Below are 108,357 nucleotides of genomic sequence, written 5' to 3'. Positions count from 1 at the left end.
AAACGATTTAGATGTCTAATAGGAAGAATTTGACAATCAGAAACTAAGTTTGACACTCTGGTTCAACATCCATGGTTGTTTAATAACTTGTGTGTGTATGAACAAATGAGATGCGTTAAGGCAGTTTAAAATATTTATCCTCCATCTAAAATGGTAATTTTTCTTTTCCAGTATTCAAGAAATTAAAAGGGTTTTTCATTAATTTTGTAATAAAATTATTTATTGATTTAGGATATAATGAGTGATTTAATGAGTTCAAATATACTCACCCGCAACAGTTTTACGCGATAATAAATTGATAGAATAAAAAATAAAAAAAAAATCTTAGTCTTTAGATAAGAAATTGAATGAGTAATGAAAGCATTAACACTCCTTAGCTCATTTGTATCTTACTTTGATCCATAAATGTCTTTCATGCATAACGATTTCAGGAATCTTTGGGAGATAGGCTACCAGTACTTACATAAAGATGAGCCCTTTAATACGTGCAAATAAAATTAAGAAGCCAATCTTTGTGATCCGTTGAGAAACTAATAACGATCTTTTAATTAACTGATTATTTACATAATCCAATATCTTCAAAAGAAATTGAAATAATCTCATTTTGACTTTGAGCAAGATTTTTAATGTTCATTATCTTGTAACTTATTTTTATTTGCATTTGCACAACATGATGCAGCTTATTTTTGCATATGCACAACAAGTTGCAATCAGACACTTTATATGCTATTGTATAGGTTTAATTTTTCTAAACATGCTTGTGAGCTGCAAATTGAATATTTTGCAACCTGTGAATTATTGATGCAAAGTCTAGGGGCTGGAAATTATGGTAAATCAATTTCATTAATTGATGCAGCATTACAGGTGCCACCCATGTGCTAATAAGTTTAGTAATACAGGACTGGACTGATTTCTTGAATCAGAGCAATTAGGTCTTTAGACTCGTATTGAACACTTAGATTCAGAGTCACGAGAGTTATAGCAGCTTCTCTGTAACATTGTCTTTAGAGCAGTATAAATCCCTATAATATTAATACTAGTATCTCAATTGGTGAGTGGAATTCATTTCTGAATGTATTGATCCTTGTTAAGTGGGTCAAGATTCATCAAAGATTGCTTTATATCAATTACACGAATTACGTGGTTCCCATCCGATGCCAATAATTGATTACAGGGGAAAACTAACCGCAATTATCAAGTGCAGTCTTTTCTTTCGCATCTCATTGCTACAATAATTTTGTAAATTACAAAAGTTCCTTTTAGTCTTTTTCGTCTTGGACATAGCCAATGAAAGATAGTCTTGGAAATGAAAATTTCTAACTCCCAATGTCATTTTAAAAAAAAACTATTCCATCAAAAGTTTATTTTCTAACACAAAAGAAAAAGAAATCTTCAACTCAAGGTGATTAAATTTTGATTGTTTAAATGTTTGAATTTACATGATTGACAATGGTTCTTAATTTTTTTATAATTTTATAATTTTTTTCCTTTGTTTATGTAAGTGTAAGACAACGAAGAAAAATTATTTATTTCAACTTTATTGAGACCTCCTCGTCAAAATAATAAAAAAAAAAACCTATCTTAGCCGGTCGAAGAATTTGTACAATAAAATCATTGATGGATCATTGTTATTTTCAATAATCGAATTAGCTAGGAATGATAAACACATGGATCAATATCTCGGGTCAAACTCCAAAACTAAACAAACGGCGTCGTTTTGTTTTGTTTTTTTTCCTTTTCTTTTTTGCTTCTCCAAAACGTTGCCGTTTCACTTATCATTTGCCAAATGAAGATACAATATCTGCGTCTCTCTTCCTCTTCATTTGACTTAACAGCTGCTTTTCTCTTCATCCTCTTCGTCTTAAGCTGTTAGCTTTCTATTACAAAGAACGCACCCATTTATCAGATTTCTTTGCGCCTACATTTTCCTTGAAGGTTTCTCAGCAGCCAAACAAATGCAAAGCAAATTGCAGAAGAAACACATTTTGTTCCAATGAAAAATGTACGGAAATATTTTAAATCTGAAACAAATCTTTGTCGCCAGTCTCAACATTTTTGTAATTAATAGAAATTTATCTTTCATCTTATGTTCAGCAATAATATATTCAAGAATCTTGTCCATCTTCTTATGAATTTTCTGCACTTTAGACTTCACCCCAGTTACAGAACGAAGAAATTTAAGAGAAGGGTACAAATCAGTAATGACAAATCCTGCAGCAAGCGGCAATATTTCCTCAACAAGTGGAACTAAAATCATCTTGATCTTTGCACTTGTTACCAAATGCTGCCCTAGAAATAATAGCACTAGTCACATCCCTCAGAGGAAGAAATGAATTCAACAAGATTTAATGCCTCTTCTACTCTTATTAATCTGAATGATTGCGCGCGATTTCTACTTGAGAGCTCGAATACCGTAATCTTCCTCAGGTTTCGCCAGTAATCGTTACAAGGAGAGAAGGACATACTTGAAGTTGAAAGATAATTACCTCAAAATGAAGGCTCGCAATTCGAGCAACAAATTAGATCAAAGGAATCGGCACTAAGCAAGAAGTGAGCTCAAAGATTCCGAAACACAAACGTAAATTCACAAAAATGCAAATCTATGATGAACGCCAAGATCAAAATTTACGAAGAAAGGGAGCTGAAAAAATAAATGAAACGTGAAATTAGATGACAATGGATCTGCTTATTCAAAGGAGACAATGAAATTGTTACTAGAGACAGCTAGAGAGAGAGAGAGCCACGAAAAATATCTGCCACGAAGAAAGCCACGGAGAAACGAAGAGGAAGAGATTTACGGTGCAACTCTGTTTCAACTAAGTCTAAGAATGAATGGAGTCACTTGCAAATGGTAAATGAAACGGCAACGTTTTGAAGAAGTAAAAAAAAAAAAAACAATACAAAACGATGCCGTTTTGTTTAATTTCGGGATTTGACCCGAGACAAATATCAGTACTCATGAAAGAAATAGGAGGTTGCTACGTTGCAGAATCTGTAACATACACCCCCAATGAGAGGAGCACACATGTCTTGAGGGGAGAGAAAAGCCAGCAAATGGGTGTATGTTGGAGTTGGCTAAAGCTGGATCTGTAAGTTACAGAATCCGTAACTTAGCCAGCTCCAAAGAAATAAAGTCACTAACGTCTTATTAGAAAACTAATGCCTGGTTGGTGCTTGCATACAACGGATCGACGGCGGAATTTTTATCGTACATACAGTTACGTATGATTAAAGGCTACGGTTAAATTGCATATTCGAAACGTGGGTGCATGAATGGGTCCGCAGAGAAAATAATTGCACATAAGAAGACAAACAAAGTAGTATGGCCCAGTCGCAGTCTCGAAGATCGCAAAAGTAAATGTGGTGCATAAGTAGAGCTGGCAAAATGAGTCATCGTATCGTGTTCGTGTCGTGTCAGTTTCGTGTCGTGTTAAATTTAGGTCGATCTAAATTTGACCCATTTAATAATCGTGTCAAAATATTGAAACCCAAACCCAACACGAAAAAATAATCGAGTTACCCAATAACCCGCTTAATATTTATATATTAAACAAAAATTACATCAAATATTTACATTTTATCATACATATGTAACATACATACATCCATACATACATATATAATTTATCAATATTATAAAATATACATATCTACTAAAATATTACACACACTATTGAGGTTTTAATTATATATATGTAAATAATATTATATATCAATATTATAAAATATACATGTTTATCAATATTTTATACATTTACACAATTAAAGCTCTAAATGTATTTAAAATTTTATAAATAAAATATTGTGTCTATATTCATTCTTTTAAAGAAAAAAAAATCATCTCTAATATTTGAGTTTGATGACAAGAATCTGTAAATTATTTTAAAATAGAAAATATAATCGGGTCATTGATCGGGTAAATAGGTCAAGAATTTTAACCCTAACCCGACACGGAAAAAAATTGTGTTGACCCGGACCCAACCCATTTAATAATCGTGTTAAATTCGACGACCCATACCCATTTATTAGTGTCGTGTTCGTGCCGGATAATCGGATCGTGTCAAATTTTACCAGCTCTACATAATAGCAAGATCAAATGTGGCTAGAATGGCTCCAAAATTTTGGCAGGATCATGGCTGAGCTTCAGGATGGATAACAGCAAGACAAAATGAGGCCAGAACCGCAGCCCGGTCAAAATGTCTAATTGAGTCTTTTCTTCATTCAAAATATCATTTCACTCGGAATTGCTAAAAAAAATTTATAATCAAAGATAGTTCGGTGAAATGGGCATTTCATAATGATAATATGCTAATTTTTGTCAATAAAAAATATTTAAATTTAAATTATATTATAAGGCTGTTGACCTTATGGTTGCCCAATGAATATCCTTTAGATTATAAATGGATGAAGTTAAATAGTTTATTATTCATTTTTTATTTCCAATTAGTTGTCAAAGGAATATGAAAACTTTAATTTGAAAGCTCCATAATCCAACGGCTGGCTGTATTTGCATCTTGAATGAGGAAGATTCATTCTTAGTTGAAAATTTAATATAAGAGACTTTATTGGTAAATACACATTTTATAAGAATAAGAATTAGAAACGGCATTTCAACTTTAATAGGGTCCGCCTACTGTGTTGTTTAATAAGGCAAACTTTAAGAGTCAAACAAACAAACTTTAATAGGGTCCGTCTACTGTGCAACAGTTGCACGGTAGATAAACTTTGTCCTTTTCTAGTTTAGCCAATAAATTTAATGGCTAAAGTGTTCAACGGCTTAAATGTGTTCAATTGGTTATTAACACTTAAGTTTCTACTATTTATTATAAAATCATAAAAATTAAACGTTTTTAAATATTTACTTAAGGCAAAATAATAATAATGACAATAGTATTACTTTAAATAAAAAAAATCTATAAAGTTTAATAATGCTGATGATGATGATGCTGACAACATTAATAATAATATAATAATTAAAATAATAAATTTAATAATTTTTAATAATATTACTATTAATAAAATAATAATAATAATAATTAAAATAATAAAGTTAATATATTTTAATAATAGTAATAAAAATAATAAATAATAATAATAACTTAATTAAAGTAATTGTAACCATTAAAATAATAAAATTAATTAATTTCATAATAATAATAATAATTAATGACAGCAATAATAATACATAATAATTAAAATAATAAATTAATAAATTTTAATGATAATAATAATATTAATAGTGATGACATTTATGGTAGTAATAATTATACATGACAATAATTAAAATATTAAAATTAAAAATTTTAAGAATATTACTATTAATAAAATAATAATAACAATAATTAATAATAATTGAAATAATAAAGTTAATATATTTTAATAAAAAATAATAATGACTTAATTATTAATAAAAAAATAATAATGACTTAATTAAATTAATTGTAACAATTAAAATAATAAAATTAATTAATTTCATAATAATAATTAATGACAGTAATAAGGATTTTTCTATAATGTTGTATGTGCTTTTACAGCATTAATAGTGCAGTTATTATAGACCCTTAGATTTGAGTTATTTAATCTTAGTCATTCATTTAATATAATAAATAAATAAATAATTAAATAAAAGCTAGTAACTTGTAAGTTGTAGGTAAATATTAGTTTTTTAATTTTAAATTAATATTAAATTTATAGCATTTAATATAAGTTATCAGAACGAGATGCATGTAATCCAAGTTGATCATCGAGTTCATGATCATGACCCTGCTACTTGGTCAATTGAGATCTTTTCGACAGTACCACATGAAAATTCATTTTGAGGAGGAGCTGCTGAAGTTGTACATGAAGAAACATAATCCAATCTCTCTGGCCCGGCCGGTACATTTCTCCAGGTCGCCGCCCACCAGGGTCTGGCTGCGTTGGCAGTCGAATTTGGCGGTGGCATTCTCTGCTGGAGAACGGGAAATTCTCTTGTGCTCCGTGAACTCTGTAGTGCAGCTTGATTCATTGCCTGCTGTGGTGATTATATCTTAGAACATAGAGGCAAAGCTAAATTGGCTTGCTCAGATTATGACAGGAGCAGGAGGTATTGCCACTGCCAGTAGATTTATAAATGGTATGAAAAAAACTACATTAATAAGTGCACAAGATCGTATGAGAAGGAACTCGTCGAGCTGGAGATGATCAAATCAAGGAAGGCATTGAAGGGCGAGGCGGAGAGAAGGAGAACGGAATCAGAGGCTGAGATGACTCAGATGACAATGCAAACTCAATTGCAGATCGTCCTTTGTTGAGGGGATGAATTCGAGTCGAAAGAGAAAGCGCAATGAAGAAGATGAATCACGAGTTTCTTAGAGGTAAAATTCTTGAACATGTCAATGGTTAATCATTCAGGAACTTGAGACACACTTCAAGAATCCAATTTCCTTCAAGAACATGAGAGAAAAAACCGATGGTTAAATTTTATGAGATAAATAAAGAGATTGTATTTTATCAACTTTTTATCTGTTTTTTTTAATCTAAAACAACCTTTTCAACCGGTTTGTTAACTGATTATAGCATTTTTTAAATGATTAAATTTTTCATTAATAAAAATAATGTGTACCGTTAATTAGATCTAATGGCATATATTTCTTACACTATTGATGCTGTAAAAAAATTACGGTATCATAGAAGGACCCCAGTAATAATAATACATAATAATTAAAATAATAAATTTTAATGATAATAATAATAATATTATTATTATTATTATTAATGATGACATTTATGGTAGTAATAATAATACATGACAATAATTAAAATATTAAATTTAATAATTTTAATAATATTACTATTAATAAAATAATAATAATAATAATAATAAAAATAATTAATAATGATTAAAGTAATTAAAATAATAAAGTTAATATATTTTAATAATAGTAATAAAAATAGTAAAATTAATAAATAATAATAATGACTTAATTAAAGTAATTGTAACAATAAAATAATAAAATAATAAATTTTAATGATAATAATAATATTAATAATGATGACATTTATGGTAGTAATAATAATACATGACAATAATTAAAATAATAAATTTTAATAATAATAAAAATAAAATATTTTTATTTTATAAAATAATAATAATAATACATGACATTTTGTAACATTTAGTGTTCATTCAATATTTTTATAAAATATAGGTATTGGGATGTAATTAATTGAAAAAGACAAAACGGTATGGTGCAAGTTGCACCGTGCAACCGTTGCACCGTAGTTTCATCCACTTTAATGATTGATCTGCAAGATCAATTATCATCATCATTCTGGGGACCAAAATTGAACTGAGATTAAGAATAGAGGAAAGATTATTTGTAATTAAGTTGCTTTTGCAAGTTCTTGTTTAACTATTATTGAATGACAATTTCCCGCTGGGCCACCAAAAAGAAATACTGTATTGCCTAGGCCCAGGTGTTTTGTGTTTCGTAATCAATAAGATTTTGTAACGTAGCAAATCAAATAATAATTCACGGTTGGTACTTACATATAACGGATCGACGGCAGATTTTCATCGCACATACGATTAGGTAAGATTTACGGCTACAGTTAAATTGCATGTCCGAAACGTGGGTGCATGAATGGGTCCACGGAATAAATAATAACACATAAAAAGACAAACAGAGTAATAATACCAATCACGTGGAAGATAAAATGGGTCCGCAAATTAGGTAGGGTTAAAGCGGAGTCTCGTAGATTGCAAATATATAAATATGGTGCGTAATGGCAGAATGCGACTTGTGGCAGAGCCGCTAAGAGAACAGTGGGAGCAGTTGCCTTTGGCCTATCGGAAAAATCCAACGGTCCGGCTATGTTGGTTGTGCTCCATGGCAGAGCATCGACGGCAATCGTATAATTATAAAAATAAATATTAAATTTGTAATTATTGTTATATTTTGTTGGTCATCATTAGTACCCTAGATGCAACTACTCTACCGTAGTAGCCACTGCTAAAATTCAAAAGGTATGTTTTACTTAGAAGTTGAAATTATAAATTTGCTTCTTTTGATTAATTAAATGCATCAAATTCAAGTTCAACTTTATTTTAAAATCACACACAAATCTTGTCCAGTTTCATAATTTGAAAGCCCAAAACCTAATTAAATCCATTAAAAACAAGATTTAAGATCTAATATATTTGTTCCGATTTAGCAAATGTTTAATTTAATATTAAAAATCCATCAAAATGAAAATTTTTATTTAAAAAAGAGAACAAAAATTTCTGCTTGTCAATCTTTACAATTTAACTGCCTTTTCTTAAAGTTCTGGTTCCTAGAGCAGGAGATTATAAAATGAGAGCAAAATAGAGTCATTCTCAATTTCATTATTTAGTTTAATAGAGAATTCATCTATTTTTCCCTTATTTATTTCCCCCATTCTCCTTATCTCTCATATCCTCTTGTTTTATTTCATCATACTAAATATGTTATTAAGATATATGTAAGGAGAAATACTAAAAAAATTAGAAAAATAGATAAATAAGACGGTAAATTTTTTCTTTCTTTATATTTTATGCCGGTCATTCTACCCCCACTAATTTGATTTTCTGTCTACGTCACTGACTGTAAAACGGTCTAGAGGTCTAATGGGAAGAATTTGACAATTAGAAACTAAGTTTGACACTCTGGTTTAGCATCCATGGTTGTTTAATAACTTATGTTTGTATGAACAAATAAGATGCGTTAAGGCTGTTTTGAATATTTATCCTCCATCTAGAATGGTAATTTTACTTTTTGGGTATCCAAGAAATTAAAAGGGGTTTTAAGTAATTTTGTAATAAAATTATTTATTGATTTAGGGTATAAAGACTGATTTAATGAGTTCAAATATACTCACCCGTAATTTTTTATGCAATAATAAATTGATAGAATAAAAAAATAAAAGAATCTTAGTTGTTAAATAGGAAATTGAATATTAATAAATGCATTATCACTCCTTAGTTAATATGTTTCTTACTTTGATGCATATATTCTTGGGATTATGTGCCCTTTAAATCATATTGATTTATTTATTTTCTAATTAATATGATACTTGAGACATTTTCAGATATCTTTAATTTGCGAAAAAATTTTTGAATAAAGTTCGTTTAATCATATTATATGTATTTTATACGATCATTATATGGATTCACATAAGACATAAATACAAGTTATCTTATGATTAAATAAATTAAATTCGTTGTTAATAAATAGAGTTTGACGCTCTATTTATGTTTAGACTATAGTAAATTCATTGAATGATTTGTCTTAATCATGTATAAATGACACATGTCAATGGATCATTAAAAGCTTAGGAGGATTAGGAAAGAAAAATGCCTAGGAGAGAATTTGAATTCTTTTTTATTAGTAAATTAATTACACCAATCAGTTAATGAAGACCACATAATTTAAGATAAAATTTTGGGATAGAATTTTAAGAAACCACCTACCAGTCCAAAACATAGATCATATTTATTGCAACACCAAATTTTAAAACAATTATACAATATCTATAATAAAAAAAAAATTTACTAATTCACCTACAATTTCTTTCAGGTCCTCTAAAAACAAAATTATAACCAGAAGATGGTCCAGAGAGTGTTGCATTTTGCAACCAAAACAATTACTTGCATATGTACGTATTATTGTTACTTGCAGCTTCTTGAGTCACAAAATTAATATCATAATAAACAAGATTGCTGAAATAGGCTGCATGATTATATTGGCCATCTGGTTTATAACGACAACCCATTGAAGGGCTAATTCCGTCAAATGAACTCCCGTCATCAGCTCGCCATGCTACATGTATAGCTATATCTATGGAAAATACCCACTACAATTAATTTTTTCTCCACGTAAAGTCCCTGTTCTTCCATTCTATAAAAATAAAAATGTCCTCAGCCAATTACAAATTTCACCTAGAGATGCAAATATATACAACGAAAGAGAAGCATGTCTTTGACTTTAGAAGTATTAGGATATTGTTGAAGAATCCGGCCAGTACTATGGAGAAGAACAAATGTCCAAAATACAACCCAAATGTCAAAGAGCCCTCCCCACGGGCGGATATTGTCGGTATTTCGCAGCTCCAAAATACAACCCAAATATCTTCATGCCGCTCTTCTTCCTAAGCACGATTTACCTGCAGAATAAACCAAGTCTTTGAATGTCGAAGTTGCAAAGAAAAGTATTAATTGTTTAGCGTAGAGTTTCGGAGAAAACAATAGAGTATATAATATATCCAAAGATAAAGAAAAATAGCTCATTTCTATATAATTCATAGTCATATGTTACAGATCTAGAATGAAGATTTGTAGCCCCTACAGCCTTAAGTTAAAATGGTTGCTAACATAACAACTCGAAAGATATCAATTAATTTATACTTACAAAAAGTGTACTACGCTCTCTGACTAGGTCTTGCGCACTTGTATCATCTGTAGTGTCCATGTTACAACTGGATTATATTATTAAGTCTTGTAATGGACAAGACATAAATTTAATGTCAATTTAATCAATAACAGCAGAAAAAGTAAAAAACAATAGCAAATAATAATGAACATAGTAATGGTGATGATGAATGCGTGAAATCGACTACTTGTAAGGCACAAAATCTGCCACAGCCGAGTGAATTTTTCACTCAAAATTCATAAATGCCTACTTGTTTAATATAGGGAAAATAATAATCATAATAATAATAATAATTATTATTATTATAATAATAATAATAATAATAATAATAATAATTATAATTATAATTATAATAATAATTATTATTGTTGTTGTTGTTGTTGTTGTTGTTGTTGTGCTTGGTAACCAAATCCAAGAGAGAAATTAGAGAGTCGAAAGAGAGAAAGATGCGATTAGCAGACGAGAGAAGATGAGAGAGAAAATTTCATGTGGCCCATACAAACGGAAACCGAACTCAACCAATTAGATAATTTAGTTTGATTTTTAATTCCAAACTTAGCCGTGATTAAGTAATTAATTTGTTAGCTCTAGTTCTAACAATAAGTGAAGAAGAGGATCTTGTTGGATGCCCGAAATGCTATAACAGAGTAATGTTAGCTTTGTATGGGCCACATGAAAACTTTTAAGAGACTATATTTAATAAACCGTAAGCAAACTCAATTCTTATAAGTATTTGAAATATATATAATTAACATAATTTAGAAATAATGATCTATTCATAAATATTGAGTCAATCAATTTTTATGTTAATTAACAACCAATTTTTCTTAATCACTGATTAAGATAAAGACAATCAAATGTTTGACTGATTATTTTGTTTCATCAATATTATTTTGGTCTTATTATTCTCCCTCAAGATGGCAAGAAAATTTAAACTCCCAGCTTCTCTTTAAAATTGTAAATCCTTAATTTTTATTTATGGTTTCTTCTAAGTATCATGCAATAAATTAGCATTTATTTGATGCTTATTCAGGAAATCTTCAAATTATTTCTATGTAATTTTTTTTTATATTTTTTTAAACTGCGAAAAATGATAAATAAATTCTTTTGATCAAGGAACTCTTTTAAAGATAGTTTGATAGTAGTGCTGTTTTAAGTTTATATTCTTAGTCCAGTAATTATTATCTCCGGTATGAGATATTTTCCTTAAAAGAGTCTATTTTATATGATTTTACAAATAAAAAGCCAGTAATTTAAGTTTGTATTCTTTCAAGAAATAATAATTATAAAGGACGCCATAGTTCTCTTCCAAAAGAGAGCTGAAAAAAGAAAATTGTACCTATTGTACATTTGGCAATCAGCTATTTTTTGTTCTAAAATATTTTAATTTAGAGCAATATTCGTTCAGAAAACAATCATAAAGATTCGTTTAAAGGAAGAATTGTCTTCATACGTTGGATAACATAATTCCAAATTGAAAATCTTTTTTTATTTGGTGTAGCAGTGGGCAGTTGCAAAGCGAAAACAATTTAAGTAGTATTTGTCTTTTTTGTCTGAAATTTGAATGTGTCTAAATTTTTTTCAAGTTTAAATGGGTCTGAATACGAAAATTTGAATCACATGTTTGTTTTTCATTTTTTAATATCTGAATGTAAGTGGCATCTTATTTGTTTTTATAATAGAAAACATCTTAAACTTAGTTCTTTGACATTTACGTCCTTGTAAATCAAAATAAAAAAAGGGGATTCTATTTTATAGATTAGGAAATAAGTTATTTTATAGAGATATTTATGGAATATAATATTTACTAATCATTCAGACATTTTTCCATTTAGATAAAGTAAAAAAATCTTACTTTTTCTATTCAGATGTAAATATCTAAAAATCAAACATAAGTTACAAAAAACAAATAAGCAAATTTTTAAAAAGGTCTGAAATTAATAAAATTTTGAACTTTAGACAGTTAATAAACTACCTTCTTATCTTGAATTTGAATAATATTTTTCCTTCTTTTGTTCTCTATAATTCCATAGAAGAGTTAACTTTATATTCAATTATGGTTACATTAGTTTACTTTGCTTTTCTATAGGATGAATGCTTGCTTAATCCCTATATTTTCGGCTAAAGATCTACTTAGTCTTTTTATTTTAAGAAATTCCTCAAAACATCCCTGCTATTGAACATGTGACACTTATGCCTTATTTTGCTTTGCTTTTAAAATAATAGCATCCAACAATATTCTTGGGCACATTAATTAATCTACTACACAAAAAGCTTATTAACCAATTAACCTTAAAAATAAATTAAAAGTAAATGTATGTTATGAAATTATTATAATATATGTGGATGTTCATCAAAGCAACCTTCGATCTCCTCACAAGTAACTTTCCATCTTTTATAACTCTCATTATCTCCCTAATCTGAGGATTGTCATCTCTTATAATTATGAGGTATTACTTACTACTTTATGCTTGTATCACTATAAAAGCAAGCCTTTGCTTCTTATTTGTATATATTTGAGATTGAATAAAATTCCCCTCCAGACATTGTGTCTCTTATTTGCCTTCTTTATTTCTCTTGCTATATTGTTGCACTCCCAATTGATAAATGATATAACACATTATCAACACGAGTCTCTAGCCATTAAGAGGTAATATGATAATATCCCTCCTTTGATCTTACTCACAAGGCTATGAATTAAACTATCTTGATTTGTCTAAAATCATATACATATGTTGTTTATGTATTTTTATAATTTAAGAATAATGGATCTATGAAGTTGTTCCTTACTTCCTTTATTAATGATTACATATATTTTATGAGATTTGGATTCCAACATTTATTTAATGTTCCAATGATTGATTTTGTTATTGTTTGATTTTTCTTATTATAATATTCAATTGCTATTATATATTTTCTATTCTTGAAATTCAAAATATTCATCCTGAAGTATGAATATTATAATATATAATGAAAGAAAATTAAGAATGCATCTCTAAGGATCGCACTATACATAATGAAGATTTTCTTTCAAAATATGTTCCTGAAGGACTATTCCAAAATTATGATGTTATTCACTAACATCTTGTTCATGAAGGATTCACTATATAAGTGTATATTTCACATGTTCATGAAGGACTACACAAATATTATGAGTTTATGTATAAATAATGTAAGGCTACATACAAATTTCCTTTTCCATATGAAGCAAAATTGTTTCTTTGAAGGAAAAAATATGATATTGAGGACAAAACTATGACAAGCACATGGGATGAGGTATATTCATATCCCATTCAAGTTCCTGTTGGACCCATCATAAGAGCTCGTGCAAAAAAATTCAAAAAATTGCTTAATGGGTTGATTTAAGCAACTTGAGCTCAATCAAATTCGTGGAGGCCCGTCGAAGAAATCGCACATGATATTCAGACCACTAAATACGTGATTAAGGCTTTTTAAGTTTTCACATAATCATTTCTATGAAATCAGCAAGTTGGTTTGCACATTATGGCTAGAAAATATATTATTTACCTTATCAGATGCTTTCTCGTTTGGAAAATATACTACTTTCCTTTTAGGATACTTTCCCATTTCTTGAGTAGGCAAGTGGCAAAACGAATCAATTATTTCTCTTTTAATTGCCTTGTTTCCATTTTTAATTGATGCAAGGCATTTAAGCCAATAAGGATTCTGGTTTGATTTAGTTTCTTTCCTTATTTGCTTTAAATTAGGATTCTGATTTGATTTTGGTTTAGGATTTATTTCTTAAAATTCTTATAAACCAACCCTATCTAATGTACTTGTATCCAATAAGAAAGACATAAATTTTGATGCAATTGGTGAGAAAGCTAATTCTCTTTGGTTCTTAAATTAACCCTTTGAACTTATCGGATTTCTGTGGTGTTCAAACTCTTAACTTATCAATCAGATCATCCATAGCTGATTGTGGCGTCATCACATACCAAGGTTCGTACTTTCATTGAGATCAAATCGCGATTCCATTCAATTTTATATTTGGTTTCAATCTCTTCTAAAAAAAAAAAATTGCTTTCAATCTTAGAGACTAAATTGGTTAGGGTCATGTTAGTTCTTAATAGGGTTCATATCAGTTCCACAGCCAAATAGAAGAAGAGATCCAAAAAGAGCATATGTGGTTGCAGTTGACGGTGAGAATAGTAGAGCTTGGTACCTTGACAGTGGTGCTACAAATCATGTAACCAGTGCTATTGGAAGCATGAGCTTTAATTCAGAATATCAAGGTAATGATGAGCTAGTATTGGAAATGGTGATAAACTTTTGATTTCTCATATTGGATACTCTATATTGCTCACTTATGATCCGCACAAACAGATTAAACTAAATAGCTCGTTGTCTGTGCCTAGCGTTACTAAGAACCTTATTAATGTCTCAAAATTGTTCCGTGATAATGATATTGATGTTGTGCTTCAAAAATCTATTTGCTTTAGCCAAGTGAAAATCCTAGTGAAAGGAGTGACTAAAGATAGGCTATATGAGCTATTGTGCATGAGCAGCGCAAGATTGAATGTGCTGTTGAGTTACCTCTATCTTTAGAGTATGAGTCAATAAATTGCATTAGCAATCCTTTGTCTATAATATCTTTTTGTTCTAGTAGTAATGAGTTAAATGTTGCCAATGTTGTTGAGTCAAATAGTAGGGATTTCAAGACAACAAAAGAAATTGATCTCTTGCATCTTAGGCTGGGGCATCCAAACATGTTAGTCCATCTTAATATGCTTTCTTACTAAAGTAATGATAGACGTCCTAAATTTTTTTTCCAAATTCCATCCCAATGAAAATGACATGTTATTCATTGATTGGTTGATAATTTTTTATAATATCTAAGTGAATTAATTATATTATCCTCATCAACCAAATGATGTGGCATTTCTTAGGATAAAAAATTTGGGATATATACCACTAGTCAAGTAAATATTGTACAATTGCCTTTAGTTTATGTAAAAAATCCAAAGGATATGTCTTATTTAAAAGTTGAAATTATAAATTTACCTTTCTGGATTAATAAAATGCATCAAGTTCAAGTTCAAATTTATTTTAAAATCACATTAGAATCTTATCTATTTATAAATTCTGTCTCCAGTTGTATAATTTAAATGCCCAAAACCTAATTAAATCCATTAAAAGCAAGGTCTAAGATCTATTATATTTGAGCCAATTTAGCAAATGTCCAATTTAATATTAAAAATCCATCAAAATGAAAATTATTATTTAAAAAAGAGAACAAGATTTTTTATTTTTTTCTTGTTTAAAATGTCCGATTTCAATAATTTTGAATCATACATCATTAAATCTTACTCGAATTTAGGCCCACTAAGATTTAATTAAGGATAATTCTCTATTTCGAAAGTGAAATTTCCATCAATAACTTATTTGATATAATAAATATGCATGTCTGCCTATACATAGATTGGAGGTGAGTGCACTGTAGATAATGAATAAAAAAGATGCGCGTCTTCGGGCATAAATCACGTTCCTATTAGCTGTAGAGAAACTAACTGTAGATTAATTAGTAATTAATTTCATAGTGAAAAATGAATGGAAAAGGGAGAAACAATTCAAATAAAAAAGAACAGAAGAACAAGAATAATTAGCTAACCGGCCAGATAATTTTTTCTGTTTTATGAGAATAAGAACAATTTTCATGTTTTTAAACAAAAACGTCAAAATGATCTCTGAAAAACCTGATAAACATGTTTTTAACTTCCTTATTTTTTCCTTGAAAAACAGAAGACTATATTTCAGAGCATCATCAAATTGTTCATGATCCTCTTATGATTTAATTTTTCTGAAGATATGAAAAAGATTATGATATGTGTCATTTAAATTTTTCTGTGAGTAGGATTGAATTTATTTCAACTTGCCTTATTAAACAATAAAACTCATTGTTTTATTGGCTAATCAAAATTCTAAAACTAACAGACAATTAACCAAACGAACGTTGAATTTAAGAAACTAAGCTAATCACGCTAGTTAACGGGGATCAATTTTCTTCGTGAAGATATTCTAGTGGGGTATTTTCCAAACAAAACAGTACCAGACTTCAAAGATGGAACCATGCAAATAGCATGAGAGCAGATTCTAGGAGTGGAGATGACAAAATTACCCGGTCTCCAAGTCCAATGGGAAGTGGTCATATACCAAATGGCCTTTAAAATAGTTCAGCTTCCGTTAATCACAAAGTGAATACATTCGAAATCTCTATGACCACATCATTTTTATCTAGAGCTAGGATTTGTGGTTGAAATTGAAACTTAGTGCGAAAGTCTTGCAATGGATGCGTACAATTAATCAATTGCGTAAAAAAGTAGAATAACAGCTATAATTCAATTGTGCAAATTACCTAGGAGCGTATATTCAATAATTGAATATACTTTTTTGACTCGAAATATCATTTGCTGGCAATAATTCAATGCAAGATACGAAGGAAATAGCAAAAATAGGAGAAAATTTTATATGGCAAGTGTTATGTCTAAGTGGTAGACCTGTCGGTATCAGAGTGACACCTTGTTAGTGACATCTTGAGACCTATTGTTAATGACATCTTGAGATCCAGTATGGCGGAGCAGCAATGGACCATCCCTTCATTTAGAAAATATGGCCAGAAAATGCAAGAAATGTTTTAGTTTCTCTCGATCTTATGGCTACAAGCCTATAATAATTTGTAAATTATATGATTTGCTTTTAATTAGTACGTTTCCCCGTGCATGCATTTGTTTTTCTCTTTTTCTTGAAAGTCCAAGCATCGTTGATTTTTGGTGTATGATATACCAAGCACCTCACCGTTCTCACTAGATTATATTAGAAGGGAGCTGTTAGGCTTAAGACGAGACCGATTCTATGGATTGAGTCTGGTACTGATGTTGATGAGGTCGACTACCTGAGGCTTATCTCGTTTGAGAACCCATTTTCAACAATCTGAATTTTCTCCAGTCACTTGAATTCTTCTATTGATCATAAATAGAATAATGCAGCTTTTATTTTTCTTATTACTTTCCTTAAAAAAAGAAAAAGAAAACAATTTGTTGATTTTGATGATGTTTCTGTGGCTTATGAAGCTGCAAGTAACATTACAAGATATCGTAGAGGTGGAAGAAATGATAGTTCTGGGTTACAGAATGACACACTATAATATCCCCAGTGGAGGACCAGGAGGACGTTATGAATAAATGATTAAAATGTCACCATCATATGATTGAAAGTGATAGTGTTTTTTATACAACAAATTTTTGAGTTTGTTTCAAAAAAAGTAAAATATTTAGGAAGAGATATCGTAATTAAAACCGACGTGTATAAACTAATAGAACCAATATGTTGACACACACAATAACTTTTATTGATTTATTTCGTTTTTCAAGAAAATACTTAGCTCAAAAAGATATCTTGTACATCTCAAGAAATCTCATAAGTTGAACTAAACCAGACTAAGACATTGCCATGATTGATAGGTAATAGTATACCTATCATTTATTTAATTAAACAAAACAGAAAAAAAAAAAAGCAGTGCTGCACTTAACCCATGTAGTCGGGGTTTCTTCCATATTGAGGGACATTAAGAAAATCAAGATTGTGGTTCATGACATCATCATCAGCAATACTGTTCCAAACATTAAACCAACCCTCTGACCAGTTATTACCTGAAAAATTCATATAAAAAATTTAATTTATAACTGCATATACTAAAATAAGAAGTATAAACGATATATATTAAAATAAAGTTGGCCTATAAACCTGCGCAGGTGGTTTCCATGTTCTTCAAATCAGAAAGATCTCTGCTTACGGGAATCAAAGTTCGAAAGTAGTTAAGTTGCTTTTTCGAGTTCCTGCTTCCGGTTTGACAATTTGATGTAATATATATAGATGGGATCCATTCAAGTATGCCCGGTGTGGATTACGAATAACCGGGTACAGTTCAATTAGACGAATTACGTGGGTCCCAGCCGGTGGCAATAATTGATAACAGGGGAAAACTAACCGCAATTATCACGTGCAGTCTTTTCTTTCGCATCTCATTGCTACAGTAATTTTACAAAAGTTGCTTTTAATCTGTTTCGTCTTGGACATAGCCAATGAAAGATAGTCTTGGAAATGAAATTTTCTAATTCCCAATTTCATTTTTAAAAAACATTCCATCAAAATTTTATTTTCTAACATATGAAAGAAAAAAGTCTTAAACTCAGAAGTGATAAAATTTTGATTTGTTTAAATATTTGATTTTACATTATTGACATTGGTTCTTAATTTATTTATAATTATAATTTTTTCCTTTATTTTATGTAAGTGCGAGACATAGATGAAAATTTGTTTATTTCAACTTTATTGAGACCTTCTCGTCAAAAACAATAATAAGAAAATTTTATTTTAATCAATAAAAGAATTTGTCCAAATAATTCAAATGAGAAATGCATCTAATTAATTAAGACCAATTTCGAAACATATCTAATTAATTAAGACCAATTTCTAACTTCGTAGTAGATGTCAATAACATAGGCAACCGGGCAATAACATAGGCATGCATAATAAGTTTTAATTATTATTCAATAATAATTTCGTCCTAATCCAAAAAAAATAGTATTATAATTCTAGGCTGGCCCTGGGTGTCGGTGCTTTATAATCGGTAAAATAATAATGCATGCTTGGTGCTTGCATATACGGATGGACGGCGGAGTTTTTCTCGTACAGATGGTTAGGTAAGATTAACGGCTACGTTAAATTGCAAAATCGAAACGGGGATGCATGAATGGGTCCACAGCGTAAATGTCTGTTCATAATTTAACTTATCAAGATCCTCTTATAATTTAACTTTTCTGAAGCTTGGCAAGAGATCATGGCTCATATCATTTGAATTTTTGTATGACTAGGATTTGATTTATTTCGAGCTTGCCTTATTAAACAGCAAAATGCATCCTTTTATTGGCCAACAAAGATTCCAAGAGTCACACAAACAAACTTGGTAATTGATCTGCAAGATCAATTATTATTTTTATTGTCGTCAACATCATCATCATCATCATTATTCTCGGGACCAAATTGAACTGAAAATAAGAACAGAGGAAATATTATTTGTAATTAAGTTGCTTTTGCAAGTTCTGGCTTAATGATTATTCAACAACAATTTCCTCGTGGGCCACCTAAAAAGAATACTATATTGCCTAGGCCCTAGGTGTTGGTGTTTCGTAATCAATACGACTTTGCGACGTGGCTAATCAAATAATGATCATGGTTGGTACTTAAGTATAACGGATCGACGGCGGAGCTTTTATCGTACATAAATTACGTAAGATTAGCGGCTGCGGTTAAATTGTGTATTCGAAACGTGGGTGCACGAATGGGTCCACATAATAAATAATAGTACATAAGAAGACAAACAAAGTAGTAATGCCAATCACGTGTGAGGTAGAATGGGTCCACAAATTAAGACTAAACCGGAGCTTGAGCATATGCATATCCTAGTCGCAGTCTCGCAGATTGCAAAAATAAATATGGTGCATAATAGCAAGATAAAATGTGGCCAGAATGCGATTAGTGGCAGAGCCGCTAAGAGAATAGTGGGAGCAGTTGCCTTTGGAACGGCACTACAGCATAGCATTGATCATAACTGTATAATTATAAAAATAAATATTACATTTATAATTATTATAATGACCTGTCAGTTATTGTTAGAAACCACTGATAAAATTCAAATGATATGTTTTATTTAGAAGTTGAAATTATAAATTTGCCTCTTTGGATTAATTAAATGCATCAAATTCAAGTTCATATTTATTTTAAAATCACACACAAATCTTGTCCAATTTCATAATTTAAATGCCCAAAACGTAATTAATTTCATTAAAAACAAGATTTAAGATCTAATATATTTGATCTGATTTAGAGAAAGACTAATTTAATAATAAAAATCCATTGAAATGAAATTTTTTATTTAAAAAAGAGAACAAAAATTCCTGCTCTTCAATTTTTATGATTTGTCTGTCTTTCCTTAAAGTTCTGGTTCCTTAGAGTAAGTGATCAAAAAATGAGGGAAAAAATAGGATCATTCTCAATTTCATTGTTTAATTTAATATATAATTATATCTCTTTTTTCCTTATTTATTGCTCCCATTCTCCTTATCTCTCATCTCTTTTTATTTTATTTCTTCAAATTAAACATGCTATTAAGACATGTAAGGAGGAATGCTAAAAATATTAGAAAAATAGATAAAGAACACAGTAAACTTTTTTTTTTTTTATATTTTATGTCAGTCATTCTACCCAACTAATTTGATTTTCTGACTATGTTACTGATTGCAAAATGATTTAGATGTCCAATAGGAAGAAAATTTGACAACCAGAAACTAAGTTTGATACTTTGGTTCAACATCCATGGTTGTTTAATAACTTGTGTGTGTATGAACAAATAAGATGTGTTTAAGGCAGTTTTAAAGACTTATCCTCCATCTAGAATGGTAATTTTACTTTTTCGGTATTCAAGAAATTAAAAGAATTTTTTAGTAATTTTGTAATAAAATTATTTATTAATTTAGGATATAATGAGTGATCTAATGAGTTTAAATATACTCACCCGCAATTGTTTTACGCAATAATAAATTGATAGAATAAAAAATAAAAGAATCTTTGGGAGTCAAAAATTATAAGAGAGAGGGAGAGAGAAAGATTTGGGTGGACTTAAAATGGGGAGAGAGAGAATAAAAATTCATGATTATTTCATTTTAATAAATCTCAACTATTCATCTATTTTGATTGAACATATATAAAAGAGGGTTATATATGTTATATATTGGTGTTTTTATTTTTTAATGCAAACATAATATTAAATCATACAGTTTAATAAAATAAATTATTATTCGACCGTAAGAAAAAATTTGAAGACGCTGCCATCTAAGAATTATTATTACTATTAATATATATATAATTAATATTATTACTATTAATGTTATATAATAAATTAACATTCCTTGGCTCATTTGTATCTTAGTTTGATGCATATATGTCTTTCATGCGGAATGGTTTCAGGAATCTTTGGGAGCCAGGCTACTAGTACTTACATAGAGATGAGCCCTTTAATATGTGCAAATAAAATTAAGAAACCAATCCAATAACGACCTTTTAATTAACTGATTATTTATATAATCCAACATCTTCAGAAAAAATTCAAATAATCTCATTTTGACTTTGAGCAAGATTGTTAATGTTCATTATATTGTAACTGATTTTTATTTGCATTTGCACAACATGATGCATCTTATTTTTTGCGTTGCACAACATGTTGCAATCAGACATTTTATATGCTATTGTATAGGTTTCATTTTTCTAAACATGCCTGTGAGCTGCAAATTGAATAATTTGCAACCTGTGAATTATTGATGCAAAGTCTAGGGGCTGGAAATTCTGGTAAATCAGTTTTATTAATTGATGCACATATTAAAGATAGTCTTGGAAATGAAAATAATCGAATTAGCTAGGAATGATAAACACATGGATGAATATGAGCTAATAAATGAAATAATGCCTGATTGGTACTTACATATAGCGGATCGACGGCGGAATTTTTATCGTACATATAGTTAGGTATGATTAACGGCTACGGTTAAATTGCATATTCGAGACGTGGGTGCATGAATGGGTCCACAGAGAGAATAATTGCAGATAAGAAGACAAACAAGGAGCATCCACGCGTTGCAGGAGAGAGGAAAAGCTGTTGGTACTCAGCTCAGTCTGCAACTGCAACGTAGCCTTGTCCACAAAAGTAGTAATACCGATCACCTGAAGGTAAAATGGGTCCACAAATTTCGTAAGGTTAAAACGGAGCTTGAGGATATGTTTGACCCAGTCGCAGTCTCCAAGATCGAAAAAGTAAATGTGGTGCATAATAGTAAGATAAAATGTGGCTAGCATGGCTCCAAAACTTTGGCAGGATCATGGCTGAGCTTCAGGACAAAATGAGGCCAGAACTGCAGCCCGGTCTAAATGTCTAATTGAGTCTTTTCCTCGTTCAAAATATCATTTCACTTGGAATTGCTAAATAAATTTTATAATCAAAGATAGTTCAGTGAAATGGGCATTTCATAATGATAATAGCTAATTTTTGTCAATAAAACATAATTAAATTTAAATTATAGTATAAGACTGTTGGTCTTATGGGTTTCCAATTAGTTTTCAAAATATTCATTTTTTTATTTTATTTCCATTTAGTTTTCAAAGGAATATGAAAACTTTATTTTGAAAGATCCATAACTATAAGCATGTTAAATCTGGACCAATTTAGTGATTGGCGACTTGCTAAAAAGTCACAATAAGAAGTGATATCATAGTCTGGTCACGCGTCACGGAGGGAGGGAGAGATTATTGGTGTTATGGAGGACCAGCAACCACGCTTTAGACTACGAGATGAAGTTTAATGGTTTAATGTCCATTCTTTCATCACCACCACCTTTAGGACTATATTTGCATCTTGGATGAAGAAGATTCATTATTAGTTGAAAATTTTATATAAGAAACTTTATTGATAAGTACACATTTTATAAGAATAAGAATTAGAAACGGCATTTCAACTTAAGTTAGAAGAGATCGTAATATTTTCTGAACAAATTCTTAAAATATAAAAGAGTAAGGTTATCTAGCTACTGTTCGAGTTTCCAACTTAATTTTTATTAGTCGTTTTCAATGAGAAGTGTGACTTCACTGCTCGGATTTCTATTTCATCAAGGGCCTGGGGCGTTAGTCACTGGAGGCAGACGGCGAAGACTTTATTTTGACTTTACAAAGTGGTTTATTTTTACTTTACAAAGTGGTTTATTTTGACTTTAATTTAATTTTTCTGAAGCTTGGCAAGAGATTATGGCTCATGTCATTTGAACTTTTGTATGGCTAGGATTTGATTTATTTCGAGCTTACCTTATTAAACAGCAAAATACATCCTTTTATTGGCCAACAAAAATTCTAAAGAGTCAAACAAATAAACTTTAATGATTGATCTGCAAGATCAATTATCATCATCATTCTGAGATTAAGAATAGAGGAAATATTATTTGTAATTAAGTTGCTTTTGCAAGTTCTTGTTTAATTATTATTGAATAACAATTTCCCGCTGGGCCCCCAAAAAGAAATACTATATTGCCTAGGCCCAGGTGTTTTGTGTTTCGTAATCAATAAGATTTTGTAACGTAGCAAATCGAATAATAACGCATGGTTGGTACTTACGTATAACGGATCGACGGCAGATTTTTATCGCACATATGATTAAGTAAGATTAACGGCTACGGTTAAATTGCATGTCCGAAACATGGGTGCATGAATGGGTCCACAGAATAAATAATAGTACATACAAAGACAAATAAAGTAATAATACCAATCACGTGGAAGACAAAATGGGTCCACAAATTAGGTAGGGTTAAAGCGGTAAAGATAAAATAATTTTTTATTTATTAATTTCAACACATGTCAATGGATCATTTTTTTTTTTTTGATGAGAAAATAAACCTTTCATTCCTTAGGAAACAACACAATTCATTACATTCTGCACGTCAGCTGGAAATGTGTCAATCCAGACATCAGTGGAAGAATTCCTTAGAGCAAACTTTGCTAAGGCATGGGCATAAGTATTACAAGTTCTAGGGGAAAAAGAGAATTAGACTTGCTGGAAATCCTTACTTTCCCTATGAACATCAGATAATATCCAATGAATTTCTGTTCTACTGCCCTGAGTGTTGTTTAGAAGCTCTACCACTTCTTTACAGTCAGATTCTGCTATCAAGCTAGATGAAGAGACTTGTTTAGCCACCTGTAGCCCCCAAAGAATAGCTTCTGCCTCTGCTAAGCTGACTCTCTCCCTGAACTGAGCTTGCTTGATACCTACAGCTAGAATCTTTCCCTCTGCATCTCGGACAATTGCTCCCAAACCTGTCTTCTGGTCTTTGCTATTCACTGCTGCATCTACATTAAGTTTCAGAACATTTTTGGGGGGGGGCTTCCATTTCTGCTGATCAATTCCTCTATCCTTAGTCCCTTGAACATTTCCTGGCTTGCTCACTCTTTGGTAGGCCCTTAAAACTGATTCAGCTTTTGCTGCTAAAATTCTTGAGTCAGATTTCTTTCCTTCGAAAATGAATTTATTTCTTGGTGACCATATCACCCAACAGTATACTACCATCAGTTTTGCTTCTGCTGTTGAAGACCTGGACTGCATCTCTTGGATAGCACTGAAAAAATCTTGGTTGTGATCCTTTAAAGGCTGAACTGGTAACGGAGCTAAATCCCAAATCTTCCTTGCTGCTTTGCACTCTACCAGAACATGGCTTACCGTTTCTACTTGCAGTTTGCACATTTGACAGATCGGTTCTTGCAAGCTCTTTCTCTTCCAAAGATTTTCAGCCGTCGGCAGGATATTTTTCAGAGCTCTCCACATAAAGATTTTAACTTTCTCAGGTAAATCAAGCATCCAGGGGATTTTCCAGAGCCTAGAGCTGCTGTTTGAGCTTTCTGGCTCATTGGGAAAGTTTTGATTAAGAACAAGCTGATACCCACTTTTAACCGAATACTCCCCTTTTTTGTCAAAATGCCATAACACCTCATCTTCTTCTTTCCCGCTGGGCAGCAGGATTTTGAGGATAGCTTCAATATCTTCTTTCATAAAGTGTTGCTCCAGCTTGTCTGCTCGCCATTTGTTTTCCGAATTGATTAAATCAGCCACTACAGTCTCAGGGGGGAGAGTTTTTGGGGAGATTGGCTGGAAAGTGGCTAGTCTTGGGATCCAGTTGTCTTTGTACACTAGAACATTCTTCCCATCTCCTATTCTCCATCTCACCCCTTTTTTAATAACTTGACTTCCCCACAAGATGCTTCGCCAAATGAAGGAGGGATTAGATCCTACTTTTGCATTCCAGAATGTATAGTTCTTGTAATATCTAGCTTTCATTACCCTTGCCATTGAAGAGTTGGGATACCGAACTAATCTCCATCCTTGCTTGGCCACCAAAGCTTGGTTGAAACTAGAGAGGTCCCTGAACCCCAACCCTCCTCTGCATTTTGCTTTGCTCATACTGTCCCACCGTGCCCAATGAATTCCATGCTTGTCCTTCTTGGTACCCCACCAAAATCTTGCAATTTCTTTTTGAATGTCTACACATAAGCCTTTGGGAAGTTTGAAAACACTCATGGCGTAAGCTGGAACTGCCTGAGCTACTGCTTTGATAAGAATCTCTTTTCCTCCAGCCGAAAAAAGCTTATGATGCCAACTCGATATCTTGCTGGTCACTTTGAGCTTAACCTGCTTAAAAAAACTCATCTTATTCCTGCCTAACATGGGAGGTAAGCCTAAGTACTTCTCATATTTGGGCACCACCTTCAGCTGAAAAATACTTTTTATTGCTGAAATTTGCTCGCTTGTAGCCTTGTCGCTGAAGAACATAGAGGATTTTTCGAAGTTAAAGATCTGCCCCGAAGCCTTTGCATAACAATAAAAAATCCCTTTTAAGTACTTGCAATCTGCTATAGATGCTTTGCTGAAGACTAAGCTATCATCAGCAAAGAGCAAATGAGTTATTGTGATGTCTTGAGCAAATTTCAGGCCTCTGATTTTCCGCTCCCTTTCAGCTTGGTGCAACAAGTTTGAGAAAGCTTCTGCACACAAAATAAAGAGATATGGGGAAAGGGGGCATCCTTGTCTAAGCCCCTTTTCCGGCTTTATCAAGCCCACTGGATTCCCATTAATAAGAACTGAGAAACAAGTCGTGGTAATGCAGCTCATGATCAAGCTTATCCATTTGGTTGAGAAACCCAAATTTGACATGGTTTGTTCCAGAAAATTCCATTCAACTCTATCATAAGCTTTGCTTATGTCGAGCTTTAAAGCCACCAAGCCATTCCTATGACCCTTGCTATGTCTAATCTTATGGAGGCATTCATAACCAATAATAACATTGTCTGTAATGAGCCTATTGGGGATGAATGCGCTCTGATTTGGTGAGATAATATGGTTAAGAATCGGCTTTAGCCTATTTGCTATTGCCTTAGCTACAATTCTATACACCACATTACAAAGACTAATGGGTATAAATTCCATTACTTTCCTAGGCTTCTCAACCTTAGGGATAAGAGCAATAAAAGTATAATTTAGAGAGTCTAGGGTACCTTGCTCATTTAGTATGTGCAGACATGTTTTTGTCAAACCTTCGCCAACTATTTGCCAATGCTTTTGGAAGAAAGCAGCTGGCAGTCCATCTGGCCCCGGGGCTTTAGTCGGGCACATTTCGGAGAGAGCTCTTGTGATTTCTTCCGGAGTGAAAGGCTCCTCTAAGTGGGTATTCATTTCTTGGGAAACTTTTGGCAGCAAGCCTTTGAGAGCTTCTGAAATCTGAGGCTGACTTGGTTTAGAGGAAGTGAACAGCTGCTGGAAAAACCCACAAAATTCCCCTTCAATTCCTTCTGGATCATCAACCCAATTCCCTTGATCATCTTCAACTCCCCAAATCTTGTTCTTCCTTCTCCTAGCGGATGCTTTGGAGTGAAAGAACTTTGTATTTTTGTCCCCTTCTTTTAGCCAATCTGCACGCGATCTCTGCTTCCAATAGACTTCTTCATCGACCAGCATGTTACTAATTTGGTCTTCAAGCTTCCTGATTTCTTCCCCATCTATCGCTTGTGGAGGTTTCTACTTTGTCATTTTCAGCCGATCTATCAACTCGTTCTGCTTCTTTTTTCTACCTTCAAATTCCTCCTTGCCCTAGATTTTGAGATGAGCTAAAGACCTTTTTGCCACCCTCTGAAACCTCTGCACTGGACTTTCCCAGCTATTTCCATCAAAGCTTTCCCACTCAGTCCTCACGATGTTGCTGCAGGCTTCGTACGAACTCCACATATCTTCATAATGGTCACGGGGGAAGGAATTTTTCTTGTAGTTTAGCTTTTTGCAGCAATCTTTTACTTCAAACATAATTGGGCAATGGTCCGAAACCCAGTTCACTAAGCTTATGGCTGGGAGATTCTGAAAGGTGCTGCCCCAATCTTTGCTGCAGAGCACTCTATCGAGCCTTTCCTCTATAAAGTTAACCCCATATCTCCTATTGGACCACGTGTATTTGTGCCCCTTAAAACCCATATCCATCAAATTACAGGCTCTGATAGACTCTTTAAACTCTAACATCATATTACTGCTTCGGTCATTTCCCCCCAATTTCTCGTGAGAATAGAGAATTTCATTAAAGTCTCCTAAGCAACACCAAGTATAGGAGTAGAGCTCTGCTAACCTGTTCAACAATGCCCAAGTGTGATGTTTCTGACTTGCCTCAGCATGGCCGTAAATCCCAGTGCATCTCCATATCTTACCATTTTGGTTCTGTACAATGGCATCTATATGGTGAGAGCTATAAGATTTGATCGTGACATTAACATCCGAGCTCCAAAATAAAGCCAGTCCCCCTCCCATACCATTTCTATCAACTACAAACCGGTTCTCAAAATTGAAACTTCCACATGTCGCATCAACCTGCCTAGCCGTCATCTTTGTTTCACAGCAAAAGAAATTTTGGGGCTGGTGCAGGTGGAGAACTTTCGTTATTACTAGGCGCGTTCGAGGCGTCCCCAGACCTCGAACGTTCCAGCTTAACACGCTCATGGCTGCTAGCGGGGCTGGCTACCAGCTCTTGCCAATATATTTTCCCCCATTACAGCTTCCTCTTCCCCTTCAACTTGTTCTTCATCAACTAACTTCAGCTGGTGATTTATTGAAGAGGAGCTGAACTGATTTTGGTCACTGGATTGTTTGAGAGGACTTAATAATCGTTGTTTCTTGTTTTCGGGGCTGGGTCTCGAGATTTCAGTGCTAGGCCTTTTTGAGTTTTTTGGTTCACTGCTGCTCCCTTTCTCCATTTTTTGAACTCTCGCTCTAAGCTTCTATTTCCTTGGTTTGGGCCTCGGCTGTAGATTTTTCGGCCCATTATCCATTTTCTCCTCATTTGTTTTGGCATGGTCTTTGTTTGGGATTTTTTCTTTTGCCTTCGCAATTTCAATTTTCCCCCACTTTTTACTTCCCGCCCTTTCATTTTCGTTCCTGGTGCAGCCGTCTTTGTCAGCTGACATGCTTTGCTGCTGATTTGTTTCTTCGCTTTTACTCTTCCCACTTGGTTGCAGGCTTTCCATCACCTCATCACACTGCATTAATGGGTTATCCCCAATTGCTGGCTCACGGTTTTTGCTCATCGGTCCATCTCTATCTCCCATTTCGGTGCCCGTTTTGTTTGTGAGTGACCCGTTTGCAGTTATTGGATCGTGTTGAAACTGGAAAGATTTTTGTGTATTGACTTCTTCATCTCCTGTTTTCTTCTGAAACTGTTCCCAATTTCTTCTCTCCCTGCTTCGGTTTAGCTTCACCCTTTCTGCTTGTGAGAGGGCTCTCATCCAAGCATCATATGGCAGCTCCTCCTTTGGCTGTCCTTTATAATTGAGGCACTCTTTAAATTGATGACCAATATGGGCACAACAGAAACAGAAGTCTGGTAATTTTTCATATAGAACTGGCATTTGTATCTTTTCCCCCTCTTGTTGCAGATACACTACCTTTTTTAAAGGTTGTGTTATATTTACAGATATTCTGACCTTAGCGAATTGACCGAGGCATTCTCCTGCTTCATCTGCTTCAATGTCTTCTACTATGCCTATCCTTTCCCCCAGCATTTTTATGGTCTCTCTTACCATGCACATTATTGGGATATTGTGAATCTGGACCCAAAAGGATGTGTGTGTGAAGGATTGTTTTTTTATGTCCCCTATGCCACTTGGTTCAGCCAGTACCAGGAGAGCCCTATCAAAGTGCCAAGGACCTCCCTTTAGAATTCTTCTTCTTTCTACTTCATTGGCAAATTTGAATAGAAACACATTGTCCCCCATGCTCTCAACTTTTACTTCTCTAACTGTCCGCCATGCCAGTTGCATTGCGGTTTTCAAACCCTCCCTGTTTACTCCTCTGGTCAGCATGATCTTTCCAATCAAACAGTTTGCAGCAATTTTTTCCCCCGTAGCCTTCATTCTTTCCATCAGCTTTACTGTGTCCTCCTCTTCTTCTTTTAAAACAATGGCTTGGCATTTTCTAATTATCCTCCGTATCCATAACTTCCTACGGGCAGCAACTTTTGCAGCTAGAACCCACTTCCTCGACAGACTTGAAATAAATGAAATCTTTTGGAGCTATTATCGGGAAACTTTTAAGGCAACTAAGAATATTGGTTAAAGAAAAGGTTATGTAAGAGACAATAGATAAAGCCCGAATGAGGGGATAGAAACACTCAACTTGTGAGTGGCCAAAAAGCAAGCCATAATGGCTTCAAAAAACTTTCATTCTGGTACTCTTTTCAGAGAAAAAAGTACTATAGAAGAAAGAGTTGAGCTCTCGCGACATTCGCGCATTTTTGAAATGCCCATGTCAATGGATCATTAAAAGTTTAGGAGGAGGCAAAAAAAATGTCTAGGAGAGGATCAGATCCTTTTTTATTAATTAAATTAATTACACCAATCAGTTAATGAAGACCACATAATTTAAGATAGAACTTTAAGATAAACTTTTGGGATAGAATTTTAAAAACCCACCTACCAGTCCAAAACATAGATCATATTTATTGCTATACCAAATTTGAAAACAATTATACAATGTCTATAATAAAAAAAAATTTACATTTTACTAATTCACCTACAGTTTCCTTCAGGTCCTCTAAAAACAAAATTATAACCAGAAGATGGTCCAGAAAGTGTTGCATTTTGCAACCAAAATAATTACTTGCTTATGTACGGTGTCCTGTATTATTGTTACTTGCAGCTTCTTGAGTCACAAAATTAATATCATAATAAACAAGATTGCTGAAATAGGCTGCATGATTATATTGGCCATCTGGTTTATAACGACAACCCATTGAAGGGCTAATTCCGTCAAATGAACTCTAGTCATGCTACATGTATAGCCATATCTATGGAAAATACCCACTACAACTTTCACCTAGAGATGCAAATATATTCAACGAAAGAGAAGCATGTCTTTGACTTTAGAAGTATTAGGGTATTGTTGAAGAATCCGGCCAGTACTATGGAGAAGAACAAATGTCCAAAATACAACCCAAATGTCAAAGAGGCCTCCCCACGGGCGGATATTGTCGGTATTTCGCAGCTCCAAAATACAACCCAAATATCTTCATGCCGCTCTTCTTCCTAAGCACGATTTACCTGCAGAATAAACCAAGTCTTTGAATGTCGAAGTTGCAAAGAAAAGTATTAATTGTTTATCGTAGAGTTTCGGAGAAAACAATAGAGTATATAATATATCCAAAGATAAAGAAAAATAGCTCATTTATATATAATTCATAGTCATATGTTACAGATCTAGAATGAAGATTTGTAGCCCCTACAGCCTTAATGGGGATATTTAAAAATATTGTAACCACCAAGGAATTATTATTTGCAACCAAAATTAAAAATGGCAAATCCTTTCAATTAAAATAACGTTTCAAAACTTCTCAAAAAAAATAAAAATAACGTTTCAAAACCTTTTAAATATCTTCAATTTCATGTTGCGATAAAGAAGAAATCCCAGGGGGTTATTTGCCAAAAGAAATATGACCAAATATTAATTGTTTATAGTAGAGTTTACACAATATACGTTATATTTTATATACGTACATAATGTGGTAAATCTACACAATATATATATAATTAAATAACGTATCCAAATTACAGTATACGTACATAAGCAGGGGCGGATCCAGGATTTAATATTACCCCGGACTAAATTTTAAAATTTGTATTTTGAAGCGAACATAAAAATTTATAAGTAGAAATAAGTATATTAAATAAGGAGGAATACCAAGAACTTTATCTCTCTAAATATGTACTATAAACAAAAATAATTATAAAAAAAGAGTAGAAAACAAAAGACAACTCAAATATGAAATTATTTTTTAATTATAGAATTTGACATTGCAACCTATAATAACTTGTAATTATATAAGGATTAAAAAATCAATTAAGAATTTTAAATTAAAATAGATCAATACATGTAATTACAATCAATTAAAAATTGCAAGTAAAACTTTTATGCTTGAAGTGAAGTACTAAATTACCTGACTTAATAAATTAAATAATTAAAATTTATTCATCCTTTCAAATTGTAAAAGTATTTTTAATCAAAAGTTTCAATAATAAACTAAACTAAATTCAGCAAAAAGATATTTGGGTGCAGTTGTTTCTTTGTCAGATGCTCTATCTCTCTTTAAAGAACTAGAAGTTGATGATTCTTCTATTAAAAGCTCTTAAAATACTCAAATTTTATTTTCTAACTTGTCCTCTTAGTTAATATAACTAATAAATAAAATCTGAAAATTCACATTAAAATTTTATGAAAATATTGATAATTGTTACTATATGTTATTTCTGTAAGTACTTTTAAGTCTAGTGATGATGTTATATTACATTGACATATATATTTTTTAATTAAAAGCTTTTAAAAATAAATTAAAGCAGTAATAAAATTTTAACACCCTAATGTTTTCAATCTATTCAATAAATATATAATTTAATCATTTTATAAAATAAGTCACTAATTTCAATTGAAAATAATATAATTGACTTAGGGACACATTTATAAATAAAATAAATACTCTATTATTATATAAAATTAATAAAAACATATGGGTAATTGAGTTAGGGACATATTTAAATATAAAATGAAAACTCTATTGTTATACTAAATTGATGAAAATGTAAGGGTAGTTGAGTTAGGGACATATATGAAAATAAAATGAAAACTCAATTATTTTACTAAATTATTAAAAAAGTAAGGGGTGTAAATGATTTTTTCTAAACTAGACCGGGCTACAGCCCGGTCTAGCCCACGTGCAGGTCCGCCACTGTACATAAGGTGATAAATATACGACTGTATGATAAAATTTCGAGTGGACGTAGATAGCAATTTCTTAATTGTGTTTATCACTGTTTATATAGTAATATATAGAGCTTTTATTTTTAAGGTTCAAGTATTATATTATTTTACGAATTTGAGTAATTTGGTTGCCCGAAGATATTTTCACTCTTTTTCTGTTATCTTTTTTTTTCTTTTTTTTTTCTTTTTTTTTTCTATGACAAGGTTTTGGGACTAGGAAATTTGTTGCACCAAGAGTAATAGATTTTTTTTTTTAATTTTATTAAGAAGATTAGCATCTTCTTAGATCTATTCCACAAAAGCGCTTTGTTTATAAAGACCAAAATACTTTAATTTTTAATGGCAACTCAATCCCCTTCACTTCAACGTAACCAAAATTCGAATACAGAAGTGTTTTTAAAATGGTCGCTAACATAACAACTCGAAAGATATCAATTAATTTATACTTACAAAAAGTGTACTACGCTCTCTGACTAGGTCTTGCTCACTTGTATCATCTGCAGTGTCCCTTTTACAACTGGATTATATTGTCAAGTCTTGTAATGGACAAGACATAAATTTAATGCCAATTTAATCAATAACAGCAGAAAAAGTAAAAAACAATAGCAAATAATAATGAACATAGTAATGGTGATGATGAATGCGTGAAATCGACTACTTGTAAGGCACAAAATCTGCCACAGCCGAGTGAATTTTTCACTCAAAATTCATAAATGACTACTTGTTTAATATAGGGAAAATAATAATAATAATAATAATAATAAGAAGAAGCACATAAATCCCTAATTGTTCCGTTAATCACAAGATACGAAGGAAATAGCGAAAATAGGAGAACATTTTATATGGCAAGTGTTATGTCTAAGTGGTAGACCTGTCGGTATCAGAGTGACACCTTGTTAGTGACATCTTGAGACCTATTGTTAATGACATCTTGAGATCCAGTATGGCGGAGCAGCAATGGACCATCCCTTCATTTAGAAAATATGGCCAGAAAATGCAAGAAATGTTTAAGTTTCTCTCGATCTTATGGCTACAAGCCTATAATAATTTGTAAATTATATGATTTGCTTTTAATTAGTACGTTTCCCCGTGCATGCATTTGTTTTTCTCTTTTTCTTGAAAGTCCAAGCATCGTTGATTTTTGGTGTATGATATACCAAGCACCTCACCGTTCTCACTAGATTATATTAGAAGGGAGCTGTTAGGCTTAAGACGAGACCGATTCTATGGATTGAGTCTGGTACTGATGTTGGTGAGGTCTACTACCTGAGGCTTATCTCGTTTGAGAGCCCATTTTCAACAATCTGAATTTTCTCCAGTCACTTGAATTCTTCTATTGATCATAAATAGAATAATGCAGTGAAGATTCTGATAAGCTGATAACAGAAGCTTTACAGAATACTCCCCCAAGAATCTTGGAATAGAATCAACAAGATGCCTCACAAAGACAACCAGAAAGCTAATGAATTAATGACCAATTAACTAAGACTAAGATTGAGTGTAGAAACAAACAAAGAAACGAACTGAAAACAAGAAATCACAGAATACAGCTAGCTAACGTGGTTCAGTCAATCTGCATTGACTTACATCCACGGGGGAACAAACTTATCAGCTTTATTGATATGGCTCAAGTCTTGATTACAGAGATTAACAAGCACTCAATAAAGAACAAGAAAACCCCTGGTTCTTCAAGCTTTCTTTCTCTTGTTACAATGCTCTCAGTCTCTCAACACTCTCTCTGTTTTCAGCTGCGTATGTCAGCTTATAAACCACTCAAGAGGCTTTTCCAGAAACACACGTGAGGACCATGTGCAATAACGGTTCTTTAACAACCTTTAGATCGCACGTGCTCAGCTTGTGCTTCATTAACTCCAAAACGGCAGGGCTTCATGTCGTTGCAATAAGTAATTCATTTACTTATCTAAACGCAGTTTTGTGCGTCGTTTAGCTGAGGTGACTGAGCTTCACAAAACGCAAGTTAGCACTGCCGTTTCATCCTTTTGATTTGATTCACTGAATACACAACAAAACTCCACCTTGAAGCGAATCATCCCTGATAAACTTTCTCCCCATTATCGTGTGCATTTCTCAGGAGCTGCACACTCCAGTCAAATCCAAGCAAAGGCTGAATTTGGCTGTAGGTACCACCTTTGTAAGCATGTCTGCTGGGTTACTGTCAGTGTGTATTTTAACCATTTTGATGACTCCTTTAGACACTTCATTCCTTATAAAGTGTAGCTTCACATCAATATGTTTGGTTCTTTCATGGTGTACTGGATTCTTGCTCAGATAGATTGCACTAGAGCTATCACAATGGATGTCAACAGACTGTTGCTTCTCCCCCAGTTCAGCTAACATACCCTTAAGCCATAAGGCTTCTTTAACGGCCTCTGTAGCTGCAGTGTATTCAGCTTCTGTAGTTGATAGAGCTACAATGTGCTGAAGGCTTGCTTTCCAGTTGATTAGACAGCCATTTAGCATAAACATATAGCCTGTTAAGGATCTTCTTCTGTCATTGTCTCCTGCAAAGTCCGAGTCTACATAACCACATAGCCCACCATGTCTACCTTCTGTTCTCCCATATTGCAGTCCAACCCCCAAGGTACCCTTCAAGTATCTTAGAATCCATTTCACTGCATTCCAATGCTCCTTCCCTGGTGTTGCCATGTATCTGCTCACAAGGCTTAAAGCATATGCAAGATCTGGTCTGGTTAATACCATCGCATACATCATGCATCCAACAACATTTGCATATGGAATTTTTAACATTTCAGATTGCTCTTCATCATTCTGAGGACATTGCTGATTCGAGAGTCTGAAATGTGATGCCAAGGGTGTCATGACAGGTTTACAGCTTTGCATCCCAAAGGTGTCAAGTACCTTAGCTAGATACTTCTCTTGAGTTAGAAATATCTTTCCCTCCTTTCTGTTTCTCCTTATTTCCATGCCTAAGATCTTCTTGGCATGCCCTAAGTCTTTCATGTCAAATTCTAAGCTGAGCAGTAACTTCAAGGCATCAATCTCATCTCTTTGTTTACAGGCTATTAACATATCATCCACATATAAGAGTAAGTATATGTGGAGATCTGCTTTTGTTGTTTTGTAGTAAACACAACAATCAAAGCTGCATTTGTTGAATCCATGAGATGTTATGAATTCATCAAATCTGAGGTACCACTGTCTGGGTGATTGTTTTAACTCATACAGTGACTTTTTCAGCAAACACACATGATTTGGCTTCAGTTGGTCTGTATACCCTTCTGGTTGTGTCATGAAGATTTCTTCTTGTAGATTCCCATGCAGGAAGGCTGTTTTGACATCAAGTTGATCAAGCTCCATGTCATAAACTGCTGTTAGAGCCAATAAGACCCTTATTGATGCATGTCTAACCACAGGTGAGAATACTTCTTTGAAATCAATGCCCTCCTTCTGTGTGTATCCTTTAGCTACTAGCCTAGCTTTAAACCTCCTAGGTTCAGTAGCTAACACCCCATCTTTGATCCTATATATCCATTTGCATCCCACTAGCCTTCTCTTATCAGGCTTTCTCACCAGCTCCCATGTATTGTTTCTGTAAAGAGAAGCTATTTCATCATCCATGGCTTTCTGCCATTCATCCTTACTTGTACTGTTAACTGCTTCTTTGTAGCTCTTAGGTTCTGTTTCATCAATTTCATGTGAGGTAGCAAGTGCATAAGCTATTAGATCTGCATAGCCATATCTCTTTGGAGGTCTTATAGTTCTTCTTTCTCTGTCTTTTGCCAACTGATACTCTTCAAGCTCAGTTTGATTCTGGTGATGTTGATTTTCTATATTGTGGTCTTCATTATCAGAATTATCTACCTCTGAATCTGCAGCTTCATTTGAAGATTTCTGAAATGGGTGCTCCACCTCAAATTGGATACTATCAGTACCTTTATCTTGAGATTCAGCAGCCTCAGCTGGATTACTAGATTGCAGTTTAGCCTCCTCATTGAACACCACATCCCTGCTTGTTATGCATCTAGGTGGAGTCAGTTCTGAACACCATAATTTGTACCCTTTTACTCCATCTGGATAACCTATAAACTGTCCCTTTAAGGCTTTGGGTTCTAATTTTCCCTGGTTTGTGTGTGCATATGCTGTACACCCAAATACTTTAAGGTTATTGTAGTTTCCAGGTTTACCAGACCACAGTTCATAAGGAGTCTTGAACTCAATGGCTGCTGAAGGACTTAGGTTGACCAGTAAGCAAGCTGTTAACAAGGTTTCTGCCCAGAGCCCCTTTGGCAGCTTTGACTGAATCATCATGCACCTGACCTTATTCATTAAAGTTCTGTTCATCCTTTCAGCAAGCCCATTCTGTTGAGGAGTCATTCTCACTGTTCTATGTCTGCCAATGCCTTCACTTGCACAGAAATCATCAAACATCTTATTACAATATTCAAGTCCATTGTCTGTTCTTAACTTTTTAACCTTCTTGCCTGTTTGGTTTTCAACTAAGGCTTTCCAATCCTTAAATTTGCCAAACACTTGATCCTTTGTTCTGAGAACATACACCCAAACCCTTCTCGAAAAGTCATCAATTATAGACATGAAGAATCTATTTCCCCCCATAGATGGAACTTGAGATGGCCCCCACAGATCTGAGTGGATGTATTCCAGAATGTCTCTAGTCTTGTGCTGAGATTTCTTAAAACTAGCTCTTGTAGACTTCCCTAGGACACAATCTTCACAAAAGACTAATTCCCCAATCTTACCACCTCCTAGAACACCCTGTTTAGCTAACTCTTTAAGACCCTTTATGCTCATGTGCCCTAGCCTTAGATGCCATAATCTGGTTGTATTCATATTAACCTTAGTGGATACACTGGACTCTCCAGTTACCACTTCACCATCTAAAACATATACACCATTCTTTCTACTTCCTTTCATAACCAGTGTAGCCCCATTGAGGATTTCAATTTTTCCATGTTCAAGCCTAACACTATAACCAACTTGGTCAAGCATCCCTAAAGAGATTAGGTTTCTTTTGAGATCTGGTACATGTCTAACCTGTTTGACTTCTCTTATGGTTCCATTATGAAGCTTAAGGTTTATATTTCCTATCCCAATGACTTTGCACACTGCATTATTTCCCATCATAACCTTTCCCCCATCAATCTTATGATATTCAGAAAAGAAATTTTGGAAAGGACTCATATGAAATGTGCATCTAGAGTCAAGGATCCACTTACCCTTCTGCACTTCTTCTGTTGCCACACACACATCAGCTGATTCATATCCCTCTTCTTCAACATTAGCTGCATCACCATTCTGTCCCTTCTTCTTGAAACTCTTCTCTGGGCAGTCTTTCTTGAAGTGCCCCTCCTTGTGGCATTGGAAGCACTTTAGATTTTTGTTCTTGTTCTTTGTCTTGCCTTGTTTCTTTTTCTTTCCTTCAGTCTTGTCAATCTTTCCTTTCACAGTCAGCCCCTCTCCATGTACTCCATTTACTTGTTTCTCTCGTAACCCTCTTGTATTTAGAGCAGCTTTAACCTCATCCAGGGATAGAGATTGTCTGCCATACATGAGAGCATTAACAAAGTTTGAGTATGAAGGAGGTAAGGAGCTTATCAAGAGTAGAGCTTTGCCTTCATCGTTCAGTCCTTCATCAATAGTTTCCAAGGTATCACAAACCTTGTTGAACTCATCAATGTGCTCATCAAGAGAGGATCCCTCAGCCATCTTGAGTGAAAACATTCTCTTCTTGATGTACAATCTGTTAGCCAGTGATTTGGTCATGTATAAGCTTTCAAGTTTTGCCCATAGCTCTGCCACTGTCTTCTCCTTAGCAACTTCTCTAATAACTGAGTCACTGAGGCTCAAGATTATGGTGCTTTTGGCTTTCTTGTCAATTTCAGTGATCTGTTCAGGAGTTCGTGATGAAGACCCCTCTTGTCCTTCTTTCTTGGTTGCTGGTTCAATGGCTTCACCCAGCCCCTGTGTGATCAACAGTGCTTCCATTTTTACTTTCCACATGTTGAAATCATTCTTTCCATTAAACTTTTCTAGATCAATTCTTGGAGCAGCCATACTTGGATCTAATCTTTCAATCCGGCTCTGATACCAATTGAAGATTCTGATAAGCTGATAACAGAAGCTTTACAGAATACTCCCCCAAGAATCTTGGAATAGAATCAACAAGATGCCTCACAAAGACAACCAGAAAGCTAATGAATTAATGACCAATTAACTAAGACTAAGATTGAGTGTAGAAACAAACAAATAAACGAACTGAAAACAAGAAATCACAGAATACAGCTAGCTAACGTGGTTCAGTCAATCTGCATTGACTTACATCCACGGGGGAACAAACTTATCAGCTTTATTGATATGGCTCAAGTCTTGATTACAGAGATTAACAAGCACTCAATAAAGAACAAGAAAACCCCTGGTTCTTCAAGCTTTCTTTCTCTTGTTACAATGCTCTCAGTCTCTCAACACTCTCTCTGTTTTCAGCTGCGTATGTCAGCTTATAAACCACTCAAGAGGCTTTTCCAGAAACACACGTGAGGACCATGTGCAATAACGGTTCTTTAACAACCTTTAGATCGCACGTGCTCAGCTTGTGCTTCATTAACTCCAAAACGGCAGGGCTTCATGTCGTTGCAATAAGTAATTCATTTACTTATCTAAACGCAGTTTTGTGCGTCGTTTAGCTGAGGTGACTGAGCTTCACAAAACGCAAGTTAGCACTGCCGTTTCATCCTTTTGATTTGATTCACTGAATACACAACATGCAGCTTTTATTTTTCTTATTACTTTCCTAAAAAAAAAGAAAAGAAAACAATTTGTTGATTTTGATGATGTTTCTGTGGCTTATGAAGCTGCAAGTAACATTACAAGATATCTTAGAGGTGCAAGAAATGATAGTTCTGGGTTACAGAATGACACACTATAATATCCTCAATGGAGGACCAGGAGGACGTTATGATTGAAAGTGATAATGTTTTTTATACAACAAATTTTTGAGTTTGTTTCAAAAAAAGTAAAATATTTAGGAGATATGGTAATTAAAACCGACGTGTATAGACTAATATAACCAATATGTTGACACATACAATAACTTTTATTGATTTATTTCCTTTTTCAGGAAAATACTTGACTAAAGAGTAAACAAAAAGATCTCTTGTACATCTCAAAAAATCTTATAAGTTGAACTAAAACAGACTAAGACATTGCCATGATTGATAGGTAATAGTATACCTATCATTTATTTAATTAAACAAAATAGAATAACCATTAAATATGGTATTAAAAGATTGATGTCTACTGAGATTACATGCATTTGTTATTTGTTAAACACCATATTTAACCATAGGCTTAAACGAGGTGAGACTCTTGAAATGCTCCCATGGCTTCTCCAAAACGACAGCTTCAAATTTCTTGGTCGAAGGTCCGTCCTTGACGACCAAGATCAACCGGTAATTGGTGCCGGAAACCACCTGAGTCTCGCCCTTCTCCACGCTCTCGAACTTCAACGCGCTCTTTGACCGTTTGTTGTACTCCATCACCGCGAACTGCCCGATCTCCATCACGTGCTTCTCCTTGGGGTCCTCTATCGGCTTCCATCCCCCAACCATAGGCTTAAAAGGCTTAAACGAGGTGAGACTCTTGAAATGCTCCCATGGCTTCTCCCAAACGACAGCTTCAAATTTCTTGGTCGAAGGTCCGTCCTTGACGACCAAGATCAGCCAGTAATTGGTGCCGGAAACCACCTGAGTCTCGCCCTTCTCCACGCTCTCGAACTTCAACGCGCTCTTTGACCGTTTGTTGTACTCTGTCACCGCGAACTGCCCGATCTCCATCACGTGCTTCTCCTTGGGGTCCTCTATCGGCTTCCATCCCCCAACCATAGGCTTAAAAGGCTTAAACGAGGTGAGACTCTTGAAATGCTCCCATGGCTTCTCCAAAACGACAGCTTCAAATTTCTTGGTCGAAGGTCCGTCCTTGACGACCAAGATCAACCGGTAATTGGTGCCGGAAACCACCTGAGTCTCGCCCTTCTCCACGCTCTCGAACTTCAACGCGCTCTTTGACCGTTTGTTGTACTCCGTCACCGCGAACTGCCCGATCTCCATCACATGCTTCTCCTTGGGGTCCTCTATCGGCTTCCATCCCCCAACCATAGGCTTAAAAGGCTTAAACGAGGTGAGACTCTTGGAATGCTCCCATGGCTTCTCCCAAACGACAGCTTCAAATTTCTTGGTCGAAGGTCCGTCCTTGACGACCAAGATCAGCCGGTAATTGGTGCCGGAAACCACCTGAGTCTCGCCCTTCTCCACGCTCTCGAACTTCAACGCGCTCTTTGACCGTTTGTTGTACTCCGTCACCGCGAACTGCCCGATCTCCATCACGTGCTTCTCCTTGGGGTCCTCTATCGGCTTCCATCCCCCAACCATAGGCTTAAAAGGCTTAAACGAGGTGAGACTCTTGAAATGCTCCCATGGCTTCTCCCAAACGACAGCTTCAAATTTCTTGGTCGAAGGTCCATCCTTGACGACCAAGATCAACCGGTAATTGGTGCCGGAAACCACCTGAGTCTCGCCCTTTTCCACGCTCTCGAACTTCAACGCACTCTTTGACCGTTTGTTGTACTCCGTCACCGCGAACTGCCCGATCTCCATCACATGCTTCTCCTTGGGGTCCTCTATCGGCTTCCATCCCCCAACCATAGGCTTAAAAGGCTTAAACGAGGTGAGACTCTTGAAATGCTCCCATGGCTTCTCCCAAACGACAGCTTCAAATTTCTTGGTCGAAGGTCCGTCCTTGACGACCAAGATCAGCCGGTAATTGGTGCCGGAAACCACCTGAGTCTCGCCCTTCTCCACGCTCTCGAACTTCAACGCGCTCTTTGACCGTTTGTTGTACTCCGTCACCGCGAACTGCCCGATCTCCATCACGTGCTTCTCCTTGGGGTCCTCTATCGGCTTCCATCCCCCAACCATAGGCTTAAAAGGCTTAAACGAGGTGAGACTCTTGAAATGCTCCCATGGCTTCTCCCAAACGACAGCTTCAAATTTCTTGGTCGAAGGTCCGTCCTTGACGACCAAGATCAGCCAGTAATTGGTGCCGGAAACCACCTGAGTCTCGCCCTTCTCCACGCTCTCGAACTTCAACGCGCTCTTTGACCGTTTGTTGTACTCCGTCACCGCGAACTGCCCGATCTCCATCACGTGCTTCTCCTTGGGGTCCTCTATCGGCTTCCATCCCCCAACCATAGGCTTAAAAGGCTTAAACGAGGTGAGACTCTTGAAATGCTCCCATGGCTTCTCCCAAACGACAGCTTCAAATTTCTTGGTCGAAGGTCCATCCTTGACGACCAAGATCAACCGGTAATTGGTGCCGGAAACCACCTGAGTCTCGCCCTTCTCCACGCTCTCGAACTTCAACGCACTCTTTGACCGTTTGTTGTACTCCGTCACCGCGAACTGCCCGATCTCCATCACATGCTTCTCCTTGGGGTCCTCTATCGGCTTCCATCCCCCAACCATAGGCTTAAAAGGCTTAAACGAGGTGAGACTCTTGAAATGCTCCCATGGCTTCTCCCAAACGACAGCTTCAAATTTCTTGGTCGAAGGTCCATCCTTGACGACCAAGATCAGCCGGTAATTGGTGCCGGAAACCACCTGAGTCTCGCCCTTCTCCACGCTCTCGAACTTCAACGCGCTCTTTGACCGTTTGTTGTACTCCGTCACCGCGAACTGCCCGATCTCCATCACGTGCTTCTCCTTGGGGTCCTCTATCGGCTTCCATCCCCCAACCAACGCTCCTTTACGGTCGCCGGCGGCCAGGAGAGGGACCACGGAGAGAAAGAGAACAATAAGACAGCAAAGACGTTGGTTCATTTTCGTTGTTTTGGTAACCGTTCACACCACAATGCGTGACTCGCGGTCCTTGAGTGAATACTTCGTCTTGGCCCTCGGTTTTGGATTTTATAGGCGGCGAGTTTTACTAAATTACTTTTTCGAGTTCTTGCTTCCGGTTTGACAATTTGATGTAATATATATAGATGATTCAAGGATGCCCGGTGTGGATTACGAATAACCGGGTACAGTTCAATTAGACGAATTACGTGGGTCCCATCCGGTGGCAATAATTGATAACAGGGGAAAACTAACCGCAATTATCACGTGCAGTCTTTTCTTTCGCATCTCATTTGCTACAGTAATTTTGTAAATTACAAAAGTTGCTTTTAATCTGTTTCGTCTTGGACATAGCCAATGAAAGATAGTCTTGGAAATGAAATTTTCTAATTCCCAATTTCATTTTTAAAAAAAAATTCCATCAAAATTTTATTTTTTAACATATGAAAGAAAAAAGTCTTAAACTCAAAAGTGATAAAATTTTGATTTGTTTAAATATTTGATTTTACATGATTGACATTGGTTCTTAATTATTTATAATTATATTTTTTTCCTTTATTTTATGTAAGTGCGAGACATAGATGCAGCGTTACAGGTGCTACCCATGTGCTAGCTGGGAGCCAAAAATCTGCTAATAAGTTTAGTAATACAGGACTGGACTGATTTCTTGAATCAGAGCAATTAGGTCTTTAGACTCGTATTGAACACTTAGATTCAGAGTCACGAGAGTTATAGCAGCTTCTCTGTAACATTGTCTTTAGAGCCGTATAAATCCCTATAATATTAATACTATTATCTCAATTGGTGAGTGGAATTCATTTCTGAATGTATTGATCCTTGTTAAGTGGGTCAAGATTCATCAAAGATTGCTTTATATCAATTACACGAATTACGTGGTACCCATCCGATGCCAATAATTGATTACAGGGGAAAACTAACCGCAATTATTTTGATTGTTTAAATATTTGAATTTACATAATTGACAATGGTTCTTAATTTTTTTATAATTTTATAATTTTTTCGTTTGTTTATGTAAGTGTGAGACAAAAACCAAAATTTATTTATTTGAACTTTATTGAGACCTCCTCATCAAAATAATAATAAAAAAAATAATTGCATATTCGAGACGTGGGTGCATGAATGGGTCCACAGAGAAAATAATTGCAGATAAGAAGACAAACATGGAGCATCCAACCTCATCTTAATTTTGTTCTTTCTCTCTCTATCCACTCACTCTCTCTCTATCTATTTCTTCATTATTTCTCTTATTTTTCTCTCGTGTTTCTCTACACCAAGCATTTTCTAATACCAATCAGGTGAAGGTAAAATGAGTCCACAAAGATTTTGTAAGATAGACCTTATCAATAAGATTTTGTAACGTAGCAAATCGAATAATAACGCATGGTTGGTACTTACATATAACGGATCGACGGCAGAGTTTTATCGCACATATGATTAGGTAAGATTAATGGCTACGGTTAAATTGCATGTTCGAAACGTGGGTGCATGAATGGGTCCACAGAACAAATAATAGTACATACAAAGACAAATAAAGTAATAACACCAATCACGTGGAAGATAAAATGGGTCCACAAATTATGTGTCCAGCATATCTCATTCACATTTTTTGAATTTGCATGGAATTTGCAAGGAGTATGCCAAAGAATTTGCAAGGAATATGACGTTATTGCTCATTTCTCTCTCAAGCACATAATACACGTTCTTCGACACGCGTGCCTTCTGAAAAGGACAGGTGTCCAACCTCATCTTAATTACTACCATGACATAATTGATGGTGCTTAAATCAATTTTTTTTCTTCTTTTTTTTTTTAATTTAAAGAATTTTCCTTTAAAAAAAAATTTAATATCAAAATGCCTTCAATGTTATTACTGCCGAAAGCCAAACTTCCTTTGGGTAATTAATTTAGGGCCATGACTACAATGGTTCAGGTGCATCGATAGATCAGGATGAATAAAAAATTATAAAAAAATTTCGCACCGTTCGATGCTAATTCAAAGTAAATCAATGGTTGGATAATCAAAAAAGAAGAAGCTGGCAACGGGAGAGAAGGTAAGCGTGGACCCTATCTAATAAGGGTTGTCAGATACTCAGATTATTTTACCAGTTACTACATTTGTCTCTGTTTCTGACGGGACCACTGTAGCAAATCGTGGTAGAATAGTAACACCGGTGATGTTAATTTATTATTGTTTATAAAATATAAATTTAATTAAGTTTTAATATTAATGAGTTTAGGAAATACAATAATTAAAATTTTATAATGTAAAACAAATTAATAATCATGTTACTAACTTATTAATATCTTGTATGATTTGTGAATTTGAAAAATAAATAAATATTTACAAATATTCATAGTTATCCATATCCATATTAAGCAGCTAAAATTAGATATGGATGAATGTGGATATTATGGATAATTCTAAATATTTACCATCCTTAACTCAAAATAGAATTATAATTACAATTACCATCACAATTTCATCCCAGTTACAATTATTATTATGATTTCAATTTTAATTACAGGTTCCAATTACAATTATAAGTTCAATTTCAATTCCAACTACAATTACGATTGCCATTACAATTTCAATTTCAATTCAATCATAATTATAACCATTGACTAATTAAATTGATGTACATAAGCCGTGTTAATATTATTTTAACTTTAATATTATTATTGCATTTGAAATCATATTTGTTATGTATTTATATTATTTCTTTAATAATATTCATATAGAAACACTAAAATTAACATTTAGGCAGGTAATCTACCGTCTTAACCCTTATGAAAAGTTCCATTGATCATCCTTTTGCGGCCAAAACTACCTTCCTAGTTTTTTTTATACAAAATTTTCATTCTAATGATGATAGATTGTTGTTACCATCATCGTCATCATCCCGACTCTCATGTCGTGGCCACCAACTTATTCATAGTTTTCATCTCAATATTAATTATGAAAGATTTGGGACATTGTATTTTGAAATATGTGATATACAATTTTTAGGCAGTTTTTTTTTTAAATTTATCTAAAATCTGAAAAGATATGGTCAAATTCCCATTCGAGGCCATTAATTTTCCTTTTAAGCATACCTCAAGGTCCTTCTAAAAAAGACATTAAAATAAATGTAACAATATGTGAAATAAAACATGATGGCTATAATATAGTAATTATGGAGAGGTTGGTTTGAATCTGAACAACCACATTTATTATTTTTAGAATATATTTGATCATTTTTGCAAGATTATCTTATATTACTAGATTGAACCAAGTTTCCACTAATCTAAAGTCTTGGGTCCTCCATTTTATTGTTCATTACCTTCCCCTAATGACTTTGAGTCTATAAAGAGGTCTTATAATTTAAAACATATTAATAAATTATTGGATCTCTATTGTTTAGACAGTGCTTAGTTTCTTCACCACTAAGGGTCTCATCTAGTTTTAGAGTAATTGGGACCTTTGTTCGAATCCTAACACCACATTTATTTATTTTTTAAATGTATTTGATCATTTGTACAAGATTATCATGTATTACTAAATTAAAACAAGCCTCCCCTAATCTAAATCCATAGGTTCGCCATGTAGTGATAGAAATAATATTTAAATTAGCCAAAAAAACTTTTATTTTTTTATTTTTTAGGTTTAGAATCCATCCAGTATATACACACACACACACCAACAAATGTATTTGTGTATGTATATGTATATGTGTGTGTGTGTGTGTGTGTGTGTGTGTGTAACAATAGTACAATACTAAGGTTCAATGTTTCACCGTTTAAATTAAGAAATGATATTCATGCCAACACTAACTTAGAGTATAAAGTTTTTATACCACCTCTAAGGCATCTTCATTAACACTACTTTGATTTTCTTCAACAGGTTTCATGATATAATTTCGAAGCCTCTTGCATCCAAATCTCGCTCTACAATCTTATACTCCACATGATTCAAATTGTTTATCTCTGTTGATTTCAATTCAGCTGCCATCCATTGAAAAAAAAAATATCACTTGGAAAAACTTTAATTGGAATTAGGATTATATTAGTGTAAAGAGTCATTTTTTTTTATTTAATGACTTAATTGACTAATTTCAATAAGTTAATTTATTAAGTCGTTTGTTTTTTCAACTTAATAAAAATTTTCAGTCATTATTAAGTTATTAAGCTAATTTTGTAGCTAATATCATTAAAGGATATTCTCCAAAAATTCATATCTAATTAATTAATTTTTATCTTTACCTAAATAAAATTTAATAATTAACATTATTACCTATTTCTATACCTTGTGATAATATAGTTATGGACAATTATTATTTTTATCTTTTTATTTTTTAAATTAAAATTATTTATTTTCATAATTTTTATGAATATTGTTTTATAAAAAAACATTATAAACTACAATAAAATTAATTAACATGTACTAATTTATAATATTAAAGGGTTGTATTCTATTAAACATAATTTAGGTTATGATAATATATAATATTATTTATATTTTAACATTTATAATTTATAAGGGCACAAATATAAAAATACGAGTTTCAGATTTTTTAAGTTAAAAAATAAATGATTTAGTGATTTTTAATAATTTTTTGCAGTTTGGTGGAGGGAGATATTCGAATCTATCCAAAACTAACCGTTTGCTTTTTTTTTTGTTGCATAATTTATTAATTATTTCCAATTAATTAAAACAATTACAATTCATTTTCTTAAACACATAAAATAACTTAAATTTTGGTCAAAATCATTCAAAATTAAATTTTAATTTCTTTCACAAAATAATTTTATTCTAATTAAATTAATTAAATATTTTATTTTATTGGAACGTTTCTTACAAAATTTGTACCTCAGTTCGCCACTTAAGACGAAAAAGTGCAATTACAGTACTTGTGACATGTAGTGTATTACCTGTGACATTATTGAGCAACAGTTGTGATAATAAGAGAGTAACTAGAGAACTTGTGACATGGTGTATGCAACTTGGAACACAAACACACAAACAAGGGCAGTTGTGAATTCAACCGAAATAACCGGTTACTTTGCTATGCTTATTGCACACATGTCAGAATTTAATTGGCTTTATGTCATGTCACAGTGAACCATGCATACACCGGTTGCATAGTAGGAAGACCCTTAATTTAGAAGTGAAGCATAGAATAAAGTCCTAGATGCCTTTTGAAATTAGAAATACATTTTATATGCTTTAATTAATGAATTCACCGAGGCATTATTGATCCAATCCCGGTGAAGTAATTGTGGGTGAAAAAAAAAAATAAAGTGCTGAATTGGCTATTAAAAAAGAGTGTCACTTGATCACAATCACATTGGTCCACAACTCACTCGAGGCAAATTTCATCTATGTGTACTGCAAATTTAGCCAAACCATGCATGCATGAACAAAATTAGGCCGTAGTCCTCATCACAACATTAATTGAAGCCACAAAAGCCAGCAAATCCAAACGAAAACTTAAAAGGAAGTCTTTTAACTATTGGAAACATTAATCATTTTACAATCTATTACATTATAAAGATAAATTTTATAATAAGTTAAGTTATAACATATCAAATATTTTCAATATATATAATTATTTAAGAAGTCTTTTAACAATAAATTTTTTTTCTTTTTCAGTTAATCATGTCATATACCGTTATCTAAAATGCTGGCGATATTATTATTCCTCACTTTTCTCAAAAAAAAGAAAAGAAAAGAAAAAAGAAACATGATTAACGTTTAGAGAAAAGTCATGCCTTTTAAAAAGAATATGTATACAATAGCAATCCATACTTTATAAAATTGATGGTGATTACAAAGAAAAAATTGTTTAAAATAGTTTTAATGCACAAATATGATGACTTTTGGCAAAAATTAGTTTCGGAAATGTTGGGATGAAAACCATATTAATTGAGAATTAAAATTACTTAACTACCATCTAATAGATGAAAACCATATCAATTGGGACTTAAATTAAGATTTAAATGTTGAAATATTTAGCATTACTCACAATAACCAATTCAAATTATGACTATCATGTAGAAGCAAATGTTTATGCTTGGGTTTTTTACTTCTTGAATTTGATTGGAAAATTTTCTGAGATAGAGAAGTGTTTTGGATAAGCTTTTCGGGATTGAAACCACAAATTGGTAGAGGAAATTAATTTTGGACAAACTTTTCTTATATTGTAGGAACTTCTAGTTGGAGTAGTGATGGCTTTGTCTTCATTTTTGGTTCCTTTTGTGTCGGCAGCCCCTTACTATTCTCTTGACCCTGAGTTTGAGATAGAAATTTATCAACCTCCAACCCCACATCCACAAACAAGTTCATTGAAATAATTACTCTTTTAATTAAGAGGACCCAAATGATTTAGGTTTCAGTTCTTATCATTTGTCTATTATTTCTTTGAAACATTTATTTTGAGCGTTACTGATCTTAATTATCTGTATTTCTCCAATTATTGAAGAATTTCAAGTGGCCACTTTTTCTCCTTTTTATATATGTTTATTTTTTGGAGTGATCAAACGGGTGCAAAATCAAGTATTCGCTGGTCTGTAGTTTAGCCAACGATGGCTGATCCACACAGTTGATTATATGATACTATTAGCTCTCAAAATCTTTCTTATTTGAGAACATAAATTGCCCATTAATGTTAAACTATGTTACCCAGCTCCATGCACATACATTAAATGTTTAGGTAGTTTTACAAAATGATAACAGCATGCCAAAACTTGATGTTGTCATATTCGACATTTCAAATTGAAAAATACGCAAGCAATCTTCAGTGAACATTACGTGTTTATTGAATAATTTAAATGGCCAGTAAATCAACAGTCCGTGAGTTTTAAATCTATTATGACTTAATGTATCTTTCTGTATTTGTACACATGTTATATTATCATAGTTTAAAATTTTAATATTATTTTAAATGTTAAAAATACTTTAATGCTATTAGTCTACTACACAGGTTATATTATTTATATTATATTTGTATTAATTAAAACTTTTAATGTCAATTTTCTAATTACTATATTGAACAGGTATTATGGTTAAGAAAAAGTTTTGGCATTTCTTCTTGAAAATTTGAGGGTTTTCCAAATTCTAAGGGTATAGGTTTGAAAATTTAACGATCTTTAACTTAATGAAACAAAAGGGGGAAACCAAGAACTATTCAATTTTGTATTTTTTGTTTGTAATTCAAAAAATACATCCGCCAAACAAGTTTTACGCATTAATGCTGTCATAAAACGAAAAACAGTTTGCCAAAAAATGGTACCAAACATGTCCTTAATGTCTCACATGATTTCTTAGTAACTCCATATTAGATATATTTATACATTTTTAAAGGAGATTCTTTTAATTCTTCTGGTGTCTGCAGCCCCTGCTCCTCTTATAGATCTCCATCCCACATCTGCACTACGAACAAGTTGATTAAAATTAAATAATGTTGGAGATATGGGGTGAGCCATCAATTTGGTAAAAAAATTATGTATAATATTGTTAATAATATAAAATATATAATAATAATTACAAAGAATCATAAATTAGAAAAATTAATTATTTTACAATCTATTTCTTAAGTAAGATAAATCTCGTAATAAGTTAAGTTATAATGTAAAAAATATTTTCAATTTATAATCATTTAAGAAGTCATTTAACAATAAAATTTTTCTTTTTTTGATCAATTGGTCATGCTACAGAGTATCATCTATATTCGTGGTGATATTATTATTACTCCGTATTCTCAAAAACCCGATTTGACATTTAGAGAAAGTTCCTACCTTTTAAAAAGAACATGTATGCAACAGCTACCCATACTTTATCTTACCACGACAAAACTAATAGTGACTAAATCAATTTTCTCGAATAAAGCAAAATTTCTTAAAATTAATTTAATATACAAATATGATGACTTTTTGCAAAAATTAGTTTTGGAAAATTAGTGACAGAAAATAGTAACGATTATTGTTTAGATGTGTAAATAGCCTAAACATGATCCCTAATACCAATATCCATGTGCATCTTAACACCTTTCGTCATATTCTTTCATTCATGGCCACTGGTTCAAGATTTGAATTTGATCATTAAATCATGTTCAATAATATTAGAGATTCCAACAATTGAGTACCAACTTAAATCCCAATGCTATGTGTCATTAACAAATGTTGTGTCATTTATAATTATTGAATGAATAATTACAAGCGACTTGTGGTAGAGCCGCTGAGAGAACAGTGGGAGCAGTTGCCTTTGGCCTGTCCGAAAAATCCAACGGTCCGAATATGTTGGTTGTGCTCCATCGTATAATTATAAAAATAAATATTAAATTTGTAATTATTGTTATATTTTGTTGGTCATCATTAGTATCCTAGATGCAACTACTCTACCGTAGTAGCCACTGCTAAAATTCAAAAGGTATGTTTTACTTAGAAGTTGAAATTATAAATTTGCTTCTTTTGATTAATTAAATGCATCAAATTCAAGTTCAACTTTATTTTAAAATCACACACAAATCTTGTCCAGTTTCATAATTAGAAAGGCCAAAACCTAATTAAATCCATTAAAAACAAGATTTAAGATCTAATATATTTGTTCCGATTTAGCAAATGTTTAATTTAATATTAAAAATCCATCAAAATGAATTTTTTTATTTAAAAAGGAGAACAAAAGTTTCTGCTTGTCAATCTTTACAATTTGACTGCCTTCTCTTAAAGTTCTGGTTCCTAGAGCAGGAGATTATAAAATGAGAGCAAAATAGAGTCATTCTCAATTTCATTATTTAGTTTAATATAGAATTGATCTATTTTTCCCTTATTTATTTCCCCCATTCTCCTTATCTCTCATATCCTCTTATTTTATTTCATCAAACTCAATATGTTATTAAGACATATGTAAGGAGAAATACTAAAAAAATTAGAAAAATAGATAAATAAGACGGTAAATTTTTTCTTTCTTTATATTTCATGCCGGTCATTCTACCCCCACTAATTTGATTTTCTGTCTATGTCACTGACTGTAAAACAGTCTAGATGTCTAATGGGAAGAATTTGACAATTAGAAACTAAGTTTGACACTCTGGTTCAGCATCCATTGTTGTTTAATAACTTGTGTTTGTATGAACAAATAAGATGCGTTAAGGCTGTTTTGAAGATTTATCCTCCATCTAGAATGGTAATTTTACTTTTCAGGTATCCAAGAAATTAAAAAGGGTTTTAAGTAATTTGTAATAAAATTATTTATTGATTTAGGGTATAAAGACTGATTTAATGAGTTCAAATATACTCACCCGCAATTTTTTTATGCAATAATAAATTGATAGAATAAAAAAATAAAAGAATCTTAGTTGTTAAATAGGAAATTGAATATTAATAAATGCATTATCACTCCTTAGTTAATATGTTTCTTACTTTGATGCATATATTCTTGGGATTATGTGCCCTTTAAATCATATTGATTTATTTATTTTCTAATTGATATGATACTTGAGACATTTTCAGATATCTTTAATTTGCGAAAATTTTTTTGAATAAAGTTCATTTAATCATATTATATGTATTTTATACGATCATTATATGGATTCACATAAGACATAAATACAAGTTATCTTATGATTAAATAAATTAAATTCGTTGTTAATAAATAGAGTTTAATGTTCTATTTATGTTTAGACTATAGTAAATTCATAAATGTCCAAAATACAACCCAAATGTCAAAGAGCCCTCCCCACGGGCGGATATTGTCGGTATTTCGCAGCTCCAAAATACAACCCAAATATCTTCATGCCGCTCTTCTTCCTAAGAACGATTTACCTGAAGAATAAACCAAGTCTTTGAATGTCGAAGTTGCAAAGAAAAATATTAATTGTTTATCGTAGAGTTTCGGAGAAAACAATAGAGTATATAATATATCCAAAGATAAAGAAAAATAGCTCATTTATATATAATTCATAGTCATATGTTACAGATCTAGAATGAAGATTTGTAGCCCCTACAGCCTTAATGGGGATATTTAAAAATATTGTAACCACCAAGGAATTATTATTTGCAACCAAAATTAAAAATGGCAACTCCTTTCAATAAAAATAACGTTTCAAAACCTTTTAAATGTCTTCAATTTCATGTTGCGATAAAGAAGAAATCCCAGGGGGTTATTTGCCAAAAGAAATATGACCAAATATTAATTGTTTATAGTAGAGTTTACACAATATACGTTATATTTTATATACGTACATAATGTGGTAAATATACACAATATAAATATAATTAAATAACGTATCCAAATTACAATATACGTACATTAGGTGATAAATATACGATTGTATGATAAAATTTCGAGTGGGCTTAGATAGCAATTTCTTAATTGTGTTTATCACTGTGTATATATTAATATATAGGCTTTTATTTTTAAGGTTCAAGTATTATATTATTTTACGAATTTGAGTAATTTGGTTGACCGAAGAGATTTTCACTCTTTTTCTGTTTTCTTTTTTTTTTCTTTTTATTTCTATGACAAGGTTTTGGGACTAGGAAATTTGTTGCACCAAGAGTAATAGAATTTTTTTTTAAAATTTTATTAAGAAGATTAGCATCTTCTTAGGTCTATTCCACAAAAGCGCTTTGTTTATAAAGACCAAAATACTTTAATTTTTAATGGCAACTCAATCCCCTTCACTTCAACGTAACCAAAATTCGAATACAGAAGTGTATTTAAAATGGTTGCTAACATAACAACTCAAAAGATATCAATTAATTTATACTTACAAAAAGTGTACTACGCTCTCCGATTAGGTCTTGCACTTGTATCATCTGTAGTATCCATGATGAATGCGTGAAATCGACTACTTGTAAGGCACAAAATCTGCCACAACCGTGTGGTTAGCCGTTTGGTCTAAGCGGCTAGCTGGATTTGCTTATTCATCATCTTCTTCCTTTGTTTTTTCATCTTCTCTCTCTAAAACCCGAAACCCACACCTCTCTCTCACTACAACCCAACATTTTCTTATGTCTTTTGTTGCCAATTTCATGCTTCCAAACCGTGAATCATCTCTTGACCATCAATATTTCATCATCTAAACACCATTTTTCACTCAAAATTGATAAATGCCTACTTGTTTAACAAAGAGAAAAAAATAATAATAATATAGCACATAAATCCCTAATTGTTTCATGTAGCATTTTCTGTAGTCATCACAAAAAACACAAAAGTCAAGATTACATCCTTACCTTGTCTTTAATTCGAAAATGAAAGAGAATTTACGAGAAGATGATGTGTTCAAGTTACTTGAATGGCTCAAGATGACAGCAACAGTTTGATGGATCCGACTAGTTGTTTGTTATGAGCGAGATGGTGGCTTCAATTTTATGTGCTTGGTAACCAAATCCAAGAGAGAAATTAGAGAGTCGAAAGAGAGAAAGATGCGATTAGCAGACGAAGAGACAGGAATTTACCGCTGGTATACCTTGAAACTTGCGTATTAATGTAGTTATACCCTCATACCTTAAATTTATCACTATATGCCTTTTGACAAGAGTAATGTCTAAAATACCCTCAAATATCTCCAATTACACAAGCAGAAGAATACTCAGCCAGCCTTGTTCTTCTCCTTCACGATATTTCTTCCTCCTCGTCGTCATTGAATTTCTTCTCCTTTGGCCGTTATAACTTCATCAAAATTACCCTTATCAACCATAATAATTTCTCTCTTGTTGGTGGTGGCATTCTTGGAGGCGGCATTCTCAGTGGCTGTGAAAATCATCCCTAATCGACAGCCAAGATTTCATGAAGTAGCATCAATATCAAATCTTCGCCAAGTAAAATTTTATATATACATACATGGGGTTCTTGAATCTTCATCCTATAATTTATAGTTGGTTAACATTGCATTTCTTATTATCATATCTGATATGGTAATGGGTTGGATTAATCTTGGGTTTTATCGAATACTGTTGAAGAGTTGATTGAGTACTTTCTTGATACTGAAGCTCTAGGGCTTGAGTTTGAAATTGCAAGGTTAAGGCCAAGGTCAATTCATTTGTTTGATTTATTGTTATATTAAAACAATGAAATGTTTTTAGAAATGCATGCAACTTGATTGATATTTTTCCTCTTCCAAGGCGTATTAATAGATGAAGGTGCACAAATTTGGTTAAATACATCTTTCGATTATAATTGTATGTAGGTAGAATAATTTATATGTTGATGAGAATGAACAGAGTGTGAAAACTTTTGTAGATCTGTAACTCCTTGATTTGCTAATAAAAAATGAATTTTCTTAATTTTTTTGTGCTTGTGAAGATTATCTACTTTTTGAAGTTTGATGATGAGAAACAATGAGTTCCAATTGTTTGGTCATTCTTCTTTTCTACCTCACCAAACACTTGCGGTAGCATCAATAAATTATAGGCATCAAGATTCAAGAACGTCATGACGCTTGTCGGCTTCACTTATTTCACTTGCATGCCTGGTATCCCTCTGTTTTTGCTTTAAGAGTTTTTTTGGCTTAATGCCTTGAATTTATCTTGTCTCATCCTGCCTGTCTCTGTTTCGTTCCTCTCTATTTCTCTCTTTATGCTTGTATGAGAACATGTGCTCATTTCTCTTTACACTAGCTGTAACTTCGACAAAGAAGTAACTTTGTTACAACTTTCATATTCTCTTAGTGTGGAATTACCTTGAACCAAAAATTGAAGCACTAACACCAAGTTTCAGCTAGAATGTATTAGGCTTGGCAAAACCCCGAGTCCGGTCCAAGTTTGGTGCTACCCGGGTTCAGACCGGATGACAAAAATTGATACCCAAACTTGGGCAAAACCTGGCTTTTGCATGTGCGGGCCGGGCTCATGTCCCGGGTCGGGGTTTTTTTATCCGGGTTTCTAAGCCCCCAAAATCTTCTTTCAATTTTTTCTTTCATTTTTATCACCCAAATATCAACCAACAACATGCATTCATATTTCTTGTGTATCATACTGCAAGATAAATCTCAAGCTTAACAAAAGAAAATAGTCAAATACAAACTTATAACATACTAACAATACAAATTTTGCACAAATAATAAATAAAAATTGTTTCAATCTACTTTCTACTACCTAAATTCATCCAATTTCTAACCTAAACTCATTTAATCTATATAAACAAAAATCATATTCAATAACACAATAAATCTAAACAACATCCAACATATCATAAATTCATAATTATGACACCAATTATCAATACAACACATGAAAATCTTAAAATGTTCAACAACTCAAAAAATAGTTCATAAAAGAGTCAAAATACTCTCATGTAAAATAAGTAAATAACAAGTTCATGTCTAATTCCAAATTAAAAATAAAAAAGGTTCATGTCATGCTGCTCAACGCTTGTGCCTCTCATCATCATTAGAAATTATCTCCTCCCAAGTAAAAATCTCAACCTCCGGAACTCCACCTTACAACAAAAATAATACATTAAGATTCAAAGCATTTTAAGCAAATAAATACTATATAATTCAAATAACTTTATAATAGATCAATTGGTACAAATAATTTAAATCTTAGGAAGATGATAAAATCTTTAAAAATGGTTTGGTGCTCCTGAAGAGGCCATGTTTGTACAAATAGCAAACACATTTGATCTATAATTAAATTATTGAATATCTTGCTCCCAGAGAGATGTATTGTACCAGCTAGTTATGAATCTCAAATACCTTGAAGAGGTAGACAGTAAAAAAGTAAAGAGATTCAAATTGCCCTAGAAAAGACACGTGTGCACATCAAAAAAAAGATATCTTTAGCCGTTGTAGAGGCATATGTATTAGAAGTTTTAAAATATCTCAATTCGGCCTATATATTGAAAATGAGAGATTTTAATTAATCTTGATACTTGGTACAAGAGAGAAATTGAAATTGACATAATATTTTGCAATAAAATTTAGTTGTTATGATAAAATTTTAAGGATCCTAAATAAAAAAAATGTGAAAATCATCAAATTATATGATTGGCCAAAATTGTAAAATATTTGGACCTACGGTCCATATGCTAGAGGACGTAAAATTGATTAGTAAAATTTGAAGAATTTTGAACTTGTAGTCCATACGCCTGAAGTCAAAAAATTTATTAATAAATGTGAATCTAAACTATAGTGTCAAAATTAAATTGAAGAATTTATGTACTTATCCTTGAAAGATAAAATGCTCGAAACAAGTACTTGAAGTATTAAATCAAAAAGCTTGCATCTTATATGTTATTGATAAAACTATAATCATAGTTGTGTATATTATAACAATCTATACTTATAAAAGCATGATCACCTGAGTGAATTTATTATAAGTTTGATATGTCATAATCCACTTTGCTATGTGGTTTTATTAAAAACTAGACAATTAAATTTGCAATCTTTGCAAAATGTATTGATGATTTCATAATGAAAAGACTCCTGAAGAGCTTATGAATTTGTTTCTTTAAGAATAAAATTTAAGCTGAAAAATCTTAAAATGAAAGAATTACTCTCTTTATGAATTGAAATTAATAAAGTGGAATGCTGATACTATAGACATAGAAGAAGTATTTCATATTCAAAAATTGATTTGCTTTAAAATGTGTTGTATATATTTTAGTCCCGAAGAACTATATTTTATTCCAACTTGTGCCTACAAAGGCATTGAAAAATTGCATAATTACAAATTAAAATATGTTCACCATAAACTTGAAAAATGTCAAAATAGTGTAAATATACTTTTTCCTTGATTTGAATACTGAAGCTTGGTTTTATTTAAGAAGATCAACAAAATTATATAGATATATGCATGGTAATATTCTTCAATTTCAAGATATGATATCTCTACTTTATTATATATTTTCAAGCTTTCAAGAGATGGTGTTGATCTTGCAGATTATTTCACCAAAGTAGTATTATTTATAACAAATTATGATTGATCTTTGAAGCACCCATTTCATTTTGAGGGGGAGCATATTTAACAAGGGGAGTTATTGATATGAAGGACTAAATGCACTGTACTCTTTTTCCTTCACTAAGCTTTTGTCCTTATGGATTTTTCCTAATAAGGTTTTAATGAGGTAGTTTGCACCTCCATAAAATATAGATGAATAATATACTCTTTTTCTTCAATTAGTCTTTTTCCCAATAAGTTTTTACTATCAAAGGTTTTAATTAGGCACATTCTTTGTATGATGAATATCAAAGGGGGAGTGTTATGAAATTATTATAATTTATGTGGATATTCATCAAAACAACATTCTATCTCCTCACAAGTAACTTCCTCTCTTATAACTCCCAATATCTCTCTAATTTAAAGATTGTTATCTCTTGTAATCATGATGTATTACTTACCATGGTTGTATCACTATAAAAGGAGGTTTTTGCTTCTTATTTGTATATATTTGAGATTGAATAAAATTGCCCTCTAGATACTATGCCTCTTATTTGCTTTCTTTCTTTCTCTTTCTATATTATTGTGCTCCTAATCGATAAATAATATAACAATGTAAAATCTGTGTTATTACTTTACTTTTATGATTAATTTGCTGGATTATTTTTTTTGTAAATAATTATTTGCAAAGATATTAAACATTACTTTAAAATTACAGTAAGAGTATTATTGAAAAAGCAAAAAAAAAAACAAAAAGAGCATGAATATCACATATTCAACAACAGAAATGTCTTGAGTTATTTTTTAAAATATACTAATTAAGTAGAAACTTAACTCAATATATAGGGCCAAACGAATATTGGCACTTTATAGCCATCAAGTACTTTCTTTTGCTTATTAGAAAAGAAAAGTTATGGTGCATTTATTTATTCGTTCTGCTAAAGGATTGGAGTTCTAGCAATAGTTATTCTTACTGTTTCCATAAAACAATGGCACAAAACTTGTCAGAAGATTTGATAATTGATATTCTGTGTCGTTTTGGATTGGTAAATTTATTTTAAGAATTAAAATTTAAATAAAAAACTTTAAAAGAAATTATATTAAAACTTTATGAAAAAACTTGTATATTGTCAATCACTCATAATAAACATAGTGCTGTGCCAATTTGGGGTTATTTTGTGATGCAGTGCTTGTTATGCATCTGCTTCATCATGGTAACCCTTCTGTTTGGATGCTTTAAAATTGTTGGTTGAATTGTAATTGATGATATCTCAAATGACATTCAAATTTTCTCACAATTATTGTGCTAATTGTTTGGTCAGTTTGGGGTTCCACTTGTTAATTTTGTCCGATGGAGTGGTCCCCTTCCTGATATACGGAAATTTCTTTCTCAACATGCTAATGATTCCCTTAGAAATCGATTTAGTAGTGGAGCAAAGAGGCTTTCATATTTTTCATTTTATTTTTATCTCCTTTTTAGCTTCACTGCTACAGTCTTGCAAGGAGTACGCAAGACTCATATTATGTCCCCCTAGTAGTAGATTTTTCTGTTATGTTTTTATTTTATTTTTAATAAAAGCCTCGTGATTATATGGCCCGCTAATTTTTTTTTTTTAAAAGTGAGTGCGTGTGTGTGTATATACTAGGAAGATATGAGATAAAACGTAAAAGATTAATTTTAAAAAATAAGTACTCGTGGGATATTATATCGTTTCTTAAGATCATTAAGATTTCTTGTTAATATGCTTTCCATTGAAAACAAGAAAAAAAAAAAAAACACTTACATATTTCAAATTACTACAACATTTCTTAAGATTCCTCGACTCGAGCACTCATAATCATACTTACCCGGACCTCATCTCAGTGTCATGATTTATTAAATAATATTATAGACTGTCAAAATATATTGATGAACTAAAACGTTGAAGAATTATATATATGCATTATTCAAAATCAAATTATTATATACCATTGAAGCCAGCTTGAATCGAAGAAGCAAACTTCTCAACCTAATAAATGGAAGTTCGATGAGATGCCCTACGGCGAGACACAAAATTTGCCCAATTCACTTCCCACTCCCATGGTGCTATGTAAATGACAAATACTTCTATTAACTTTCTTCGATTCATGTATATGTTTCATTCTTTTATATAAAGCACTGAACTAAAAGTATAGCGGTTTTTAATTTCATTATAACAGTTGAGACAATTTTCCATTTTTCATTTTGTTTTTGAGTGGAGTGACCCAAATACTGGATCCAATAAAAATTGATATTGTTCACTCATCTTATTGTAGCCATAGTCTCTTATCGAATCCAGAAACACTGGACTAGCTATAAGTTTCAAAAGCTTCATCTGTTCTATTATTTCTCTTCCAGCAATCACAAGACAAAACGTAAACCACACGGAACAGAATAAAAGAGTTTACAAAATAAAAAGTAATAGCCATATAAAATTCAAAGTGTTTTCATCTACCCTCGATGAGATTTCAAACCAAAAAAGAAAAAAATAAGCTACATAGAAAACTACCTGCGAGTGATGCTACAGGAATAATGGCGGCCGCTTAAGAGAATTCAAATTTGGCGTGGCATTGTTAAGGACAATTAAAGCTCTTATAGGATGGCCGCAACAAAGAATGACTAGTCCAGTGAGACTGTTTGAAGTCATCATAAGATAAGAGTACTTGAAATAGTATTTTGTTATTTCAATCTTTTAGGAGTGATATTTTAGTCTCTCTTAGAACTTGTTTGATCATTTTAGTCCTTCCAAGATTTTTATGTTAATACCTCACTTCATTCGTGGTGTCCAAACGGTGCCAGAAAAACACACCGTTAAAAGGTAAATATTAAGATATCTTTCAAAAATTTTTTTTTTTTGGGTATTTTAACTCAAGCGATAAAATGAGGTACGAAATATCTATCAGGTAATGTTAAAAACTAGTTGTAAGAGAGACTAAATGTCATTCTCATTAAATTGAAAACCGAAGAGTTAGAAAATACCTTGGACATATTGACGATTAATTGTGATGGTAGGAACGTGAGCTACCTTTGCCCAATCCTCTCCGGTCCCCTTTCTGTATCGTTGTTCTAAAATAGGACAACAAAGAATCTCCAGTTTCTCCAATGCCGTGATCTCAAGGAGGTATCCTGGGAGGGCCGTCAATTTGAAGCAAAACTGAATATCCAAGTAATTTAGACACGGCATTACCATAACATCTTCTTTTACATTACTCCGTGTTATGCCAAAACCCCACTCTTCCCATTCAAACATATCCACAACTCTCAGAAATTTCAATTTAGGAAAGGCAATATTACAATCACTTCCTATTCCGAAAAATTCATCACCCACTCTTTTCCCACTCATACCCGCTATATAGAGTGTTTCAAGGGATGGCAGTTTTCCCAGCGGAGACAGAATCTCACACTTCTCACAACTTCTGAGATGCAAAGACTTCAGATTGTTCAATGACATTATCCATTTAGGGAATGTAATCTTGCCTTTAAAGCCAAGTATGTCTAATGCCACTAGATTTGAATGTGGTTTTAAGGCTTCGATAATTTCTTCGTGGTCCGCTTCTTCTCCTTCTTCATCCTTATCGAACCACAATCCCAAATCAACTACATTCCTCTTTTTCTCAAGCTCTGCATTTTCAGCCTCATCAACATCAGTCACATTTCCCAATCCAGTAATTCGAAAAACCCCTCCGAGGTGGTTCAAGTGTCTGAGACCTTCGATGTTACATGCTTTGCCACTATATTTACCACCACTCACTACAAACTCAGTTAACGTCCGAAGACAAGTCAATCTCTCAAACCCTTTGGGCATGTAATCTAAATTACTGTAATAATATATCAAATGCCTCAGATTAACTAACTTTCCTATTCCTTGGGGTAATCTTTTCAAGCGAGGACAGTGCTCCACCTCTAAGGTTTGCAAATTAAATAATTCACATACTATGTCGGGCAATTCTTCCCTCATTAGCAGGGACAATTTAAGATATCTTAAATGTACCAATTTTTCTATCTCTTTAGGAATTGCGTAGATTGAATTCTGACCCCAAGAAACCTTTCCAGTAATTTTTAATGCCCTCAAACATGTCAAATGATCAAATAAGCCTTGCAGGACATGAAAAGAGACTTCAAATTCGCTATGAATTAAAAGACTACGTAACTTTTTGGCTTTGAATATAGAAACAGGAAATGAAGCACGTCTGCCAAGCACCAACATTGAATGACGAAATTTCTCTAGAGAAGTTTTTGTCAACGATTCCTCAGAACCATCTGCTTCAATTGAAAAATATTCGTGTTTGGTAAGAAATTGTGCAAAATCATGCACTGCATCACTCATTTTACACCTTGTAACATTATCCTCATCATCTTTATCAAACTTTTGGAAGAATGATCGTGTGGCTAAGTAATCAAAATATTCTTGACCAATTACTTCCATCTCTTTATTTCCTATCGGCCTAATATAACCTTGAGCCATCCATAATTTGATCAATTCATCTTTCTCTATATTGTAGCCTTTTGGAAAGACAGCACAATACAAGAAACACAATTTTATCATTGGAGGAAAATCATTATAACTTAATAGCAGAGGGGCTAAAGGATCATTTTCAAGCTCATTTAGCTTCCCCATCTCAATATCTAAAATACTACTTCCCCTTTCTTTTCTTGCTCTTCTTAAGCACAAGAGATTCCCAAATTTATGCAAAATTGTCTTTATTCCTACTCCACCCTGTTGTACTTTACTACTCTCGTATAACAATTTTCTTTTCTCAGATTCATCAAGTAAGGAAGTAAAATTAAACATGTGTTTCTTGATGGCAATTATATCACCTAGCCTTTTGTTGATTGCTTTTATCTTAAATTCAGTACGACAACGCAAAAAGACTTGTTTGAAGCCGAAGCACAAGCAACGTACCTTGTTCTTTTTCTTATCAATTTTCTCAGCACACTCGATTTTCAGTTTGAGCCTTGAAGTGATCAACTCATCCAACACGTCTTCCAAGTCGTAGGATGCCTCTTTGAGCTTTTGTACCCAAAGTACTCTCCCACGTGGCTGCTTCATAGTTTCTGTTTGTTCTTCTTCTGTATCTAGAAGCATAGAGTGAATGGCTTCAAAATTTTCTTTAAGCTTTTTAAGTTCTTGGCGATCGATGATACCACCCACGACAGCCATCGATGAATTTAGCAGCTCCAATGCAATGGAAACGATCGCTTCAACCATGTTGCTGAAAGTCAAAAGTGGACAAATGTGTTGATGTGTTTAATTTGTCAAAATGTTCAGAAGAATAGAAGATGCACGCAATAAGCCAGTTGACGAGTATTATTTTATTTTAAAGATTAATCAATGGTGCCTGCTTCCGCACTTCACGGCTGTTCACATGGCCTTTATTTATTTTATGTCTAAAAGATCTTGTTTATATAAATTCTTAGATGGCCATAGCATTCCTTGGGAAACAATTTACAGATACCCCGGCTTGAGTTTGGAAAAATCCACACGATTAATAAATAAATGAGTAAAATTAATTTATGTCATCTATCTAATAATTATATTTATTTTTAGGCGGGCGGCATGGAGCTCGGCCTCACTCTCAAAAAAACTCTTATATGCTTATAGTAAAATAACATTGAGATCCATAGTTTTTTAATATTTGAAATTAGTATATAATTTATTTTTTCCTTAATACACCCTTGATCCCTAATTTAAAAAAAAAAAAGCTAAAATAACCCTTATTTAAGTGAGTCACACAACTTTTGGGCTTCAGCAGAGGCGGAACGAGATGATGACGTAAGAGGCCCTGACGTCCCCTCAAAAACAAAAAAAAAAAAAGGGAAAAAAATAATATTGTAAGGGATGAAATGAAAATATACCGAATTCGATGTATGTTTTACGTTCGTCCCCTTAATTTTAAAAATATTATGCTAAAGCCTATACAAATTTATAGTTCCTACATTATAGTCGTTATTGTTGGCATCCACAATTTTATTTTATTTTGTGTTTATAGCGAACCTAAATTTATGACTTCTGCATTTTGGCCCCTTAAAACCAAAATTTTGGTACCATCCCATAAGGTTGGGTGGTTGAAATTAGTAGTGCAAGACTGATTTGGTCATTTCAATTAGAGTTAGGGCCAATTTTGAGATTGCTGTATCTGATGAAATAAGTTACTTGTATTATACATATAAAATAAGCAGTTGATTAAAGCAGCTTGGTGTTTGGTTAAATATGTTGTTCCAGTTGTTGTGAATTTGAAAAGTAAAGTACATGCATTTGGAAAATTTTATTATAAAAGTGTTGTTTTATTGTATAATGACTAAAATAACTTATTTTTAGAGTATATTTAGTAAATTGTGTACACATGCCTTTTTTTAATACATAAAATTTCATGAAGTGAAAAAAACTCAATTAAATAATATCTAATGAACTTCATAATTTGTTACATAAAATATGATGAAATTCATACTAATATATAATCCAAATAACATAAAATGTAATATGCATTATATTTACATTAACTTGTTACAATAATAATCCTCAAATTTTCCATTCTTATGATCCAGAGCTATTAGTGTTGTAATACTCTTCTTCACTGTCATTATCTCTTTCTATTCCTTTATAAAAGATTGAATTAGGATCATTTTCAATACTATCAAAATGGAGATCATGTTGTACGTGCTTACTCGTATAATTCTACATAATGCCATGGCCGCGATGATATAATTGTTATTAGCATAATTTGATTGTGGCAGCAATATAATATCGAATGGTTCATATATTAGGTTTGTGTAAAAATAAGAAATAAGTGTCTTTTTTATTAAAATATTAAGGTTATAATAAGAACTTAAAAAAGGTGTGGTTATTTATTTAATAAGTTCTTATAAAAAGCAACCACTTACCTGCTTTTAAAAGTTGCTGTCAAAATGGGGATGTGGCCATAATGCTGGGAGGCAGTTTAGTAGCAAGGTGCCGAGCTCTCAAAAAGAAAGCCTGAGACCTGGGGAAATTGGTTAATCAATTGGTTGCTCTATTTAATTTAATTTAATTTTAAATTTTAAATATTAAAATAAAATAATATATTAATCAAAAAATTTAGAAAGAAAAAGTAAAAAAAATTATATACTAAAGGACGTAAATTTGTTTCTTATTTTATATGTGATGTCTCATGTTTAACATTAAAATCTTCAAGTATATTGTTACTTGTCTCAATCTTATAATTCTAAATACCAATTTCATGTTGACATTCACGTTTCATATGTTAGGAAATATGTCTTATTTTTCAATAATGATTTCTTAGGATATTTTCTTATTTAGTAAGATTCTTATTTAAGGTGGGATTTGACTTATTCAAGGAGGAATATAAGTAGTATAAGAAAAGGAATATTTCTCCTATAAGAAATAATTATCATATATAGGAAGGTTAGGTTCACTTATTGGTATAACACAACAATCAATTCTTTGTGAGTAGAGAGTTTCTAGTGTGAGAGAAACAGTAGATCTATTGAGAGTGATATTGGGGTTTCGGGTGTGACAAAAAGATACTAAAGTGATTGTAATAAATTTTCACATAGTGAATTTTTCTCTCATTATCCTTGGTAGCCATGGTTTTTCTCTAGTATAAGAGTTTTCACGTAAATTTTTGCGTTGTATGATTAATTTTATTCTCCATCTATTTTTTTGTTTATTACTTTGTTGATATTTTTGCTTGCAAGATCTTGATGGGATTAAAAATTCCTAACAAGCGATATCAGAGCTAAAGGTTGTTTTGTAAAGTAATTATATCTGGAAACAAATTTTCAAATCCTGTAAGGCTATAAGGATTGGGGTTGAAAAGCTTGATAGAAGAATCAATTTTGGGTTGTGGAAAATTCAAGTCAAGGATGTATTGATTCAATCTGGGCTACACAATGCTTTGAAGGGCAAACCATCCCTTACTTCTAGTAGTGACTCTAGGAAATCTATTATGAGCACTGAAGATTGGGAAGAATTGAATGAAAGAGTTGCAAGTGCTATACAATTATATATAGCAAAGATTGTTCTTGCAAATGTAGAAAAAATTCCTTCGACAAAAGAAGTTTGAGAGAGGCTAGAAATTTTGTATTAGACAAAAAGCATCTATAATCATTTTTACCTTAAAGAGCAGTTTCATACGCTAATAATAATTAAAGGTACAAAAATTTCTGATGATTTTAGTACTCTCAATTGCATCGTGACAAAATAGAGGCAATTAGAGCTAAAATTGAAGACACTTAGATCGTTGTGGTCTCTTCCAACTTCCTATAAGCATTTGTTGCCTACTTTAATGTATGGGAGCAAACTGTGGATCTTGAAAAGTTACTAGTACTTTACTTTTAGAAGAAAAAAGGTTAAGTGGTGAAAATAATAAAGCTTCTAATGATTCGGCATTGGCAGTTGGTAATCAGGGCATCATAAAAGAGATTGTCAAAAAGTAAATAGAGCAAGTTTGTTAAGTGGCTCCAAGTCAGTATATGAAGACACCAATAGTATCGCTATCGGAAATTTTTTTATCATTGTGGGAGCAAGCAAATGGTTCCTTGTAATAGATGATGAAGACATCCTCTTGGGTCCACAATATTTGCACACAAGGCATGATTTGGCATTTATGCAAGGTGTGTGGTGGAATTTTTATGTGAATGGCTAAAGACTTTTAGGCAAGCCAAATATGAGAGTGGGTATTCTCAACAAGATGATCGACACATGCCGAATATGTGTACTCTAGATATAGTAAAGCTTGATAATTTTTGGTGTAGAGAATTCTGGCTGCTGTATAGAGGACAAGATTTACCCGTGGTGGAGTGATTCTCATAAGCCCTATGTGAGTGTAGTTTTGGGTGGAGTAAAAAGGGGTGGAGACGACATGGTTGTGTGGATACATGATGGATCATGTTAATTGAAAAACTCACTAAGGTGGAGATTGTTAAGAAATATGTCTTATTTTTCAATAAGGATTTCTTAGAATATTTTCATATTTTGCAGGATTCCTATTGAAGGAATAAATAATTTTTCCTTTGGGACTTGACTTATTGAAGGAGGAATATAACTAGTATAAGAAAAGGAATACTTCGCCTACAAGAAATAATCACTATATACATGGAGATTGGATCCATTTGTTGGTATAACACAACAATCAATTCTCTATAAGTAGATAGTTTCTAGTGTGAGAGAAACAGTAGGTCTATTGAGAGATTGAATGTTATTGGGGTTTTGGATTTAAGGAAAAAAACTAAAGTGATTGTGATAATTTTTCACATAGTAGATTTTTTTCTCGTCACCCTTGACAGCAGTGGTTTTTCTCTAGTATAGAGTTTTCATGTAAATTCTTAATGTTGTTATTAGCCTATATGACTATAAAATATGGATTTTGATGATAACAAACCACATGTTTTGGATAAATAAAGAATTACACATTATGTTTTCGAAAAAAGAAAATGATTTTGTGAAATTGGTTGTTTTCAAGTTTATGATTTAAATTGAAAAGTATTGAGAACTTTGAAATCAACAAGTATTGTTTAAAAATTCTAAAAGTGGACATATTTGCAAAGTTTTATAAAGATTTGAGTTATAGTATAATTTTATAAAGTTTTAGGGCATTTTTGTAATTTTGGAAAATAGTTGTTTCACTGTAGCAAGCGGTTAACCGGATTCACCAAAGCGGCAAACCGGTTATCAAGCAGAAGCTCTCTGGAGTAAAAACGGCTAACTGGAAAATGAAAAGCGGCAAATCTTATGTTCAAAAATTCAAATCATTGAATATAATGGTAACATCAAGAGGCAATCCGGTTAACATAAAGCGGCAAGACGGTTATCACTAGAAAGTCAATAACGACTAGTTTTCTGTTCCAACTATAAAATGGCTTAAATCAAATTCAATTAAAGTGAGACAACTACTATCATCATTAAGCAATCCTCTGCAATCTGAGCATAAAATTTGTGTATTCATTTCATTCATTCACACATTGAGCTTTCATTTGTAATTAAATACATTGTGTGAGAGAAATATTTTTTGCAATCATTTTTGTAAAATCAAGTTGAGTGATTGTAAGTGTTGGGATACACTTGGGTTAAGAGATTGACGATAATCTCTTGTTGTAAAGGTGTATTAACACCTTAGAAGCCAATTGTAAGAGTTGTTGAAGCCTTGGAGACTTGCTTAGTGAAATCCTCAAGCTCGATGAGCTTGGAGGCGTGGACGTAGGCACAGTTGGCCGAACCACGTAAAAATTGTGTGTTTGCTCTCTCTTACCCTATCGCTTTCTTTTTCATTGTATATTAATTGGTTTATTTCGAATTGATTGCTTTGTTTAAATTGCATTAAGTTTTAATTGCTTAAATTTTTAGAAACTTAATTCGCCCCCCTCTTGGGTTGCCTAGTTAGTATATCAGTTGTATGATTGATTTTATTCTCCATTTATTTTTTATTTTTTATTTGTTTGATATTTTTGCTTGTAAGATCCTCGGTGAGATTATAAATTTCTAACATCGTGCATAACACCGTCTGTGACATGTATCATAGACACTGTTTCATGTTTACAACATACTCATGTCTAATGTTGTTGTTTAGCTTTAATTATTGCATGTCTCATGTTACGTTTTTACATGTAAATTTCACATTTCATGTTTTACATGACATGTTGCGTCTTTAAAGTCTGGCATTTTATGTTAGAAAAAAATGTCAAAAATAATTATTTTCTCGCCTATTTCATATTTGACGTTCATGTTGTATGTTCAACATCGCTATCACATGTATTATATACTCTATTACATGTTTACATCAAACTCTAGTACAAGAAAACTGACAATAAATGACGGAAAAAAACAATTATAAATGGAGGCGAATGATAGACAATTTATCTATCATTTAAGTACCTGTCACTCATTTATGATAGAAAAAAATCTATTATAATAGCTATGATAATTTTTATAAGTCACAAGTCTATCACACTAAATTGATGATTTTTATGACTGTAATTTTTTCTATCATAAACTTTATTTTTTAAATAATATTTTTTAATCAACAATTATAAATTTGTAGGATTTTTTTGCTGCTTTTAAAAGTTAAATTCTAATATTACTATAGCACAAATAAAAATAAAATACAATAAAATCTAAAAAATTTATAATATCAACAAAATGTTAGTTCACATACCAAATCTCAAATACATTAAACCAAATGGTAAAAAAATATTGAAATTACATCAACAAAATTACAATTGGTAATCACCATTCAAATCCAACTTGAACCTCAGTTTTCCCATTAACCTCAAGAATACTAGCAGCCCGTCTCTGCCACAAATCTCGTAGCTCCAAATGTTATCCCTATCCCAATAAAAGAAGAATAAAAGTAATAAGCATAACTGTCCATCATAATATTTCAAGTATTATGTGAGCACTCTAATCTCTTGAGCAGCTGATAGTTAAGAGATGAAACAAGCTGAGCAAATTAACGATATAATACAATTTAAGAATGGGCAAACAGAGTTATTTTCATATAAATAGATCTAGGATGCAATTAAAAGTACGCAATAGAAGTCCCTAGGCAAACCTATGTATCTAATCGTCACTTGAAAGCTTAGTTGAGCTTAGTTAAGAACAATTATAGAAGTTAAGAATCTCACTTTTTAGATTTTAGACATATATTTAATCATCTTGGTCAATAATCTTTGCACGGTCGCCCCAAACCTAGCAACCAATATTGTTGAATTCATTTGTGCGAGCATAAAATAAACCTACAAAATTCATATAATATATGGTCAGTTTGCCAGGATAAATTGAAACTTAATAAATCGTTTTGAAAATAAAAATTAATTTAGCATAACTGGTTGCTTGCTTGTTTTAAAAGGTAAAATAATTAGATATTGTATTCAACAAAATAAGCTGGAAAATAATAATAATTATAATAGTATTGGGAAAAAAATAGTATGCTCTAGCCCAAAAATATTATTATTATAATAATAATAATAGGAAAAAAATTAAAAGAAATTTAAATAAAGCATATGAAATTTTGGTCCTTTAAATCCTACTAGAAAAGATAAGGGATTCTAAATTCAAGAAGGCCACCAAGGTAATGGTTTCAAGCTAAAGCCTATAATTCTCTTCATTAAGAATATAAGGTCTTGGTTCCACCAATATATAGGTCATTTAAATTTCTAGGAAATTATCACCTCTACAATTATTGCCAATTGCTTGAAGCTTTTGCACATGTGTACTAGAAAATATATGTGTGGATGGTGTTGGTCTAGCAAAGAAAAGGCGATAAAGTCATGGGCTAGTGCTTATTAATGTGGATGCTCATATTAGTCTGAACCTGCCTATAATTTTGTCCATGAGTGGATAACATTTACACTAAGGGAGTAGAATCCTGAGATCATGATGATATCTAGACTCTTACAAGCAATGGACATAATATTTAAAAGTGCAAATGGATGTGGACAAGCTTCAAAAAAACAGAGTACAGATTAATAAATGAACTCTATTTCGTAAGCAGACATAGCAAAGGACATAGCTAAAGGTGTATAAGTTGAACAATACAAATGAATGTTATGAAAAAATCATTTAATGCTATAAGATTCTTCCAAAATTGGGTGCACTATTAATTCAAGACCGTAGCTCTTTACGATTGGAGTAGCTTCTTTTTTGCAGAACACATGAAACAAATCTACACCTAGCAAATATTTTTTGACTTGAGGGGATAAGATTGGGATTTGAGGCTGAGGAGTGAGGGGGCCAGGGAAATCGGGTTTTTTTATTTTTAATATTATTTTCAACTAAAACGCTGCTTTTTGCTTCCTTTTTTTAAAAATAAATTTATGATTTAAAGTACAGTCACTCATGGTCAAAATAAATTTCTACCACAAAGTTCTTGATAGTGAAAATTTCTATCACTATACTGTCATACATTTTTTATAGACAATAATTCTATCATAAGTCCATTCAGTGGTGGAACTACACGTGGGCTAGACAGCCCGGTCTAGTCCAGACAAAATCGTTTATGCCCCTTAAGTTTTCATCAATTTAGTAAAATAGTAGAGTTTTAATTTTATTTTCATATATGTCCCTAACTCAACTACCCTTATATTTTCATCAATTTAGTATTTTATATTCAAATATGTCCCTAACCCAGTTACCCTTATGTTTTCATCAATTTTAATAATAATAGAGTTTTTATTTTATTTACAAATATGTCCCTTATTCAATTATATTATTTTCAATTGAAATTAGTGACTTATTTTATAAAATGATTAAATCATATATTTATTGAATAGATTTTAAACATTAGGAAGCTAAAATTTTATTACTATTTTAATTTATTTTAAAAAACTTCTAATTAAAAAAAATATGTCAATGTAATATAACATTGTCACTAGTATTAAAAGTACTTACAGAAACAACATGCATTAATAATTATCAATATTTTATAAAAATTTTATGTGAATTTTCAGATTTTATTTATTAGTTATATTAACTAAGAGGGCAAGTTAGAAAATAAAATTTGAGTATTTTAAGGAGCTTTTGATAGAAGAATTATCAACATCTAGTTTTTTAAAGAGAGCTAGAGCGCCTGACAAAGAAACAACTGTACCCAAATACATTTTTACTGAATTAAGTTTAGTTTATTATTGAAACTTTTGACTAATAATACCTTTACAATTTGAAAGGATGAATAAATTTTAATTGTTTAATTTATTAAGTTTGGTAATTTAGTACTTCACTTCAAACATAAAAGTTTTACTTGTAATTTTTAATTGATTGTAATTACATGTATTGATCTATTTTAATTTGAAATTCTTAATTGATTTTTTAATCCTTATATAATTATATATTATTATAGGCTGCAATGTCAGATTCTATAATTGAAAAACAGTGTTTTCATATTCGAGTTGCCTTTTGTTTTTTACTCTTTTTCTATAATTATTTTTGTTTATAATTCATATTTAGAGAGATAGGATTTTTGGTATTCCTCCTTATTTAATATACTTATTTTTATATAAAATTTTTTATGTTCGCTTCAAAATATAAATTTTAAAATTTAGCCCGGGGTAATATTAAACTTTTGATAGATAGAAATTTTATCACGAATCTGTTGAAAACAATAAACTTGTTTTACATAAATAATTCATTTAAGTGGAATGAAGTGTTGAGTTGCACATGACCCTTCTTCATTCTCCATCATCATGGTCCTACCATGTTATGTTCATGAAGCATCTAATTGAGTGGAGATTAGCTTTACACTTTGGATGCCATTAAAGGATTTCTTTAGAGCATGTTAGGTGAAGTGATGCTATGATGAAAGCTTGGTGGAACATGTTAGGTGATGTGTATTGTTATGATTATGTTTTTGTTTCATTCACTATAAATACCTATGCCATTTGTGTTGTATGTATCAAGTGTAAGAAGAAGGAAGAATAAGAAGCAAAACATAGCTTCTAAGAGTGATTTGTGAGAGTGTGTGAATTGTTCTTGTAAGGTTGTTGAGCTTTCTCTAATAAAATTTGTGTTTTGTTCTTCAAATTCTCCAATAGAATCTATCATATTTTTATGATAGAATGAAATCGGTCATAAAGTGATTGTCATTTATTGACAGTTTTCTTGTAGTACTCATTTTTAATATCTACCATTGCATGTTTAGCTTTAATTATTGCATATCTCATGTTATGTTTTTACATGTAGGTTTCACGTTTCATGTTTTATATCACTTGTTATATCTTAGAAGCTTGGCGTTTCATGTTAGAAAAAGTGCCAAAAATGATTATTTCCCCACTAGTTTTATGTTTGACATTTATGTTGCATGTTTGACATCGTCTATCACATGTATCATGTATTCTGTTGCATGTTTACATCGGACTCATGTTTAATATCTACTATTGCATGTTTAACTTTAATTGTTTCGAAATCAAGAATACTCAATTATAAAAATAGAAAAGGTAAAACAAAATTAATATAAACAGCATCTTAAGAAAATACGAGCATTGTCCAATCTCATTACAACTTAAGAATAATTTCATCAAAAGCTTGTAAATGAAATCCCTAAACAAAGGCATCTCAAGACTTTGTAATTACAAAAAAATGTGTGTAAAGAAGAGTTAAGGGTGCACGCCATACATGAATTAATTTTCACCATTGTGTTCCTCTACATGTCTGGAGCAATGGAAAATTTCCCTCATTATTATCATTAACAATAAGATCTCGACTTGTTATCCTAAATATCAAGTGAATGACAAAATTTGCAGCTTTCTCCAATGCAGTTACACAAAAAAAAAAAAAAAAAAAGGCACCTGCAAATAGATTCTAAAATTTTAATATCCACAATAAGGCAAATAAATATAATTGAAATATTCCCAACAAAATAATCTATTAACATGTTCAGATTATAGAATGATAAAGATCCATCAGTGTAATGGGGGAAGCTACCCACTCAAGCATTGAAGGATTGTAGAATAATACATTAAAAACAAAAAAAAAAGCATTATATCCTAAAAACTGACCAAAAATGAAGCAAAATATGTTTTAAGAATTTGAAAAACGAACATTTAGGAAGCGGTGTATCCTCTTTTAATTATCCAACAGGATCCGTCAGCTTCATTGTTACCCGTTAATTTTAAAAACATTATTTATGAAATTGTGAAAATAGGTTACATATATGCATAAAAATTGAACACAAAACAACGATTATTAATCTAGCAAGAGAACAGAAAAAAATAAAATGAAATGTAGAAGCAAGTTTTTCACTAAATGAGATGCAGCTGCTTTCGTGGTGACGATGTCGATGATGATCGCGGACGGCCAGAATTTGATGAAAAGACATTCATGAGTCTGGTTGTCGATGGAAGTGATTGAAGGTCAGATTTGATCAGCGGCTTCAGTGAAATTGATTGACCACAGCACAGAAGTACGAAACATGGCTATCAGCGATGGATCAGATCGGTGAAGGCGCGCGATTGAGGGATGGTGATTTTGAAGTTCAGGTGAAAGCAATATGTGGATTGGCAAAACATTTTAGGGATTTGAAACCCTAAAAAGCTGTGAATAACGTATCCATACGGTTGCCATTCCTTTTTAATTTTAAATGACTAATTGAATCCAACGGTTTGTTTTCTAATTCCGGCATTGTGCCAGGACGTGATGCCCAGCATGCTAGCGGAAGCCTCAAAATGGTGACAATTATGAAATAAATAGTTTTTATAAAATTATGAAACACTATTTCTGTCAAAAATTATAAAATAAGCAGTTTATTGAGTTTCAATCCCAATACGAAAGGGGGCCGTAAGGACTTTAGTTTTGCTTGTATTAATCAGGTTCTCTCTAACTTTTGCAGCTTTAGATCAAGGAGGATAACATCATGCTTAAAGTTGAGATATATTGAGTAAGGTAACTTATTGATCCTTTATTGTAATTTGATTTTAATTAAATATTTGATTAATAAAAACTCTCGTTAGAAAGTGGTGTCCGGAGTATTATTTTGAGTGCAGGTAGTAACACCCAATCTTTTGAATTTTCTCTTCATATCACTACGGATAAATTTTTTGAATGCAGAAAAAAAAAATGTTCTAAATGAATGATACGAAATTTTATTGAAGAAGAGGAAAGAGAGTAAAAGTAAAAATTTTACATGATTTGATTAGAAAGCAAACTGATATTTACAAAGCAAATGCTCAAGGCACATGTGACATTACAGACTGTTGCTAAAATGAGTAAAAACATCGAGTAAATACAGCAAACGGCGAACATAGGAAATAGCGACAGCAAGAACAAGAAGTAGCAAAAAGCAGAGACATCAAGACTTGCTTAAAGCATTCTCGGAAAGACCAATTTCTACCATGGTCAGGATGATTTCCTAGTGCAAAAGAAATAATCTTCCATCCATTTCGTGGACTAATAACCACTCTAAAATTAATTTCTCAATATTAACTAAATATTACTCTCCATACTTTTGGATGTGGATTCGATGTTTTGAAAACCAACACATGTGTATATGCACATGACCCTCTCTTTTCTTTACCAGCTAATTAGCATAAAATGTTTATTCGACCGAATTCACGTCACCAATATCATTGTACTCAATGTTAAAAGATAACATGTGAAGGACACTTTTCCAGAAAAAGAAAATCAGAAGGAAAAGGAATGCTGTAGTGATGGAAAAATTAACCAATTAAAAAGGTCTTAACTTTTATAAGATGTGAAGATCGTAGATCATAATGAAATCATTTAATCCACCACAACATTGTGATAGGGATTCCTGTCCCTTTCTTTTTAGTTTTTAGTAACTAGAGAAAGATATGTGAGGTTTTTTATATGAGTGAATTAGAAATTAGGGTAAGCTAGTCATGTTTTCAACCTCTAATATTTCATCGAGCACTTCTATTGGCCTGATGAATTAAAAAAAAAAAACACACCATTTAGATCTTTTATTGGACTTTGGGCCTTCTAGACAAGAATTATTCATCAAGGCACTTCCATTGCCAATTATTTTCTGGCGGATTATATAATATGGTAATCAGCTAATGGGAGTTCTGAACCCGATCGGATCATGAAAAATGTTCCAGAATTTGGATCGATTCGCGTTCGGCTTCCATTTGGGCTGGGCCATCTTTATTTGGGTTAATTATTTGGAGAAGCGCTATTGGCACTCATTCAAATTCCTTATAAAATCCGTTTCAAGGGTATTTTCGAAAATACACTTTAATTTCTTAGTTTTTTTTACACAGTAACTGAGTGCCTCCTTCTCCTCGCATCCCCGGGTCCGTTATGTAAACAAATTTATATTTTAGTTTAAGGATATAATTCGCATTTCTAACGATCATCTTTTTTATTGCTACTTTTCTTTTTTTTAAAATCCAATATTATTTCTTTTCTTGTTTCTTAAAATTTCAAATAAAAACACACAAAACATGCAACAAGTTTAATGGTTTTCAGTCTCCTTAAAATAATAATAATAATAATAATTGATCAATAATTATGGAAATTAACTCAATTTTGTATAAGAGTCAAATCTCAAAACTCAATTGAAGAGAAGGTCATCGAAGTCCTTCTTACCGAATCGGAGAAGAATTTTGAAAATAATGAAGGATATGCAAAATTAAAAATTAGCTAAGTTTTTCTTAATTTGTTTCATATACAAGCTTCACAATTAAAGAAAGAAATATCTAAATGGGTGTGTATAGTTTTTTTATAGTGAGAGAAAGATCATACTAAAGGATTAAGAAGTTGCTTTCAATTAAGGGTAAAAATGTAAAAACGGATAAAAAGGGTTTTAAAAGAGTTATAAAGGGGAGTAGTGCCACTCGTGGGTTTAGTCTTTTTGGGACTAATTTCGGCATCTTCAGATTATTTTTTGTTATTTAAATTTTTTTTTGGGGAATTATGTAATTGCCTAAACTTTATTTCAGTTTATCTAATTTCTATCAAACTAATTCAAAATAATTTAAGGCTATCAATCCAATCATGAAAGTACATTGAAATTTGAAGCACCAGTTAATCTTATTGAATTTTGGCATCAAAATTCAAAATACAAGAGCACAATTCATAATAAACCGAATAAAATGTGTTTAGTTTTATTTGTAGAGAAGACCCAATTACGGGGTCGTATTTTAGATTGATGTGGGAGAATATTGGTGGAGATGAAAGATTCTTATTAGTTATTATGGAAAACAATCAAGAATATGTTAACTGATATGAAAAGCTAATAAATTCAGGAATTGTAATTGTAACAGGTAATTAACTGATTACCTGATCATGAACCAAAAAGATATGAAGCATGAATTGCCAATCCATTCAATTGGTCATAACGTGAGAATTGAATTCCACAACATTACTGGTTGATAATTAATTTGGACGACGGTGTCAACTTAATTGTTGAGTTAAAAGTACCTATTGTGTTTTGTAGTTCAAATCTCGTACATAATTAGTGAGAAAGAAATTGAGGTACCGTCGTACTACTAAAAATCAATCAAGTTAGACGGTGGCCTTATTCGCACTTGCATGCATTAAATAAAAGCCATGCAACCAAATTTTTTTTGTCTTCAATCATTTTGATCTCCGGCCTCAAGCTATTTACAGTGCTAGCTTCGGGCTTGCAAACAAATAGTGGGTACTTGTGAGCTCTCACTATCACTAGCTAAGCGAGAAATATGACTCAAATAAATATATGTATAGTATCCAAAAAATCTCGTTAAAGTCTGAAAGCCTCTACACAAGCATGTGATGTTCGCAGCGGCAGTCAATAAAGACATACGAAATACGGTCAATGATAAGTATATGTATGCATGAAAAATATGAATTAAACAAAATAGCATTTAAAAAACCTCATTAAAGATGGCAGGAAAATTTGCTTGCGTGATAGCCTCTACTCAACAGCCCAAAGAATGACCATTTGGCTGTCAACAAGCACGACCGTTGATAATAATATTGCGAACACATTGCAGTGGAAATATTACTAAAATAATCATCAACAAGTCCTATTTATTTTTTGAAAGTTATCAATTTCCTACCCTTTTTCTTTTTAAAATAAACTCAGTTATCCTTGAAAAGGAGGATAATCAAATCAAGAAAATTTGAGGACAACTTAATCTAATGTTGGCCAGCAAATCTGCAACTTTGTTGTCCTTAAGATGAACGTTAGTGCAATAAAAGGACGTGTGTGAAATCATTCACGACAAGGAATTAAATTGGATAATAGTTCAAAGCCACCTAACTTTTCAATTTTTATCAATTTACTACCAAATAGCTAATACTCAACACAGTTAATGAAATGTTGACGTCATAGCCCATAGGAGTATTTGAGGTATTTCATTAATTCTGTTTTTTTTTTGTCTGAACCACGAGTTGGTTTTGAGTGGGCCCCAACTGTGGGAGGCACCTTCAAGCCCGTACCACAATCCAGACTAATTTCCGCTCGTACTGGATCGGCCCATAAGGGGTAAAGTGCTGGCCAAAGTGATGACTTCATACGAGATCTGAGCTTGAACCCCTGACTTCTCTTAAGGAATGAGAGTGCCGAATTACTCACACCAACCAACTTTGATTTATTTCATTAATTTTGTTACTTTGGGCCAAAATGACACTCATGTTGGAAATAAGAACTTATCAAATACGGCTTTCCCAAGCATTTGGTACCCGCTCAATTTACTTTCTTAATTTCAATTTATTCGAATAAATAAGTCTATTGAACTTATGACTCAATTATTTTTATTTTTTTTAATCTACTTTGTACCCATTCAATTAACCCTTTTAATTCCAACTTATTTTATTTTCTTAATTATTTTATGGAATTTTTTTTAAATAATTGATTGTATAATTGTTTCAGAGTATTAAGTTCGTCTTTTTATCCACAAAAGCAGTTTTAGGGGTAAAATAGTTTTTACTATAAATTATGTTAAAGGTTCCGTTATTTTTAACGATTTGCTGTAAATTGATGGGGGAAAAAAATGAATAGTTAGATATTTCTTATTTATGTGAATTGATCTTTCACCTGAATTTATGTGGAAAATTTATAATTTCTCTTTATTTTTGAAAATCGAAGTGCAATTCATCACCTACTACACAAGTCAGTGTGCAACAGAAAATGAAATGACACAACTTCTTTTATTTTCATTATTCAATTTATCCTAAACAATTCTGTAGAATTTCTTCCTGATAACAAACAGCTGTGTTCTTTGGAATTATGAGTTCCGTCTCACAGGGCTACACCTTATCATATGGTCTATAATTGACTTGAAAGAAAGCTATTTAGCTAGCGTTTCTTGACTTAAAACAATATATACATATATTATACTGTCGTCTATTGACTAGAATGGTAAAAGGCTGCTTAGTAGAATCTTGTTATTCGAGTTTCTAATACTAAATTACATATATATACACACGCATCACACATACAAGAAGTAAATGCTAAAAAACAATATGGCCTTTGTTATGTTGTCATGGCTATGTGAAAATCTTACTGCAATTGTCACTTCAATAGCCGTTGTTGTATTAGCTGCTGTGATCATCCGGCTCACGAAAACCAAAGCAAAGAAAGCAACTGCTCCGCCGCTGCCGCCCGGTCCTCGGGGCTTGCCGTTGGTGGGTTACCTTCCATTTCTCGGCACTGACCTGTACAAGTCACTTACAAAATTGGCTGACGCCTATGGACCTATCTACAAGTTCTGGCTGGCAAACAAATTATTTGTAGTGGTGAGCTCATCGTCAATAGCCAAAGAAATGGTTCGTGACAAAGACACAATATTCTCTAACCGTCAAACAACGGTAGCAACTCTGACACCAACACTCGGAGGCAATGATATAGTGTTTTCCCCGTATGGAGCTCAGTGGAGGAGACTAAGAAAAGCAATGGTGGGTGAGATGATGACAAATTCGAGCCTTGATTCTTGTTCAGCTCTAAGGAAACAAGTGCTGAAGAATACAATTAGAGATTTGTATAATAACAAGATTGGCAAGCCTGTAGATATTGGTGAATTGTCAGTTTCAACTTCAGTCAATGCACTTGAGAACATGCTGTGGGGAGGTGGCACTGGCTCTGGGGCACATAAAGATCATACCCTTGAGATGAAACAATTGCTTGATGATATCATGGAGCTACAAGGAGTTCCGAATATTTCGGACATCTTTCCAGTGCTTTCGAGGTTTGATTTACAAGGAGTTGAAAGGAAGTGTAAGGAGATAGCTTTGTGGGTTGAAAAGATCTTTAACTCCGCTATTGAGAAGCGTAAGAATCTGATCGCCAAGGGCACATTAAAATTTGATGGACGAAACAAGGACTTCTTGCAGACTTTTATAGAGATGCTGGATAGTGAAGATAGCTCAATATCACTTAACAGGACCGAGCTTATTGCTTTGCTCTTGGTATGCCTAGCCTCAAATCGATATATGAAATTAATATATTCCTGTACATACTTTTGCTAAGAACTAATGTTAAGCCCTGGCCTATTAGTTTAACCTTTTAAATCAAGTGGTTTCTCTAATATAGTATCAAATTAAGATCTCGGGTTCGAATCCTCTTAGTTACAAACCGTTGGATTAATTTTTTCTTCATTTCGTGACTCACTTTCGAACTCTAATCTTAAGGCTTATCTACGAATCTTGTCTTAAGGTCCACGTTTCACTTTAGGATCTGCTAAAACTCTAATTTTTTTATTGAAGTCTTAGTTCACGTGAAAGCGTTGTAAAGATTTGTACTGAAACTCTTGGCCATTACTAAGGTTTGTCTAAAATGTTTATTTCTTCAATTTTTTGAGTCGTTTTCGGGCTCTTGTCTTTTGGGTTAGTTTAAGCTTTTGGTTCAAACACAGTTCCTGTGACATAACTAATAAAATAACTAATTCGGATTGCTGTTTATTTGTTATTTTGAAACTTACAGGATATAATTTTGGGTGGCACAGACACCACCACAACAATAATGGAGTGGACGCTCACGAAGTTGTTGCAGTTTCCAGTGGAGATGAAGAAGGTTCAAGCCGAATTAGCGGAAGTTGTGGGTCTGAACAACAATGTTGAAGAGTCTCATTTGCCTAAACTAAAGTGCTTAGATGCTACGGTGAAAGAAACGTTTCGCCTCCATACTCCGTCTAAGCTACTGCCACCCCGTACACCAAGTCAAACCACAACGCTTGGTGGTTATACAATACCAAAGGGTACAACTGTCATTTTGAATCTTGGCACCATTCACACAGACCCTCAACTTTGGGACAATCCCTTAGAATTTAGACCTGAGAGATTCTTGAATGATCCTGATAAATTTGATTACACGGGTAACAACTTTCAATACCTGCCATTTGGTTCTGGTAGAAGGATATGTGCTGGGCTTCCACTAGCTGAGAGGCTTGTGATGTTTGTTCTGGCTTCCTTATTGCACTCATTTGATTGGAGATTGCCATATGGTGAGAAGCTTGATTTGTCTTATAAGTATGGGCAAGTTATCAAGAAAAAGAAATCTTTGGTTGCAGTTCCAAAACCAAGATTAGCTAACTCCGAGCTCTACAAATAAAGATATCCACGACCCTTAATGTGTTAAAGCAGCATTGCCTTAAATTCGAGTTAATAAGTCCAAAAGATGTGTCAGAATAAATTCGAGTTAATAAGTCCAAAAGATATATCAGAATTTGCCTCTAGGACAGTTACCAGTACTACTCGTAAAATAACTTTAGTGTGTATTTGGCACACTCTATCACGTTATATTGTATTACTTGTTTTACATTATGGTGTATTGCGTTAGAGTACGTTTTATTATGTTATATTATATTAGTTGTATTACATCATGCTTTATTGTATCAGTAATGATATAGCCACAAACTCTTGTACAAACTTATTTTGTACAAACTGACGTGGCATGATAAGATTGTTTGAATTAAATATCACTTGGCCCACATGATTTGTTTTTATTATTTTATATTTTCATTCAACTAATGAATTAATGCCACGTCAGTTTGTACAAAATAAGTTTGTACAAGAGCTTGTGGCTGTATCATTACTCTTATTGTATTAGGGTGCATTCTATTGAGTTGTAATGTAATGCTATGTTTGGTCTAATATGGATGTTATTAAATTTTTTTTATATTAATGTTAAAATTGATTTAATATAATTTAAGATTTACTAATATTTTAGGGTTTTATTATTAATTTTTGAAATTAAGTATTAAATAATTAATTTTATATATTAATTTTTATAAATATAAGAATGATTTAATAATATGTTATTATTAAATAATATAACAATATTATGTTATATTATTAATAATATTATATTATAATATAATTTATTTCTATATATTAGTGTTAATTTAATATTATATTATAAAAATATAATATTTAAATTCATTTTTATTTATTAATTTCAAATATAATTGTCTAATTTAACTTTTTAAATTTCAGTATTTTTAGTAAATAATAAAAGATTAAATAAAATTAAAATACTTTTATGTATTTAAGGTAAAAAATAAAACAAATTATGTAAAATATGTATTATCATTTATTTATCGAATATTTTTGTTTATTATTATCTTATATTATTATTTTAGTGAACTTTTTTTTGAAACATAAATATAAATTAATATTTAATTAATTTAAAATTGTTATCATTTATTAACTAATAAAAGTTTAATGATTATATTTAAGATATGTACAGTGATTTTTTAAACACCTTTTATTGTATTAGCCACCTTGTTAATGCAGTGCAATATCCAACTAGAAATTACAGCCAGAAATAAGTTAGCATAAAAATAGTATTTTACTACAATGTACTACAAGCTCCCAAATGCACCCTTCAGGTGATTGCATACGTGTATCTTTTGTTACATTCCTTAATTTCAAGTAGCTTTATCTCTGATGATTAAAAATAAATAAATACACACCTTTGCTTTGTTTCAATTCCTTATTGCAATTATTCTCGTATTAATAAATCACTTGCCATTCAATCTCATTATTCATTTCTAAAATATAATTGGGAGGTGAATTTTGTGATGTGTTTTACTGAAAGGGTAGTGGTTAATTAAACTCTCAACATATTGAGGGTTAGTCATAACCTGGTATGAAAAGCCAACTCTTTTTGGTTCAATATTGAATTTATATTGTCCACATATGAAATCTGATATTCTAGGATGTGATATTTGAATTTAAAAAAAAAAACAAAACAAAAAAGACACATGTACATAATAATCACCTTAAGAAGTTGTTCTAAATAAAGGATGTGATTTGAATTGCGAAGGCCCAAAAATCATAAGAAGCAAATGTATAAAATAACGGAGCAATATATTTTTAGTAATTTTATGATATGGAATTATTTTTTTTATAAAGTAAGAAAAAATTGAAATATTTTAAAACATAATTCAATATACTACACAATAATCTTAGTGTTTATTTTTTTTATCTTTTAATTTATTTATTACTTTAATAAAATAATCGATTCCTTTAATATCTTTATATGTGTATATATATATATCTTTTGAGTTATATTTCTCATACCGTACATCAACTTTATTTTATAGTTATAAAGTTTCCTTTATCCTTTTGGGTGGTATTTTCACTGCCATCATTTATTTTTTGCCATTGGATTCAATACCATTATGTAAATCGCGAAATTTTGAGTCTGATGATTAAGGATTTGCCATCATTTGTTAAATTTTTTGCCATCGACAATAGAACAGTAATGCCAGTGATATTTATTTTCTTATTATCGAGTGTGACACTGTCCTTCTATGAAGCAAAGTGGTGTTAAGATAGTCATATTCATCAAGAAAGGAATTTAATAGCAATAAAGCCTTATCTTCATCTTCAAATTTTACAACCAAAATTAGCAAATATCTTGTTAAATGAATTTACATGGCCATTCATAGACATGCCAGATGTATACATGAATCGATAGAGTTTTTTCTTCATACAAAGCTTATTTTCAAGGCTTTACTCCATGTACTCTTCTTTCAGTGTCTTCCATAATTTCTTTGCTGATGTTTCCCTCATGATAGAGTATTTCTAATCTTTAGCCAGACATAGGCGAATAGTACTACATGCCTGTCTATTGATCTATATCCACTCATTGTCATCCATTTTGTTAGGCTTTTCTTCAAGGGCAAGGTCAAACTCTTGCTGACATAAGACATCCAACACCTCACATTGGCACATAGTAAAATTATTGGTACCGTCAAATTTCTCCTATTCAAATTTTGCATTCATCACAATAGTCATTGTCGATGAAGATGACGACAGCACCTCAGCCATCCTTTTTTAATTACTTAAGACGAACAATGTCTATATCTTCATTTGTATGGATAATGCACCATGAAAGTTCCCAGGAGAATGGAGTGATCATAACAATCCCACCTAAAATCCATACTCCTTAGACTTTTATCGTCTTGTTGACAAAACTTCCCTGAACATGCATTTATCCACTCAATTACAATGTTGGCTCATGATACTCCCAAGTACAAACTATTAGCTCTGATACCATTTTTTGTGAAAGTGTGGGTTGACCAATTATCAATATTTTGGCAATTGTGACTTTTGGAGAAATATTAATGTGGTGATAACAAAATGCCGAAAAAATAAGATAAAATAATTTATGTGGTCCGACGTAACATCTACGCCCACAGAAAATGACTAGAAGATAATTTTACTAATAAATAGGAATTTACAAAAGTGGAAAAAACTCTCAATATCCAAAACCCCAATACGCCTAAATGAATCCTCACAAGAACACTTAAGTAGTAGAAGCACTCTTAAATTTCTCAAATTGATTCACTTGCAATTGCTCTCTATTCTCACAATCTGGGATGCAAAACAAATGAAGAATCGCCCTTCTATTTATAGGGAGCATTGCTCACCTACCGCAAGTTTCAATTTGGCTTGAATTTGCCAAATTGACAAATTGTGTTCAACTTTGGTGGGTAACAAATTTGGTGCCCACAAAGTTTGACTTTTTTAACAAATATTGTCATTAATAAAATTAAATGGCTAAGATTTTATCTCAATTAATTTTTACCTAAATAGACATCCAAACTCAACAGACATGTATCATTAATTAAAGCAAAATTTTATTCGTATAATTTCATTAATGACACATCTCAATGGATTTTTGAAAGTTTAGGAGGATAAGAAGAAGAAATGCCTAAGAGAGGATCCAGATCCCAAACAAACAGTGGGATAATGCAAGTCATAATTTTGAGAAAAAATGATACCTACACCTGAAAATTTGGAGAAATATTTATGTAAATCCTAAGTTTTCAATAAGGGACACGAATACTCCATTTTAATTATAATACCCTTTATAAATAGTAGTTAAAAATTTTGACTTTAAAATTGTTTAATAAATACAAATATAATTTAAATAGTTCAATTTTTCTAATAGACTAACAATATTAGAATATTTTTAATATATAAAATAATTTATTATAAAAAATTAAATACATCTTTGGTTATGTAAATTTTACAATTAATAAAATCTACATCATGTATTAATAATATTAAAATTATTTTATATAATATTAAAAATAATTTAATTTGATATATTTATTTGAATATTATGTTTCTATTTAGTATAGAATTTAATTTAATATAATATACGATAGTAAAATATTAAAATATTTTTTAAAATATTAATTATTTTAAAATGTATATATTGTTATATTTATTTAATATCATATGTCTATTTATTATAAAACGTTGGAATCAATTCTTTTGAGTTAATAGAGCTAAACATTACTGTAGTAAAAGTGAGGTTTTGGGGCATTAAAAAAATGAGAGTCTATATGATCATTTCTCTAAACTTTGTAGGTGTAGGTATCATTTTCCCTAATTTTGAACTTGGCTTGTACCAATTAATTTGGTTCACCAAGACTTGGTTTTTGTGATTTCACATATATTGGCCCATTTATCGAGCAAACCAATAACTTAGTTAACATCTAATGATAAAAGACATGAAAATTTAATACATTTAGGATTATTATTAGGAATATGCCTATCTTATTGCAATTAATTAGCCAAAAACTTTGACAAACAAGTGTAGAAAATCTCAAATTTGATGTCCATATCTATCACAAAATATGAACTTCCAAATCCTATGCACCATAAACATATCTGTACTTTATAAAATTTATTGAGTCTGCACCAAAGTCTCAGAGGCTGCCATGTCAACCGGTCTGCTGGATGATGAGTCAGCAGAGATTTGGGAACACAGCCACAGAGGAGAGAAAAAGTCATGGTTGCCTACAGATAGATCAGAGATTAAATTGCAGAACTAGCAATAACTTCTTGTTTGCCAATTGAGTTCCTTTGGGACTCAATATCAAGTAAAACATGCATCTCAAATGGTCACAAACTGTAAAATGTCACACTCACCAATATATGATAAGGTAAACCTGATGTAAATGCACAGCATTTGCCTTCACAACAAAAACATGAGCATTTACCGTTTTCAAGTTCTCTGATAAATAAAGAAAAAAAAACCAACTACATGTTTAATTTAAAAGATCCGGAGTACTATCAAAGCAAATATTCGGAGACTTACCGACGTATTTTCTGAAATATGCTGTGGAAGATGCCCCATTGCAGTCTCTTTTAAGTTGTGGGAAATTCATCCCATTCCTCTATATGAACTGGGTAGACACAATACCTCTTCACTTCCTATGTTGGACTGCCGTTGGATACAAATGAAAACTGATTTTGACTATATTTTAACTGCCACTCTTCATCAAAATATTTTTCACAAGACCTACAGTAGCCAGAGATGGTCTGAGACAGCCTGACCAAGCTGCACGTCAGAATGAGTAAAGTGAGCTGAAGAAGAGCGTATCGTATCAGCTTTCATTTGTAAACTAAGCTTGTAAGTGCGACTAACACGGCTTCTGATTATAGGTGAATGCTCATGGACGTGAAAAACAGAGCAAATAGCATATCCCACCAACTTCTTTGTTGAAGCGTGAGCTCTGAAACTGATTTCCAGAGAGTCATACGTCATGACAGTTCGTGGTTTTAATAGAATATGACATGTAGGTTGTAGTTTTTGGAAGCCGTGTGACAGTGTTACTTGGTCATCCATTTGTAGATAAGTAAAGCACGTGGTTGTCACATGCTTTGACTAATCAACACGACCTGCTGAGTTGCCGTTTTGGAGCCTTCATTAAACGTGAAGCAAACACGTGGCTCAGAGGCTGCTATATTCTGTTACAAGAGCGGGAAAATTCTGGGTTTATGGTTACAGAAGTTAGCTGACTGATGGGGAAAATTTCTGGGCTCTCTTGGGCGTGTATATATAGCCTTAGGAGAAAAGAGATCGGTGTGTGTGAAGCTTGTAACTTCGTCTTTAAACTTGTATCTTGTTCCTGGTGATTGAATAAAGATTGCTGCTCTGTTCTTCAGTGGATGTAGGCCATCTCCAGGCCGAATCACTTTAATTCTGTTCTTCTTTGATTGCTTGTTTTTAGTTTTGCTTCTGTTTCTTTTGTGATTACTTGGTATTTCTTTGTCAAATATCAGAGATTTTAGCTGGTCTTGGAGAGTCTTGATTGATTAAATTCGATCAAGGTTTAACATTCTTGTTACTACATGATTCCGGAGGCCTTATTATTCTTGTTGAAGAACCCTCTTTGCGATTACTGATCCACTGTGGAAAGTGGAATGTTACTTCCAGAAAGAACAATGCTACACTTAGTCCTTGGGTTTCGCACTATTTCCTGGTACAAGAAAGAACAGAAAAATAATAGGAATGTTATAATGAGTACCTATTTAGTACTACCACTTAGTGATAGCTTATGTCAAGAGTACCTCAAGGAACCCTTCTAGCTTTGAAAATACTATATTGTTGGAGCCAATTAAGTATCAACTTGGGGCAATTTATACAAAAAATTCTTGAGGTCGCCGAATTACATGATCTTAATGCATCTGATATTGTTGCCAGTGAAGTACAACCATGTACTCTGACTTTCTTTATATCGGATGGAAGTTCTGACAGAGATCGAAGCCTCTTGCAATCGTCCAACTTGAGATGTTTAAATTTAGGTAGATGATTAATGGTTCCACGTAGCGAAACGAAATTGTTTCTTCTCAGATTTAATTTCTCCACGAAAATAAGATGCAGATATCACAGGAGATTGCTCCTTCCCCTAGATTACAGTTACTGAGATTCAGTTCTGTCAAAAAACACAAACCTGATAAAGATGGCAACATCAATGCCATTGAATCTGAACTTCCCTTTTGCATCAAACTAAAGGGGAACCACAAATGCCATGATGAAGATGACGTACGGTGGTCCCTTGTATCCACGAAAAGGTAAACCTTTAAAATTCTTGAGGGAAAAAAAATGGATGGCACGGGTTGTCTTATAACGGTTCCACTTACATCTAGCTCCTCTAAACTTTCCATTTGCCCCAAACTCTCTGGCATATTTTCAAGTTTGGAGCAGCGAGAGAGATTTACAGTTCTTAGAGATTTCCAACCATTTATTGTACTCGGAAGTCTCACAAGAATTTTGCAGTCATTTAAATTCAAAAACACAAGTCCAGTCAGAAGTTCAATAAGTTTTTGAAGAGATTCAGTAGCAATCTCCCTTGGAAGAGTTGTAAGACTTGTACAGTTTTCTAGATTTCAATAAAATAAGCTTCCCGTTGACAAGCAAAGATGAGTGAATCTCACGTAGCCTTTTACATCCATCAAGAATCAGCTCTTCTAAATTTGGGGCTCCTGTGAAATCTGGTGTCCTAATCAGGTTCTTGGAATGACAGTCTCATCAATTTCAACTTGTTTAAAGGCTGTCAAAAGCGAAAACGGAGCTAAAAGGGATTAATCAATGTACAATAATATCAACAATAACTCATTGAAAAAATGATGCAAAATATGTGACTGAAGTACTCTTACTTTGATTCCCTTCCAAAATTGTTCAATGCGCCGATAACACATGTTACATTCCAAAGTTTTGTCCATTTCCATACTCGAAGGCAAGGATTTTAAGGGATATCCATGCCATTGAAGTAATCGTAACTCGTCAGAAAGAGATTCAAGGCCTGCAGGAAGTTGCAAATTAAGGATTTTAAGCAGTCTTAGGTTGGTCATCTTCAGAAAGGCCTTAGCACTTGCAGTCAAATGCCCCTCTTCATTAGAAAAATCAAGCATGATGCCTTCAACTGCTTCAGTTCCTTAGAGAACGTAAGTGAAGAAAAGAAAGTGAAAATGTTGATAAGCATGTGCAAAAATTCCAACAAGTTAGAAGGAACAAATGTTTTCCACTTAATTCACTTACTGTGTTTTTTCTCAGCACACGACTTACATCTGCTACCTTGCACAATCTGCTGCATTTCCCAGGCTCCTCAGGGGATTTCCTCCTAACAATTTATTGTCCCATTTATTGTAATAAATCATGCATCCAAATTTGTTGTTATCTAGAACACTTATCAAAGATTTGTCAATAAGAACACCTATTCCCATAACAGGGTCGACACCCCATCCATCCAAAAATTTTGTTACATGATCTCTATCCTCCCCTTTAGTCCATTAAAGCTAATTTCAAGTACATCCAGAATTTCATCTGCAGAATGTTTATTTAGTCTTTCCAGAGTACTTCTCCATTCATCCACAGATCTACCAAACAAAACGGAACCTAAAGTTTCAAGAGCAAATGGAAGACCATCAGCATATTTTACAATACGTTTGATCAGCTCAACATAGTCTTTTGAGGGCTGGCCATCAAATGCTCTTTCGTTGAAGAGTTCAAGAGCTTCATCATCATCTAATTTCTCAACCTTATACACTCCATCCACTCTAAGTGTTCTCAGCAAATGTTCATCTCTTGTTGGTATTATGATTCTGCTGCCTGAACCAAACCAAGAATGCTTTCCGGCTAACCTATTTAACTGTCTTATATGAACAGCATCATCTATAACGACAAGAACATTTCTACGTCGTAACTCTCTTTTGATCATTTGGATTCCGTCAAAGTCATTTCTTATCTCAATATCTGTTTCCATTAGAGTTTTGGAAAGAAGTTGCTTTTGTAAAGCAATTAGACCATCCTTTTCCGAAATTTCTCTAACATTGGCAAGAAAACTACTTCAAATTCATAAGAAATTAAGTCATAAACAACTCTTGCAATTGTCGTTTTACCTACTCCTCCCATGCCACAGATCCCTATCATACGAACATCACGAGACTCTGCATCTAAAAGCAATCTTAGTTTCTTTAGACGCGAATTCATTTCCACTAAGTCATCAAGAATCCCTAATGTTCTAGGCCCTTTTTTTCTTGATATCTCCTTCACTATTTCCTGAATAAATTCTACATCATGCCTGCGAAATAAAATACACATCTCATATTGAAAATTTTGACTAAGGTGATGGTATTATAATTAGTTCTTGAAAATAAGAAGAGGAAATAATGATGGTTAATTGATTATTACCTGTCCTTCAAATGCCATCCAGAGGGATTGGCCACCTCTGTCAAAGCATGCCTCCAATTTTGGACCTTTTTTATATTCTCCCTGAAAGCTTCTTCATGTTTAGCAAAAGCTTCATGAAAGCTTCCGGTCTGTTTCCTTACAACAGTTGGTTCCACTTCAAAGAGAATCGGAAAAACCATTTGTGCACTACTCGTGTTCTTGCTGTAAACAATCATGGCAAGTTCATCCAAGCTCCAAGTTGAATAAGAGTAGTATCTCAAGAAAATAACAACTGAGAATCTTGATTCTTCAATAGCCTTGAAGAGTCCTGGTGAGATGGCTTTTCCTCTCTCGAGTTCTTTATCATCGTCAAATATTTTGATTCCCTTTTTCGTCAAAGCGTTATGTAGATGACATGCGAAGTGAGTGCGAGAGTCTTCACCTCTGAAGCTTAGGAAGACATCATATTTGCAATAAGAGGAAGGAGAAGGAACAGATGATGAGACTCGTTGGTTGCTCGTGATTGAAGCAACCTGAAAATTTTGAATAAAACAATTAAGTCTTCTTGCTAATCAAATCAAATATATAAATTAATGTCAAAGTGATTAACTCACTTCAAAAAATTATATATATCTATAATATAACATATAAAATATGGCCAGTCCCAATTATTGTATAATAATTATCCTGTTTGATCAGAAAGAATGTTGAAACTTTTCCTCTGTTTCTTTTAGGACTAATAACATCTGGATCTCCTATTTTTGAATAATTTCTCAAGCAATGACATAATTTGTCTATTTGTGACAAATAAACCCCTAGTCTGTATTTTAATGATTAAGATTTAGAGTGGAAGTTTCAATATTTTTGGATAATTATTAGCCAACTACCAAGCACGAAAGCGCATGCAACTACTTGAAATTTTCTCTTAACACAAAACTGCCTGAATTTAGTGAATTATCTAGTAAGAACAATTTTGTCAATTTTAAAATCAAGTCAGCAAAAATAAGAAAGGATAGTTACATGAGCCTGCAGACTCTATTATTTTTCCCTTTTAGCATTTAGAAGATTATAAGAGTCTTTTCATACATTTCTATCTCTAAGTTATTCAATAATGTAGGTAGTTACATGATAAAAATAAAAATTCAAGTGGTACTTTGATCATTTCAACAAGTTTAGGAACCTATTTGGTACAAATGAACAGGTTATTCTTTTGCTACCTGAACTTCATCTAAAACCTGAATAGACAACAAATTCTTCAATTTCAATCGAACTAGTTCACCTATGAAAATAAATAAATAAACAAATTAAATTTTCTAAAATAAATAAATTAAGTCTCCTTTACGCAAAACATTACTTACCATCCTTCCAAGATACAAGTCATTTCATCCGGCCTCACAAGCATGCATCAATATTCGTTGATAAATTACTTTTGTTTCTTATTGTGGATGTGGGGTATTTATATATACTGCTCTCTCAGAATCAGGGTTAAAGAATATTAGGAGGCTGCAGACGACAAAAAGATTAAAAGAATCTCTTCTGAAAGGAAAAGCATTGCAAACGAATAAAAGTGGTAAAATGAAGACAACGCAATCAAAAATCAAGATAAGCCAAAAAAAGCACCCAGTATTCTAATGTGGTCATCAGTGAAAAAATGGACGGCCTATTATTTTCAAAAAGGCATCTTGAATTTTTTCTCCGAACGTTTATCACATTTTATGGGGTCTTCCAGAATCACGGTTACTTTCCCGCTCACAAACAATCATGATAGTATTTATCTACACGTAGTAAGCAGTGAATAGATAAAGGGCAGTGTTCCAGAAGCGCCAAAAACTCTCTCAATGTGTAATAATGTCATGTTTGTGAAAAAAGTGATATTAGAAATTCGATACAACAAAACTTCAAATTGTCTAAAATTAATTAATTGATGTTAGCAATGCTATAAAAATAATTAATTATAGAGAGAATCTGTACAGAGTGTTTGATAAATTTCATAAGTGATTATGTGTGTTCGGTTAATTTTACTATTAGACAATTGTAAGTATGCACAAGACTAAAATGAACATAATGTTAAATAAATTTCTCTTGTACATATATAAATAATTACATGAGATACATTATTCTCCCTTCTAGCTTATTATTATTTAGCACATGAAAAAAGAAATAAAAAGATAACTTGATGAAGTTGTTTGCCAATATTCATTACTTTTTCTTTAGTTTTGTGTTTTTTGCGTCCCTCTTACCTTCTCTGTTAAATTTGCTTTTAACAACTCAAATATTTTGGATATTAGTTACCAAATATTATTTGACATCACAAATAAATAATACGCTCTGTTATACTATTATTAATTTTTTCAATGGCTCTGTCTGTTCTGTACTCTAGGTCTACCATCTCCACAAGTATGTGGAGATGACATACAATAATTGTATTATCTTGAAACTTCAAGAAATTTAAAATGTTCTAATTTCAAAAAAAAAAAAAAAAAAAGGTCTAGGACTAACTTAGATATAGGTATACATAGTATGGAAACAAACAGATAATAAAAATCAATTATTATCCTCTGGACAAAGAGCGCCTTGAAATATTGTTCGCTTAAAAGAATGGCAGGGGCTGTAAACACCATAGGAATTGAAGGAATATCTCCATAAGATGGGTTGGTCAAAAGTTCCCATCAAATGGGAAAATCAAGATACGGTGATGAAAATCATGATAAGCTGACAAAACTACAAATTGTCTCATAATTATTAATTGATATTAGCTGTGCTGAAAAAAAAAAGTAATTGTAGAGAAAATTTGTTAAACATTTGATATATTTTATTTATAAAAAGCACAATTAATTTTAAAAGTGATTATATGTGTTCAGTAAATTCTACTATTTAATAACCATAAGAATGCAAATGAAGACATAATATTAAATGAAAATTCACTTATACATATAAATAAACAAGTACATGTAATAATTAAGTAAAACCATTATTCTCTACGGTAGCTTATTATTATTTAGTAAATGAAATAAACAAATAAAAAGATGACTTGATGAAGTTAATTGTTTGCAAATGTGCATTACTTTTTCTTTAATTTTGTGTTACTCCATCTCTCTTTATCTTCTCCGTTATGTTTGCTTTGAACAACTCAAATATTTAGGATTTTAGTTACCAATAGTTATTTGACGTCACAAACACTCTTTTTTTTTTGCCCCTTTAATGGCTCTGTTTTGTAATTTAACACGTCTTCCAGGTCTGTAATATACCATATAAAATGCATTTCTAATTTCAAAAGACATCTAGGACCTTATTCTTTACTTCACTTCTAAATTAATTACTTTCGCTTTCAGCAGAGCACTTTAAAAATAAAATGGGTCACCTTTAACTTTTATTCTCATCTTTGATGTTCACTGTCTCCCACAATATTTAAAAAAAAAAAAAAGAACGAAAGAAAAGTTAAACAAGATGACAGTTGCAATGCATCTTCACAACAATGATGAGTACGCGTGGACTGTAAACTTACTTTCTATCTATTTATGCTTTGGTCATATGTCATACGTGCATAAACATATGCATCAGGAAATTGAATTATATGAATTTCACAATAGTAAGGTAATGGAAAATGGCGTTACTCTCTCTCGACCTTACCCTAATTTTATGTAAGAGTTTGGTGGTAATCCTATTTGATGAAATAATAAGGTTATATTTCATAGATAGGGAGAGGACCAAACTTTTTTATTCAATTTATAATTCACTTTCCATCAAAATTAAATCTTTAAAACGTATAAATATATATAATATGGGCTTAATAAGAACTCATGGGGGACCTTTATTTTTGAGCCTCTCTTCTCTTGCAGAAATCATTTAATATCCTAAACCTTTTCCTTTATTTACATCGTTTGATCTCAAATTAACATGCTTTGCTTCTGTTGTTTGTGTACCTCTGATTACAACTTAGAGAAGGAGATATGGACGTTGTTGAAAATAGCAGCCATGACCATGACCAGTCATCAGCTGACCTCAGTGACACATTGGCATACCACCTAAGCTACACCTATTCACCAGCTGATACAAATTCAATGAGGTGACAAAACTGTTACACAGAGGAATACCAGCACATGGGATGAATGGATGAAGATTCTGGAAGCATCATATCATTGACTAATGATTACTGGATTGTTTTGTTTTATTTGAATTTGTTATCCTTAGCTAGCTGTCATTTTTGTTTCTTTATGTATATATAGACGATGGTCTGTAAACATATTTCATTCAAGTTTTATTTTCAATACAAGCTCTCTGGTTTTCAGCTCTGCTTGCTAAAACAAAAGCAATTCCTAAGGAATTTAAGTTGGTATCAGAGCCATCTTTAAAGCTATGGCAAGCAGCAGCAACACACAAGCAAATGTGAACCAAAATGATTAGATGGGCAACTTGAATCAAAATGAAAATCAAAACACCCCTTAAAACATTGAACAAAATTCAAGTCACAGCACACCTTCACCCACTCAACACATCACCAGCAACACATATGTATTCACAACTCCCATTAAGCTAAATCAAAACAATTTCATGCTCTGGAGATCACAAGTGATCTCCATCATTAGAGCAAATGAGCTTGAGGGGTTCATAGCCGGCAGCCATATCTACCCTCCTAGAGTCTTCATAAACCTTGGACAAGATCAAACAATAATTACCACACCTAACCCAGAATATCAAATCTGGAAAAAGCAGGACCACATCCTCCTAAGTTGGTTGTTATCTTCACTTAGTGAGGAAGTTTTAGGCACTGTGGTGGATTGTTCCACCTCCTTTGAGGTGTAGACAACTATTTCCAATCAATTCGGTGCAAGAACTAAAGCTAGAATCTTACATCTCAGAACACAAATCCAGACCACCAAAAAAGGCTCACTAACCATTCATGAGTATTACTCTAGAATGAAGTCTATATTAAATGCACTTAGGGCTGCAGGGAGTAATATGAGTGATGATGACTTTATCATGTGTGTATTTGCTGGTTTGGGATCAGAATATGATTCGGTTATTGCTAGCATAAATTCAATACGGGAAAGTCCCTCACATTCTGAAGTCTATGGCATGCTTCTCAGCCAAGAAAACAGAGCTGAACATAACCTAAGCTCAGGGACAGTAGAGGCAAACTATGCACAAATGAGAAATGGGAGAAGGAATTGGAACAACCAGAATAGGGCTGGAAATCAACACCAACCTGGCATAGTTTTCAGAACCCCTGGCAATGGATCTGGTAATAGTCAAGGAAATCAGAACTCTCATGACAAAGGGAAAGGCAAAGCTGTGAGTGATGATGATGGTTCTAATCCAAAGGGACCTTGTCAAATTTGCTAGAAAATGGGACACACTGCTGCTGATTGCTGGCACATATTCAAAAAGAATTATGTGCCACAACCAAGCCAAAGAAGAGAACCAAGAGGTGCCTATGTGGCTGCAACTGATGGCCAAAGCAGTGGAGCCTGGTACTTGGACAGTGGTGCCACAAACCATGTGACAAATGCCCTTGGCAACATAAACATCAACTCTGAGTATCAAGGTAATGAAAAATTAACTGTTGGGAATGGTGAAAAACTCTTGATCTCTCATGTAGGTAACTCTGTGCTTTCCACCTCAAATCCACATAAACACATTGCCTTGAATGACATATTATATGTGCCAAGCATCACTAAAAATCTCATTAGCATTTCCAGATTATTGCATGATAATGATATTGATATTGAATTTCAAAAATCTGTGTGTTTTATCAAGGACAAGAGACAAGGGAAAATTCTGGTGAAAGGAGTGGCTAGAGAGGGGCTTTATGAGCTGCTGTGCTTGCCTACTCAACTGAGTGGGAACAAAACTCCTTATACTGCTATCTTATCTTTATCTTTCATGCCTAAGTCAATAAATTGCATCAGCAATCCAGTGTCTATACTGTCGTTTAATTTGAGTAATGTTAAGTTAGCAAATGTCTGTGTTGAGTCCTCTGAAACTGATAGATCAAGCAATGATTTTTTGAAAGATATTGATCTCTGGCATCTTAGACTAGGACACCCAAATGAGTCTGCTCTGAAAAGCACCTTGTTGTCTTGTAATCAGTTCAATCCAAACAAGAATTTTGTTCATTCATTTTGTTGTGCATGTCAGTATGGAAAACAATCTAAACAAAACTTCAAAAGCATAGAAACTAAAACCAGCAAGGCTTTAGAATTGATTCATGCTGACTTATGGGGACCAACACCAATTCCCTCAAGTCATGGACATAGATATTACATATCCTTTATGGATGATATGACAAGATACACCTGGTTGTTTCCCTTAGCAACAAAATCCCAAGCTCTCAATACATTCATCACCTTCAAAAGTCAAATTGAAAACCAATTGAATCGGAAAATTAAAACATTACAGACAGACATGGGAGGAGAGTTTAAACCATTTAAACCATTTCTTGACAAAGAGGGCATAGCACTGAGACAATCATGTCCATATCTACATGAACAAAATGGCAAAGTTGAGAGAAAACACAGACATGTAGTAGAAATTGGACTCACATTGCTAGCACAAGCTAAAATGCCATTAAAATTATGGCAAGAAGCTTTCACTTATGCCACCTACATTATCAATAGATTAGCTTCACCTGTCATTGGAAATAAAACCCCATTTGAACTGCTTTACCATTACAAACCAAATTACTCACAAATCAAAGTATTTGGGTGTGAATGCTATCCATTTTTGAGACCATATAACAAGCACAAGTTTGATTTCCATACTGCCAAATGCACACTACTAGGGATAAGCATAACTCACAAGGGATATGTTTGCATGCATCACTCAGGTAGAATATATATCTCTGCAAGTGTCAAATTCAATGAAAGCTCATTTCCCTTTTCTAATGACCCTAAGTTCAGTAGACAAGAGTCCACAAGTCAGAGTGATTTCATTACTCCTTTAGAAAAATTTCAGGTCATGTCATTCTCCCTTGATACTCCTCAAAACACTCAGTTAGGAGCTGATCAAAGCCACTCTCTTGAAACTCTTGAAGCTTCAGAACAATCCTAGAACCTTGACCAAGGTAAGACACAACATAATTTGAGCACTGATATGATATCAAATAATTAATTATCCTCTCCTCATTCAAATCACCAGCCTCAAGCAAATGACCAACCTTCATCCCTTATCACAGCACCCAACATAAAAGAAGCTATACCAGCACATCCTATGGTAACAAGATCGAAGGCAGGGATCTTTAAACCAAAATTATACCAAATCTCTACTCAACCACAGACAACATTACCCTTAAACACCTTAGAAGCCTTAAAAGAACCAAGCTGGAAAAAGGCAATGGAAGATGAATACAATGCCTTGATAAAAAATTAAACATGGACCTTGGTACCAAATGACTCAAGTTGCAAGTTGGTTGGAAATAAATGGGTGTACAGAGTCAAAGAGAATCCAGATGGAACCATAAACAAATACAAGGCCAAATTAGTGGTGAAGAGGTTTTTGTAGATTCCAGACATTGATTTCACAGAAACTTTCAGCCCAATTGTTAAGGCTGCAACAATTAGAATCATCTTTACTTTGGCAGTAAACAATGACTGGAGGCTGAGGCAGGTAAATATAAATAATGCCTTCTTGAATGGTGAGTTGACAGAAATGGTTTACATGCCACAGCCTGAAGGTTTTGTGGACAAAAGTAAGCCCAATCACATATGCAGATTAAAGAAAGCATTGTATGGTTTGAGACAAGCCCCCAGGGCATGGTTTGACAAACTAAAGGGTGCCTTAAACTCCTGGGGATTTGAAAACTCCAAGTGTGATACCTCATTATTTTACAGAAGAACTAAATCTGAGATAGTTATACTGCTTATTTATGTTGACGACATCATCATTACAGGTGACAATAGTGGCAGTATTGAAGAGCTGGTTAGTAATTTAAATAAGGCATTTGCTTTAAAGGACTTGGGAAAGCTGAACTTCTTTTTGGGGATTCAGGTGAACAGAGATCAAAATGCTATTCTACTGTCTCAGACCAACTATATACAAGATTTGCTTGCCAAAACAGAAATGAGTAACTGTAGAGGAATTGAATCACCTTTCAGTACTACAGAAAAGCTAAAGAAGAATGAAGGAGAAAAGTTTCATGATCCCACATTGTATCGAAGTGTTATAGGTAGCCTGCAGTATGCAATACTCACAAGACCTGAGCTTGTTTATTCAGTGAACAAGCTTAGCCAATACATGTTTGATCCTAGGCAACCTTACTGGATAGCATGCAAAAGAGTATTGAGGTATCTCAAAAGCACCATGAACATGTGTCTAAAATTCAAAAAGTCAGAGTACTTTGATCTAATAGCTTACACAGATGCAGATTGGGCAAATGACTTGGATGACAGGAGGTTTATCAGTGGTTATTGTGTATTTTTGGGTGGAAATCTCATTGCTTGGAGTTCAAGAAAGCAAGGTTTAAGTGCTAGATCTACGACTGAATCAGAATACAGAACAATGGCTCTTTGTACTACAGAACTCACATGGATTATCTCCTTACTAATTGAGCTGAAAATAGAGATATAAAGAACACCAACAATCCTAAGTGATAGCACAAGTGCAGCTACAATAGCCACCAATCCTGTATTTCACTAAAAAACTAAGCATTTTGAGATAGATCTACACTTTATCAGGGACAATGTAGTTAGAGGTGAATTGGAAATCAGCTTTGTTGCAGGCAGAGATCAAATAGCCGATGTTCAAACTAAGCCATTACTTTATTACAAATTCAGCTGCTTTAGAAGCAAACTCAAGGTGTTTGAGAAAACCTTGTGTTTGAGAGAGGGTGTTGAAAATAGCAGCCATGACCATGACCAGTCATCAACTGACCTCAGTGACACATTGGCGTGCCACCTAAGCTACACCTATTCACCAGTTGATACAAATTCAATGAGGTGGCAAAACTGTTACACGGAGGAATACCAGCACATGGGATGAATGGATGAAGATTTTTCTTTAGACAAATTTATCCTTTACCTTAAATATTAAACTATTTATATTAGTAATAATATATATATATGTATGTATGTATGTATGTATGTATGTATGTATGTATGTATGTATCTATAATAAAATGGCGATTCGGTGGTTGGCAGCGAAGGTCCGGCGAAGTCCCGTTGAGGTCCGACGACTATCTGACGACGTCCGGTAGAGATCCAGCGAAAGGCCAGCAGTGGTCCGGCTACTTTCCAGTGGAGGTCCATTTATAATATTAAATCAATAAAATTATAAATAATAATTATTAATGGCATTAAACAAGTTAAAAAGTTGAAGGGTAATTTTGGAAACTTTAGTTTTTAACATAAGATGAATTTCAATTCTTCACTACTTAGTGTGGAATTCAAATTCTACATTATGATGGATATTAAATTCTAATGGCAATTAAATTCTTATATATTTTGTCAAACCAAGCAATGGAAATAAAAAGAGAATTTAAATTACTTTCCTTTCTTCTATTCTCTCCTCCCAACCAAACACCACCTTAGAGTATCTGGAGATTTGAATTATCATTCTGGGGTTTCCAAAAGCCTATGCGAACTACACAAACTTGAATGCTTGAAACTGGTGAATGAAAGCGAGCTCTCACAGATTGTCCTGTCTGAATACCAATTTGCTCAAAGTTTGACCCAATTGAGCTTATCAAATACTGAGCTAAAGAAGGATCTCATGCCAAACACTAGAAAAGCTTCCACACCTTCATGTGTGGAAATTTAATCAGAACTCGTATTTAGGAAGAAAGTTGGCTTGTGTTTGCTCTGGTAGTTTTCTAGAGCTAAAGGTGTTACACTTGAAATCAATGTATTGGCTAGAGGAGTGGACAATAGGCACTACAAGAAATGGGTCATTTCCGAAGGCAAATACCCTTGGAAATACACAAAGACCCTCGGAAAAACTCATTTTCGAGCGGGGTATGCCATTGATCGTCGTCATATCAAGTCTTATCGGAAATGTTGAATTTTCTATGAGTCGTTGGAGAAAAAAATTATTTTCGAGCGCATTGCCGTCGGAAATGGAATTAAATGCCCTTGGAAAAAAGATAAATAAACCTGGTTATTTTTATTTTCAACTGCAACTTGCCCTCAGAAATAAAAGATATACTATCGAAAATAAACTTATTTTGCCGTTTAATGGCCCCCTTTATTTTATTTAACAATATTATTTCATTATTTTTTATTTTTATTGTTGAAATATCTATATTAGAGAAGTGATGCAACAAAAGTAATAATAATATTTGAAATGTACTAAATGTAACTTCATTAATTTCAAAAATTCATAAAATCACATTCATCATTCAAAAATACAACAAAAAATTCAATTTTATAGTATCTTTTATCCAAAAAAATATACCAAATGTATATACAAAATGATATCGTCATATCTTGAATGTGTTCAATCATCCTTTAAAGCAACTTCTTTAGTTTCTGAATCGTTTGCTTCGACTTCATCATCCTCATACCCATCATCATCTTCTTCCGTCAAAACAATATCCTAGGTAAAAGAAAGAATTTTAATCACTATTATTACCAAAACGAAAACTGGTATAAAATATAATAAAGAAGCTGAGACTAATGAGAGAAATAGTGTAATAAAAAAAACTCTATACAAATTCAGACACTGTTTCAAAAAAATCTAATAGTTATTCCATCATCCACCTATATTATAAGTTTGTCCAGAATCACTTAAGTTTGTTAACTAAAAGAGCAATGACAAGTCACCAATCATTTTCCATGAGAACTCAAAACATAGAACATACTCATTCAATTAATCTATTAATAAAATGAAATAAACAACCTATACCTTTTGAGATGATTCTTGTGCAGACTTTCCAAGAACAAGCTTTATCGGTCTTTTCAACTTCTCAACTTCTTTCTCTAAGTCTTTCACTTACACTTCCAAAATAGTACATTGATGCTTGTTACCTCCTTGACTTGGAGAACCATACACATCCTTGCCTTTGATGCCTACTCCCCAACCAACAACACGACCATATGCTGGCTCTCCTATCTTTTACAACAATCAAAACCTGAAACATGTGAATAAGTGCTTTAAAAAGGCAGGAAAAGCTTAGAAAATAAATCATTGTAGCAAGCCAGGAAAAGTTTAAAAGCTTTATATGTATTCAGTTCAAAGCTTAAGAAACTTATTCTTGATATTACTATTAATTTTATACACCCTTTCAACAAAAAAAAAAAAAAATTTAAGCAAGAAATTCATCTCACAAGTTATGATTATGATAAAACCAATACCAGCAATACTAACTATTTAAAATGAGGATGCATAGAAAGTGAGGCAAAAAAAGAAAAAAGAAATACAACTAGTTCACCGTAGATTGAATTTTATCTCCCTGGTAGCTCATCTATTTTTATCTTCCTTTTTAGTTTTTTAGTACACACAAAATGAAAATACCAATGTACCAAATTCATGCTGCAAAATTCAAAGTACAAAGTTAACCACCACGTTAATATAGCATTAACTTACATTTTTTTTAGTCATCTTTAATTTCTAAAAAGTAGCTATCTTTCTTGTAATGCATTTAATTAATTATCAGAATGTCTCTTTTGTTAACATTTATGTATCCATAATGTTGATTTGATGATAACAAACAAAATTAAGAATGATTATTTTAAAAACTCAAATTATTTTATATATATATATTCAAATTATTAAGGTTTTATATTCAATGAAAAGTGATTTTATGATCTTAGTTATTTTCATGTTAATGTTTTAAATAGAACTTTCAAATTAGCAAATATTGCTTAAAATTCTTGAAATGGACTTATTTGATAAGTTTTACAAAGTTTTAGGTCATAGTGTAATTTTATAAAGTTTTGAGGCCAAATTATAATTTTATAAAATAATTCACTGTAGCAGTCACTGTAGCAAACGGCTAACCGACATCTTGATAACGGCTAACGGACATCAAACAGAATTGAAGAATAGCCTCTGGACACTAATGGCAATCCGACATCTTGAAAACAGCGATCTGACAATTTGAAAATTCAGCCCAACGATCATATTGACCAGTCAAACGGTGATTCGACATCCAGTTAACGGCGATCCGATAGTGAGCAGAAAGTCAATAATGGCTAGTTTTCAGCTCCAACTATAAATAAACTCAATCAAATTCAAATAATAATAATTCCAACGATTATCATTGAGCAAAATATTGAGAATACAACTTTCATTGAGCTTTAAATCCTTGTTTTCATCTAATTCATTCACACATTGAGCTTTCATTTGTGATCAAACACATTGTGTGAGAGAAATTCATTTGTAATCCTTTTTGTAAAATCAAGTTAAGAGATTGAAAGTATTGGGATACACTTGGGTTAATAGATTGGGGATAATCTCTTGTTGTGAAGGTCCATTGACACCTTGGAAGTCAATTGTAAGCATTTGAAGCCTTGGAGGCTTGCTTAGTGAAATCCTTAAGCCCAGTGAGCTTGGAGGTATGGACGTAGGCAGGGATTGCCGAACCACGTAAAATCATTGTGTTTATTTTCTCTTCCCGTACTCTCTTATTATTGTGCTTTATTGAATTTATTGTTTTTTATTCCATTAAGACATTAGATTAAATTGTTGTGTGGTTTGCTTAGCTTAATTTTTAATAACCCAATTCACCCCCCTCTCTTGGGTTGCTTAGATAGTATTTTATCTTTTGCTAGCGTCAACCCATCAGTTAGCTCTAGCAAACAATTCTATATACACATGACACCCCAAAAGTTTATTTCACTTCATTTCCCTACAACTCCTCAAAATTAAAAAATATCAAGATCCTTTAGAGTCCATACTTAGCATCACATAACATTAAAAATGAAAAAAAATTAATTAATGAAATTGAGCAAAAAGATCATTAAAATTAATCCAAATCAAATAACAAACAATGAATTCTAAATAATTAGCATCACAAGTAAGAGCTCCAAAATACAAATTAAAAAATTAAAAAATTAAAAAAAATGCAATAGCATTACCAGACTTACAGGAAGCTACCATTTGGCCTAAAACAAAATCGAAAGCAGCAAAAACAAATTAAAAACAAAATTAGAAGCAGAGAGGGAGCGATTATGCAAGAGATGGTAACAATTACAAACTTAACAGAAATAATTAGCCTTCACACTCATCATCAATGATGGAAACTATAACCCAACCCTAAGTTAATTGAAGGAAAAACAAAAACAAAAAAAGATGATATCTAGCGCAAATAGAGAAAGCAACCGTGAAATAATTACCAAAGTGATTGGGCGAGCAATGGACAACGAAAAATTGAAAAGTAAGAGATGTGAGTGCTTGCGCTGCAATGATTAAAGAACTTATTCCTTTTTTTTCTTTCTTTTTCGTTCTCTTTAACTTTGTTCTTTTTCGTTTTCTTTTGAACTTTTCCCTTCTGTTTTAATTTTTTTCCTTTTGTTTATTTTTTCGTTTCTTCCGTATTTTCTTAGCTTTTTATTTGTATTTCATTCTTTTAGGTTTTTAATTTTACCAAGAGTAATTAAATTTACAAGAAAAGAATTTGCCAAGTACGCTACTCCAATGAAAATATTATTGGAAGTTATGGCTATGGGCTTGTGGTTTTAGTACTCTACTCCAAAGACCGGGCCCGAAGTGTGTAAATTTTAGGGTGCTTCTAGTTAAGTCTAGCAGGCATTTTCGACAAAGTATTCATTATCACCAAGGGCAAACTGCCATCGGAAATATTGATCATATTTTCATCCTTATTCGACGACCATCTTACACCTTAGGAAAAAGTACTCATTATTAAAGGTATTTTATGCCCTCAAAAATATTTCGTTGGTGATATAACTGTTTGTTGTAGTGAGGGGCAGAAGCAATGCGAACATTTTTAGGGATGTGGGCTTTTTAGTTTAAAGAAGAGGATTCGTTAGCTGAAAACTCGGGTGTTTTCTTTAATAAATAAATTGTTGTTACTTCGGTTACAATTCAAGCTGAATTTGTTTTGGAGGAAAATCAGAGGGGAAACATCATAATTGTAGCCAAGCTTTCCACTTCAAATGTAATTCAGCATTGATCCATTCAATACTTTTCATTTCAGCAATCTTTTGGGGACACTATTTTGAATTTGATTTGCCACAAGTGATTCCGTGGTTAGGTTACTGTCTATAAACTTGAATAAGATCTTCATTTTACGTATTTGGATTTGCTGGCTTTTGTAGCTTTAATTAATGTTGTGATAAAAACTAAATTTTAGTTTTGTTCATGCATATATGGTTTGACCGAATTTGGAGTACATATAGACAAAATTTACCTTGAGAGAGTTGTTGTTATGCAAATTTTATTGAACTCGCAAGTGCATGAATCTATTGTAGAATAGATTAATGGTGACGAGTGTCGATCCCACGAGGAGGTGAATTTTAATTGTGTGTAGAGTTAATTTTCATAAGTGGGTGATTGAATTTGTGATGGAAGTGATTTAAATTATCCTAAAATTTAAATTAAAATGGCAAGAATAAATTAAATTGAAAATCTATTAAAATGAGGTGCTTGGGTATCTGAATCTGTATCAACATACACCATGGGCTAAATATTCTTTATTAATGCTAATTAAATCATGAGGGGGGTTTTCACTCCACTCTAATCAATATAGTGCTAAGAGCTTATCGTGCCAAATAATAATAACCTTATACTAGGGAGCCGATTAAACCAGTACGGTATCTAGATAAGATTATTCTTATTTGTCAACGAAAAGTCAAAACATCCACAACAATTAGAGGGGAAGAGAAAGTAAATTTATCAAATAAAGCCCATGGCACATGTTGAGACTTTACATTCAACCCAAGATTGAAAGAAAATTAGCTACTCATAATTGAACTAGGGGTAAAATAGAAATTTATTAAAATACATAGAAAATACAAGATGGAGAAGGAATTACAGAAAATTGAACTAAAAAATGAATTCAGGGATGCCAAATCCCCCCCTTTTTATAGATACACTGAGTAAATCATGGTCATCAGATTAAAAACATTTTGCATGCTCAGGATTGCGCCACGTCATCGGTCAACAGTATGCCGTTTGACCACGCGGTTTGAACAGCACACGGTTTGACCATGCGGTTTGAATAGTGACGCGGTTTGGCTGTAAATAATCTCGTGTATATGCATGTACCGTATGCACGATTTTTGGTCCACTAACATGCTACCATGGCAACAATCAACAATGCATAAGAATTTTAGTCCAGTGGAATCGTGACACCTCATCAGTTAATGTCACATTATCGGTCAATGCCACGTCATCGTTCCGTATATGTGAACAGTGTCATGAACGGTAATATGAACAGTACCGTACATGTAAACAATGTTATTTTTCCTTTTATGCTTCCCCTAAGGTTTTCGACTGTCCTAAGTTCAAAAGTGATGTCTGTTTTGTTGTCTGATCTCTCGTTCATTGTGAAACAACCATGATGCCCCTAAAATACATAAAATACTTAATTAAAATAAAACGCACATAATTAAATCACAAGAGACTTAAATACACAAAAGTAAGGGTTGTTAGTGAAACTTGGAGTATAAAATGACGATTTTCTCCTTTATAAATATACATTTTTTAAAACTCAACAGTTGTGCATCAACGTGATTGTGATCAAGTGACACTCTTCTTCAATAGCTAATTTAGCACTTCAGCTCCATTTTCTTATCCTTGTTGATGTAGAAATCTAGTCGATTTTGCTGCGACCAGGTGTCCATGCCAACACTTAAATTTGTTTTGATGGGAAATGGTACTTACTCACACCTCCTTTTTTTCGAACAGACACTAGCAACCACGAGCACTTCTTGCGAAATTCACTTGCGTTCACAAAAACAATTAGAGAGATGCCAGATGTTTTCCAGTGAAACATCTAATGCTTAAGTTAGGAATCAGACCTTTTTGGGAAAAAAGTTATGCCACAACTCTTGTGGCTTAATTCTAATTGCTTTCGAATAATATTTTAAAAGAAAATACTAGAAAAACTAGAAAAGCTTAGAGAAGAGAGAGAAAGAGATAAGAGAGAGAAAAACTTACCTAAATTTGAATTTTCTGAGGTTCTTTTAAAGAATTGAGACTCTCATTCCTAGATAAGGGAGAGTAGCTATTAGTTGATCAGGATCATGCTCTTCTTGACCAACTCTTCAAATTGACTTGATTTAAGTTTCTTCTCATGAGATCTTTGTGCAAGTAGAGCAACCTGCCTATTACATAATGATTAAAGCAGGCTGTTTATGAGCTCATTTAGATCATCCCCTGAGGGGGCTAGCTATTAACTCTAATATTGAAGAGAGCATGATTTGCACGGAATCGTTTTTAATCATGCTCCCTCTTTTTTCTCCCCAACACTAGTCCCTCAGTTTCTAATTTTGAGACTGAAACAAATCAAAATTGGAAACTAATTTGTTGCAACCAGGCTGACATCTCTACTCACTCAACTTAAAAAACACGGAGCTACCGAGACTTGAAAAGAAAGATCGGTAGCAGATCTCTAGACAAGTCTTGTCCTATTGATGAAATAAAGTGCCGTACAACAAAAAGTGACTTAGATAAGCTTAGGAGAATTTACAGCATACTTAATGACGTCATCCTAAAAGTGCTTGGTCCTAAAGACACTCTTAATCATCCCCTATGGAATATATTACCTTATATATGGAGTGCTTTAGATTGGGGTTAGACTTCCCTTGCACCCTTATTTTGTTCAAGTATTAGGAAGAATAAACTTGGTGCCTAGTCAACTAAACCCAAATAGATGGAGAGTGCTTTTTGGTCTGTTCATCTTGTAAAATATGTACGGGCAAGGCGAGCCCAAGGTTGACGAGATAAAGCATCTATACTAGCTAAAGAGTAGCTCGAAAGACACGATTTGGTATTACTTAATGTCGAGCACTAAAAAAAGGAAACCCATAACAAGTATCCCTACTTCGGATGGAAATTGGAAAAGCAAATTCTTCTTTTTTGGGGGTAATTGGGGCTAGATAACACCTACAGATAAAAGGAATATACATGTTCCTACTCGTTTCTCCACTTCATGTTATTACCAGCTCGTAGTATCTCTTAGCTGCTTGCTAACTCTTAGACATGCTTTCCTACTTTTTTACCTTTTTTTTTCACTCATCCTATCGTCCTACTGCAGACGTCTGAAGCATGGTCTACAAGATCAAAAGTATGCAACTACAGAGAGTCGAGATCGCCTTCTCTAATTAGTGTTCGTGTAGGGACCTAATATCTGTGACCAGCTTAGTGAGTTCGCAACTATTATCGGTGGTAGAGAACATGAAGGAAGCAGTTATTAAAGCAATGAAGAGGAAGCGTCCTTATAGTGGTGGAGCTTTTGAAAGCTCAAGCAAAGACACCACACTGATGAAAAAAGTTGAGGCTATTCAGTGGATTTCTCCTTTAAAAGTTTTCCCCATTCTTTTCCTAAAGCGGATAAAGCAAGTAGAGTCGCTAGTGAGAAGTCTTATCACCTCTCTTCCACTCGCCAAATCAGAATCTTAACTACCATATGAACGAGCAAACTACTTGGTCACATACTACAATGATTATGCAAAGTTAGTGAAGAAGAAAAACTTTGAGGACATGGAGGGTCGTACACTTGGTGAGCTGATGAATGCTTGGTAATTTGGAAAATTGCTCATTACGATAAGAAAATTCAGTAGACAATCAAGCCTTGAAGAAAAAAGTAAAACTTACCAAAGAAAGATGAGTGAAACTCCGCGTCAAGAACTTACAATTGGAGGAATGAGCATCTCCGTTCGATGGGAAAGAAACTCAACTTGAGAAGGAGCTGAATAATATGAGAGAAGAACTTGCCCACGAGAGAGCCCTTTTTGAGAACCAACTAAAATATATGCAGTCAACTCACCAAAGTTAGGTCAAGGTTCTAGAAAAAGAGATTGATGACAACTATAATGCTGGCCTCAAACTCTCTTACAAGTGCATTATGGCCGTCCTCAAGAAGCAACACCCCAAGCTGAAGATGGATGAGTAAGCAGCTAAAGTTACCAAATACATAAATGAACAAAAAGCTAAAGAAGATGAAGGAAAAGATGAAATTCCTAAAGCTACTAAGAATGTCCCTCCTCCTGCTGTTAATGATGACCTCCAAATGCTCCCTGAACAAGCGGATCCTGCTCCTGACAAATGGATCATAAATCTTCCTAAATGTAATTAAGAATGTCCATGTGCTAATGGTTTACTTTAAGATTTTTGTCTTTATTTCTATTTTTAAATACTAAGAATATTTTCCAAAAGCTTCTTTTATTTGCCTTGGAATATTCCACCTTTATTACTATCGAGCGAAAGTAGGGCAAACTAGATCTTTATCTCTTCTCGAGGAGGCTGAGTCTTAAAGCCCTAGAAAAGTTTCTGTCAGGAATCGGCTACTCACTTTAGCTCTATCGAGCAGGTGTAAGCAGACTCTAACTGGCGTCTTACCTCAAGAGGCTTTAAGACTTAAAGCTTTATACCTGCCTTACAAAATTTTCACAAGTAATTGTCTACTCGTTTAATCCTAGTTGAGAAGGCGTTGGCAAATTTTGACTTTTGTCTCACCTCAAAGAGGCCTTTGAGACTTAAAGTCATATACTTGCCCTAGAAAATTTTTTGTAAGAAATCGGCCGCTCGCTTCAACTTTGTCGAGCGGACGTAGGCAAACTCTGAGCTTTATCTCACCTTGAGAAGACTTTGAAACTTAAAGCCTTATACTTTCTTAGAAAATTTTCACAAGTAATAGCTTGCTCGTTTAATCCCTTTGAGCAAGCGTACACAAATTTTGACTTTTGTCTTACCTCGAATAGGCACTACAAGAAAAATGAGATAAGACAACAGGAATTCAGCAACATGCATGCTATGCTTGTTGTAAAATATGGTATTCAACAACGTTTTAGAATCGTATGTTGCTAAAAGTTACTAAAAGTTTACCATTAACAACGTGCGTAATGACACGTTGTTAAACACATTATCACAACAATTTTATGTTTGTGGTGGATTCCATAAACCAAATGACAACACGCAAACTAAGTACGTTGTTAAAAGTTTTATCTTCAGCAACATTCAAATAGGTTACGTTGTTAATAAAAATATATCACAACTTTCTTTTGCTCGTTGTTATTTATGTTCAACAGCATGCTTCTTAGTATGTTGTGAAATATTTTGTTAATCACTTGATTATTTTTATTACCATTTTTACGTCTATAATAGTAACAAAGCCTAAAAAATAATAATAACAAAGCGCTAATTTCATATAATAAGTGATTTTTTATATAATAATTCAATTTAAAAGTTTAGGATTTGGTATTCAAAATTTGAATATATTAATTAAATGA

The 108,357-nt window shown here is 32.8% G+C and overlaps 4 protein-coding genes and 3 long non-coding RNA genes across 7 annotated transcripts; 2 read left to right on the top strand and 5 right to left on the bottom strand.

The window, feature by feature from the left end:
* Window positions 1–9,706: 9,706 nt before the first annotated feature.
* On the bottom strand, window positions 9,707–53,936 carry LOC112497530 (uncharacterized). Its single transcript, XR_008054823.1, has 3 exons — window positions 53,498–53,936; window positions 10,410–10,495; window positions 9,707–10,164 (listed from the first exon to the last, which is right to left on the bottom strand). It is a non-coding gene; the product is annotated as an uncharacterized LOC112497530 (long non-coding RNA).
* LOC102627887 (uncharacterized) lies at window positions 17,778–18,326 on the bottom strand. Its single transcript, XR_371657.3, has 2 exons — window positions 18,195–18,326; window positions 17,778–18,100 (listed from the first exon to the last, which is right to left on the bottom strand). It is a non-coding gene; the product is annotated as an uncharacterized LOC102627887 (long non-coding RNA).
* LOC102628401 (multicystatin-like) lies at window positions 39,451–42,391 on the bottom strand. The gene is made up of 4 exons (XM_052441574.1): window positions 42,030–42,391; window positions 40,616–40,937; window positions 40,119–40,342; window positions 39,451–39,845 (listed from the first exon to the last, which is right to left on the bottom strand). The coding sequence occupies exons 1-4, from the start codon at window positions 42,246–42,248 to the stop codon at window positions 39,699–39,701; spliced, it is 912 nt and encodes a 303-aa protein (XP_052297534.1). The 5' UTR covers window positions 42,249–42,391; the 3' UTR covers window positions 39,451–39,698.
* Window positions 39,673–41,338, top strand: LOC127902481 (uncharacterized). Its single transcript, XR_008054822.1, has 2 exons — window positions 39,673–39,732; window positions 41,098–41,338. It is a non-coding gene; the product is annotated as an uncharacterized LOC127902481 (long non-coding RNA).
* Window positions 53,937–59,355: 5,419 nt separating the features above from the next.
* On the bottom strand, window positions 59,356–62,557 carry LOC107176072 (disease resistance protein RGA2-like). Its single transcript, XM_015528094.3, has 2 exons — window positions 60,144–62,557; window positions 59,356–59,797 (listed from the first exon to the last, which is right to left on the bottom strand). Exons 1-2 carry the CDS (start codon window positions 62,371–62,373, stop codon window positions 59,784–59,786), a joined length of 2,244 nt encoding a protein of 747 aa, XP_015383580.3. The 5' UTR covers window positions 62,374–62,557; the 3' UTR covers window positions 59,356–59,783.
* Window positions 62,558–77,981: 15,424 nt separating this feature from the next.
* Window positions 77,982–80,510, top strand: LOC102628705 (labd-13Z-ene-9,15,16-triol synthase, chloroplastic-like). Its single transcript, XM_006471141.3, has 2 exons — window positions 77,982–79,002; window positions 79,517–80,510. Exons 1-2 carry the CDS (start codon window positions 78,046–78,048, stop codon window positions 80,141–80,143), a joined length of 1,584 nt encoding a protein of 527 aa, XP_006471204.2. The 5' UTR covers window positions 77,982–78,045; the 3' UTR covers window positions 80,144–80,510.
* A 6,638-nt stretch (window positions 80,511–87,148) lies between these two features.
* LOC102628976 (disease resistance protein RPV1-like) lies at window positions 87,149–90,521 on the bottom strand. The gene is made up of 5 exons (XM_006471142.4): window positions 90,370–90,521; window positions 89,033–89,544; window positions 87,881–88,922; window positions 87,499–87,776; window positions 87,149–87,392 (listed from the first exon to the last, which is right to left on the bottom strand). Exons 1-3 carry the CDS (start codon window positions 90,370–90,372, stop codon window positions 88,640–88,642), a joined length of 798 nt encoding a protein of 265 aa, XP_006471205.3. The 5' UTR covers window positions 90,373–90,521; the 3' UTR covers window positions 87,149–87,392; window positions 87,499–87,776; window positions 87,881–88,639.
* Window positions 90,522–108,357: the final 17,836 nt, after the last annotated feature.

This window comes from Citrus sinensis, chromosome 5 (genome assembly GCF_022201045.2).
Source record: "Citrus sinensis cultivar Valencia sweet orange chromosome 5, DVS_A1.0, whole genome shotgun sequence".
Taxonomy (NCBI): domain Eukaryota; kingdom Viridiplantae; phylum Streptophyta; class Magnoliopsida; order Sapindales; family Rutaceae; genus Citrus; species Citrus sinensis.
The sequence above is the reverse complement of the archived record's forward strand: the minus strand, read 5'-3'. Positions and strand labels throughout refer to the sequence as shown.

Coding starts and splice junctions, on each gene's coding strand:
- LOC102628401 (XM_052441574.1), bottom strand. CDS start 42,248: ATGAACCAACGTCTTTGCTGTCTTATTGTTCTCTTTCTCTCCGTGGTC. Junction 40,938..42,029: donor TGGAGAAGGGCGAGACTCAG/GTGGTTTCCGGC, acceptor GGCGAGACTCAG/GTGGTTTCCGGCACCAATTA. Junction 39,846..40,118: donor TGGAGAAGGGCGAGACTCAG/GTGGTTTCCGGC, acceptor GGCGAGACTCAG/GTGGTTTCCGGCACCAATTA.
- LOC107176072 (XM_015528094.3), bottom strand. CDS start 62,373: ATGGTTGAAGCGATCGTTTCCATTGCATTGGAGCTGCTAAATTCATCG.
- LOC102628705 (XM_006471141.3), top strand. CDS start 78,046: ATGCTAAAAAACAATATGGCCTTTGTTATGTTGTCATGGCTATGTGAA. Junction 79,003..79,516: donor AGCTTATTGCTTTGCTCTTG/GTATGCCTAGCC, acceptor TGAAACTTACAG/GATATAATTTTGGGTGGCAC.
- LOC102628976 (XM_006471142.4), bottom strand. Junction 88,923..89,032: donor GGATGGCATTTGAAGGACAG/GTAATAATCAAT, acceptor TTTATTTCGCAG/GCATGATGTAGAATTTATTC.